The sequence below is a fragment of the Nicotiana tomentosiformis genome, chromosome 4, assembly GCF_000390325.3.
Source record: "Nicotiana tomentosiformis chromosome 4, ASM39032v3, whole genome shotgun sequence".
NCBI lineage: Eukaryota > Viridiplantae > Streptophyta > Magnoliopsida > Solanales > Solanaceae > Nicotiana > Nicotiana tomentosiformis.
In genome coordinates, this window is record NC_090815.1 from 15,200,272 (window position 1) to 15,344,450 (window position 144,179).

Below are 144,179 nucleotides of genomic sequence, written 5' to 3' on the forward strand. Positions count from 1 at the left end.
GGAGCTGTATATATACAACAATTGTTATTACAGATTTTGCTTCATTTCATGTGGCACCTATTCTCTTTAATTAATCTATTTATTCTTACCATTTTGCTCTTAATGATGTAATTTTTATATACAAAAATGTCACTGTATTTTAATTAGACTATATATTTTGAATTTTTTTCTTTCTTAAACTATGTATTCACTGTTTAAACACATGAATTGGAGGTAAAGATTACAACAGATCATACGTGATTCGAATACGTGAGAAATCATGGCATATTAAGGAGATAGTACATGCATTAGAGTAAGAAAATAAGAAGAGTTCAGACGCATGGAACAAGGGAGGATCCAATACAATAGTATCGAGTTCAATTGAACTCATAACTTTCAACGCAGAGTATGAATTTATATGTAAAACTAAATTAAAATTACAACAAATAATACATATGAACTCGTAACTTTAAAAATATAATAGTTATTAAGGAGATAGTACATGCATTAGAATAAGAAATAAGAAGAGCTCGGACGCATGAAACAAGGGGGGATCCAATACAATAGTATCAGGTTCAATTGAACTCGTAACTTTTAACGCGGAGCATTAATTTATATGTAAAATTAGATTAAAATGATAACAAATAATATATATGAACTCATAACTTTAAAAATATAATAGTTTAATACTAAAAATATTAAAAATTAAATATTAGTTTAAATTCTAAATGTGTGTCCGCATAAAATATTAGAAATGAGTAAAAGTTTTGAGTAAAAAGAAACTAGTTAAGATTCTGAGCCATGAACGAGCAAAGTTAATTAATTATCCTAAGAATATCCTTTTCACTGTATTGATGGTGGGCGCAACACACGAGTGAGTCTCGTTTGTCGTTACTCTACCAGTATACTCCAGCTGCCGTTGAATCCTGCTTTTTCTTTATTACAGTATTATTATATTACTTTTGTTTTAACAGCCGACCTTTTTCTTTCTCTTTTTTCACCTTTAACAGCCGACTATTGACACGAGAGAATTTTTCACCTTTAACAGCCGACTATTGACGCGAGAGAATAGACTGATTCAGAATTTAAGGTTTATGTTCAATCTGTAAGGCAATAAATTTTAAATTTATTATATTTTAAAGTTATGCATCTATATTTATAATTTATTATAAATTTTATTAAATTTTTATATATAAATTATATTTTACGTTATAAGTATCTGGTTAAAATGAATATGATACTGCAAAGCTTCATCAGTCCTTGTGGGTAGGATCAGTGTTTTAAAAGGCGTTTTTGGGGTGATTCGTAGGGTGAGAAATACCAAAAATGCCATGAGGGGATGATGTGGGCGAAAGTCTCAAGAGGCGTACGACCAACAATTCGGGGCGTTTGAAGCGCGTTTTTTAGTGAGGCATAAGCCCCAAAGACTTTTTCAAATTAAAATAAAATTTGTTGAATAAGTATTTCATATAATACCCAAATTCTCAAAAGTCAGCTTGGTAATTACTCAAAAGCTTTAAAAAGGAACTAAAATATATTAAATTTAAAAGTTAAGACCTTTTTATTGATTGAAGCCCTAATTTATGGTCTTTTCCAATTTTTTATCTTGTCCGTTAGTCTGCTGATATCTCTTAAAAGCAACGAATATTCAATTTTTTTTACAAATACAAAGAGAACTACATTCTCCTTCATAGAAGCAAGTTCAAAGTTCAAATTACAGGTTAGTTATTCTTTTTGTTCCTCCATGTAGAAAATTTTATTCTCTTCGACTCAAGTTACTCGTGCTTCTAAGTAACGTATAATAGATTGTTATGACTAGTTTTTTGTGGGGATGAAGTATATATATATTTCACATATTTATAGTTTTATTCATTTTTTATGAAATTTTACCAGTTTATAAATTTTTACTGTAATTATATTATTTTATAAAATATTAAAAATTAAATACATATGGGGCGTACGCCCGGAGCTTACGCCTTGTTGAGGCATATGTAAAACGTTTCGCCTTACACCCACACCTTTTAAAACACTGGGTAAGATCCCTTCATCTGTAAAAAAAGAATTCAAGTTCAAGCATATAATTTTTTTGATAAAATACTCCTTTTAACCGGATCCAAAGCACATCTGAACACGATAAATACTTATTCATACTAGATGCTTACAATAAATCGTATTAACTTACAATAGTTAAGTAATTTAATAAAATAATAATGCATACTAATTAACGATAATTAAGTGGTAGAATTTTTTGTGCAAACACATGATATGTATTTATTGATTTAGTATAAATATATAACTACCATGATTTGTGTAAACACATGATCGAGGATGTCACACACCGTATTGGAGTGGGGTGGATGAAGTGGAGGTTAGCATGCGGAGTCTTGTGTGATAAGAGAGTGTCATTGATACTCAAAGGTAAGTTTTACAAAGCGGTGGTTAGATCGACCATGATATATGGGGTTGAGTGTTGGCCTGTTAAGAGCTCACATATCCAGAAGATGAAAGTAGCAGAAATGAGGATGTTGAGATGGATGTGCGGACACACTAGGATGGATAAGATTATGAATGAAGATATTCGGGAGAAGGTGGGTGCTGCTCCCATTGATGACAAGATGCGGGAAGCGAGACTTAGATGTTTCGGACACGTACAAAGGAGAAGCCCAGATACTCCGGTAAGGAGGTTTGAGCGGATGGCTTTGGAGGGCACGAGAAGAGGTAGAGAACGGCCAGTATTGGGGAGAGGTGATAAGGCATGACATGGCGAGGCTACAGATTTCTGAGGACATGGCTTTTGATAGGAAGTTTGTGGAGGTCGAGTATTAGGGTTGTAGGTTAGGAGGTAGTTGAGTCTCTCTTAATTCGTACATTTGTGAGGCTAGTCTGATAGGGTTTTGTCGATGTCAGCTAGTGGCTATGTTGTGTCTTACTACTCTTTTGTTTACCATAGTACCGGGTCTATGTATTGTCTATCGCGTTTGCTTTGCATCTACTTCCTCATTTTCATGATGTTATTATTCCTATGGTTTCGATTGGTGATACTAATATTGTCTCTTTTCGTTTTCTTGAGCTGGAGGTCTTTCAAAAATAGCATCTCTACTCTCTCGGGATAGGAGTAAAATCTGCGTACATATTAACTTTGTCATACCCCACTAGTGAGATTTTACTGGATCGTTGTTGTTGTTATATATATTACCATAAATACTTGAAAGGGAGAGAATCCGTCCATAGAGGGTGACGAGAGCAGTGACAAAAACATAGTGTCACGTGGGGGACAATGTTCCACGTTACATCTTATTATTGGACAGCGCTCTTTCTTCTTGGTCTATGGCTGCGGTCAGCCTATAACCCAAAACCCCACACCCCCACTAGACGACTCTTGCTCACCAAGCAACTTTCTGAAAAGTACTTCTTATCCCCACTCCCTACGACTTTAATAATTGTGTAGAGTAACACTGAAAGGTTAGTATTTGATTTTTCGTCACAAAAATAACCGAGATATTTAATTAATGTTTGGATATAGATTTGATTAAAATTTAAAGAAGAAAAGAAATTTGCGATGCAAAACATCATTTAAAAGTTAAAATTATATTTGTACATGTATTTCACTTAGTTTTTTTTAAAATTTTATGAGTAAAAAACTTCAAAAATTTGAAAAACTAGTATAGACCACTTTTTGAAACTATTCATCTTCATAAACGGCCCAAAATTGGTCACTTTTTATAACCAAATAATGTTTTTATTTTTTTTTAAAATAAAAATATATGGCTAAACGGGAGCTTAATTTGAAATATAAAAAGTCAAAGTATTTACATATTCCAAAAGTTTTTCTCGTTTAACCAATAACAACAAACCCAGTATATTTCTACGAAAGTCAAAGTATTAACATATTCTAACAATTTCTTTAAAGAATCATTCGATGTTCGAAGCTCATTTAACCACCATCACCACCACCACCAACAAAACTAGCGTATTCCACAAATGGAATATGAGGAAGGTAGTGTAAACACAAACTTTACCCCTACCTTCAAAAGGTAGAGAGACTGTTTCCGATAAACTCTCTCGTTTAATCACAATAATTAATTTGAAATATAAAATGTCTAAGTATTTTTATCGTTAAATACTAAGTAGTTATTTTTTTAACCATACGATATTTAAAACTCACTGACGTATGCATGATTTATTTCTTTACAAACCGTAGACGAAAGTATTCTCATAGTAAATATGTTATTAGTATAAGAATTACTGCAGAATAAAATATAACTTATACATAGACTTGTTTCTTTAATTCTAACGAACATTAAAATTAACTTATGAAACGGCTTAGATATTTTAAAATATATTTTTACTTATAAAATAAGAAACAAATAAAAAATATCTGTCGACATGAATATGTCCCACTCTACAGCACGTTTCAGTTTTATTATTACACATACGACCAGTTTCAATCCACCACGTGCAATTTGGTCCCCTCTTTTTTACCTATATATACACTCACACCCACAAAACCCACAAAATACTCTACGGTCAAAGCAACTAAAACAAACAAGCCATATACAGCAGTTCTCAAAAAGCAGAGAAGCAGAAATTTAAGAGAAAAAAGGAAAGGGAAATCGGAGTTAAAAGGAAATTAGAAGAGTGAGATTTGAAGGAAATGATCAAAGGCGTACTCAGAAATCAGCAGCAATTGGAATTACCAGCGGGATTTAGATTCCATCCAACGGATGACGAATTAGTTCAACACTATCTCTGCCGTAAATGCGCAGGACAGCCTATCTCTGTTTCAATTATAGCTGAAATTGATCTTTACAAGTTTGATCCTTGGCAATTACCTGGTAATTTTGTCCTCTCGTTTCTCTCCTTCTTTCAAATTTTAGGTATAAAAAAATAGAACAGATTAATGAGCTTTTTAGGAAGTGGGTCAAATTTAAGGTGAAAGTTGAGAGTGATTTTGTGGTTAGAAAAATTAGTTTGATGTTTTTTACTGCAATTATTATATTGTAAGTTGAGTGACCTTCTGTATAATTTATTATGTTTTTTTGGTAACCGATTATCTCTCTTGAAGAATTTCTAGTGGTTGTGATTTGTGAATAAAATAGTTTTCTTTCAAAATTTGTTCTGCAATTTTAAATATTTTAAAGGAAAATTCAGTTTTTACTGAATTATATTATGGTAGATTCAATTTCATGGTAGATTCACTATTTTTTTTTTTCGAACTGGTATGCATAAATTTTATTAACTATTCATAATTATACACATATTATTTATAGATTATACATATATTATATATCATTCGGCTATTATTTAGGTTAATTATTCTTTCCTAAACAAATTGTATTTGATAAATGCAGAGAAGGCTTTGCACGGCGAAAAGGAATGGTACTTTTTCTCACCAAGAGATAGAAAATATCCGAACGGTTCACGGCCGAACAGAGCGGCCGGAACCGGTTACTGGAAGGCAACCGGAGCTGATAAGCCAGTGGGAAAGCCCAAGACTTTAGGGATAAAAAAGGCGTTAGTGTTCTATGCAGGAAAAGCACCTAGAGGAATCAAAACCAATTGGATAATGCACGAATATCGACTCGCTAATGTGGACCGGTCTGCTGGCAAGAGCAATAACTTGAGGGTAAGCACTTTAGGACTAGAATTTAAATTTTATAGTTTCGAATCTAAAATTTTATTATTATAATCAAAATTTTCTTATTTGTACTCATTTAGCGAACTTTTTGCAGCTTGATGATTGGGTATTGTGTCGAATATACAACAAGAAGGGCACACTAGAGAAGTATTACAATGTGGATAACAAGGAGCATTTGGGCTTCGAAGAAGTTGAGGAAGAAGAGGAAAAACCAAAAATTTTACCATTTTCACAAAGTAATGAGTTGATAGCACGACTAGCACCAACGCCGATGCCATCGCGGCCACAATCGATGCCGGGGAGTGACTACTTTCACTTCGAAACGTCTGAGTCGATGACTCGAATGCATACAACAAACTCGAGCTCTGGGTCAGAATATGTTTTGTCGTCGTGTGACAAGGAGGTCCAAAGTGCTCCCAAATGGGACGATCTCGACAAGGCCCTTGATTTCCAGCTAAATTATTTGGACAACTTCCAATATGACCCTTTCGAGGCCCAAATGCAGCTGCAAAATTGCAACACTGATCAGTTCAATTCTTTCCAAGACATGTTCGTATACATGCAGAAACCTTATTATTCCGGTGCGAATCAGAATTAGTCAAAGCTCCGAATTTCAAATTTCTCCCTTACTAATTGTAATCATTGGATTTAACTGAATGTGATCCAAGGCCCTCCTCTTAGTTCTTTCAACTTTATTCTTTGGGGTAGGTCAACTTTTTATTTTGGGGGTTGGGGGTGGGGGAGGGATGGGGGTGGTGAAATATAGAAAATGCAAGTCAAATTTGGTGGGCTATAGCTCAAGTGAGCCTTGACAAGCATAGCCAGAGGACTATATAGAGGGCTTATCACTTATGGTAGGTACATGTAAAATAAATGAAAATTTGTTAATATCAAGTTATCATTCTTCAAATCCCAGAGATTACGATTTTTGCACAAGTTTATCTCAGATTACTAAGGGCAGTATGATAAAAAAAAACTAATTATATAGGAATATAACACATGTATTGTTATAAAGTGAACAATCAACACTTGAAATTTTATGTATGAGTTGCAATACCAAACATATGAATTTTTTTATGCGTGTATTCACATACAAAAAATTATGTGCTATTCTAATCCTCGTACTTCATATACTTTCAATTAACATAAATTAAACAAACTTTTAAAAGTTGTATGATGGATATGATCTCTTTATAATTAATCAGAAGTTTCGAATTCAAGATGAGAATAAAAAATATTAATAGACGGATCCAAATTAATTGAGACGAGAGAGTAGTATTGGAACTGAACGAAAATAAAAAAAAATAAAAAAAACATAAATTGGAATAGAGAGTTCTCATGTTGAACGGCCAAACAAATACGTAAGTTTCCACTTTCGACCCATTCTACACATATATTTATTTTTTAAATTAAACTCTTTTTGTTTCGATTATGTGGAGTGTTTGAATTTTGAATGTCAAAAAGTTATTTTTTTACCCTAGTTTTTTCAGACAACTTTTAAATATTTTTAAATTATTAACTATTACAAAGTTTTTGTAAATTCTATTTCGATTTTTTTTTAAAATTCTATATTCAAATATATGATGGAAGTTAAAAAGTTTGCCTTTAAAAGCAAAATAAAAAAAAAAATCATATAAATCGGGATCGATTTAGTAATAAAATAATGCACTTAGGCAATTGGTTCCTATTTTCGTGAGGATACGTTGTAATCTATCTCTGAGTCTATATTCTCCCGGAATATCTCGTAACATAGTTTTGTTCTTTTTCTTTGATCATAAGCAGTAAAACTGATTTTCGATTGGAAGAAATAATCACTTAGATCAGAATTGAGATATGGACTCTGCTGATTGGCGCACTCAACTTCTACCCGATTCTCGTCAAAGGATTGTCAACAACATGTAATTTCCCTTTTCCTTGTTTTTCTTTTTATCAATGATTTTGGATTCCGACTTATAGTGTTCCTTTGTGTTTATCTGTTTCTGAAAATGATCGTTTAGGCAGAAGTTTTGACAAGTCAACTCGGGGACTTGTTTTTGTTCTGCTTTCCAGTTTATGAAAACTCACTTGTCCAGGTGAATTGGAAGTGTATGCCATAGAATTTTCCAGTATTGGTAATCACTCAATGCCACTGCTTCTTTTCTTTAATCGAGGGTCTAACTGAAACAGCTTCTCCACCCTCCCAGGGTAGGGGTGAGGTCCGCCTCCTCACACCCCACTTATGGGAATCTATTGGGTTTGTTATTGTTGTTTGTAATCACTCAAGGAATTGGTTCAAGTGAAAAAACTAGTTTTTTTTATGACGGTGGTGTCCGGGCCAGGTTGGACTATTCCGTTGGATCCTAGCGGCACAAGTACTAGGGCTTAGGGAGATGAGAATAAATGACCTAGCATTTTTTACCTTCTGCAGGTATTTGAGCCTGAAACCTCATAGTTCTCCTTCCATTTCATTGATCACTGAGCCGCACCCTTGGGTTTAACTCTATAGTGGCTTATATTTTATTTTAGACAAGTCAAAAATTCTCTTTCAAAAAAGATATGTCAAAAATGACAGGTTGCAGCGCGAGTTATTAATTGGATGATAACTGAATAGAGGCGGATTCATGATTTGAACTTATGGGTTTGGAATTCTAGGACAGATTGCTACTTCAAGCGCTAAAAACTGGGTTTAAAATTTAATATTTGTTCAAATTTCTTGATTCTTAGCACATATATAGTTTGAGTCAAACCTACTGAGTTTAATTGAATCCATATATTACACTCTACTGAGTTAAACTGATATTGTTAAGGGAAAACAGGTTTTTGGCTTTCGAAGCAGGGTGTAATCTCAATTATATCTTATCTTTAAAAGGCATTTATATAGATTATGCTCTTTTGAACCCGTTAAGCTGAATTCTTGCTGATATGGCTGTGTAGAACCGAGACCTTAAAGAGGCATCTTTCTGTCACTAGGGAAGGAGGAGTTCAGGAGCTCAAGAAAATTGCAGCGGGGTTTGAGGAAAAGATCTATACTGCTGCTACAAGTCAAGTATGCAATCTAAACTTGCTTCTATTTGTTTGAATAATGCAATTGTTTTCGACCTGGTTGATGTTATTCTTGCTTGTATTAATGTGCATTTACATTTCAAGTAATTTTGACATGTTGTATGCATTTTTGAATTTTATCTCTAATTTATCATTTGTTGCAGCAAGATTATCTACGAAAAATATCTCTAAAGATGCTTACTATGGAGACAAAATCTCAAAATCCTATGACCAATTCGAGCAATGCTGCAAGTAGTGGTCAGAATGCCCATGACCCAGGTGAGGAATGAAAGTTCCTGTGCTGTATTTCACATTAACAAATCATTTGTCCAACAGGATTACTTAGTTATGATGTTGGAAAAGCCTGCTCTCTATGGCTACAAAGTGTAGAGGACAGTGTTCAGTCTCCCCTTTCTCGTCAATGTTCCTTTCTCACCACTGAAAATTCTCAGTTGCCGTCCGATTTCTGTACCTACCTTGACATTACAAGCCCCACCCTCTTCATCCCATCATTTACATCACCTTTGAAACATCATCTAAAGTTTTATTTTTTTCTGATCCTTTTTTTCTCTGAGGGGAAGAAAAACTTTTAGCTGCATAAAGAAGTGTCAGATTTAGCTGTCTAACGAAGAGGCTTTTGAAAGGAAATGCATATTTTGGGAGTGAAGGTACCGCCCCAGCTGGAGCTGCAGTCGGAGTTCTGGATGCCGCTGATTGGCGGATTCAACTTCTACCTGATTCTCGTCAAAGCATTGTCAACAAGATGTAATTTTCTTTTTCTTTTCTTGCAACTTGTACTTTTTTTTTTTCTTTTGTCAAGGATGTTGGATTTCGACTTTAGGTTTCCTTTGTGTTTATCAGCTTCTGAGAATAACCATTTAGGCAGAAGTTTGACAAGTCTCATGGATACCTGTTTTTCGTCTTTCCTTTAATGAAAACACACTTCTCTAAGTGAATTGAGTAATCCTATTATTGGGTGGATTAATTGGAAATTGATGCCCTAGATATTTCCAATTCTGGTAATCACTCAAGGAACTAGTCCGAGTGGAAAACCTACTTTAACTCTCTGTGGCTTACATATGTCGAAATGACAAGTAGCAGCGCAAGTTAATTGGATAATAATACTAACTAATATTGTCACGAGAAAACAGATCTTAGGCTTAATAAGGCTTTCACTGCAGGGCGTACTGTCAAAACATTTTCATCGTTAAAAATCGTCTTATCTAGATGTGCTCTTATCAACCCGTTAAGCTGAAGTTTTGCTGATATGACTGTATAGAACCGAGACCTTAAAGAGACATCTTTCTGTCACTAGACAAGAAGGAGTTCAGGAGCTTATGAAAATTGCTGTGGGGTTTGAGGAAAAGATCTATACTGCTGCTACAAGTCAGGTATGCAGCCTAAACTTGCTTCTATTTGTTTGAATAATGCAATTGTTTTCCACCTGGTTGACGTTATTCCTGCTTGTATTAATGTGCATTTACGTTTCAAGTCATTTGACATGTTGTATGCATTTTTGAATTTAACTTTAATTTATCTAATGTTGCAGCCAGATTATCAACGGAAAATATCTCTAAAGATGCTGACTATGGAGACAAAATCTCAAAATCCTATGACCAATTCGGCCAATGCTGCAAGTAGTGGTCAGAATGCCCATGACCCAGGTGAGCAATGAAAGTTCATGTGCTGTATTTCACATTAACAAATCATTTGTTTGACAGGACGCTTTGTATAAACCTAATGACTTAGTTATGATGTTGGAAAAGCTTGCTCTCTATGGCTACAAAGTGTACAGGAAAGTGTTCACTCTCCCCTCTCTCGCAATGTTCCTTTCTCCCCGCTGAAAATTCTCAGTTGCCCTCCGAATTCCATACCTACCTTGACATTACAAGCCCCACCCTCTGCCTCTCATCATTGACATCACCTTTGAACATCATCTAAGTTTTTTTTCTTCTGATTGTTTTATGTTCTGAGGGGAAGAAAAACGTTTATCTGCTTAAAGAAGTGTCAGATTTAGTTGTCTAACGAAGAAGCTTTTGAAATGAGATGCATATTTTGGGGAGTGAAGGTACCGCCCCAGCTGGAACTGCAGCCGGAGCTATGGACGCCGTGGATTGGCGGACTCAACTTCTACCTGATTCTCGTCAAAGGATTGTCAACAAGATGTAATTTTCTTTTTATTTTCTTGCAGCTTGTTCTTTTTTTTTTTTATGTCAAGGATTTTGGATTTCGACTTTAGGTTTCCTTTGTGTTTATCAGCTTCTGAGAATAACCATTTAGGCAGAAGTTTGACAAGTCTAATGGATACCTGTTTTTCGGCTTTCCTTTAATGAAAACACACTTCTCTAAGCGAATTGAGTAATCCTATTATTGGGTGGGTTAATTGGAAGTTGATGCCCTAGATATTTCCAATTCTGGTAATCACTCAAGGAACTAGTCCGAGTGGAAAACCTACTTTAACTCTCTGTGGCTTACATTTTGTTCTAGATATGTCGAAATGACAGGTAGCAATGCGAGTTAATTGGATAATAATACTGATTAATATTGTCACAAGAAAACAGGTCTTAGGCTTTTCACTGCAGGGCGTAATGTCAAAACATTTTCATTGTTAAAAAATATTTTATCTAGATTCTGCTCTTATCAACCCGTTAAGCTGATTTTTTGTTGATATGACTGTATAGAACCGAGACCTTAAAACGGCATCTTCCTGTCACTGGAGAAGAAGGAGTTCAGGAGCTCAAGAAAATTGCAGTGAGGTTTGAGGAAAAGATCTATACTGCTGCTATAAGTCAGGTATGCAGTGTAAACCTGCTTCTATTTGTTTGAATAATGCAATTGTTTTCCTCCTGGTTGACACTATTCCTGTTTGTATTAATGTGCATTTACGTTTCAAGTCATTTTAACTTGTATGCCACTTGTGGGATTATACTGGGTTGTTGTTGTTGTTGTTGTATGCATTTCTGAAGTTAGCTCAAATTTATCTTATATTGCAGCCAGATTATCTACGAAAAATATCTCTAAAGATGCTGACTATGGAGACAAAATCTCAACATCCTATGACCAATTCGACCAATGCTGCAAGTAGTGGTCAGAATGCCCTTGGCCCAGGTGAATAATCAAAGTTCATGTTCTATATATTTCACATTAGCAAGACGCCTTCTATAACCTAGTTACTTAGATCTGCTGTTGAAAAAGCTTGCTCTCTGCATCTACATAGTGTACAGGAAATTTAGATGCTTGAACCAATGTACTAGTCGTTTGCCATTGGAAATCCTAATTTGGAGAAGAGACAATGATATATTAATGCAAATGAGATATATGTCCAAATAAGCAGCCAAGTCAGCAGAAAATATAATATTTTAAGCCTTTTTCATCCCAGTTGGAGTTCCGTTAATGAGGAGGGTATTTTGCATTTCTTGGCTAACGGCGAGGGCAAGATTGGTCCTAAATTGAAACAGAGGGTAAAATTGCACAATATTGAATAGTTCAGGGGCAAATTTAACCATTTCCCGTTCTATTTATGTTTGAGCAAATAACATGCCCCTTATCTATAATATTTTAGGTGACTACTGTTAGTAAGTACTGATTTGTGCTCTAGGTCATAGTCCTAGCCCCTTAAAGTGTTGCTTATCTACTTTCTGACCATCCTTTTTTCTTTGTATTAGAAAATCCCAGACGAAAAAAGAACAAAAGAAAAGCAGATCATTTAAGACTCTATACAGTGTAGTCTGTTTGTCTAATAATAAAAACTTAGCTAGCTTTTGGCCATAGATTCCCAAATTTGTTTTGAAAAATCTGATTTGGATGAAGTTTGGTTTGAAGATGAAAATATGTTTGGACATCAGTTTTCAAAACATATTTCACTTTTGTTTTTGAAAAAACATGACTTATACCCACAAGTTCTAAAAACTATCACAAATACCCTACAATACCTTCATCAATAACATTCACTATATTATCGCAAGCCATAGTCCTGAACATAAATAATTTTGGTACAAAATTATCATTTTTATGATGAACTACATAATACACTATCACATGACCGAGAAGACGAAGCAACATTGTTACAAAATAATAAATGGTGGGCTCTTTTATAAAATACAAAAGTTTGGGGCAATTTTTAAATAATGTAATAGTAATATTTTGGGAGCTGGTTTTGGGATTTGGGTTTTGGGAATTTTCCAAAATATGGATAAAATTTATGAACAAACATGTATTTGCCAAAAAAAATCCAAATAAATTTTGGCAAAATCTATGGTCAAACGGGTCCTTAGTCAAAGTTCTCATTTGGGAATCAGTTTTCACAATGCAATGGTTTATGATTCTCGTACCTGTTAGTACTAGAATTGGATGCCCCTGCTAACAGTTTGATGTAGAATGTAATATTATTCATTTACACAGTATGCTAACTTTACCAGACAAAATACTAGTATTTGAGTATCTACCAAATAGTGAATGTCCGAGTATGTTTATATAGAATAGTTTTCCATCATATCAATGACCCTTGTGATATGTCTATAGAAGTGTAAAGTGCTCCAAAAACTTTCTAAGCGAAGCAAGTATTTGATAAACTAGTTTTCACGAATACCTTAATATGGTTAACCAACTCATAAAAGGTAAACAAACTTCAAAAAGATAAAGGGAAGCTTTAGAAACTCCCTTATAAAAGGAGAACAATGGAAACAAGAACCAAAGTATGAAAGGCAAAAAATATTAATCAGTTCTAATGTGTCTGAGGACAACAAAGCAAGTAAGATAAGTCAAACAATCCATAACTGTTGAAGATCACCATCTGTCCTAAATCTTGTCCTGCAAGTTGACACATATGCAGTAATCAAACATTCGGCAATCTTAAGTATGAAAACTAAGCTTCAAATTATGGAAACACATCCAATCACTTTCCAAATATCATTTCTTCAGGAAAGAATGAGTAGAGTACAAAGCAACTCCTATTGCGTACCTAAATCTTTTGTTCCCTCACTGGGACTTCAATTAACTTGTATCTTGATGCTATGATCAGCCGTATGAAATTCAAATTTTAAAAAGGATTAGAATAGATAGGATCTTTTCAGAGATAAGTTAGGGATAATCCATCAATAGCTCCGATTACTAATTCATACAGAAAAGGATAAGAATCAATAGTTATCCTATGAATTCGAGTTTTTATTCCAAGAACGCAAGGGCATGTTGCTTGAATAAGTAACTGCAGCGTTCTCTTTTGCTTCCTCAATAGATGTAAGCTTTGAAATGGACCAAATTCAGGATTTTAATCCTAAATGGGTTTATCTCGTGAATGTCCTTGATTTCGAGCTAAATTATACAATGGACGGTTTCCAAGATGACCCTTTTGGACCCCAAATGCAGCAGCAAAACTGCAACATTGACCCGTTCAATCCTTTCCTACCAAAATTGTGTAAATTATTGGATCTAATTAATTATGATCCTTGACTTCTTATTCGTTCTTTGGTGTATGTCAACTTTTTAGGTCATGGGGGTAGAGGCGAGAAGTAAAGTGGAGGATGGTTAGAAAATAGAAAAGTCAAGTCAAATATGGTGGGCTATAGCTCAAATTAGCCTCGACAAGCATAGCGAGAGTACTATATAGAAGGCTTGTGATAGAAAATTTGTTAATCTCAAGTTATCATTCTCGAAATCACATTGATTACAACTATTTGGCACAATTTAAAAGGAAAATAATCAAAATTAGCGGATATGTTTTAGACACTAGTCTTTGAGTATGCACGGTGTGGGATACATGTACAAAAAATCTAAAAAATCACATAAATATTAAAGAAAATAAAATAAAAAGTAAAAAAAAGTGTAAGTTTCTGTAAATGATTAACATTTATCCTATTTAGTTAAATGGATAACAATCTCTTGGGTCTCTCTAGTACAAGTATTTGCTTGTCATGAAGTTATATTTGTTGCTTAACTGCTATAGAGAATTGTATACTTCTGTTTGAATAAAGCAATTAGAAGAAAGTTGCGCCCATAAATTTCTATGTGATTTTTCGACAAGTGTGGGCTTATTGGTTTTGGCTTACTGCATTTTTGGAAGGAACTGTAATTATATTACATAGTTTAAATAAGTACAGGATTTTGTATAAGGCAAAATCTCAAATTGATTTTAAAATCCAAAATATTAGGGTTTCCTAGTACAAATAAAGAAAGATCTAATAAGCAAGATTTTAGTTGATTTCAAATTTCTAAATATTAGGAGAATAATTCTTCATAAAAATATTAGGAAAATATATTGAAATATATTTTTAAAAGGTAACAGAGTTGATCAACATTTCGTGTTGGTGCTTCGTGCTTTTTCTTTCTAATAGTTAAAATATAGATTTTTTGATTGTTTATAATAGATTAGATATAGATTCCTGCCAGGAAAGGGAAATTACTCAAGGAAGCATGAAGAGAAAGAGAGAAAACTCGGGAGATAATGTTGAAGAGCATAATGATCAAATTCTACCAACATTTACATGTGAAATATGCACTGAAGTTGTTCCAATAACCATGAAATTCAACAATTTCCATAGTTGCAATCATTCTTTTTGCTCAAAATGCATAGAGAGGCACGTCGAAGTGAAAATCCAACTAAGGATTGCTGATATACAGTGCCCGTATGTAGATTGTGGGAAACTTTTGGACCCTCTAGTATGTAGAACGATGATTCCCTTATCGATTTTCGAGGAGTGGTGTGACCTTCTCTGCAGGCAGGCTCATTTAGGATTCGAGAAATGTTACTGTCCTTATCAAGATTGTGGAGAAGTCATTGTTAAAGAGTGTGAAGATGTTGTTGGAAAATCGGAGTGTCCTAACTGCAGAAGATTGATTTGCTTTCAGTGTGGGCTTCCATGGAATGTCTGTGAAGAAAATGGATGTTCAAAGGTGAATGATACTTTGTTCAAAGAACTTGTGGAGCAAAAGCAATGGACTAAATGTCCTAGCTGTAATATGTATGTCGAACGAATTGCAGGCTGCAATCATATGCAATGCAGGTTCTCTCTCTCTCTCTCTCTCTCTCTCTCTCTCTCTCTCTCTCTCTCTCTCTCTCTCTCTCTCTCTCTCTCTCTCTTTTGTTACATATGGGTTTAACTTATACATTGATATAAAGAATTTTTGCACTATCGATAAATTTTAACCTGTTGTAGCAGGATATCTGCCTTATTTTTTGAATTATTAATCTCACTTATTATGGACAGCCACTTGTAGTATCTTTTAGATAACTTGATAGTAGAAAAAAACTCTTATACATCAGTTAAAAAGTAAATTCATTCACATAATTGTTTATCCTATGGCTGGCATGACGGTGAAATTACTCTATTATACACACATGTTTCTACCTACATATGACCACGATCAGTGTTCCTTTTCGAAACAACTAATAAGGGAGGAGACACTTTTCACATCCCTTCTCACTTAATTATCTAACATCTCAGCCACCTAATAATATGTCCATAATAAAATGTATGCTCTGTAATGAGTCTTCTTCCACTGTTTCGTGGAAATTCAACGATCACTCATAGTTATCACTTTGAAGTTGATAGTAGCTGGAATGATAATTTTGATGGGAGTGCCGGGGTGGCCAGGCAAACACAACCTCTTATCGATGAAAAGTTGAGGTTGGCAGTTTAAGTTGTTGCTTCCCCAACAACTCCCATCCCCCCACCCCCACCCCCCATGTGACCCACCCGAATCCAAATCTTTTTTTCCACTTATATGCATTGACAATCTAAAGAATGTAATTTAACGTCTTGTAATAGGTTGTATGTCTTATTTTTCAAGTTATTAATTCTAGTTATTATGAACAACTACATGCAATTATCTTTTTAGGCGATATGATAGTGGGAACAATTTTCTTACTGTCAATGTACAAAAGTTAAACCAAGGAAAAAAGTCCCATATGCTGTATGTTTTCAATTTCTTCCTTTAGTTTTACTCCTACATAGAAATCTGAATTACATAGATTGTTGAAACTACATATTTACTGGATGAAACAACTTGAATCCTCATTAAGCTTTTAAGGTTTCAGATGTGCAGATGAGTAACTCAGTAAATTTCTATTTGCAGATGCAATTTCTGTTTCTGCTACAAATGCGGGAAAAGCCCTACTGCTCAGAGGCGCTGGTGCAGGTGCAAATAAGATTGAAGATCCTCATTTTGCACTTGTTAGGTTCACCTTTTTTCATGATAAAAGGTTGTATATATAATAAAATAACTATAAATGGTTTGATTTATATACACTGACGTTGTTAAAAATAATTGCGATGTTGCCTGCTATTTATCTGCTTTATATGTTAAATGTTAAGGATCCACAAATCATAGATATATACATATAATTATCATGTAAATGACTTGGTATAGATGGTGCAATTATTTTCACTGTTCTTGAGCGGAGAGTCTTTCGGAAACAGTCTTCTACCTCCATAAGGTAGGGGTAAGGTCGTACACATTACCCTTCTCAGACCTCACAACTGAATTTGTTGTTGTTGACTTGGTAGTTTGATTATCTTTTTTGTTATGTCAGTGTATATATCAGTTAAACTCAAAATGGATTGGCAGTAACCTATACACATGAAGTGACATACATAAAAAATTTAACCTTGTTTGAAAATGCTTGTAGGAGTCGTTTGATTTAAGGGATGTGATGAAATGATCATGGTATATATTTTGGTATTGCCATGGTTTGTATTTTGAATCATGTATAGCTAATCTTGGTATAATTTAGAGCCCGTTTGGACATACAATTTTTTTCCTTTTTTCCAATTTTTTTTTTGAAACCAATGTTTGGTTATCCCATTCTTACCAAATTTTCCAATTTCAGTTGAAAATCCATTTTCAAATTTGAAAAACTGGTTCTGACCAGTTTTTCAATTGAAAATGGGAATTTGCTAGTTTTTAGTGTTACAATTTTACCCTGTATTTTTAAAATTTATAAAATAACCCCAGCAGTTGTTCATATTTATGTTGTTTTTGGCTTAAATTCCTTCTCTGTGTATTAGTAGAATTAGAAAATGTGATATTGATTTTGCATCTTCTGTGTATTGCAGTAAAGCAGAATATGATAACAGTTAAACAATAGTATTTTGATTATTTATTTCAAGTAGGATAATCAAATTGGGGTGGTTTTGATATTATTTATAAGTTGTGGGTATAAATCATGTTTTATGGTTTTGAAAAAAAAGACATCCAAATATGTTGCAAAAATTATAACCAAACGCAACTTCATCTTCAATTGAAATTTTAGTGAAATTCCAAATTCCAAAAAAAAAAATTGGAATGCATGTCCAAACGCCTACTTAATATACCAATTGGTGTTTTATTTTATACCTTATAACATGGAATAGTAATACATGGATTAAACACCAAAAGATAAAATTACCTGTAATCGCTCCCTGAAATCCATTATCAACACCCTTAATTTTATGAAGTTTAAAAACTATTTTAAACTTTACCCTATTACCCCATCTTTCGTATAAGAAACCAAACGTATAATTAATTAATTGTTGCATTACAATCCCACATTATAAAGTCCATGTATTACAAACGACCCCTTAGTAAAAATTATAGATTTCCTTTTGTCTTTTCAGATTTGCTTCGTTAGATTGCAGAACTTTACTGTTTGCTTTTGTCCAAACCTTCATTTTGTTAAGGAAAATATCATTCACTTTAATTAAATTAGAAGTAAAATAAACAAGTTGACTAAACCAGAACCAAATTCCGTCTAAGAGACTGAAAATCACATATATGATATTTGGAGATGAATTTTCTTTTATATATCGGGGAATAATAAAAAATGAGAAATTAAGTAGCTTTTAGTTTGTAATGCCAAATGTGAAGCTATTGATTGCACTGGAAATATGTAAAAGCAAAAGTATGTTCAATTTTGTGGGAAAGTTTTTAGATTATTTTATATCCTTTTACTTTAATTTTGGTACTTCCAATTGGAAGCTTTTAAATTTAATCAATTCTCAAGGCTGTTATTCTTGTCAGAAAAAAAAGATGGTACTCTTTGCTTGTGAGGGTCAGCCAAATTTAAGTTTGATGAAATTCAACTTTCGAGCAAAAGTTAAAATGTGTTGTTACATTTGACATGTGTTTTTGAATTCGTAAAATTTATTACTATTTTAAATAAGGTAATAATTGTCTTAGATTAATTACCTTTTAACTCTTGACGCATACAAGAAGAAAAATATATTTAAGGCCACAACAAATATCTACTTATCGTTAGCAAAACAACAAATACAAGAGGTCATATATACCGCTTGATTATTTTGTGGCTAGGCTTACGATATGTTTAAGTTACGACTAAATGTAAATTACATGCCACAAAAGTGGCTATAGTTTAAATAGGAGTAAATGAAAAGTGTTAGAAGAGACGTCAGACATTACATATTTTTAGCATAAACCAAAAAAACTTACGACCTACAACGTATCCCTTTTCTCAACTAATTCCTCGAAAAGCGCGCGAAAACAGTTGGAAAAAATTCTTCTCTTTGTTTTTCTTCCTTATTTTCTTTATATTTATATAGCAAAATTCGTTTTTGTCTTTCCCTTTTATAGTTTCTCTATTTCTCTATTCATATAAACAAATAATGTGATTTTGAGAATTGGTTCCTCTTTTTTTGATTTTCAATAGGGAAAGAGGTATTAATTAGATCAAAATTGAGATGGATGGGAATAACTGGAAGGCTCAGGCCCGGGCTCGGGCTCGGGCTCGAGGTGGTGGTGGTGGTGGTGAAGGTACCGCCCTATCAGCTCCCGCCGGCGGATTGAGATGTAATTTCCTTTATCGCTTGCAACTTGTACTTGTTTTTCTTTTGTCAATGATTTAATACTACTATATACTTTTGTTTATTTGTCTTGTAAATGTAAAAGACGTAGCCAAAGTTCTCATTTAGTAATTCCGAATCAGTTTTGGCAGAATTGTAGGTTTAATTGAAATTACAAAGCAAAATGGAATTTGTACTGGAAATCTAGTTCCACCTTCCATTTGAGAAAGAAGATACCCGTAGCATTCATTAAAATTTTAAAAAAAAATTCAATACAATAATATTGACGGCACAGAATCTAAGGAAGTGGCAAGTTGTTTGTGTTAGTTGGTGTTTCATGTACAAGGAAAGGGGGTGGGGGTGGGGTGAAGATGTCAATCATTTCCTTTAAAATTGTCTCGTCGCCTCGAGGTTATAGTGGGAAATTCTGATACGAGTTTTGGGCCTTGGAAGAGTATTAGTTAGTGGGCTCTCTTTTATGTGTAGTTACAGTTAGCCCAGAAATATAGTTATCATATTTACATATTAAGTCCGTTATTTCTTTTTATTTCTAGTCGGTATGAGAAGTTTGTTATGCCAGCTCAGCCACCTTCTCGTTATATACTTTGTAGCACAGCTCTAGGAGCATCATTGGGAGAGTTAATACAATTTCTGCTTTTGTTAGCTTCTTTTCTTCTCTGCACTTTGATTCTTTCTATCAGTGGTATCAGAGCACTTTCCTGCTCAGGGGTATTCTGCCATGGGAGGCGAGATGTTGGAGGTTCTGAATCGTCTTGACCGCATAGCTTTGCGACAAGACCAACTCGAATCAGTGCATGAGAGTATATTCCGTGAGTTGAAAAAAACTATTGGTAACAATCATATCATGGGTAAAGACAAGCAGCAAGCATCGCCGATGGGAGGGTCGAAGGAGCTCTATTCTCCGACCACCGGACCTGGGGGTTTGTTAGGTACTCACAATGCTTCTTCCCTACAACAATCCTCCAATATTAGTAATTCAATTCAACCTCCAGAAACTCTAGTTCAACAAACCTCAAAGCCAAATCTAGATCCCATTAATCTGTCGCCTTTAACCTTCCCATTTCCCAATTCCCAGACTTCATCTAATGCCATCTTAATTCACTCTCCCCAATTTGCCCAATCGTTCATTCCAGAGACCAACCCCTACCCAGATCCCTAGTTCTCAGCCAGTCTACAATCCAATCTCAGCTCCCATGCATAGTCCTTATTTTACCCACAAGCTACCACCATATACCTCACCCTTCCTGAACCCCTATTCTTCATACCCACAAAATCCGACCTATCAGTATAACCCAGTTCAATATAACCCATATTCATTGTATCAACCTAACCCCTCTCATCATTATTACCACTCAACTCCATATAACACTCTTCCACCTCTACCAAATAACCAGACCCTTACCAGATTGTCACGAATAGAGTTTTCGAAGTTTGATGGGAAGGGATTCCAAGGATGGTGGTATAAGGTGGAGCAATATTTTTCGTTAGATGAGGTCCCACCTCATCTAAAAGTCACTGTGGCATCTATACACTTTGATGATCTTGCGCTTCAGTGGCATCAAGCATATATGAGGAGTAAAGCACATCTTCCATTTCCTACTTGGGAGGAGTATCTCTTTGCTATGGCTGATCGATTTGGGGCAGAATATGATGATCCAATGACAGAACTGGTGAAACTGAAGCAAATAGGGGGTGTCAAGGAATTTCAAGAGGTGTTTGATAGAGCTATGACTAGGTTGAACTTGGATCCTAACCATGCTATAAGTATATTTTTGAATGGGTTGAAGCCAGAATTAGGGTATGCAGTCAGAATTCATAACCCCTTCTCTTTACCCCAGGCTTACCATTTGACGAGGTTGCAGGAATCCATATTTCTTAAGCAATCAAGAGCTATGAAGCATTCAGCTGTTTACACCAGTTCTACTGCTACAGCCAATCCCACTTATGTTCAAACTAAACCCATCACCTACCCAGAAATACATCTACCTAAGCCAGTAGATACCAAGGTAAGGAGGAGAAGATTGTCCCCTGCAGAGTTGAGTGAGAAAAGAGCTAAGGGTTTATGTTATGCCTGTGATGAGAAATTTGAACCAGGACATGTGTGTAAAGCCAAGGCACACTTGTTCTTGTTGGAACTAGAAGAGGAGAGTACATAAGGAATTATTATAGAGGATGTCTTGGAACCGGATGAATCAGCTGAGGCATGTGAAATATCCCTTCAAGCACTTAATGGCTCTAAGAAGTACAAAATCTTGAGGGTTACTGGTTATTGCCATAAAAGATAACTTAACATCCTAATTGATAGTGGGTATACACATAATTTCCTTGATTATGACTTGGTGGAGAGCATGGGGTGGCAGATTGATCAATGCCCACCCACGGAAGTTAGCTTAGCTGATGGCAATTCAATACAGGTTCACAAGGTCTGCAAGGGACTTGAATGGCTATTGCAAGGCAATGTGTTTAAAGCAGACTTCCTCTTATTACCATTAGGAAGTTGTGACATGGTATTGGGCATCCAATGGCTTAGTGACTTGGGAGATATTATGTTTAACTTCAAAAAATTAACTATGAAGTTTGAGTATCAAGGGAGATTGGTGGCATTACAGGGAATGGCACCACAGTTGAAGATGGTTGACTCGGAGTCCTTACAAAATATCAAAGGGGGAGATGTTCGGTTGTTTATGATTAAAGCAGTTCCAATGGAGAATGATAGTTCAAATGTGAAAGGGGAAACTTCTCAAACCCAAGAAACTGCAGAAATCCAAGCAGTTTTGTTGGAGCATGCAGAACTCTTTGGAGAGCCCCAGGAACTTCCTCCTTCCAGGGCATTGTTTGACCATAAGATACCATTGCAGGAGGGAGCCAAGGCTGTGAATAGCAGACCTTACAGGTATTCTCCATGCAAAAAGATGTTATAGAAAAAGTGGTAGCTGAACTACTGGATCAGGGGTTAATTCAACATAGTTGTAGCCCTTTTGCTTCCCTAGTGGTTTTGGTAGGGAAAAAGGATGGGAGTTGGAGGATGTGTGTGGATTATAGGGCATTAAACCAAATCACAATTAAGGATAAGTTTCCAATACCTATTATTGAGGAGCTGCTAAGTGAATTAGGCGATTCTCAAATTTATTCTAAGATTGATTTAAGGTCAGGGTACCATCAAATTAGGATGGCCCATAATGATATTCACAAAACAGCTTTTAGAACACATTCTGGTCATTTTGAGTATCTAGTCATGCCCTTTGGACTGACTAATGCCCCTTCTAGCTTTCAGAGTTTGATGAACCACATTTTCAGGGAGCAACTTAGAAAGTTCATCTTGGTTTTCTTTGGCGATATATTAGTTTACAGTAGAAGTGTGGAGGAAGATGTGCAACACCTCAGGGTAACTTTCACAATACTTAGGCAACATCAACTATATGCTAGGAATTCTAAGTGTGTATTTGCTGCGACAAATGTGGAATATTTGGGTCACTATATCTCGGCTGAAGGGGTTTCTACAGATCCCAAGAAAGTCAAGGTTGTGGCAGAGTGGCCACTACCCAGCAATATCAAACAATTAAGGGGATTCCTGGGGTTGGCTGGGTACTATAGGAGGTTTATCAGGGGTTATGGGGTGATAAGCAAAGCATTGACTGACCTCTTAAAGAAGGATAGTTTCAAATGGACTGAAAAGTCTACTCAAGCATTTGAAAGGTTGAAGAAGGCTCTTACCACAGCACGTGTGCTGGCTATGCTTGATTTTTCTATCACTTTTGTGGTGGAAACTGATGCTTGTGATGTGGGGATTGGTGCTGTCTTGATGCAAAATGGGAGGCCAATTGCCTACTTAAGTAAAGGGTTATCAGTTAGGCATCAGTCATTATCAGTATACGATAAAGAGCTACTGGCTTTGGTACTAGCAGTGACCAAGTGGAGTCAATATCTGATATGCAGACACTTCCTTGTTAGAACAGACCAAAAGGCTTTGAAATTTTTGTTGGAACAAAAATTACACACGGCGTCTCAGTTGAAATGGGTGACAAAGTTGATGCAGTTTGACTTCGAGATTGAATATAAAAAGGGGAAGGAAAACAAAGTTGCTGATGCCTTATCTAGACTACCTGTTGCTGAATTATCCGCTATAACTCTTTCCACAGTAAGGACTGAATTGTTGCATGATATTATGAAGAGTTGGGAAAATGATCCTGACACTCAGGGACTAATCAAACAGTTGCAGCAGCCTGGATCAGAGGTTAAAGGGTACACTTACATACACAAACAGCTCAGAAGACATGGTAAACTGGTAGTTGGACCAAATGTGGCTCTGAGAAAAGAAATACTCCAATTGTGGCATGATTCACCTCATGGAGGACACTTGGGGATAGATAGTACTTATAGAAGGATGTCTGCACTCCTCTACTGGAAGGGTATGAGAGAAGATGTAGCAGCTCATGTGAAGGTATGTGATGTATGTCAAAGGAACAAGTATGAGACCATTGCTTACCCAGGTCTGCTTCAGCCATTGCAGGTTCCTTCAATTGCATGGGCAAGTATTAGCATGGATTTGATCGAAGGGTTACCTAAGTCTCGGGGCAAGTCAGTGATATGGGTGGTGGTAGACAGACTTACAAAATATGCACACTTCATGGCCATCTCTCATCCATATACAGCTAATGATATAGCTAAGTTGTTTATGGAACATATCTTCAAATTACATGGGATGCCAGAGGAAATTATAAGTGACAGGGATCCAATTTTTACTAGCAAGGTTTGGAGAGAGGTGTTTGCAATACAAGGAGTAACCTTGAACACCTCTACAGCTTACCATCCACAATCCGATGGCCAAACAGAGGTGTTCAACAGGTGTTTGGAGACTTATTTAAGGTGTTACAGCTCCGACTCGCCAACAGATTGGGTACAATACTTGGTTTTTGCAGAATGGTGGTATAGCACCAACTTTCATTCTTCCATTCACACCACTCCTTATGAGGCATTGTATGGGCAGCCTCCCCCCTTGCATCTCCCTTACATAGCTGGAGACTCTGAAGTGGAAGAAGTGGATAGGAGCTTGGTCACTCGAGAATTCAAGTTCCAGTTGCTCAAGTATCATCTAACTAGAGCTCAACAAAGGATGACAGATCAGGCCAATAAACATAGAACATATAGACAGTTCAAGGTAGGGGATTGGGTCTATTTGAAGATTCAACCATACCGGCAGGTTACCATGTCTCAACATCATTTCAACAAACTGTCTGCCAAGTATTATGGTCCGTATATGGTGGAGCAGAAGGTGGGGTCAGTTGCCTACAAGTTAACTCTTCCAGCTGAGCTTATGCTGCATCCAACATTCCATGTGTCGTTGCTCAAACCTTGTCATGAAATTCCAGCTCACATTTCTCATCCTCCAGTGCTTAACCTTGCTAGTCCCTATTGCCCTCACCCTCATAAAGTGTTGGAAAGGAGATTGATACAGAAGGGAAATAAGGCTGTGGCTCAATGGTTGATTCATTGGGATCAAATGTCAGAAGACCAGGCAACGTGGGAAGATGCTAACACGATCAAGATCAGGTTCCCAGACTTCCTTCCTTGAGGACAAGGAAGTTGTCGACAGGGGATTACTGATACGAGTTTTGGGCCTTGGAAGAGTATTAGTTAGTGGGCTCTCTTTTATGTGTAGTTACAGTTAGCCCAGAAATATAGTTATCATATTTACATATTAAGTCCGTTATTTCTTTTTATTTCTAGTCGGTATGAGAAGTTTGTTATGCCAGCTCAGCCACCTTCACGTGGACTGAGCTGTGAGAATGATTTCCTTGTTATATACTCTGTAGCACAACTCTAGGAGCATCATTGGGAGAGTTAATACAATTTCTGCTTTTGTTAGCTTCTTTTCTTCTCTGCACTTTGATTCTTTCTATCAAATTCTTAATTGGTTTTGGCATATCATGGGTGATGTCAAGCACAGTAAAGGAGTTAATGTTCAGTTGGAATGATGGGAAAAGGAGGTAAAGGCGCAGAGCATGGAATGTTACTTTACAAGCACTTATGTGGGTTATTTGGAGAGAAATAAATATGAGAGCTTTTGAAGGGATAGATATGAATATTGTTACGTTGAGGAGTAGCCTCTCCTTATTTTCTTTCGGTGCACCCATGAAATTCTTGTTGTATAGAAGATTGGGTGTCTTTCATGGAAAATCATGTCTTTTTGTAGGTTTTCTACTTTTTTGGTATACTTCTTGTATACGGGGGCATTTTGGCTCAAAACATTATTGAAATTTATTTAATTTATCATAAAAAGATCACTCATTCTAACCAATCAAAGAAAAAAAAATTCACTCTCTTTCTAGGATTATAAGAAAATAATGAAGCTCCCAAGTCCTTGGTCTAGTGGTAAGAGCGAACTTGTGATGTGTAGATTAGGCGCACGTTGCAGACTCGAACCCGATGTAGACAAAATCTTGGTATTTAAGTGGAGAACGACCTATTATCCATCAAGTTTCGAACTGTGCGCCATTGGCTTTGGGGATTTCTCGGTAATAAAGAAAGGGAGTAAGAAAAAAGTGAAAGTTTAAAAGTTAATTGTAATTACAGTTTTATCCAACACAAAATGCACTTTCAAAAGGTAATCAAAATTTGTGTTGGAGATTCGTACTTTTATAATTGTATAGATTAAAGATATAACTGTTAGTATGTTTTCTATGTCGGAAACTTAACTTTCTTAGACAAGTACATTTGGATGGAAATTAAAATGAATTAATATACCTGAAACATCAAACATTGTCCCAAAGTTTGCCTGAAATTTTAATGCAGTAAGGACTCACGTTCTTTAATATTTGTGCTATCCTCAATTTTTGTTTTTTTTTATCTGTAGATCCTACAGCTCAGACGAGAAATGCAAATGGAGCTGGTTGGTAGGAGGAGGTTTACCAAAAGGTATTGTTTGCAATGGTATTTTTATTTGCACAAGATTTTGAAAACTGAGGAAAGTACAGGTGACTTGCTGGCAATTGATGTTTTGGCAATTGAAAAGTGATGTGAAATTTTGATAAACTGGCTGGTTATAACAATATGAGAAATAGCTGAATGTTCTGAAATTTTTCCTGTGATTGATGGAGTAATGGAGGAGGTTTACCAAAATAAGTGTTCAGCTAAATTCATGGTCATATCCCTTTCGGCAAGGTACTTTATGTATTGGTGTTCGTAGAGGAAATAGAAAATCGAGCATGTTAACTGGTAGCTTGTTAGAGACTGATATATTCTCAATTGAGAAGTACTAGTACAACAACTACACCTCAACCCCAAGCAAGTTGGGGTCGGCTATATACCCCGTCGCGGTCCAATATTAAAAAGAAAATTTAGTTTCACAAGCACTAGAAGTTCTTTATATTTTCTACTGGCATAATTGAGAAGTGAAGTATTTTTTGATACGATTGATTGGTTACAAAACACTAGTAGTTGAATGCTGTGATCTATTATCTTAATTCATGAGGTAATATGTCTGTAAGTTCGTGTCAAAGTTTTCATGGCATGTTCCCAATTTTGCTTTAGTTCCCGACAACTAAGATTTCTTTATTGCTATTTTGAAGGGTAAACCTATTCATGCAAGAAGTATATACCTGAATATATGGTTATAAGAAGATGTTATCTGAGAAAAGACATCTGTTCATCTATTTTAATTGGTATACTTCTTCAATATTTTTTCTATAATCTAGAAATTTGATGCTTCTGGCTTCGAAACTTGGTCGATAATAGGTCGCGCCCCTCTATCCTTCTCTAAAATCCCCGTCTTGGTTCACCAGCCATGAATAAGTTGGTATTTTGAGTTCTCCAAGAATAAACATATATATCATCAACATGTTCTATATACTCTATACCATCATTTTTTACTTGTCAAGCCTACTATATCCTTATTTCCATTGTTTACCCTCGTTTTGCTTCATTTATTATAAAGGTGTAAACTGGAATATTTGGGAAAAATTAAAAAAAATGATGCTTGCTATTTAGACCATATTATATCTCCCAAACTAGCTATGGAAAAAAAAAAATATATTCTAATCTACCCTATGTTTTTCCTGGCTGGGCTGGTCTCTGATCACATTATGGAACTTGTCCCCTTGATGCGAGCCGAAATGTGTACCACGAAGCTAAAGGAAGTACAGCTCAGTTACTTATTTTACCATTCACATGCTGAATCCTGCAAAATGTATTGGTTAATCAGTTGTATTCTTCCTCTTCTACTTCAATTTTAATCTTTTCATCTGAAGGTTCTTTACTAAGATTCTCTAGTTTGTTCTCTACTGCATAGTACAGTTGATCTAATTATTACTTATCCACACGGGATTGTAGTCCTGATACTTATATCGTCGACTTAATGAAAATTGTAATGCAGATCAAGTCTATGAAGGAGATGTATTTACCAAAACTCAATGATCTATACCATAAAGTTGCTTCTGAAATGCAGCAGGTGTGTCATCAGCGTTTTATTACCATTATTATCATTTCTGGAGGAAATTCTACCAGCTGTGTGGTGCATCATTCTGGATTTTCTAAATTTTGATATAATTGTAGATGTGCATAGTTCTATTCACTCCCAACTTCAATCCCAACTTGTCGAGGCTATACAAATCATTTATATCCACTCGGTTATATTTAGGCGCATTTCATTCGAATAGTATAGACAAATTACAGGTTCTCAAAATTTCAATATATCCTCACCAAGCATACAAGTCTAACTGAAATAAAGGAACTCTTGGCAAACAGCTAACCCAATGTAACTGTGACAACAACAATCAAGCCTTATTCCTGACTAGTTGGTATCGCTTATATGAATATTTTATATATTTTGTTCCCTTTTTTAGCCAAGTTTTCATTGATGCCAAGAGAAATTTGGTCTAGTTACCCTTAATGGATTTTAAGTCGAAATCATCTCTTTTACTACCTTCAATCATCATACAGTGTTTTATGGGGATAATACTCGCAATGCCTTTCTTTCTTATATTGAAACCATTGCCCTCTAAGTGCTTCACTGTAGTTTCAGATTTTGACCGACTCACTCGCAAATTTCGTCAATTAACACACTGTCATTTGCAAGTAGCATGCACCATGGTACTGCATCTTAAATTCTATTGGTTTGCTCATCCATAATTAGGTAAAGGAGTACTGATGTCAAATTCCTTGGATAAACCTACCGTTATTGGAAATTCCTCTGTATGTCTTTCCATTTTTCTCATGCCTATGATTGTTCATTGTACATATTTTTTATGGCACTTATATATTTGGTGTACAAACTTCTAAAGATGCCCTTAGTTAATCTTAGAACATTATCTAACTGAGAATTGCTGCAGAAAGATCAAAACTCTAAATTCTCATTTTTGCATCCTTGTTCCTTCCCTGTCATCTTGAGAAAAAGTATTTCCATTGTTGGAATACAGTGTAGTGCGCTTAGTTTGTCTTCATTTTTTACACAGGGGCAGATGCAAATGGGTGGATGACACCGCTTCGCCGGAAAAAAATACTGAATGTTCGTACTAATATTCTGCAAAAACGATACAATATATAGTAATGACACCACTTCCTAGCAAAGAGTATTTCATGATCCACTGGCCAAGCTCATATTTGGGTTTGTAAAGTTCGTAGGCTCGAGGCTGGACCTAGACATTCTATTTTTTGAACATCTTTGAGCGAGCATTTTTGTTAAAAATTTGAGGCTACGGAAAATTGAACCTATACATACCTCCCTTTGCAATAATATTCAACTAAACCATTGGGTCATGACTTTCAACTTGTAGGAAAATGATATTAAATAATATTTATTTATTTTATTTATATAAATACGACACCGCTTACAAAAAGTTCTGCGTACGCCCGTGTTCTTACATCTTTGTCATTTGACAGCTTTGAAGTATTGTGTATGATTGTGAAGTAGAGGTGGTGGTGGGCAGCGTGAAAGGAGTTATTTGCACATATCTAGGTAGTTACTGTGGTATAGATGTGATTTTGATGTTAGTCTCTTTTCCTTTAAGGGAAGAGATCAAGGCCTCCCTAGTTCTGTGGACACTGGACAAGGGTTTGATATATCTGAGTTTCAAAAAGCACTTATATCAACATTTTATTAAAACATAGAGTGTTGGCTAGTTAACTCTGTTATTTGTCTCTTTATGCCATTTCTTAAGTTTTCCTCCCTTTTTCTTGGCCGTCGTTTTGGGGGGGGGGAGGGAGTACTAAAAGCGTGACTATTAAAAGTTAGCGAAGGGCAAGAAACTGATTCTTTCTGTTTTTCTGCATGATTCTCTTCCTCAGTGTCCCCAACATGAGAAAATTGAAAAGTTCAAGGTGTTCAAGGTAAAGCTGGAATACTTTGTGCTATTATTGCAGCTTAACAAGCACGATCCAACTTTCGAAACTGCTTTCGGTTGAGAAGCACATAAATTTCTTTCTTATATCCAATAATCCTCCCCAGCCTGATTCGTCTCCGCTGCAAGGGCAACTTCCTCAGCCTCCTGTGCATACAAGTCAGGTATGCAGTCAATTGTTTCTATTTGTTTGAATAATTCAATTGTTTTCCACCTTCTCGTTGTTATTCCTGCTTGTGTTAACATGCATCTACATTTTTTGGGTTGTGATTATTCTCCCAATATATATCTCTTAAGTTACGGATGACAAAGGTGGAGTTAAGATTTAAACTTTATGAGTTCTAAATATTAGGGTAGTAACCTCAAGCGTTAGTAACTAGGTTCTAAATTCATTTTTTGTACATATCTTATGGTTTTTCTTAACATAAATATAGGATTTGAACCCAAACCCGTACGACGTACCTTACCATCTAGCTCCGTCCCTGACGAATGATCTCTCGTGTTTTATATAAATCCCTTCTGCTTTTTTCTAAAATCTCATGTGTTATGATCTTTTGCAATTTATAAATCTCTCGAGTTACTAATGATCTCTCGTGTTTTATATAAATGATCTCTTTGGTTTTGTTCTAATATTTTCTATGTTTAATGCTAATGATCTCTTGCAATTTATGCTCTTAAGTTACTAATTATCTCTTGCACGTCAGACACCTATGATGGGTTCTGATTGGCAAGATACTGCTTCTCATTTTGATGGGTTAGATGACAGTTTTGGTGGATTGGGTTCGACACAGAATAGTTTTGGTATTGCTACTTCTGGTTTTGATAGGCTGGGTTCTAGTTTTGATGGATTGAGTTCTGGTGCTAAACTTGATGAGCGTTTAACACATGTTGAGGAACGACTAGAGAAAATTGAGGCTCATTCGAAAAAGGCAGAGGCATTGTTGACTGATATTAACAAAAAACTGAATTATTATCCAGTGAAAATACGGTATGTTAAAGTTTCTAGGGACATTAGATGTTCAGCTAAGTACATGAGCTGTCATTTTCGACCAAAGAGGAAACATAGAGTAGCTGAGATGATAAGGCAGTCGTGTTAGTTTTTCGGTTGGTTCGTATACTGATTGTGCCGACGATGACCAAAGGAAGTTAGATGAAGAGCAAAAAAGTTGATACTAATAACTTATGATTTCTTTTCCTTTGTCTAAGATTTCCTACGAATAAAGTAAATTATCTCTTGCAATTTACAAAAGAGTTGATAATAACTTATGATTTTTTTTCCTTTGTCTAATTTTTTATTCTCATACAATTTATAAATCTTTTCAGTTATTAACCATTTTCTTGAATAAATTTATCTCTTTTGCTTTGTTCTAAGATCTTCAATGTCCAAAGTAAATGATCCTTAGCAATTTATTACTAGTTTTTTGGGTTACTAATAATCTCGTGCTTTACATAAATATTCTCTTTTGTTTTTTTCTAAGATAATCTCGCTCTTTATATAAATATTCTCTTTTCTTTTGTTCTAAGATCTCTTGTGTTTAAAGTTAATTATCTTTTGTAACTTATAAATCATCTTAGGTTACTTATATTTAATAAATTTAGAAGTGTAAATAAAATTCTTCTTTAATATTTAAAAAAAGGACACTTTATCAGACCTTCCCGGAGGTTTTTGCGTGTAACAGATCTCTCTGTGATTTTAAATATTAGCCAGGCTTCCCTTCTTTAATATTTGAGGTAAACAAAACTATATTTTAACCTAACATGGATAAATGTGCCCCGTATATGATAATTTTATGTTCAAGAATTATCTCATATATCTATTTTATCATCTTATGACAAAAATTAGCATCGTGATGTTCGAAAATTAATCATGCACAATAAAAACGAAGAGACATTTAAAATATTGATGTTAACTAATCCAGCAGTACTGTTGTAGTTAAATATAAACACCATTTAAAAATATACCGATGAGGTTTTAAGTAGAAAGAAACAAAAATGTTTTGATACATCATATATACATTACTTTTTGTTGTTTTTCTTTCGAGTATGATTTATGGTCTTAATTCTTAAACTTCATAAAGCTGCATATAACATGTGAAAGATTATGTTTAGCATGTTTTGATTATAGTCCTCCTTAATCAAACATAAGATTGAGCAAAAAAAAAAAAAGATGACTTCAAATTCCAATTTCGGGAATTCTTAAATTTAATTCCATGATTATGTGTTATACGGCAAAACAAACATAAAAATACTAATTGCGAGTGGTTGGAAAAAAAGAAAAAAAAGGTAATGAGGCCAACAAAGACAAAAAGTTCTAGCAACAATAAAATGAAAATAACTTTTATGTTAGGATGTGTAAATTACTAGTATAAATTTGCCTATTAATCTATTAGGAATAGATATAAGTACTATATAACTCTTTGTGCTTTGCACCAAAATGAACCCATTAAATGTTTCAGTCAATCAAATTTATTTCAAAGATTTCAACTATTCTGTCTTGTCGTTGCGAACTACTGCAACTAAAGCAACTAAAGAAGTAAAAACAATTGTCTTGAAGACATTCAAAAGATTTCTCTTCTTCTTAGAGGGCAGTTGTCTGATTGTTTGGTGACACAAAAGATTGTTTGGTTAGCAAGCACTACCTACTTTAAATTTAATGTTTGTATATATTTATTACTTAAATTATATTATTTTTATAGTGTAAAATTTATAGGCCAACTTTCTCGAAACTTTAGAATTGTGTGGAGTGATTCTGATGTGTTTGTTATCATTAAATCGTAACCCATTTCCATAAAAATAGGCTCTTAATCATTTAACATAATATCATTTTCAGAGTATCAACAAGAATTTGTATTTTCTTCCATTATTGCATCAAAATAAATGTAGAACTCATCTTCTAAAAAGTTACGGATAATATCACAATCACCGTACTTTGACTTCGGGTTCATGGTAATATAATACATGCAAAATTCATGATGTGCAAACTTGTAGATGTCGGCAACAACTCTTTGTACTTGCATGTCCATACGATATGATGTAGAAGTCATCACTATCAAAAATGCACTCATATATAGCTTCTTGGAAAAATATATAGTTTAACGAGTTATTATTTTCCGAGTTAACAATAACGAATGCAATTGGGACTCTTTGCTACTGTCGGCAACATTCATGAGTCGCTATTTACTTGAGACTACGAAACGGTATTTCGAGAGATTCTCTTGCACATTTACGTTTGGAACTACGAGACGGTATCTCGGGAGATCCCCTGTTGTTATCTCTGTGTATTGAGCTGTTACCTTCTATGAAATCTTTCTTGTTAAATTTCAGTCTTAATTTTACTGCGATATTTCATTTTTGCCTTGCTTTATTATCATATTCCAGTAGGACCCGGACCTGACCTCATCACTACTCTACCGAGGTTAGGCTTGGCACTTACTGGGTACCGATTGTGGTGTACTCATGCTACTCTTCTGCACATGTTTTTCGTGTGTAGATCCGGGTGCTCCTTATCAGCCGCATTATCAGTGAGTTGGGATAGTTTTGGAAACTTCAAGGTATATCTGCCGCGTCCGCAGACCTCGGAGTCCCCTTCTACTCTTTCCCAGGTCCATTATTTTCTGTATTTTGTTTTGATAGACTCTGATGTATAGAGACACTAGATTTTCGCTCTGTAGTTTGTGATTCACGATGTTCCGGGTTTTGGGATTGCTGTGTATTGTTGAACAGTTAGTTGTTAAAAATTATGTTTTTCATTTCATTATTCCGCAGATGTTAGGCTTACCTAGTCGTAGAGACTAGGTGTCATCACGACATTATACGGAGGGAAAATTTGGGTCGTGATAAGTTGGTATCAAATCTCTAGGTTCGTAGGTATCATGAGTTACAAGCCGGTTTATTAGAGTCTCGCGGATCGGTACAGAGACATCTGTACTTATCTTCAGGAGGCTATGGAACTGTTAGGAAAACTTCACTACTTTGATTCCTTGTCGTGCGAAAATTGTTGACTTAAAAAAAATTCTAAACTTTTGTATTCTATTCTCTCACAGATGGTGAGGACACATACAAGTGGATCTGATGACCAGGCACCCGCGCCCCCTGCTAGAGCCGCGAGAAGCCGGGACCGGGGTAGAGGCCGAGGACGTCCACGTGGTGCAGCCAGAGCACCCGCACGAGCTGCTACAGAGGAGCCCCCAGTAGCTCCAGCTGGAGGGCAGACACCTGAGGCACATGTTCCTGCACCAGCCCTCCAGAAGACTCTAGCCCAGTTTCTGAGCATGTTCAGCAACTTAGCTCAGGCTGGTTTGATTCCACTTGCTCCTACCACATCTCAGGCTGGGGGAGGAGCACAGACTCCCATCGTCGGTACTCCAGAGCAGCGGGTTCAGGTCGACCAGGTTCCAGAGATTGTACCAATGCAGCTGGTAGCTCCAGCTCAGCCCGAGGTTAGGGGAGCAACTTCTGAGGTGGACCAGCTCAGACTTGAGAGGTACAAGAAGTACCACCCACCTACCTTCAGCGGATTGGTTACAAATGATGCCCAGGGTTTTCTAGAGGAGTGTCATCGTATTCTCCATACTATGGGCGTAGCGGAGACGAGCAGGGTTTCTTTTACTACATTCCAGCTTAGAGGAGCAGCCTATCAATGGTGGCATGCTTATGAGTTGAGTAGTCCGGCTGAGGCAGCTTCACTTACATAGACTCAGTTCTCGGACATATTTTTGAGAGAGTATGTCCCTCAGAGCCTCAGGGACTCATGGCGCGCGGAGTTTGAGCAGCTGCGCCAAGGTGCTATGACTGTGTCAAATTATGTAGTTCGCTTCAGTGATTTGGCCTGACATGCACCACCCTTGGTTGCCACAGTTCGAGAGAGGGTTCGAGGGTTTATTGAGGGACTCCACCCCAGCATCCGGATTAGTATGGCCAGAGAGTTGGAGATGGATATTTCTTATTAGCAAGTGGTGAGTATTGCCAAGAGATTGGAGGGCGTGCTTGCCCGGGATAGAGAGGAGAGGGAGTCCAAGAGGTCTTGAGAGACTGGTTATTATTCTGGAGCTCGTGTCCCAGCAACTCTCCATGGTAGGGGTTATGTGAGCGGCCCCGTTCATTCATCTCTTCCAGCCGCCAGTGGTGTTCCAGCCCCTTCTAGGCCCCAGAAACCTTATTATGCACCGCCAGTATCTAGTGTGCCTCCTGTACGGGGTGTTCCTAGCGTCCAATCCAGCAGACCTGGCCCGATCCAGTCACAGCAGCCACGCCCTCCCAGGGCTTGTTTTGAGTGTGGCGACACTCGCCATATGGTGAGGGATTTCCCCAGATTTATGAGGGATGCACCTCCACAGATTTCTCAGTCACAGCGTGCTTCACCGGGTCCTCAGGCTATGATTACAGCACCAGCTGCCACCCCACCTGCTCAGCCAGCCCGAGGTGGAGGTCGGGGAGGTAGAGGTCGCCCTAGAGGGGGAGGCCAGGCCAGATATTATGCCCTTCCTGCTCGTACAGAGGTAGTCGCTTCTGATTCTGTCATTACAGGTATTGTCCCGGTCTGTCATAGAGATGTGTCGGTATTATTTGACCCAGGCTCTACATATTCTTATGTGTCCTCTTATTTTGCCCCGTATTTGGGCGTATCTCGGGATTCTTTGAGTTCCCCTGTTTATGTGTCTACTCCTGTGGGAGATTCTCTTGTTGTGGACCGCGTGTATCATCGTGTTTGATTGCTCTTAGTGGTTTTGAGACCAGAGCCGATTTATTATTGCTCAGCATGGTGGACTTTAATATTATTTTGGGCATGGACTGGTTATCGCCCCATTATGCTATTCTTGATTGTCACGCTAAGACCGTGACGCTGGCTATGCCAGGATTTCCGTGATTAGAGTGGATAGGTACCTTAGAGTATACTCCCAGCAGAATTATTTCATTTCTTAAAGCTCAACGAATGGTTGATAAGGGGTGTGACGCGTATCTATCTTATGTGAGAGACGTTAGTATTGATACCCCTACAATTGAGTCAGTTCCAGTAGTGAGGGACTTTCCAGATGTGTTCCCAGTTGAACTTCCGGGCATGCCGCTCGACAGAGATATTGATTTTGGCATTGATTTATTACCGGGCACTCAGCCTATCTCTATTCCTCCATATCGTATGGCTCCTCCTAAGTTAAAGGAGCAGTTACAGGAATTGCTTGATAACGGCTTTACTCGGCCCAGTGTGTCACCTTGGGGTGTTCCTGTCTTATTTGTGAAGAAGAAGGATGGTTCTATGTGGATGTGTATTGATTACCGCCAGTTGAACAAAGTCACAGTGAAGAACAGGTATCCATTGCCTCGTATTGATGACTTATTTGATCAGTTACAGGGCGCCAAAGTGTTTTCCAAGATTGACTTACGTTCAAGATATCATCAGTTGAATATTCGGGAGCCAGATATCCCGAAGACTGCTTTCAGGACTAGATGTGGTCACTATGAGTTTCTTGTTATGTCGTTTGGGCTGACCAATGCCCCAGCAGCTTTTATGCACTTGATGCACAGTGTGTTCCAGCCTTATCTTGACTCATTTGTCATTGTGTTTATTGACGACACTCTGGTGTACTCCCGGACTCGGGAAGATCATGAGTAGCACCTGAGGACTGTGCTTCAAACCTTGAGAGAAAAGAAGTTATATGCAAAATTATCAAAGTGTGAGTTTTGGCTAGACTCAGTGGCATTTTTGGGTCATATAGTATCGAGTGATAGGATCCAGGTGGATCCGAAGAAGATTGAAGCAGTGCAGAGTTGGCCCAGACCATCCTCAGCTACGGAGATTCGGAGTTTTCTTGGTTTGGCGGGATATTACCGTTGAGGGATTTTCTTCTATTGCAGCACCTATGACCATGGTGACCCGAAAGGGTGCCCCGTTCAAGTGGACAAAGGAGTGTGAGGAGAGCTTTTAGAAGCTCAAGACAGTTTTGACTACAGCCCCAGTATTGGTATTGCTTTCAGGTTCGAGGTCTTATACAATTTATTATGATGCGTCACGAGTTAGCCTCGGCGCGGTGTTGATGCAGCTGGAGGTGCATAAAAAAACTATCATGTACACGACCTTGAGCTATCAGTTATTGTTCATGCCTTGAAGATTTGGAGGCACTATTTGTACGGTGTCCCTTGTGAGATCTATACCGATCACCGGAGTTTGCAGCATCTGTTCTAGAAAAAAGATCTTAATTTGTGTCAGAGGAGGTGGTTAGAGATGCTTTAGAATTATGACATCACCATTTTGTACCATCCTCGGAAGGACAATGTGGTGGCCGATGCTTTGAGTCGTCGGGCAGAGAGTTTGGGGAGTTTAACATATCTACCAGCAACAGAGAGGCCCATGGCATTGGATGTTCATGCCTTAGCCAACCAGTTTGTGAGATTGGATATTTCTGAGCCGAGTCGAGTATTGGCTTGTGTGGTCTCTCGGTCTTCTCTTTATGATCGTATCAGGGAGCGTCAGTATGATGACCCCCATCTGTTTGTCCTTAAGGACACGGTCTAGCACAGTGATGCTAAGGAGATCACTATTGGAGGTGATGGTGCATTGAGGATGCATGGCAGGCTATGTGTGCCCAATGTAGATAGTTTGCGTGAGTTGATTCTTCAGGAGGCTCACAGCTCGCAGTACTCCATTCATCCGGGTGCCGCGAAGATGTATCAGGACCTGAGACAGCATTATTGGTGGAGGAGGATGAAGAAGGACATAGTAGAGTATGTGGCTAGATGTCTAAATTGCCAGCAGGTGAAGTATGAGCATCAGCGACCGGGTGGGTTGCTTCAGAAGATAGAGATTCTGGAGTGGAAATCGGAGCGGATCACTATTGACTTCGTTGTTGGACTCCCATGAACTCAGCGGAAGTTTGATGCAGTTTGGGTGATTGTGGACAGGCTGACCAAGTCAACTCATTTCATTCCTGTGATGACTACCTATTCTTCCGAGCAGCTAGCTCGAATCTACATCCGTGAGATCGTCAGGCTTCATGGCGTACCGGTATCTATTATCTCTGACTGGGGTACGCAGTTTACATCATGGTTCTGGAGAGCTGTACAGCATGAGTTGGGTACTCGGGTTGAGTTGAGCACAACATTTCACCCTCAGACGGATAGACAGTTCGAGCGCACTATTTAGATACTGGAGGATATGCTCTGCGCTTGTGTGTTAGATTTTGGGGGTGCTTGGGACCAGTTCTTGCCACTTGCAGAGTTTGCTTACAACAACAGTTATCAGTCCAGCATTCAGATGGCACCGTATAAGGCTTTGTATGGTAGGCGGTGTCAGTCCCCAGTGGGTTGGTTTGAGCTGGGCGAGGCTAGATTATTGGGTATGGACTTTATTCAGGATGCCTTGGAAAAGGTTAAGGTGATTCAGGATAGACTCCGCACAGCCCAGTCCAGACAGAAGAGTTAAGCGGACCGAAAGGTTCGCGATGTTGCATTCATGGTTGGAGAGCAGGTCTTGCTCCGAGTTTCGCTTATGAAAGGCGTTATGAGATTCGGAAAGAAGGGCAAGTTGAGCCTAAGTTTCATTGGTACTTTTGAGGTGTTGCGGCGTGTTGGGAAGGTTGCTTATGAGCTTGCCTTACCTCCCAGTCTAGCAGGAGTTCATTCAGTATTTCATGTTTCGATGCTCCGGAAATATCACGGTGATCCGGCTCACGTATTGGATTTCAGCTCAGTCCAGTTGGACAAGGATCTATCTTATGTTGAGGAGCCAGTGGCTATTTTAGACAGGCAGGTCAGGAAGCTAAGGTCAAAGAATATTGCTTCTGTTAAGGTTCAGTGGAGGGGACAGTCGGCCGAGGAGGCGAGTTGGGAGACCGAGAAGGATATGCGCATCCGTTATCCTCATCTTTTCATCACTTCAGATATGTCTCTATGCTCGTACGAGGACGAACGATTGTTTTAAGAGGGGGAGGATGTGTTACATCCCGTACTTTAATATTAGGATAAGTCGTAGTATTCCATATGTTCTTGAAGGGATTAAGACTATTCATGAGATTATAGAGAATTTGTGACTATGTTATTATAAGACCCCGTAAGTTTAACAACATGGATACCGTTATATACATTGGATATGGTATTTTGAGTGGAGTATTTTTGAAAAAAAAAAGTTTGAAAAAAATATGATTTTATATAGTTATTGAAATTACTACTTTCGAATATGCTTTAAATTATACACATAATATGAGAAAGTTTATGAAATTTTCTTTATTGTAAATATAGAAATTATTTTCTCACAAGAAAAGAAGGTTATCTTTCTACCATTTTAAGAATTAAACGTACGAAATTTTTTACTATTTATAAGAGACTAGGAAAATTATAATTTAAAAAAATATATGTATTTTTACATGGATGTTTTAATAAAATAATAGTGTATGTATTTATTTTATATGGTACCACATGACCATGATAGTAAGTTATATAAAGTGTATTAAAAGTAAGTAGTATTCTAAGTAGTTTGAGATAATTCTTAATTATATGGATAATTGGTTAATTAATGATTCTTGTGGAAGATTAGTTATTTAATTATAAAATTTTAGATAAGTCTTGAGCCCCCCCCTTACACCCAACGTGGCAGTCATATAATAGTCATTAGATGAATCTTAAATGAAAATTTGCAAGATGGCACTTTGAGAGGTTTTGATACCTAAGTCATCACTTTAATAAGAATTCTAACATATTTTACGTCAATATCAAAAATGCTCTTGGAGTTCTTCAACACATGAAAAGATAAAAGTTTAGCAAAGTGTAGATTAAGTTAAATTTCACCGTTAGAACTCAGGTCATACGCAGAAGTTGTTATAGAAATGCCAGACCACACTTGATCATTGTCATTTCTATCCCTCTTTTCAACTTCTTCCTCTTATTTTCTTCCTTTTTGGGTAGGAAATGGCTAGAGTAATATTTCAAAACTTCTAATTAGAACGTGTAGGTATTAGAACTGGCATTTTCCAGTGAATAGTGAGAAAGTATGATAAATATAAAGGCATCTGCCTCAAAAGCCCTACTCCCAGATAACACTTACTAAAATGGCTTATTCTTCTTCATAAAATGGTAGGCAACTTAGTAACGTGACATTTCTGCTTCAACAAGAATTCGAGCAAGAATATCATACGGATTTTTTCCTACTCCAGGTATGTTAAGGCTATCCCTTCTTTATTTTGCCATGATCCATGTAACGATACGTAAACGTAATATTATTCCATAAGTGGTTCTACTCTTAGCAGTTAAGGATGTCTATGTTATTCATTCCTATAAAGTGATGTCTAAGTATGTCCCTAAGTCCCTAACGAGGTATATGATAGAGATGTTAATGTTTATAATATAGTGATACATGTACATGCATCTTCATGCATTTACCACCAGGCTACGACTGGTCGGGTAGTTACCATCGGTTGGGCAGTTATGTATCATTATTTACCACCGGTTGGGCAGTCACGCATATTCATTTACCACCGAGCTACGGCCAGTTAGGCAGTTACACATTTACCACTGAGTTATGGCCGATTGGGCAGTTACACATATACCACCGAGCTACGGCCGGCCGGGCAGTCATACATTTACCACCGCGCTACAGCCGGTCGGGCAGTTACCACTTATCAGTTGGGCAGTCATGCATCATACGATATGGATAATAGTCTCAGAGAGAAGTTTTATATATATAAGTATAATAAGTATGCATATACGGTGGCACTTCAGAGATTCAGGTTAATTCTTATATGTCTTTAATTAATGTTGATTTATTGTTATATTTCAGTTCTACCTTACATTCTCAGTACATTAATTGTACTGACGTCCTTTTGTTGGGGACGCTGCATTCATGCCTGCATGTATAGATAATCAGTTTAACGAGCCCTCATAGTAGACGAGATTGGCATTTAGCGAAGGATCGGTAAGACTCCACCTCATTCGGAGTGCATCCGAGTCTATGAGTCATCGTGTCAGAATTTTTCTACAGACTTATGGGTAGGATGGTACCCTGTCCCATTTGATGTCAAATAATCTTAGAGGCTTTGTAGACATAGGTTCATTTTGTACAGTATGTCAGAGGCCTTGACGGCCCATATGTATTCATGTTTTAAGAAAAATGGTTCAGTGATACAGTGTTGCCCACTTATAGTTATACATTATGAGTTGTGGCCATATTGGCCCATGATAGTTACAGAAGAAAAACAAATGAGTTACACAGTGGTTCGCTCGGGCCAGTACGGCACTAGGTGCCAGCCACGCCTCTCCAAGTTCGGGGCGTGACAAGGTGTCGTTTTGAGAGTAATAGCCCTGATCCCCTATTTATTGTTTTCCCCGTACCTTTTTCTGCTTAGGTGCCTTGCCGGGAGGTTTTGTTTTTGGTTTCGGAGTGTTTTGGGACACTTAGTCCCTAAATTGAGGTTTAAGCCTTAGGATTTGGACCGTAGTCGAAACTGTATGAAGACGACTCTGGAATGAAATTTTGTCGGTTCCGTTAGCTCCGTTAGGTGATTTTGGATTTAGGGGCGTGTCCGAATTTTGTTTTGGAGGTCCGTAGCTCATTTAGGCCTGAAATGGCTAAAGTCTAATTTTTAGAGTTTCGGGCCGACAGTGGAATTTTTGATATCGGAGTCAGATTCCGATTTCGGAAGTTAGAGTAGGTCCGTAATGTTGAATATGACTTGTGTGCAAAATTTTGGGTCAATCGGACGTGGTTTGGTTGGTTTCAGCATTGGTTGTCGAATTTGAAAGTTTCAAGTTCTTTAAGTTTGAATCGGAGGATGATTTGTTATTTTAGCGTTTTGATGTGGTTTGAGGATTTGACTAAGTTAGTATGGTGTTTTAGGACTTGTTAGTATGTTTGGTTGAGGTCCCGGGGACCTCGGGTGTGTTTCGGATGCTTAACGGATGAATTTTGGACTTAGGAAAGTTGCTGGGTTTTTTTGCTGGTTCTGGTGCTTCACACCTGCGGAGGGGAGCCCACAGGTGCGGGCTCACACGTGCGGAAGACCAGGCGCAAATGCGGAATTTGGAGGCTTGACCAGGGGTCACAGGTGCAAGGAATTTTCGCATCTGCGATGCCCGCAGATGCGCCCAAGGACTCGCACTCGCGGAGGAAGACCGCAGAAGCGGACAGTGTTCCGCAGGAATGCACGTGTAGGTGCTACCCCCTGCCGCAGATGCGGACCCTACCCTCTTAAGTTATTTCCGCACCTGCGAGGGATTTTTCGCAGGTGAGACCTATGGCCCGCAGGTGCGAAGATCGCTGGGCAGAAAAGGGGCAGAATCGAGGGTTGAGGTTCATATTCACAAATTCGATTTTTGGACTCGGGAAAAGGCGATTTCTTGAGGGATTTCAGAGAAAACTTTGGGGTAACGATTCCTAACTTGTTTTTGGTTGTATTTCATTAATATATAGTCGTTTTCTCCATTTAATTTTGGATTTGGATTGAAAAGTTGGAAAAATGGAGAAAAAAGTTCCCCAATCGAATTTCTGAGTTTTGAATGGGTTTTAGACATCGTATTTAGATGATTTTTGTACGAGTGATCTCGTGAGCGAATGGATGTTCTTAATTGGTAACTTTTACCCGATTCCGAGACGTGGTCCTGAGTCGACTTTTTAGGACGGATTTCGGAATTTTTATTAAAATCTTGATTTTATTAATTAAATTAGTCTATTATAGTTGTATTTATGATATGTAATTGTTTTGGCTATATTTGGGCCATTCGGAGTCGGATATTCATGGAAAAGGCATTTTGACCTATTGATTGAGCTTGGTTTGAGGTAAGTGGCTTGCCTAACTTTGTGGGGGGGGGGGATCTCCTTAAGATTTAGAACTATTGTGATAAGTGAGCACCGTGTATGTGAGGTGACGAGTACGTACACGGGCTAGTTGTGGAAAAACCTGATTTTCTTACTGAGCAGCAACTTGTTTTCCTTTTATTTTATGTTACACCATTTTGATGAGTATTAATCTATTTTCATTCTTAATTGAGTTATTCCAATATGTGTAGCTATCTTGTTTAGTCTAATACAACATGTCTACGTGTCTTAAATGCTTATGTGAACTCTGTGCAGCATGCTTAGTGAATTTCATGCTTCTTCATTGACTGGTACTTAGTCTAAATCGTAAGATTTCATGATGTAGTTGTATCTCTATTTTTGCGCTGCATATTTACTTTGGGACTACGGAACGGTATTTCGGGAGATCCCCATGTACTGCATATTTACTTTGGGACTACAAAACGGTATTTCGGGAGATCCCCCTGTACTGCATATTTACTTTGGGACTACGGAACGGTATTCCGGGAGATCCCCCATGTCTTGCATATTTACTTGGGACTACGGAATGGTATTCCGGGAGATCCCCCCTATCTTGCATATTTACTTGGGACTACAGAACGGTATTTCGGGAGATCCCCCCCTCCCCCCCCGCACATTTATGTTTGGGACTACGAGACGGTATCTCGGGAGATCCCCTGTTGTTATCTTTGTGTATTGAGCTGTTACCTTCTATGAAGTCTTTCTTGTTAAATTTCAGTCTTAATCTTACTGCGATATTTCATTTTTGCCTTGCTTTATTATCATATTCCAGTAGGACCCAGACCTGACCTCGTCACTACTCTACCGAGGTTAGGCTTGGAACTTACTGGGTACCGATTGTGGTGTACTCATGCTACTCTTCTGCACATGTTTTTCGTGTGCAGATCCAGGTGCTCCTTATCAGCCGCACTATCAGTGAGTCGGGACAGCTTTGGAGACTTCAAGGTATATTTGTCGCGTCCGCAGACCTCGGAGTCCCCTTCTACTCTTCCCCATGTCCATTATCTTCTGTATTTTCTTTTGATAGACTCTGATGTATAGAGACACTAGATTTTACTTTTGTAGTTTATGATTTACGATATTTCGGATTTTGGGATTGCTGTGTATTGTTGAACAGTTAGTTGTTAAAAACTATGTTTTTCATTTCATTATTCTGTAGATGTTAGGCTTACCTAGTCGTAGAGACTAGGTGCCGTCATGACGTCATACGGAGGGGAAATTCGGGTCGTGACATATTACTACTCATGTGAATGGATTTTTAGGTGTGTATACTTACCCTTTCACGTTAGGTCCTCTCGACCCCGTTATCATTGATTTTTTCCGTCAATACCAAATAACCCTAGGCCAAATCTATCCTTCTTCTTGGCGGATCATTATTTTGATTCGTTTCTTTGTGAACAAAATCGAGGGGATGCCCTTCACCCTCAACCACCTTATTCGATTGTACAGCCCTCGCCTCTTTCGAGGCGGGTTAATAAAACTTCAGTGTCGGGCCACCAAGGTTCTGTTCTCGAGTATAGACAAGGACAAGGATCGAGGTTGGATGGGAAGGTTCGTTCGAGTGAAGACTTCGGACCTAATACCGCCCGAGAAGATGCCATTTCCCGAGAAGTGGAACATGAAGCGTAAGTGTAACTCTGTTGTTATCTCCCATTATTTTGCCCCTTCATTTCTTTCTCATCGATATCCCCTTTTGTGATGCAACGGTTCCTTGGATGCCTGGTGCAGTTCCTGACCTCAAGAACTGGGTACGGGACCTTGCTTCGACCTATACATATGCCGAGTGCTCATGGCATGATTTGTCAAAGGGCTGATGGGAGGCCAAAAATCATGGTAAGCCTCTTTCTCGTATCTTTGATAGTTCGAACGAAGTGCCTGGGCAAAGTTGCGGTTTTGAGGGGCCCATCCGGCGAGGAAGAGGCTTCGGCCTTTGTTCCAAAACCGGTAAAGGATAATAAGAGAAAAAGGGCCTCTACTTTCGAAGATCCAAAATCGAAGACGAGGACGGCTTGTAAGCCGAGGAAGAATACCATCACTTTGACCGAAGAATTAGTTTGGCATCTAAGGGATGAAGACGAGGAAGAAGAATATGATGGGTCCGTACTGGTGGCCCGAGTGAAGAAAATCATTGATGCCTCAAAGGCAGCTGGATCGATGGTGATTTGTGTGTCTCCGCCTCGAACTGAGGTGGTATCGGAGAAGGATTCGGGCAAAGTCCCCGAGTTAATGGAGGTCGAGGATGCCTCCCACCGAAGTCAACAACCGGTGGGTATATCCGAAAGGGCCGATCCTGAAGCTCTCCGAACCGAGGAGAATGCTCCAAGCGACTCGCTTGGGGCAATAGTAATCGGAGACTCGCCTACTTTCCCCGCCTTTTCCGAAAGGGCGATTCGAGAGTCCCAAGGTTTGGGAGCCTTTGAGGTAGATGGTCCTCACGAGGTTGAGGACCCTTTTCGTGATCTATTTACCGGTATCGAGGATGTTGCCGGCCCTAGTGATGCATTGGGTCTTTTCCACGAAGTGAAGCAGGCTCTGAATCAGGTAAGCCTTAACTCACTTCGTTAGTACCACCTTCAAATTTGTTTTTCTTTTCTAACTTCGTTTCTTATTTCTTGGCAGGCCGTAGCAGTTCATCGAGAAGCGTGTTCTCGATCTTGAGCCGAGCTGCGCCGGTACGAAGCATACCTCTGACGGGTCACAGAAGAGAGGAACGCCCTTAGACTCCTCTTCGGGTAAAGGGGAGAAGAAATCAAGGACCTCTGAGCTGAGTTGGCCAAGGCTTATCAAGACCAGAGCGACCTGACCGAGCAGGTAATGATAATCTTAAAAACCTATGGGCTCGCTTCCGGAATGGTGTCTAATATTTCGATCTCACAGCTGCAGCAGAAGCTTCGTGAGGAAGTCTATATGATAAGGGCGGAGACCTTGGGATGGAAAGATGGTATGGACCATCTCGCCGCAGAAAAAGAAACTACTCGAGCCCAATTAACATAGGCCGAAAACCAACTTCAAGACATGAAGGAGAAGAGCTCAGTCCAAGCAAGAAAAATAGAGGAGCTCAAGGCTCGGTTGGCCTCCGAACTTGCCAAAGTCGAATATGACGCTGAAAAAGCAAAGGCCAATGCGGATGCATTCGTGGCCGTCTATCGGGCCGACACTGAAGCCACTCAGGTACAAGAAAGAGAGGCAGTCGAGACCGCTAAAACTCGAGCATATTGGGCTGCTGAACTTGCCAAATGCCAATCTCGGAAGGAGACCCTCGAGGAGATCCATGCTCGAGGTTTCGATCTCACCGAAGAGATAAAAAAAGGGCTAAAAAGCTCGAAGCCGATGCTGAAGCTTTGGCTTCCAATGATGACGACGACGATGATGATGGGAGCAAGAGTGGGTCTAAGAGCGGGGAGGATCTTGATGGAGGAGAGACCGCCTCCGGAGATAACCAGGGGACTTAGAGTTTTTTCTATTTTTTGTATAGAGTCTTGTTCGGACGTTGTAAGCACTCTTGAATATATATAAAGATCTTTTCCTTTCCCGACTTATTTCTGTTTTATTTTCTGCCTTGTGAAGATCTTGTTTTATTCATGACATATGAAAGTTTTCATAAGTTTGAGGCTTTAGGCAATTCGATCGAATTTGGACCTTTATAGCCTTTATAACCGAGTGGGTGTTTGCTCAAACTTGAAGCGGTATAGCCCGTAGGCTTTACGGTCGAGTTAGTGCCTCGCTCTAACTCAAAGTGATAGTTAGTCCATAGGCTTTTATTGGTCGAATGAGTGTTTTTCTCAAACTCGGAATAATTGTAAGCCATTAGGCTTAGTAGTTGAGTGAGTGATTGCTTGAACTAGAGATAATTGTTAGCCCTTAGGTTTAGTAGTCGAGTAAGTGATTGCTCGAACTCGAAGTAAGAGTAGCCCTTAGGCTTAATAGTCGAGTGAGTGATTGCTCGAACTCGAAGTATGAGTAGCCCTTAGGCTTCTATTGGTCGAGTGAGTGCTTTGGTCGAACTCGAAGTAAGGTAGCTCGTAGGCTTAGTAGTCGAGTGAGTGATTGCTCGAACTCGAAGTAAGAGTAGTCCTTAGGCTTAATAGTCGAGTGAGTGATTGCTCAAACTCGAAGTATGAGTAGCCCTTAGGATTCTATTGGTCGAGTGAGTGCTTTGCTCGAATTCGAAGTAAGGTAGCCCTTAGGCTTAGTAATCGAGTGAGTGATTGCTCGAACTCAAAGTAAGAGTAGCCCTTAGGCTTAATAGTCGAGTGAGTGATTGCTCGAACTCGAAGTATGAGTAGCCCTTAGGCTTCTATTGGTCGAGTGAGTGCTTTGCTCAAACTCGAAGTAAGGTAGCCCGTAGGCTTAGTAATCGAGTGAGTGATTGCTCGAACTCGAAATAATAGTTAGCTCGTAGGCTTAGTAGTCAAGTGAGTGATTGCTCGTACTCGAAGTAAGGTAGCCCGTAGGCTTAGTAGTCGAGTGAGTGATTGCTCTAACTCAAAATAATAGTTAGCCAGTAGGCTTATCGAATGAGTGATTGCTCAAACTCGAAGTAAGGTAGCTCGTAGGCTTAGTAATCGAGTGAGTTATTGCTCGAACTCGAAATAATAGTTGGACCGTAGGCTTAGAAATCGAGTGAGTGATTGCTCGAACTCGAAATAATAGTTAGCCCGTAGGCTTAGTAGTCAAGTAAGTGATTGCTCGAACTCGAAGTAAGGTAGCCCGTAGGCTTAGTAATCGAGTGAGTGATTGCTCGAACTCAAAATAATAGTTAGCCCGTAGGCTTAGTAGTCGAGTGAGTGATTGCTCGAAAAATAGTAGTTAGCCCGTAGGCTTAGTGTGGGGCTTGACCTCGTTGATTTTTTGGTTGGCATTCTTGATTTATGGGGTAGTGGTCGGTCCTTAAGCCTGTTTGCGTAATAGATCATGAAATAACGGATGGGTTCTGAGATGTGAGATATCGGCAAAGAAGAAATTTCTCTTTTATGTCGTTATACATGTGTTCATGTTTTGTACCAGGGATTGAGCAAACTACACCAGCATGGTTCATTTTGACCATTTGGCTTTTACAATTTTTCCTATCGAAACCATGTTGTTATGAAGTAACTTCCTTGCATCGAACTTGACATATGAACTTGATATATTTGAGGGTAACGCCCCCCAGTATTCGAGGTTGATTGTAAAGAGGCCTCAGATACTGTTGAATTGTTCTAAGTTAGCACGATCAATGGTTGCCTCATTAAACACCTTGCCGAAAAACCCATCTGGGATAAAATCGGTCTAAGGGAAAAAGAGTGCAACGCGTGCTTTCAGGCCTAAGGCTTTGTGTTGAATAACCCATTCCTGTTCTTGGTCGAACTTTTGCAAGGGTTAGTTTTAAAATATAAATGAACATGGGAGGGTCATACCTTAGCAGTAGTATTGTTTTAGGTGCGACACATTCCAATTGCTTGGTAGTTGTTTGTCGTTTATAACACCGAGCTTGTAGGATCCTTTATCGACGATTTCGAGTACCCGATACGGTCCTTCCTAGTTTGGACCCAGTTTTCCTTCATTTGGATTTCAGGTGTTGAGGGTAACTTTCCTTAGCACTAAGTCCCCAGTTTTAAAATGGCGAAGATTGGTTCTTTGATTATAGTATCTTTCGATCCGCTATTTTTGGGCGGCCAATCGAACGAGAGCGGTTTCTCGCCTTTCATCCAATAATTTGAGGCTAGTATTCATAGCCTCGTGATTTGACTCTTCCGTTGTATGTTGAAACCTCAGAACCATATACTAAGGAGAACGGGGTTGCCCCCGTACTGGACTTTGATATTGTTCGATATGCCCAAAGGATTTCGGGTAAATTTTTTATCCATTTCCCCTTAGCATCGTTCAAACTTTTCTTTATGTTTTGAATGATAGTCTTGTTCGTCGATTCTGCCTGTCCGTTCCCACTAGGGTGGTACGACGTTGTTAATATCCTTTTTATTTTATGGTCCTCGAGGAATTTTGTCACCTTGCTGTCGATAAATTATTTTCCATTGTCACGCACTATTTCGGCGGGTATCCCAAATCGACATACGATGTGATCCCAGATGAAGAAGTCTATAACCTCTTTCTCTCTCACTTTCTCGAACGCCTGTTCTTCAACCCATTTAGAGAAATAGTGAGTCATAAATAAAATGAACTTAGCTTTACCTGGGGCCGACGGTAGAGGGCTGACGATGTCCATCCCTCATTTCATGAATAGCCATGGGGATAGGACTGAATGAAGTTATTCTCCGGGCCGATGGATCATCGGTGCAAACCTTTGGCATTTATCACATTTTCAAACAAATTCTTTAGTGTCTTTTTCCAAGCTATCCCAGTAGTATCCTGCTCTAATGATTTTGTGAACCAGTGATTCGGCGCTAGAGTGGTTCCCGCAAGTGCCTTCATGAACCTCTCATAAAACGTAATCGGTATCTCCTGGTCCTACGCATACTGCCAACGGTCCATCGAATGTCCTTCTGTATAACGTTCCATCTTCAACTAATGTGAATCGAGCAGCTTTGTTTTGTAGGGTCGTCGACTCTTTAGGGTCCGATGGGAGCTTTCCGTTCTTCAAGTATTCAATATATTTATTCCTCCAATCCTAGGTTAAGCTTATAGAGTTTATCTCGGCATGACCTTCCTCGATCACGGATTTCGAGAGTTGAATGATAGTCCCCGAGTTGATCTCGTCTTCCTCGACCGACGACCCCAAATTTGCAAGTGCGTCGGCCTCATTGTTTTGTTCTCGAGGTACATGCTATAAATTCCATTCTTTGAAATGGTGCAAAGTTACCTGCAGTTTGTCCAAATACCTTTGCATTCTATCCTCTCGAACTTCGAAGGTTTTTTTTACTTGGTTTACCACCAGTAAAGAGTCACACTTGGCTTCAATGACTTCTGCTCCCAAGCTTTTGGCTAGTTCGAGACCTATAATCATGGCCTCGTACTCGGCCTCATTGTTAGTCAACCTAGAAGTTTTGATAGATTGCCTAATAGTGCTACTTGTGGGCGGCTTTAAAATGATGCCTAGCCTGGACCCCTTCACATTCGAAGCACCGTTTGTGAAGAGGGTCCATACCCCCGATGATGTACCCGATTTTCACAAGAGTTCCTTTTCCACTTCAGGTACGAGGGTTGGCGTGAAATCGGCTACGAAGTCCGCTAAAATTTGAGACTTAATGGTCATCCGGGGTTGATATTCGATACCGTACCCACTGAGTTCGACGACCCATTTGGCCAATCGGCCCGATAGTTCGGGCTTGTGCAAAATATTCCGAAGTGGGTAAGTGGTCAATACGCATATGGGGTGATATTGAAAGTATGGTCTTAACTTTCTAGAGGCGCTTATCAATGCAAGTGCCAATTTCTCTAAGTACGGATACCTAGTTTCTGCTTCCCCTAAGGTTCAACTTATATAATAAACGGGAAATTGCGTACCTTGATCTTCTCGAACTAGGACACCACTTACCGTTATTTCCGATACTGCCAAGTACAAGTAAAGTTTCTCATCTGTCTTCAGAGTGTAAAGCAGTGGTGGGCTCAATAGGTATCGCTTCAATTCTTCTAATGTCTGTTGGCATTCCAGGATCCGGGCAAAATCGTTCTTCCTTTTGAGTAGAGAGAAAAATCGGTGGCTTTGATCCGACGACCTCGAAATGAATCGGCCTAAGGCAGCTATCCATCCGGTTAGCTTTTGTACAACTTTTACACTGTCCACGATGGTGATGTCTTTGATGGCCTTGATTTTATCGGGGTTGATCTCGATCCCCCTTATTCGATACCATGAAGCCAAGGAACTTGCCCGAATCGACCCCGAAAGCACATTTCTCGGGGTTGAGCTTCATGTTGTATTTCCTTAAAATCTCGAACGTTTCCTGCAAATAAACCAAATGGTCCTCTGCGTGCAGGGACTTAACTAGCATGTCGTCAATATAAACTTCAATTGATTTTCCTATTTGTTCTTCGAACATTTTATTTACTAGGAGTTGGTAAGTAGCTCCTGCAATTTTTTAGCCTGGAGGGCATTACATTATAACAATAGGTTCCATACTTGGTGACAAATGAAGTCTTTTCTAGGTCCTACGGGTTCATTTGGATTTGATTGTACCCAAAATAGGCATCGAGAATCTCATGGCCGGCTATGGCATCGATCATGCGATCGATGTTAGGCAGTGGAAAAAAATCTTTGGGGCACGCCTTGTTTAAATCCTTATAATCTACACACATTCTAAGTTTGTTCCTTTTTTTAGGAACTACGACTACATTGGCTAACTATTCGGGATATTTCACCTCCCGAATGGACCTTATTTTGAGAAGTTTAGTTACCTCATCCTTTATGAATGCGTGCTTTATCTCGGACGGGGGTCTCCTCTTTTGCTTCACCGGTTTGAACTCGGGGTCCAGGCTTAGCCGATGCGTCGTTATCTCCGGTGGGATCCCTTTCATGCCTAAGTGGGACCAAGCAAAATAATCTATATTATCAATAAGAAATTGGATAAGCCTTATTCCTGAGTTCGGGATTTAATCCCATTCCCAGGTATACCTTTCGCTCGGGCAGGTACTCAATCAATATAACCTATTCCAGCTCTTCGACCATTGATTTGGTAGCATCGGAACCTTCAGGAACAATAAAAGTTCGAGGGGTCAGAAAATCCTCCTATTCTTCTTCTATCTCCTGCTTCCCCGATTCGGTCGAGGCCGATAGCTGTGATTGCTATTTGACTTCCTCTTTACCTTTGATGCTCGACCTTTCCGAGGTTGATAGTGTCGATATCAGTGTTACCTCATCGACTGCAAACATTTCCTTTGCAGCATGCTGCTCCCCGTACACTATTTTTACACCGTCCGACGTCGGGAATTTCATCACTTGGTGGAGGGTCGAAGGGATTGCCCTCATACTGTGGATCCAAGGCCTTCCGAGTAGGGCATTGTACTTCATGTCACCCTCGATTACGTGGATCTTGGTATCTTGAATTGTTCCAGCCACGTTCACTGGTAGAATAATCTCCCATTTAGTTGTTTCACTGGCCATATTGAAGCCGTTTAAAACCACAGATGCGGGCACGATTTGATTCTATAGGCCGAGCTGTTCCACGACCCTTGATCGGATGATATTCGCCGAACTACCTAGATCCACTAAAACACGCTTAACTTGAAATTTATTTAATAAGATAGAAATTACCATAGCGTCGTTGTGGGGCTGAGAAATGCCTTCTGCTTCTTCGTTGTTGAATGACAAAATGCCTTCGGGCACATAATCTCGGGTTCGTTTTCCCCTAGTGGTTGATACCTTAGTGTATTTGAACATGGGTCCCTGTGGAATGTCGACCCCACCGACGATCATATGAATAACATGTTGGGGTTCCTCCTGTTCATTTTTTCTGTTGACATCCCTTTCTCTGAAATGATTCTTGGCTCGATCGCTGAGGAACTCTCGAAGGTGGCCCTCGTTGAATAGATGGGCTACCTCCTCCCTTAATTGTCTACAATCCTCGGTCTTATGACCATGCGTGCCATGATACTTGCACATCAAATTTGGGTTTCTTTGGGAAGGATCGGTCTATATGGGTCTGGGCCACCTAGTATCTTTGATCCTTCCGATTGCCGATACAATGCCCAATGTAACGATGCTAAAGTTATATTCCTATGACCGAGGTGCCTCTGTGGGATCGGCATACTTGTTAAAACCACTTTTCTCATAAGTCCCTGAGAACTCTGTCCTCGATAACTTCTTCGATTGTTCCGAGCAGAATTGCGTCCTGAACCATTATTCCTTCGATCTACGGTATATGGTTGATATCGGGGTCTGTTCGACCTTTGCTCCTTGTCGATGTCCCTCTGGTTCTTAACTACCAACCTGTTTGGATGTACTGAACCGGAGGGGGCTCTTAGTTGGTCGTCCTCGACCCTGATCTTCGATTGATATCGATTATGCATATCTGCCCAGGTCACGGCCGGATACTCGATCAGACTTTATTTCAACTAACGTGATGCTATCGAACTCCACTCGTTCAACCCTTGGGTGAAAGCTTGAACAGACCAATCATCTGTGACCGTGGCAATTCCATGTATTATATTCGAAATCGGGACACGAACTCCCTTAGCATTTCATTATCCCTTTGTCTTACCTTGAAAAGGTCTGATTTCCTCGTTGCGACCTTTATGGCCCATGCGTGTGCCTTTACGAAATAATCTGCTAACATGGCGAATGAGTCGATGGAATTTGGTGGTAGGTTGTGATACCAAATCATTGCTCCCTTCGAAAGAGTCTCTCCGAATTTTTTCAACAACACGGATTTGATTTTATCATTTCTAAATCATTACCCTTTATGGCACACGTGTAAGAGGTGACGTGTTCGTTGGGGTCGGTCATCCCATTATATTTAATAATCTCAGGCATGCGGAATTTTTTGGGGATCGATTTTGGAGCTGCACTCGGAGGAAAAGGCTTTTGCACGAATTATTTGGAATCCAAACCTTTCAACATTGGTGGTGCTCCCGGGATCTGATCGAGCCTTGAGGTATATGTTTCCATTTTTTTATCGTTTACTTCGATCCGTTTTGTGAGTTCCTCGAGTATCTTAGCAATTTCGGGATTAGTCCCTGATTCTTGCTCATTTGACCTTACTATAGCTGGCTTCATTATATGGGTGATTTCTCGGGGTGGACTGGGCTTCGGTCTGCTCGGTACTTGGGTTTGACTCTGCAAATGAGCTATCGCTACTTGTTGAGCTTGCAACATTTCGAAAATCATACGGAAGCTAATTCCGTTTTCCTTAACGTTATGTGTGTCTCAAGCTGCAGATCGAGTACCACCATGAATGTTATTTTCAGCTTCAGAATGTTGGTTTGCGTCAATAGCCACATGCGAATTAACTTCTAATGGTACTTCGACTCGGGCCCCAACAGTATCGACAAGCAGCCTTTCGGCCCTGGGCGTTAAGTTGTTGTTCTCACCTTGAAGGCCAACTTCGTTGTCGATAGGTAAGACCATTAATTGAAAATTCGTTGTTGCTAATCCGAAATCAAAGACACTTTCAACAGCAAGCGTAAAATGGTGTGTTTTGCAGATTCGTATCAAATAACCATTGTTATCCTTAGTCCCATGGTGGGCGCCAAACTGTTTACCCGAAAAATGGATAGAGTTGAATTTGTACGTAGTTCTAAGGGTACGTGGTATATCTTGATACAAATCGTATAAGCAAAAATATATAGTATTGACTGTCAAGAATGAAAATACTAATGAAGTTGAAGGGAGGGTAATTTATGAATAAGCTAGATGAAAATAATGTATAAAGCTTGATAGTAGGCTATATTTATGTAACTTAGACACTACTTACACTCTAATTTAGCCGCACTTTATTGATATTTGAATGCTAAAAGATAACAAAATGCTCTAATTAAGAATTTGATGCTTTGCAGGAGCTACTCCGAGCTATGAGGGAGCTAACGAGTGTTTTGGAGTCAACATAGAGTGTAAAAGGCAAATCGAAGGTTAACCCGGTCGAAAAGGAGCGAGAAAAGCAAGCGAGATAACCCCTCCAGGTGCGCGGCCGCGAATTGGTTCGTGAACTCAAGGCAGTGAGGCAGTGGAAATCCGCGGCCGGATCCACGGTCGAATCCACGGCCGCGAACGGGCGGACGAAAGCCAAACACGCAAGGTTAATTATGTAATTTCCTAGGCGACTAACCTAAACCTATATGAAGCCTAAACTCGCCCAGAAGTCAGATATAACTGGTTTTAGAAGATTTTAGAGGGAAGAACAAGGGAGAGAAGACGGATAATTTCCTTAGAGTTTTCATCTTCTTCTTTATACTTCTATTTGTTAATTATGAATTATTTCGGTGATTTGTTTTCCATTAGTATGAGTAGCTAAATCTATTATCTAGGGTTGATGGAACCAATTGTTGGATGAAGTCTTGACTCTATTTTGTTATAATTGAGTCGTGTTTATTCTATGATTGTTCAACTACGTATTGTATTGTGGTTAATTGAAAGGGCCCTTGATTAATCGTGTCTAGTTACCTTGTGTTGCTTGAGAGAGAACACTTGGTTAGATTGTTGTTGAACAATACCACTTTTGGGTAAGTTAAGAGACTAATTACTTAAATTTATAAGTGGGGTTAGAAATAACGAAGCTTTGGTGGGATAATTTAGAGTTGTATAAATTGTTAACTAGAGTAGTTCGAGAGAATGCTTCTAGTGAATTATCGTAATTGATTGAGAGATAATTACGGTAGCCTGGAACTCATAATCCTCATAGAGTATTACGGCGAGATTATAGCTAAAGAGTTAAGAATTAATCCGACAATTGGGAAAATCAATAGCCCTAGATCCTTTTACCCTTGAATTTAATTTTAGTCTTGATTATTGCTAATTTTATTGTTATTTGTCCTTAGCTAAATAAATTCCACTGATTATTCATAAAACTCTTGCATCCTGAAGTTGTCTGAGCTTATCATTAGCATTATTTAAAGTTGTAGTAAATAGGTTAGTTCCCTGTGGGATTCGACTCCGGACTTGAACCGGGTTATATTTGCAGCGACCGCTTAGTCCTTTTTACAATGCATAGTTGGGCGTGATTAAATTTTGGCGCCGTTGCCGGGGACTTAACGGTGTTATTTATTACAACTTAGAAGAATTGCTAGGATTCTTAACTTAGATCAATTTCTTACGATGTTCAAATTTTTCCATTGAAATTCTCACGTTTGAGTTATCCTGTGACTCAGCTGTATTCCTAGAAGCTCTTCGAAGACTAGTGAACTTTTTGAAGGACTCTCAGACCCCGAGAAAGCATTCAGGGCATTAAATCGAGCCAACAAGAAGAACAAACAGTTACAACAAAAAAAAAACTCGAAATTGAAATCGACAACGTGGACGATGTCAATGAAAATAATAGGAATAATCGGGTTGACCTAAACAATGGAGTGGTGGCATATCTTGTGCCAGAAGATGCTCTTTATGATTGGGCACAGCCAACTGCTAATAACCTAGCCACCGCCATTGTTGCACCTCAGATACAAGCGTAGACATTCCAAATCACCAACAACATGTTGCATCTATTGCAAAATAAGGGACTGCTCTCCGGGACATACATTGAAGACCCACAACAACATCTGAAGAATTTCCTATCAATATGTGCAACCCAAATACAATCGAATGTGACCCCTAAATCCATCAAGCTATTATTGTTTCCATACTCTGTGACTGGAGAGGCTCAAACTTGGCTGAATTCGCTCCCAATAAACTCTATTGCCACTTGTGAAGAATTACTGAAACAGTTCTTAAACAAGTTTTATCCTCCCAACAAGACTGCAAGGCAGATTGATGAGATATTACAGTTCAGGCAAAACCAACTGAGACCTTGCAAAAAACCTGGGAGAGGTTCAAGGGTATGCTAGTGAAGTGTCCACACCATGGCATTCCAGATCAGATGTTGGGACAGAGATTCTACATGGGTTTAGCAGACAGTTTGAAGGCCAATGTAGATGCTTCAGCCGGGGATACATTTTTAGCAAGACATTCATAGAGTGCAAGATTCTTCTTGACAAGATGGCTCAAAATTTAAGCTGGATGGCTATAGGTACGACACTTACACCAATAATGCATTATGTTGCTCTTGACCCAAACAGTTTCCATGCAGAGAATATAGCCACTCTCATGACTCATATGAGCATACTGACAAAGAAAATTGATGAGATGGGTACAAAGCAAGTGCACATTGTTGATACAACAAATGGAGGATTGTGCACTCCTTGCGTAAACCAGTCATATGTGTGCTCGTGGAGTGGAGAGAATGACAACCAGGGCTTGAGAGAAGACATGAATTATGTCAATAATTTTGGAGGTCAAAGGCAAGGTGGGCAACAATGGGAATCAGTACCAAACTAGCAGTACAGACCCAACCTACCGCAACACAACCCCAATTCTGGAGGCGCACGACCACAAGGTCAAGTTGTACCGTATCAAAGGCAGCATGGCTATAATCAGCAGCACCAGCAACAGTTGGCCTACCAACCACCTCATCAACAACATGACAACAACATGGTATAAATCAGGGGTATGCTGCAATAACTCACTGGAACAAATGGTAAGATGCCAGAAAAGTTAGCAGCACATGATTCAGCAATCAAAGGCATTGAAACTCAACTGGGACAGCTGTCTATGGCCTTGAACAATCACCCCCAAGGAACATTGCCTACAGATACAAATATTAACCCAAAGGAACAGAACCCAAATTAGCTAATGGCAGTGAGTCTCAGAAATGGAAGAGATTTAGACAGAGAGCAAGAAGTTGCTCAATTTATGAGAGAGACTACGCCAACTACGCCGGTTACATTAGAGGAAGATGAGTCAGCAGAGCTCATCGAGGTTATAATTGAACAAGCACAGGTTGACAAGGGTAAGGAGAAGGACGATGAACAAGTCTCAGAACAGGTGGCACCTATTGTGCCAGAAGTTTCCAACAAAGAAAAGACATCAAGTAGTGGACAGATGTTGACTCCTGCACCATTCCCTCATAGATTAGCAAAATAAAAGAAAGATGATCAATAAAGGAAATTCATGGAAATGCTTCGACAGATTTAATTGAATATTCCACTGATGGATACTTTGAGGGGAATGTCAAGGTATGCAAAAATGATGAAGGACCTGATGTCGCGGAAATTCGACTTCTAGGACATGTCCACTCTAACTCTGACACAGACCTGCAGCGCGGTAGTGACAAGATCTATGGCCCAAAAGGTGTCTGATCCAGGTAGCTTCACTATTCCATACATTATTGGGAGTTATGTTTTTGCTAAAGCATTGTGTGACTTGGGAGCCAGCATAAACTTGATGCCCTTGGCAATCTATACAAAACTGGGCATTGGCAGAGCTAGACCGACCTCAATGTTGCTGCAACTGGCTGATCGCATAGTCAAAAGACCGGCAGGAATTCTTGATGATGTGCTTGTGCAAGTGGGGAAATTTGTATTTCCTGCAGACTTTGTTATTCTTGACTGTCAGGTGGATGAAGAGATACCCATCATTCTGGGAAGGCCATTCTTAGCCACTGGGAGAACATTAATTGATTATGAGACTGGAGAGTTACAAATGAGGTTGAACAATGAAGAAATAATATTCAACGTTCAACAATCCATGAGGAGACCCAGTGAATTTGCAAAATGCTCACTAGTAGAGGTCGTGGATGTGATACTGCAAGAAGAGGGTGAGACCCTTAATGTCAAGGATCCACTAGAAGCCTGCTTGATGAATTTGGAAGAGATGGACAGTGAATGGTTGGCAGAGTGGGTCATGGCTCTCGAAGGTCAAGGATTCTGGAAAAGGTAACCTCAGTTCGAGCCCCTACGCTTAGAAGAGAGAGCAACACCACCTGCAAAACCATCAATAGAGGAGCCACCACAGCTGGACTTGAAACCGCTTCTAGCCCACCTCAGGTACGCTTTCTTGGGGCCTAATTCTACTTTGCCTGTTATTATATCATCCGGTTTGCTAGCTGTGTAGGTAGAGCAATTATTGCAGGTATTGCAAGAATGTAAGACTGCCATTGGTTGGACCATGGCAGACAAAGGGTATCATCCCAGCCTTTTGCATGCACAAGATTCTTCTAGAAGAGGGGCACACACCTTCCAGGGAACATCAACGATGGCTGAACCCGAATATGAAGGAAGTAGTAAAGAAGGAAGTGATCAAGTGGCTGGATGCGGGTATCATCTCCCCCATGTTTGACAGCAACTGGGTCAGTTCTGTCTAATGTGTGCCGAAAAGGGGAGGAATGACGGTCATACAAAATGAGAATAACGAGTTGATCTCGACTCGTACAGTCACGGGGGTGATGGATTTGCATGGACTATCAGAAACTGAACACAGCCACTCGAAAGGACCATTTCTCATTGCCTTTCATTGACCAAATGTTAGACATGTTAGCTGGGCGGTCCCACTTCTGTTTCTTTGATGGATACTCGGGGTATAACCAGATCTCAATAACCCCGGAATACAGAGAGAAAACATCCTTCACTTGTCTATATGGCATCTTTGTTTTTCGGAGAATGCCCTTTGGACTTTGCAATGCACCGACTACATTCCAGCGGTGCATGTTAGCCATTTTTACTGACATGGTGGAGGATATTATGGAGGTGTTTATGGATGATTTCTCTGTGGTGGGGGATTCATTCGAAGATTGTCTTCACAATTTAAGAAGAGTGCTCAAAAGATGTGTGGAGACAAATTTGGTGCTGAATTGGGAAAAGTGCCGTTTTATGGTACAAGAAGGAATAGTTTTGGGGTATCGAGTGTCCAGTAAGGGAATTGAGGTCGAGCATGCTAAGGTTGATGTGATTGAGAAATTGCCACTACCCACTTCAGTCAAGGAAGTGAGAAGTTTCCTTGGGCATGCCAGGTTCTACAAGCGATTCATAAAAGATTTTTCCAAGATTGCTAACCCTTTATGTAAACTTCTTGAAAAGGATTAGCCCTTTGTGTTTTCTAATGATTGCAGGTTGGCATTTTAGGAGTTGAAGAAGAGACTGATAACTGCACCCATCATTATTGCACCCAACTGGGAGCAACCATTCGAGCTCATGTGCAACGCCAGTGATTATACTATAGGAGCAGTTTTGGGGTAGCGAAAAGATAAGATGATGCACCCAATTTACTATGCAAGCATGATGCTCAGCGGTGCACAACTCAATTACACTGTAACGGAAAAGAAATGCTAGTTGTAGTGTTTGCCTTCGACAAATTCAGGTCGTACTTAATTGGTTCAAAAGTTATTATTTATACTGACCATGCAGCAATTAGGTACTTGATAGCAAATAAGGAGTCAAAGCCACACTTGATTCGCAGGGTTCTTTTGCTACAAGAATTCGATATGGAAATCCGTGACAGAAAGGGGACGGACAATCAAGTGGCAAACCACCTCTCAAGATGGGAAGGAGCTGAAAAGAGAATGGAGGTTAAAGACATAACATAGACATTTCCAGATGAACAGTTACTTGTTGTGACAATGGAGGAGACTCCATGGTATGCTGATATTGCTAACTATTTAGCAAGCGGTATTGTACCTTATGAACTCTCCTCAATTCAAAAGAAAAAGTTCTTCCGCGATTGTCGAGCCTATTATTGGGACGAACCTCTATTATTTAAAATATGTGTAGATAACATGATCCGGAGGTGTATCCCCTAGAAAGATCAACCTTCTGTTTTGTAGGCTTGCCATGTTTCACCATATGGTGGACACTTTGGATAAATCTGGACATCAACAAAAGTGTTGGAATCGGGATTGTATTGGACTACCCTGTTCAAGAATGCCCATGCTCGGGTCAAAAGTTGCAATGAATGCCAAAGGACAGATAACATATATCGCCATCACGAGATGTCGATGATCACAATTCAAGAGGTGGAGGTTTTTGACATGTGGGGGATCGACTTTATGGGGCCGTTCGTCAGCTCATATGGTAACAAATATATATTGGTAGCGGTTGACTATGTCTCCAAGTGGGTCGAAGCGGTAGCTCTCCCAACCAATGATGCAAAAGGGGTAACAAGTTTCCTAAAGAAAAATATCTTCACATGTTTTGGAACCCCGAGAGCCATAATCAGTGATGGTGGAACCCATTTTTGCAATAGAGCGTTCGCACGTCTGTTGGAAAAGTATGGAGTTCGCCACAAAGTAGCCACATCGTACCACCCACAAACGAGCGGGCAAGTTGAAGTGTCCAATAGAAGTACACAAACCCCTCCATTCCCCCATATTTTCCTTTCAACACAAGACTCTTCTCCTTCCTTCTCTTCTCCACTCAACCACTCTCCCACCTCCGTTCTTCTCAAGATATCCAAGTAAGTACATGATTTTATTCCTCTTTCTTAGTATTTTTCTTTTTTCTTTTCTGTATAGGGTAGTAAAATCATAGGTACTTTTGTCTGGGATTTGGATCGTGGTTTATGTGTGGTATATGGAGGCTATTTGAATTGGTTGATTTGGGGGAATCCATTATTGGGTTTGTGAGGAATGGTAGTCTAATTGGGTCTTTGGGTGACTTGGGGGAAAATATGCACACGACATGTTTGTTGATTTGCCATAATGAGTGGTGAATATAAATTGTGACCAATTGTGCAAGTGAAGTCTGAGTAACCGCCATTGGGACACATATTCTGCTCTCCACTGATAGTAGTATTTATTGTGTAGGTAACATGCAACCTTCAAGGAAGAGACGCGTTACCGGGGTCTTATCAAGTGGTCATGGAGGCTCATCTCGGGGATGGGCACGGGCCAATGCAGCTCAGTTTGATCATACCAGGTTTGTCTCCAGAGCTTCCCCAAGACCATTTCAGTTTGAAGGCCACTAAAAAACCTGTACCGAAAAGGGGTATTGACATGGCGTCCCTCCAGGATGAGTGCCCTAATATGTATCAGGTTGATCTGGCGTAGATTGGACAGCTTTTTTGAAGAGCCGGAGGAGGGTAACTTGATGCTTGTTCGGGAGTTCTATGCCAACTGCCCCGAACATGAGGATAAAATATGCACTGTGCGACACATGAGGGTGGATTCCTTGATAGAAGCCATCAGGAGAGTGTATCGATTACCTGAATTCAATGGGGATGAGGATTTCTATGATACTTACAGGAGAAAACCCATCACATGGAACAAGTTTTTCAGAACTATCTGTGCACCAGACAAAGAGGTAGTGTAGGTTGTGCTGGGATCGAAGTTACACTCTTCCTCACTCACTTTTGAAGGAAAGTGCTGGTTGTACATCATCAACAGTCGCTTGCTGCCATCCCACAACACCACAGAGGTAAATGGTCCGAGAGCTGCCTTGATATAGTGCTTCATGAATGGCCACGACTTTGATGTGGCCAAGGTTATTCAGTCTGAGATGTTCGTCCGTTCACCACAGAAGAGGTATGGGTTCTTTTTCCCCTCTCTGATTACTAGATTATGTCGGGCAGCAAGGGTGCCTAAGAACCCAAATGCGGATGGCATGGTAAAGAAAGAAGCAAAGTTCCGGGCAGACAAAGTGACCATCGGGAAAGACCCGGTGTGGCACCAGGGGCAACTCATAATGATGATTCTAATGCATCGGAAGAAGGCGATGAAGGGCAGGAGGAGGTTGAACCTGCTTCACCCCCACAGGAACAAGCCGCAGTGGCTGAAGGACCATCCCGGGGCAGACGGAGCACGCGAATGACAACCCTAGAACAAGACATGGCAGGACTGCGCACTTCCATCACAGAATTGGGGACCAGAGTTGATGTTTTGGCCACCCAAAATGCGAAGTCAGAAAAGAAAATCATGGGCTGGCTGCGTGTGCTGGGGAGAGCATGTCATCTCGACCCTGGCACTATCTCCGATCAAGACTGATCCACCAGGGAAGTTCCTTTACCTCACATTACTTTACTTTGTATGATATGGGGACATGCCATCTTTTTAAGTATGGGGTGGGGGATACTTTGTTGTATGTTGTATGTAGATAATTTTGTAGTTTATTTGTATAAATCAATTTCGACTTGGCCCGCCGATGGACATCACGACGGGTTTCTTGAGGGACTAACGTCGAAAGAAAAAAAAAGATTTTCTTTTGTAGTAGTGTATCAATTCCCCCTTAGTTTTTCTTCAAACCACGGTTCTTTTCCAAGGGTTTTATTTGAACCGGGTGTAGTTAGCTTTTTATTTTTAGTTAGGAACTTATGGGCTATGGGCAGAATTAGAATAGGATCCCGTAATTTCGTAATGCCTTGAATATAGCGGTTACTTTAGTGTGACGCGTAGGCTCATTTGTTGACTCTTGTAAGAAGACCTTAAAATGTATGTTCTTAATTTGGCTTAAGTACCCTGATCTGAGTGTTTGATGATCTAATCTGGAATGAGTCATATGTCATGTGTGTGCGAGGCTTGTTATATTCTGTGCACGATATTTAATGCCTAGAACTTACCCCGTGTGTCTGCAAAGCGAAATGGTAGTCTTGTTTAGTCTGGAAAATGATATAGGCATTTCTTTGTTAAACCATATATATACATACTCCACCCACCTATTTGCTATGTACCATAGTTAACCCCGTTGAGCCTGTAATCCTGTTTCCTTGGCAACTACATTACAAGCCCTATCCCTTGTTTGAATTGACCATCTTTTTTAACCATTTATCTCTCGTAAGCACTTGAAATACTATGAATTTACAAAGGATAAAGTGTAGGGTAGTTGGTGGAGCTTTTGAGTGAAACTAGGGAAATAAGGAGAAAGGTATATCTTGTTGGAAAAGCCACTTGTGGAAAAAAAAAAAACATTATTAATAGTGTATTATGTTGATTGGTAATAATTCTTTGGTGGTTTTTGAAGGTGATTGTGTTTAAAGAAGAAGTGTGGGGTGGTATATGTGGTGTTAAAGATGAAAATATTGGTTTAACTTAGGTGTGGATTTGATTGTAAAATAAATGTATTAAAGTGCTTAGGGAGGTGTAGTCACTATTATATCCAAATATATCCTACCCAACATGCATCCTACATTACATCCAAATAAAGTCCTAATTGATCCTAGATTGAGTGAGCTCAATTAGTAGAGTCATACACTACGGACAAGCCTATGGTGCGTTTTCTGTGGCACAAGAATATCATTTCTGAGGGTGAGTAAATTCTGTTCCTTTTAAAGTTCCTCAGTGTGTGTAAATTTTACTGATTATGAAACGAGTCTCTTTTGTTATGAGCATGCACTTGATTCATGAAGGAGAGGTAAGTCTGGACCTATGAATTAGAGTAAGTAAGCCGGTTAGGAACATTGCGTGGCTAAAGGGATTCAACTCTTGAGGTGTAGATGTTGCGCTAATGTCCTCAATTTATGTGAAATATTCTTGGTGTGACGAGTAGGGAAGTCGCTCAGTGAAGTTAGGCCTTTTAGAGTGCGGTTTGATTGCTCGGGGACGAGCAATAGTTTAGGTGTGGGTTGTCTCAAAATGATAATTTCTCAATATGGAGCATATGCACAGTATCTGAGTTATGGTGTTTTTAATGCCCCCATAGTTGTTGCTTTATAGAGATAATAGCCATCCCTCTTATAGTGGGGGATCCTACTTTAGATATAATTAAAAATACATAGTGGGGAACCATGCTAAATCAACTTTTCCTCTTTTGCTGCTGAGATTCTCTCCCTTAGTGCGGCTGTAACGGTTTTTGTCTATAGGCTCGATATTGACTCGAGCTTGATACTGAATCGAGCTCAATATTGATTCGAGCTCGATTTTGACTCGGGGCCTGGTATTGATTCGGGCTCAGCATTGTTCTGTCTTTGGCTCTCAAGCTCGATAACGTTGCTTCGTATCATGGTTCGATTTGGATTCGACCTCGATAATGACTTCGAGCTCCGTATTGATCGGTCCCTGAAACTCGAAGCTCGGTGACCCAACTTCGGATCTTATCCTGAAATTATGAAGACGGTGCTCTTCGGTCCATTATGTTCCCATCTCGACCAATCGTACGAAGACCGAAATCGATTTCGACCGTATACAATAATATATTTAGTTTTAAAAAAATAATTTAAAGCTTAGGCAATCTTGACAAATTTCACACTGAACTTGCTGCATCTGCTTTTTCTTCTTCAAATCTTTGGGTCTGAAGCTAGAGCTTAGTCAAAGCCTAACTTCAAATCTCTAGTATGAATTTAAACTTCAATTAAAATTTAGGTCTAGAGTCGTGCTTTGGAAAAGCTTACGTTTCGATCCATAATTCTGAATTTGAAAACTTCAAGACCTAAAATTTTCAACTTCAGACTCGCATGTCTGAATTGCGAGTCTGAATTGGTTCTAAAGCAACTAAATATTTTTTTAAAAATGTAAATTTTGGGTATATTTTAAACAGGGGTCATAAAATCGGCTATTAGTGCACGTCCTCGAAATTTTCTGCGGACTAACGGGCCAAATACTGTAAAATGGCCCAAATTCTAAATTTTGACTCAACGGCGGCTGCTCGCATGAGAGACAGACACGTGTGTAGTCAGATAATATATTTTTCTCCATTTAAAAAGCCGAAACAATACGCCAGTTTCGACCCAGTCTACGCATAAATATTTAAAATTAATAACAGTGCTATTTTGACAATTGTTTTTTTCTTTTTTTACATGAGGAAATGTATACGCTTGTAATCTGATTCTGTATTCTGTATTTTTCTTTTGGAAAAATAGTTCTCATTTTTCTTTGATCGGAAGCAAGGAATTTGATTCGATCAGAAAATTGAGATATGGATGGGAATAATTGGAGGGCTGCTCAGGCTCAAGCTCAAGCTCAGGGGGGTGTTGAAGGTGCTGCCGCTGCCGGACCTCCCGCCGGAGCTATGGATTCCGGTGATTGGCGCACTCAACTTTTACCCGATTCTCGTCAAAGGATCGTCAACAAGATGTAAGTAATTTTCCTTTTTTCTAATTTTGCAGCTTGCACGTGTTTTTTATATATCAATGATTTTGAATTTTGAATTTAGGGTTCCTTTACGTGAAAACTCACTTCTGCAGGCTAATTGGGTATTCTTATTATTGGTAGTAGCAGAGCCAGAAATTCTAACAAGGGGATTCAAAAAACTACAAAAATGCTACTCCTGTACTAGAGCTTCCCATATGTTAAGGGGATTCAACAGTTTATATGTATATACAAAATAGTTGTTTTTTACCCTACTTGCACAGTGTAATTTCAGGACGACCCCTTCCTTACCTTTAGCTCCGCGCTGCTTACTAGGTGGGCTACTAGGAGTTTATGCCATAGAATAGATATTACTCTATGATTTACATTTTGTTCTAAATATGGTGAAACGACAGGTTGCAGCACAAGTTATTGATTGGATTATAACTGACATTGTTAAACAGGTTTTAGGCTTTCACAGCCAGAGTAGTCAAAAGTATATTGGAGCTTCAAGCAAAGCGCAATTTAAGCTTGGGCTTTAGTGAAGAAAAACGCCAATGAAGAAAAAATGAAAAGTAGAAACGTTGTGCAAGAAACTGTAACTATAAAGTATAAACACAAATAATAATTATTGGAAAAGAATGGAAACACTGTAATTAAGCTATATATATGCGCTATAGTGCCCTTAAAGACAGGTACCTTGAAACCTACACTAAAGCGCCAATTAAGCGCGCGAAGCACACAACCTGGGCTTCACCAAGCTTCAGGGCCTAAGCGTGCTTCAAGCAAGCCTTTAACTTCACTGTCACAGCAGGATGTAATGTCAAATATTTTTATTTTTAAAAAACTTTTACCAGGATTGTGCTATTTTAGATTTTAAGCTGATTTTTTATTGATATGGCTGTATAGAATGGAGACCTTAAAGAGGCATCTTCCTGTCTCTGGGCAAGAAGGAGTTCAGGAGCTTAAGAAAATTGCAGTGAGGTTTGAGGAAAAGATCTATACTGCTGCTACAAGTCAGGTATGCAGTATAACCTTATTTATAGTTGTTTGAACAAATGCAACTTTCCACGTTGTTGACGTTATTCTTGCTTGTGTTCATGGATTTATCTTTTCCAGTCATCTAGACACATTGTGTTCATTTTTTAACTCAAATTTATTTAATATTGCAGCAAGATTATCTGCGGAAAATATCTTTAAAGATGCTTACTATGGAGACCAAATCTCAAAATCCTATTAATAATTCTATGCAGCCCAATGCTGCAAGTAGTGGTCAGAATGCCCTTGGGCCAGGTAAGTGATGAAACATCATGTGCTGTATTTTACATATGCAAATCTTTTGTCTGAGAGGATGCTTTATATACCTAATTTACTTTGTTCCGCTGTTGAAATTTTTTGCTTTGTGTAGCTACGAAGCGTACTGGAACTAATCTTTGAGTTATCTGTAATATTTTAGGTGACTACTCTTCGTAAGTATTCTTTGTGCTCTAGGTCAGAGTCCTAGCCCCTTAAACTGCTGTTTATTTACTTTCTGACTGTTCGTCCTTTCTTAGCTATCCCAAAAGAAAAAAAAAAGGAACAAAAGAAAAGCGGATCATTTACAGTACTACATACTGTTGTTTATTTGTGTAATAATAAGAACTTAATCAGAGTTCTCATTTAGTATTTTGGGATCAGTTTTTGCAAAGCAATGGCTCCTTTTTCTCGTATCTTAAACTGTAAAATACTTGCTAGCTTTTCTTGCTATGTTTTGTTAGTTATTTGAAAGCATCTTGACTGTTTTATTTTCATTTCTGTAGGATCCCACAACATGCAGTCCCAAGTTAACAGCCAAGCACAGCAACTTCCTGTACCTATGGTGGCCAATCAAACTCAAACACGGCAACCACTGTTGCAGCAGAACATTCAGAACAACATGGCATCAACTGGGCTGCAAAATTCTGCAAGTTTGACTCCTGCACTTCCTCCTGTGAGCAATTTGACGCAGGCTACCATGCCAAATGTCATGGGCCAGAATGCAAATTTGCAGACCATGCAAAACATGCAAAATGTTGGTCAAAACTCCGTAGGAAATGCCATTGGGCAAGGCATGCCTTCCAATATGGTTGCTAATTCTCAGAGGCAGATGCAGGGGAGACAACAAGTTGTTTCTCAACAGCAACAGCAGCAGTCCCAGACAACACAGCAATATCTTTACCAGCAGCAGATGCATCATCAAATGATGAAGCAGAAATTTCAGCCAGGAAGCACGCAACAGTCCATGATGCAATCTCACATGCAGCAGCAGCAGCAACAGCCGCAGGACCAGCAGCAACAACAACAACAACAGCAACAGCAACAGCAACAAAACCTTCTACAGCCTACTCAGATACAATCTTCTCAGCAAACTATGATGCAACCTTCTTCAATGCAATCAACTTCTTTGTCCAACCTTCAGCAGAACCAACAGTCTACTGTTCAACAGTCAACTCAGTCTGTACTTCACCAACGATCACAATCAGTTATGAGACAGCAGCAGGCTCCCATGCTTCATCAACAGCAATCGCCAATGCTACAGCAACCAATTCTACCAGCCCAACAGCACCAGCAACAACAGCAACAGCAACAACAGCTGATTGCACAGCAGGCAAATGCTGCAAATCTCCAGCAGAACCAACTAATAGGCCAACAAAACACAATGCCTGATGTGCAGCAGAGGATAGTGGGCCAACAGAACAACTATAGCAATCTGCAGCAGCAGCAGTTACTTAATCAGCAAAACAATCTTCAAAATATGCATCAGCAGCAGTTGGGCTCTCAAAGTAATATTGCTGGGGTCCAGCAGCAACAGTTGACTGGAAGTCAACAACCTGGTAACTCTGGCGTGCCATCTAATCAGCACCCTATCCATATGTTGCAACAATCAAAAGTTCCTCTACAGCAACAAATGCTGCAGGGTGGTACAACCTTGTTACCAAGTCAAGGTCAACAATCTCAGTCGCAGCCAGCGCAACAGCAAATGATGTCTCAGTGTCAATCACAACCAGGACAATTACAACCACCTTTGGGTTTGCAGCAACAGACAAATCAATTGCAAAGGGAAATGCAACAGAGGCTTCAAACATCAGGCCCCTTGCTTCAACAGCAGAATGTAATGGAACAGCAGAAGCAGCTATATCAACCACAAAGAGCCGCACCAGAAGCCTCATCAAGTAAGTATTTTTCTTAATAAAAGCTTTAGCAGTTTGGCATTCTTAGAAATTTTCCACCTCTCTTACTTTCTCTGTGAAGAATAATAGGACGTCTAACTATTTGAACCACTGGTTTACATTTTTCTTGGAAGTACACCAATTATTTTGGAATGATTAGTCTTGAGAGGTAGAGATGTAACCAAGTGTGATGTTGCTGTTTTGTTCAGCTTTGACCATACTATCATGGAAACTCAGAAAGAATGAGATCCGAAATATGCATTTGGTTTTTAAGTAAAATATGGAAATCTTAGTTTATTATGGAAAATTAGTATTTTACCAAATGCCCAGTCAATAGGACCCTATACATTTAGATGGCAATTAGTATGTATGAATATAGTTTCTTAATCAGAAAAAAAAAAAACAAATGTATGAATACTACCTGAAATATCTAACACTGTTTTTATCCCAAAATTTCCCTGAAATTTTAATGATGTAAGGAGTCAAGTCCTTCAAAATTTGGTTATCCTCAACCTTTGGTTTATTTGTAGCATCTTTAGATTCTACAGCTCAGACGGGAAATGCAAATGCAGCTGATTGGCAGGAGGAGGTTTACCAGAAGGTATTGTTTGCAATGGTATTTTTATTTGCACAAGATGTTGAAAACCGAGGATATTACTGATGACTTGCTGGAACATTTTGGCTATTGATGTGGATTTTTATAAACTAGCTGGTTATAACAATATAAGGAAAAGCTGAATCTTGTGAAATATTTCCTGTGACTGATGGAGTAATAAAGAAGATTTACCAAAATAAATGTTCAGCTAAATTTATGGTCGTGCCCCACCTTGCAAGGTACTTTTATGGTATTCCAATTCGTAGAGGAAATAGAAAACTGAACATGTTACCGATAACTTGTTAGAAATTGATATATTCTCAATTGAGAAGTGGTGTACAAAAACTATACCTCAATTCCAAGCAAGTTGGGGCTGGCTATATAAATCATCAAGTTGGAGCCGGTAATATAAATCATCACTGTCCATGTCGCTTTATGTAAGCCAGTCTCAAATCCATTATAATAAAAAAAAATACTAGACGTTCTTTACATTTTCTACTAGCATAATTGAGAAGTGAAGTAGAATTTGATAAATCAATTGAATACATGCCTATAAGAAAATGTTTTTCTCTGCGGAAAGACATCCATTCATCTGTATTAGTTGGTATACTTTTTTTATTTTTGGGGATAACAGAAATTCGTTGTTTTGAGTTGAGAAACTTGGTGGATAATGGGTCCGTCTCCCTAGCCTTTTCTACTTGAAGTACTCGACTTGGTTCACCAGCTAGGAATAAGTTGGTATACGTTGAGTTCTCCAAGAATAAACATATAACATTAACATGTTCTATATACTCTACACCATCATTTTTTTACTTGTCAAGCCGACTACATTGCTTCTTTTTTTTTTAAAAATATTTTATATTCCCCTCCCCTTTGACCCCCTTTGTTGGAGCTATCGCTCCTTTGGTGACTCGAACCCACAATCCTTGGGTTGTAGGTGGGAGGTGCCGACTATCAGAGCAACCCCTCTTGTCGACTACATTGTTGTTATTTCCACTGTTTACCCTCGTTTTGCTTCATTGATGATAAAGGTGTAAAATGGAAAAATTAAAAAATATGATGCCTGCTACTAAACCAAATTATATCTCCCAAACTATCTGGAAAAAAAATAAAAAAGCGACCCTATGTTTTCCTCCTGGCCGGGCTGGTCTATGATCACATCTTGGAAGTTGACCCTTGATATGAGCAGAAATGTGTACCAAGAAGCTAAAGGAAGCCAAGCTTAGTTGCTTATTTTACCATTCACACGCTGAATCGTGCAAAATGGTCTTTAATCAGTTGTAGTCGTCCTCTTCTACTTCACTTTTAGCCTTTTTATCCAGAAGATTCTTTACTGGATAGAATAGTTGATCTAATTACCTACCCACGTGGGAATGCAATCTGGTATTTGCGTAATTGACTTGATGAAAATTTTAATGCAGATCAAGTCTATGAGGGAGATGTATTTACCAGAGCTCAATGATCTATACCAGAAAATTGCTGCTAAAGTGCAGCAGGTATGTCATCAGCATTGTATTCCATTATTGTCATTTCTGAAGTATTTCTACTTGCTGTATGGTGCAGCATGCTTGATTTACTATGTTTTGATATAATATGAGGTATTTATAGATCTCAATAAACTACTATTCAATCCCAACTTGTTGAGGTTGTCGGCTATACTAATCGTTTATACCCATTCTGTTATATTCAAGCTCATTTCATTCCAATCACAGAGAAAATTATAGCTTCTCTAATTTCACACATATCCCACCAAATATACGAGTCTAACCAGAATGCAACATCTGATTTTAACCTTTATCTTTGCTACTTGAACCCTCCGTTAGATGTGATCATTTCTATTTTTTTAATTAAAAAAATCTTGTCAAATCTTGTGTGGCCATACATCTATTTTAACATGTGCATTTCTACGATATTTGTCTTATGGGTATGTTTGGCCTTAGAAGTCCGATATTCGTATAGCAATGCTAGTGTCAGAACCGTTTTATTGTATAATGCCCCCTTAACGCTCATCCGTTTCTATTATTATAGTTTAATTTTGGTATTATGTTTAATCTATCATGTCAATTTCTTGGAAAATAAGCACATATATTTGAATTGGCATTCACGGATTACCATGTTGCTTAATCTCATTTCCTATCATTCTTATGGGACAATACTTGCAATGCATATATTTTCTCTTATTTCTACTTATCCTAAAACCATTGACCTTTAAGTGCTTTGTCATAGTTTGAAAAAAAAAAATCGATTTCCTCACAAGTTTCGTCAAATTCACAACATTTATTGCGTATAGCATGCACCGTGGTACTGCATTTTGTATTCTATTGTTAGTTCGTCCATAACTAGGTAAACAGTACTGGTATCAGATTCATTTTATAACCAACAGTTGTTGGAAACTCTATATCTCTTTCCAAATTTTTACCCCTATTATTACTGCTTCGTACATTTGTTTTATGGAATTTGTATATTTGATACAAACTCCTTGCAATGCCCATAGGTAATCCTAGAAAATTATCTAACTGAGAATTGTTGCAGAAAGCTCAAAACTCTAAATTCTCATTTTTGCATCTTTAGTTCCTTTCCTGTCATCTTGAGAAACAGTACTTTCATAGTGGGAATATATTGTAGGTGCGGTTAATTCCTTTTCATTTCTTACATCTGCATCATTTGTCTGTGACAGCGTTGTATATGATTGTGAAGTATAGGGGGTGGTGGACACCATAAAAGGATTATGTGCACATATCTAGTCAGACACTATGACAAGGTTTCTAGGGACGTTCTTTGGAGATGCCTGGAGGTGAAAGGTGTGTCGGTAGCTTACATTAGAGCGATAAAGGATATGTATGATGGAGCTAAGACTCGGGTTAGGACTATGGGGGGTGACTCAGAGCTTTTTCCGGTGGTTATGGGATTACACCAAGGATCTGCGCTCAGCCCGTTCTTATTTGCTTTGGCGATGGACGCCCTAACACACCATATTCAAGGGGAGGTGCCATGGTGTATATTGTTCGCTGATGATATAGTTTTGATCGATGAGATGCGCGGTGGCGTTAATGAGAGACCGGAGGTATGGAGGCAGACCTTGGAGTCCAAAGGCTTCAAGTTGAGTAGGACTAAGACGGAATACCTGGAGTGTAAGTTCAGTGGCGTGACGGGGGAAGCGGACGTGGAAGTGAGGCTCGACTCTCAAGTCATCGCCAAGAGAGAGTTTCAAGTACCTAGGGTCAATTATCCAGGGAAATGGGGAGATCGACGAGGATGTCACACACCGTATTGGGGTGGGGTGGATAAAATGGAGGTTAGCATTTGGAGCCCTGTGTGACAAGAATGTGCCAACGAAACTTAAAGGTAAGTTCTATAGAGCGGTGGTTAGACCGGCTATGTTGTATGGGGCTGAGTGTTGGCCAGTTAAGAATGCACATGTCTAGAAGATGAAAGTAGCCGAGATGATGATGTTGAGGTGGATGTGCGGGCACATGAGGCTGGATAGGATTAGGAATGAAGATATTCGGGAGAGGGTGGGCGTTGCTCCCATGGACGAGAAGATGCGGGAAGCGAGACTTAGATGGTTCGGGCACGTGAGGAGGAGAAGCCCAGATGCCCTGGTTAGAAGGTATGAGCGGTTGGCTTTGGCAGGTACGAGAAGAGGTAGAGGGCGGCCTAAGAAGTATTGGGGCGAGGTGATCAGGCAGCACATGGCGCGGCTTTAGATTTTCGAGGGCATGGCTCTTGATAGGAAAGTTTGGAGGTCGAGCATTAGGGTTGTATGTTAGAGGGTAGTCGATAGAGTTTTGTTTGATAGAGTTCTTTGTACCGGTTAGTCTGATAGAGTTTTGTTTAGGACTGCTAGCGGATTATGTTGTGTGCACACTATTTTTCTCCTTTTGCATAGTATTGGGTTATTACCCTTCCACTTATTTGTTGTCTCGTTCGATTGCTGAGTATTATTTTTTTGGTTTCTTTTGTTATCACAGATTTATTCTTTTGTTCCACTTTTAAGGTCTGCGTACACTCTACCCTCCCCAGACCCTATTAGTGGGATTCTACTGTGTTGTTGTTGTTGTATCTAGTCAGACACTGTGATGCAGATGCAATTTTGGTGTTAGTCTCTTTTCCTTTTGGGGAAGGGATAAAGGCCTCCCGAATTCTTCGGGCATGGGCTTGATATATCTGAGTTTAAAAGCACTTAAGTCAACACTTTTTGGAAGCACTACTATTAAAAGTTAGCAAAGGGCAAGAAGCATGGCTGTGGCTAACTGATTTTTTTTCTGATTTTAAGCATGATTCTCTTCCTCAGCGCCCTCAGACTGAGCAAATTGAAAAGCTCAAGGTGTTCAAGATGACGCTGGAACGCGTAGTGTTATTCTTGCGGCTTAACAAGCATGATATTCAACCTTCTCACAAGGAGAAACGGCTTCAGATTGAGAAGCACATTAGTTTCTTTCTTAATTCCAATAGGCCGCGCAAACCTACTCCTCCATTGCAAGGGCAACTTCCTCAGCCTTCCATGCAGCTTCAGCAACCACAATCTCTTGATGGCCAAGGCAATCCACCTATGCAACCCGTACAGGGTTCCATGGCAGCAATGCAGCAGAATAATATCACCAACTTGCAGCATAATTCCTTGTCTGGCGTATCAACAATTTCCAACTCTCAGCCACACATGATAAATACAGTACAGTCTGGTTCCACTGTGGATTTGGGACAGGGTAATTCGTTGAACTCACTGCAGCAGGTGGCTACTGGCTCTTTACAACAGAATCCTGTTAACAGTCCTCAACAGGTAAACATAAGCTCATTAAATTCACAAAGTGGAACAAACCCTGTGCAGGCAAACCTTGGTTCCCTACAGCCAAACTCAAACATCCTACAGCAGTCACTTCCTAAACAGCACGAGCAGCAAATGTTGCAGAACCAGCAATTAAGACAGCAGTACCACCAGCGGCAGATGCAGCAGCAACTTTATCATAGACAGCAGTTAATGCAACAGCAGCAAGCAAAGCAACAGCAGACTGCACAATTGCCAGCCCACCAGATGTCACAGCTTCACCAGATGAATGATGCTAATGACCTAAAGATGAGGCAGCAAATGGGAATGAAAGCGGGAGTTTTACAGCAACAGCAGTCAGTTGGCCAGCGTGTCGGATCTCATCATCCACAATTGAAGTCAGGGATCTCTTCACCTCAAATACATCAGGCACTATCTCCTCAGGTTACCCAACATCCTTCTCCGCAAATTGACCAACAGAATATGTTGGCATCTCTTACCAAAGCTGGGACTCCTCTTCAATCCACAAGCTCACCATTTGTTGTCCCATCTCCTTCAACTCCCTTGGCTCCATCTCCAATGCCAGGGGATTCTGAAAAAGTTAGTGCTGGCCTTGCATTACATACAACGGCTGGAAATATAATGCATCAGCAAGCTACGGTTGCTTCTGCACCTGCCCAATCCCTTGCAATTGGTACTCCTGGGATATCAGCCTCACCTTTGCTTGCTGAGTTTACTAGTCTGGATGGTACACATGCCAATGTCTCAGCCGCTGTTTCTGGCAAGTCAAGTGTTGAACAACCATTGGAGCGCTTGATGAAAGTGGTTCGTATAATACCATTCTACTTAATTTATATTTTCAGCAATCTCAATAAATCTTTGTACCTTTCCTGTTTTTGACATATTTATTATATTCAGGTTAAAAACATGTCCCCCAAAGCATTGAATTCGTCAGTTAGTGACATCAGTTCAGTTGTCAGTATGATTGACAGAATAGCAGGATCTGCACCAGGAAATGGATCAAGAGCAGCTGTTGGCGAAGATTTGGTTGCCATGACCAAATGTCGTCTCCAAGCGAGAAATTACTTTACACAGGATGGACCTACAGGAACAAAGAAAATGAAGCGATACACAACTTCCAATGTTGTTTCATCAAGCGGCAGTGTAAATGATAGTTTCTGGCAGTTGAATTGTTCTGAAGCATCTGAATTAGAGTCAACAGCAACATCCAGTGTCAAACGACCTAGACTTGAGGTAATATTCTGCTGCTTACTTACAGGAAAGAAGTACAAAAGTTCAGATCCGAACATTAGAGCCCCGTGGTAGATTATTTTGGATCTTAATAGAAAGGGGTCCATTCGGGTGCACTGTAAGAGTTAAAATAAATCTGGTCATTGGCCATGGCCAAAGAGAGACTAGAATGAACAATTGCAATACAGTGGAATAGTTCCTAAAGTCTCAGCTTGCACGCAAAGTGAAAGTCAATTCGAAGTGCCTTTTAATTATCATTCCATGTGCCTACTCTTTCCTTTAATTGGTTATACTGCTGCTACTGGAACTTTGACCCAAACTACCACTTCTAAGTCTGTTCTGGAAACTGTGATAGCCAGGGTAGAATACTGTATGTGGAAATCAAACATGCTTTATGTAGACGGGACATGAGCTTTACTCCTTTAGTGCGTTTGCAGCTGGTGAGTATATCCAAATGATCTGAACCAACTATAGGATGGCTGTATAGATCTAAATGAACGCAGTTCATTGAATGCTGTCTGAAACCTGAGGCTTTCAGCTGGCTTGCACAGTGTGACTAATGTTGGAGTGTCTTTGGACCAGACTGTCGAGTGCCTGCTGCTTTAACTTATGATATCACAACATCTAATCCAATCTCTAGCACAAACTTTTCAACCCTACTGTGCCACAGGATAAAAATTTGTATGCAAATAAAAATATGCCTTCTATCTATATGATTGCAACATTATCCCATCTGTAGCAACTAGTGAGTGAATATATTCTTGTGTTGAACTAAGTCTGATTTGGAAGTTGTCTTCAGATGTCTAGTCACTGCCTATTTACGAACTATTTGACTTGAATCCCCAAATGCACTAGGCTCTCTGGCGTTTGGATAGACGCAATGCTTTAGATCCTCTCATTTCTGTATTGGGTTTCTTTATGCCTGGATTTGTCTTACTTTTTGTGTTACTGTAAATAATGTGAATGGCTTAACCCCGCCTAATCATTTGATAGAGTTACTTGATTCTCAGATGAGTAAATTTGTTTTACAAAAAAACAAAAATACAAATTGAGAACATTCCAAGCATTGGCAGGATACGGGACAATAGGTATTATAAGTTATAAGACTGGAGAATATTAAAGCAGCTTTGATTCCATGCTATGGAATGTTGTTTTTATTCCTTAAAGTATGTGATCTCTTTGCATATACAGGAAAATGAGTTAGTTTTTATTATTTCGCTCACCTCTTGTTTGCTTTTCATCAATCGTTATTGATGGTAGGACATCCAATATCTGATGTAAGATACATTTTTTTTAGAATGGTAACAGTTGTATTAAATATCCAGCATAAAGGTCATACGATACATTTTTTATCACAAAAATGTAATTTTTTCAGATGCTGATTTTCCTGACTTTGCATTCATATTGATGTGTTGATCTTTGACAAGAAAACTGCTTTACTGTCAATTTTTGGGTTCTCCAGTTGTACCTACAGTGTACTAACAATAATTAGTAATCTATTGCAGGTTAATCATGCACTGGTTGAAGAGATACAGAATATCAATCGGCAGCTTATCGACACTGTTGTAGAAATTAGTGACGAAGGTGTTGATCCAAGTGCAGTTGCTGCTGCAACAGAGGGTGGTGAAGGCACTACTGTAAAGTGTTCCTTCACTGCCGTTGCATTGAGTCCAAACTTAAAGTCACAGTATGCTTCTGCACAGATGGTGAGATTTTCATATACTGTGCTTCAGTCATCAACTCTATAACATTTTTTGTTTCTATAGTTGATTGATCTTTTAATTCTGTGTAGTCTCCAATTCAGCCGTTGAGATTGCTCGTTCCAGCTAATTATCCAAATTGCTCTCCAGTTTTGTTGGACAAGTTTCCGGTTGAAGTCAGGTGAGGAAAAGTTTGGCAGTCTTCTTGATTTAGTACCAAAAAGAGATGAGCCAAGACAGAGAAAGGGAAGGAGATAATTGAAAAGGGGAATTATAACATATGAAGTCAATAAAGCATCGATAGATCTGACTTTATGACATGTTCATTATACCTTGTTGATTTGTGAAAGGTCCTAAGATGATGAACAAAAGGTCCTTGTGATTAATCATTTAGTTGAATTCTCTAATGGTCAATCAGTTGCTAGTAGTAACAGGGTTCCATTAAGCTATGTCCTGTTCAGTAAATTTTTCTCCCTAGAAACAAAAGAACAGGGTTTAATAGAAAAGTAAAAGAAGAGAGGGATGACAGAGTAATTGCTAGAGAAAAAAAAATTGATGTTGGGGGCCATGCTGATACTCGAATGGGATATCATAGTTTTGAAAAATATATTGACCACAAGATACGAGATTTTAGAGCACCCTACATTGGGAAACCATAAAAGATATTGCACATCTGCCTTTTGATCTGCGTTAAGATTATCAAATAAGTTTTGAAGATCACCCTTTATCTATTCTTATATTCTCCACTTTAACTCGTAAAGTGAATGCTTTTAAAACTGGGTTTTACCTATTTTTGCTGCAGTAAGGAGTATGAAGATCTATCCATGAAGGCCAAATCAAGATTTAGTGTCTCTTTGCGAAGTCTTTCACAGCCAATGACTTTAAAAGACATAGCAAGGACTTGGGATGTTTGTGCTCGCGCTGTAATTTCTGAATATGCACAACAAAGTGGTGGTGGGACCTTCAGCTCAAAGTATGGGTCTTGGGAGAATTGTTTGAGTGCAGCATGATCAAACATCAATCTCTGAGATTGTCTTCATCCACCTTTGGCTTTGCTCTCCTGCTGTCTTGATCCACCCTTTGTCTTTGCTCCTTCTGCGGGTCCCATTTACTTGAACTGAATGCCTAAAATCCTCTGTATATGCTGGTTGTTACTGAATAAATTTTTGCTCTCCATTGAGTTGTTTATAATCAAGTGTACGAAGTTTGCCTGTTGAGTTGTTTGTTGTTAACTTAAAACTGGCAATTCTGTGCAGTATATTTCTGAACTTTGTGAATGAAAAGGTTTTAAATTATCAAAGTGTCTGATGGCTCGTTTGGGGGCGGGGCGGGTCTTGACCCAATTGGAAGGACATGGGGTCCATAACTCATCTACTAGTTGTAGGCCTAAGGTCTTTGTTCATTTATTTCATAAATTTGTTTGCTCCTCTAGCTCAGGAAATGGCATTGTATGTCTCTTTTTTAAGCCACTCTTTATATTTTGTCCCTCTTTTAAAAACTTTGCAAATATAGACTCAATGGTCTTGGTCCGTGGACTTGACTGGGTCAGTGTAATGGCTTTCTAGTAGGGGTGTACAAATAAAGCCTGATAAATTGCACCAACCCGATAATTCGAGTCAAATCGAGAAAACAAATCCGACTATGGTTTGGTGTTGGAAAAAAAGTCCCGACCATATTTGGTTTGGTTTGGTTTTAACTAAAAAAAGTCAAACCGAATCAAACCAACCCGACATTATATGTATAGAAGTTTTAAATATATTTAATACATAAAAATGTTTATGGTAGTATAGTTTATAAATATTTTTTAAGTTTTTTCGTAGTTTTATCTTTTAACGTATTATTTCAAGCTTGTGCTTATAATTTTTGGATGCTTTAATATTTATAGTCCATAAATGTTAGTAACTCAAATAAATCCTAAACCAAAATCAAATCAATATTAATGCTAATAAAAGACATTCAATTCAATTGTACTATGAATAAAAATGGTGTTAGATATCTATTTTTTAGTTTTTCCATGGTTTAGATAAAATGTATTAACTTATTTTTCTTTTAGTGGTTAGTCATGTAAATAATAATACTTATTAGTCATAATTTTAAATTATGTTTGTTTTCATTATTGCTTATTAATAATATTTATTTTATACGATTTTATTATCTTTATTATTGAATATTTTATTACAATGCCATGACTCATCTCATATTTATGTTATTTTATTGAAAAATACCTTATATAGTTCTGTCTTTACTAAGATTAAAGAAATATTTGGAGCACAAATTTTACGTTTTGTGCTATGAAGACTATGAAAAAAAAAACAAAAAAACCCAAAAATCCGAAAAATCCGAGATTAAAAAACTCGACTTTTATTGATTTGATTTGGTATTTAGATTTAATAACCCGATACAATTGGTTTGGTGTGGTAATTAAAAAATCTGAACTAACCTGACCCATGTACACCCCTGCTTTCTAGCACAGGGCTGATTGATAGCAGCAGATTCGGACCGAAATTGTTATACAAACTCCATTCCCAATTATTTGCAACATCCAATCCAAAAAGATGCGAACAATTTTACATAATTCAATTTTCGAATTCGAAACTTCGAAGTTTTTTAATGGTCGTGAATAGAGTTTAAGCTCATGTTTTCACCCTTTACACAGCTAAGCAAACTCTAATTCATCAAACTTTTATTTTTTTCACACTTTGTACGTTAATTACATCGAAGATCATATGTCATAGTGAACATTCCTTTCCGAAATAATCATGATTTATGGCAACTTCATTTAGATAATGAGTAGAACTTTTCATCAATAAATCATTAATTAATGAGTAAATAAGTCAAACAGACTAAGGTTATTCACACGATAGAGAGAATATGTGACGAAATTGAATTCCAGTCAATTCAACACCTACAGGAGAGAAAAAGAGAAGGGAAAATAGGAGAGAAATAGAGAAGAACGAAGTATAAAATAAATAAGATTAGAGTCTAAACATCAAAATATTAAAAGTGCATAACATCAAAAAAATAACGATAAACAATACTACAATATATTCAGATATTATATACATTAATACTGCATAATACAATACAATATCAAACAAAACAATATGAAACAACACAAAACCGCCATCCCTTTACGCTCATTTTCGATTCTCCTATTGATTTTCAGACAAAAACAATATGCTCGTACAATATCTCACCAAAGGCTCTACAGTAGAAGTCACCTCGGACGAAGATGAGTTCAAGGGAGTGTGGTTCGAAGCCACTGTTCTCGGCTTCTTTGGGCTTCCCAATTCAGAAAAGGAAGAGATTTTGGTCGAGTACAAAAGTATTCTTGCCGATGAAAATAGTTCAGCGCCGTTGAGAGAGTATGTGGATATGTCTTTAGTTCGTCCAGTTCCTCCTAAGGAAAAAATTGAGAGGTTTGAGTTAAACGACCCCGTAGATGCATCTCATAAGGATGGATGGTGGACTGCTGCCATTACAGGTGTTCTGGAAGATTCTAGATACAAGGTTACCTTTCAAAACCCGCCTGAGGAACTTGAATTTGGGATTTCTGACTTGAGATTTCACAGAGATTGGGTCAAAGGGAACTGGGTCCGACCCGGCCGGAAGCAGGTAATTATCATTTCGGATCCGTGGTTTATTCATTTTGTAAGTGTGCATGTATTTCACTAGGGCTCAGCAGTTTATGTGTATGAAGGAAAATATCTTTTGTATGTATTTCCGAGATAATGTTCAGACTGCTACTATTATTCTTTAATTTCTTTCCCGGTGGTCATAATGGTGGTAGTGGTTTTACGGTTATACCTCCAAAGGCGTGCGTATCCAGGATTTCAAGAGATGGGTGCACTACTATTGTGAAGAGGTGTATCTAGAATTTATATTTGACTGGTTTAACTTTAGTCTCTTACCATGACCCACTACACTTTTAAAATTATTGGTTCAAAATTATATTCTTTTTGAAATTTTAGTAATTTTCACATATATATCTATACTCCGTGCCGAAAACAATCGTTCAGAGTGGGATTTGAACATCCAATTTCACTTGTAGAGGTGCACTATAGTCTTTGAGCATGGGTTCACGCGCATATATTTAAGTAATTTTGAAGAAATATAACATTGTTATACATGGTTTAGGGAGATGAGTATGGGTTCACGTTAACCCATATCCCTCAACTTGGATACGCCTCTGCATACCTATTTGTAACAGTCATCCTCTATAACAGCACTTCGTTATAACGGCCAAGTTCTCTATGTTATGTTATGATATATGTTATCTATAACGGCATTTCACTATAGCAGCAACCTTTTCGGAACAAACGATGTTGTTATAAAGAGGTTTGGTTGTATTATATAATCCTTCCGCTGCTGTAAGTTGTAATACTAGATTGCAATGCACCAGTTTTATTCTAAAGCTCATTATGTGTTAGCATTTGCTTTATAATTTGTTATGTCTTTTCCTTTTAGCTTCTTCCTAATTAAGTTGGTGCTTTTGACTTTCTTGATTGCATATCTTGTTGTAAAATATGACTCCAGCAAAGAATTGCTAACTCGATAATGCTCTCGGTTGATCTGATTCTGTGCATTGTCTAAGCAAAATGCACGATACTGAACTAAGCCAAAGATTAAGCAGTGAGGTTTATGTTGATGTTGTGATTCCAGATCTTTAATGTACTTTATTAGTGTGGTAAAAAATACACGTCTAGTGCTCTTTGACAGGCCCTCCAGTAATATATACTTCAGTGCATAAAGCGCATCTCACTTTTAAGCACGAAAGTGTTAAATCCGATTCTGTTTGGTGGATTTGCCTACAAAGAAAAATTTAGCGAGGCTGGGCAGGTTGAAATTTTGCGGGTTAAGACAGAACCTGCACCCGCTTGCCATCCCTACTTGGCAGGCCCTGGTGCTGCCGAAAGAGGGAACTAAAACTCCAAAGATGTAACTTAAAGGCTAAAGCATCTAAACTTAGTGCAAATCCTAACAAAGAGTCCCTCTGATTATCCCAACCCAAACTCATGAATATGCTGAAATGAAGATTTAGTACCTGTAGCTGGAGATGACCAACCTGCTAATCTTTCTTGCATGAAAAGAGCTGAAAATTACTGCCAATTTTTCTTGCGTATGGAGCCGGGGGATGGGGGTGAGATCAATTAAAATGCATGGTGAAAATGGAAGTGATCTGTTGCTCCTTTAGTCACCTCTCTGCTTCGAGTGTCTTGAAATTAATAAAGAAAGAAATGGGAGGTGTGGCATGCTAGAATGACAAAGTAAAAGCTAGTTGTGTGCGGTATCATCTCTTGTAATATTATGTTAAATGAATGTTCGCTTTTTGTGAATGTTTGTCTTAGAATTTACTGCAGCTTTGAAGCTTAATTAATTGTGTAGGTTCTCTATTTTTTTGGTATACTATGGGATAGGAGACCAAAAAGTCAGGTGATGGAGAGAGCGGTCAGAGGAAAAAAGGGGGAAGCCCATCGAAGAAACCAATTTCAACCCCAACAGGTATATCATAAATTCCTTCCGCCTAGAATTTGAGGGTGAAATGTTATTTTCAGATTTCTCCTCAAGGTGTCCTGCGCTGTTCTCCCCGAGAAGTGGTTTAATGGATCGAGTAAGCTACTAACCTTTCATTAGCCACTTCCTGTTCTGGCTGTTGTTTGATGATATCTTCTCCTCCAGGAGTTTCACCTGCACGTAGTCTGCAGCAATGTGGTGAGATGAGGGAGAAACAAGACATGCCTATGCAAACTCCTGTCAACGGGACCCCAACCAACCAAACTGAAACCCAGAGCTTGCCTTTTGTAAAAACTTCACTACTTTGGGGGAAAATTGAATCCATGGATATTTTCCAGAGGATTCCTCAGGCGCCACATTTTAGTCCATTGGAAAAAGAGAGAGAGAGTTCCCGTGAAAGACTAGCTATAGGTTGTATGGTAACTTTTTCAAGAATGGCAGAGAAGACTTCTTGGTTGCACATTGACGATCCCAGAAGCACCTTTGATGAAATTTTGGAGACTCTCAGTGACGCGGAAAAGCATGGATTTGATGTGCAGCCTGTACGAGATCGTTTAACTGAGTTGTTGTTGATGAAAGATAAGAAGGAAAAGCTTGAAGCACAGGTTGCAGATATTGGTAATCAGATTATGATGCATAATACAGACAGAGAAAATACTGATGGAAAGATTGAAGAGATCAACAAACAAATAGCAGAAATACAGGATAAAATTTCCTTGGCTATTTCAAGGAAGGAGGTTAAGGACCGTGAGATCGATTGTTTGAGGTCTCAATTGGAGGATACTCAAGTGGACATGATGAATGCACATAATGCATTTTTCAGTATTGCTAGTAAACCTCTGTAGCTGCTGCCAAGATGTCACCGTTGTTGGTTTACCTTGAAACATTTTGGGATCATGCCAGATAGTTATGTATGTCTGCAGATAACTTACTCGGTCTGAAGACATGTTTTTGAGCTCCAGACAACACTAATTGAGCCTTAAGGTTCAAAATGACTTTGAAAACTGATTTTAACCATGGGTTTACTTGCCCGGAGGAAATAGTCATGTGATGAATCTTGCGAGAAATTCAAAAATAGTCAGATTTACAGGTGGTAATTGAAAAATAGACACAATTTCAAAAGTAATCGAAATTTAGTCACTTTTCATGTAAAGATAAATCTGAATGAAAATACTGTTCAAAATTCGAAAAATATTCTAACATAATATACTGGAGTTCCAGTATAATATACCGGTCCAACATAATATGCTGGAAGTTCATACACAAGTGCTCCAATCTCCAGTATATTATGTTGGAACTTTCTGCGTGTGGGAGTTTGCTGGAAGTTCATACACATGTGCACCAATTTCCAGTATATTATGCTGGATCCGTGTTGTAGCAAAATGATAGTTATTTTTCAATGACTTTGCAAACGCTGACTATTTTTGAATTATCAGCCCGAAAACTTATTAGCCCGCTATTTTTACATGAATCTAACTATCATATTTTGATCGTGCATTTGTTAATTTAGTACTCGTCTTAGTTTTTCAAAATTATTATCTTCCATGTTCGTATATATTGTTGAAATTAATCTAAATAGATGTTTGTTGGAAGTTAAGAAGTGAAATATATTCTTCCTTAACTGCAAACAATAACTTAGCTCTTAAGTTCCTGTTCTCCCCATTCGCTTTAATAAATAAAATTATCTTTCCCCAATAGGCAATTAGTTCTACTAGCTGGTTTTGACTGCGCAATCCTTTGGCAATGCTAAAAACGCTTGGTTGAGTAACATCAATGGAGATTTACAAAGCAGAAAATACACCTACATAATATCTGGTTGCTTTCATCTACATACGCCTATTTTGGTTAAGTTCAGCGTCCCAGAAATTTCGAGTCAGTACCCTCACAGATGATGGTTTCTGACCAGAAAAATACGTAGAATGATTTTGCTCACTCCCAAAAGTGAGATCTTAAAAAGAAAAGCTAAGGTCATTCAACCTTAGAACATGGCGAATATTGCAGAAAAAGAAGATTGTTATCAGTCTATAACATTAAAAGTCAAAACTGCATTTACAGATCATCAAAGTACTTAAAAGAGTAGTACAGAAAACAAAAGTGTTAGTATCGCTTAATTCAAGATTTGCAGGATACTTCAGGTTACTAGTGCTTTCAAACAAATAACACTGTAATCCTTGAGTGGTCTAGCACATATATCAGCAAGAGCAGAAGGCGGAAGATACTCGTATCTGCACCATCGTTCTTCTGCAAATTGACAAAAAACAATTAGGACTTGAATTAGATTATCAATGCGTACATGTTCTTCAAGACAGCATCGTAGAAGGAAGTATATTAAGCTCTGTTCAGCAAAAGAAAATGTAATATTCTTCATTCAGTGCTGATAGTAATTTACAGTTCAGTTGTAGTTCCCCCCAAAATTTTGTGCTTCAACCTTGTCTTACATTAATTCACGCTTTTGAGAGGTAGGAACCCCTCTCATTGTTTTTCCTTTCTGTGAGAGGATTTTTTATTTTTTTTGTTGATAACCAGACACCACGGTTATCAACAACAACAACATACCTAGTCTTATCCCACACACGGTTATCAAAAAAATAAAAAATAAAACCCTCTCACAAAAAGGAAAAAGAATGAGAAGCCAGATTTTTTAGCATGAGAACTTACTGTGCTAGAAATCATTCTTATTTTACTAAACATTCACAACAGGAGGGAGGAGAATGAAGAAGCACTTACTCAAAAATTCACATTTGGGAGTTCCCATAGTCTAAGCCGTGTGTAAAAGACCCTTCATAGACGAACTGCCAATTTCCATGAAAAATAGGAGTCAAAATAATAAAACCTACATTACTTACCAGAACACGGTGAACAGAGATTTGGTGCCTTCTTACCTGTGTACTGGAATTGAGCTGACCTCCAACTATATCCTCTCTAGCAGGCCCGTCTCCACCCCTAGCAGATCCCTTGGTGTCTCCCTGACATTAGAAACAATCCCCGGGGCATAGCTAGTAACATATCAGAGTTAAAGACAATAAGCAACTCTATATCATTGATGCGGGGAAGCAATGCATACCTCCATCTGCAATACCATGATTAACCCACAGCCCAGCAAAAAGAATAATTCGATCACCAGAAAAAGAGACATCGATCAGTTGATAATTGGAAAATGATATGGGGATTAAATTACAGGTTCTACTACAGTAACAAAGTTCATATAGACCACGGATGCACAGCAGATCTTCCAGATGAGGGGAAAAGAACTATTCCATCTCTCTTTAATTGTCAATTGTAAACACGTGTGCAAGAACATCAAGAACTCTTCATACACTCAAGCTTATTCATTGTTGCAAAAAGAGAAGGAACTGCAGTTACCTCTCTGTACCTAATCAAATAGGCCTTTAGTGGCTCAATGTACTCCTCAAATCCTAAGGTGGTCAGTGCCCATACTAAATCATCTCCATTAATTGTCTTTCTCTTCTCTTTCTGACACTTGTCACTTGCCCTGTAAAAGAACAGAAAAAGCGTCCAAAATCACATGCAGACCAGGCACTACAAGCTCCATGTGTCAATTAATAAAAACCGATGTCTTAGTTCAAAGAAAGTTGCTATCTCAGAACCATTATATTTCAACATTATTTCGATTTAGAGTCATGTATTAACATATGCACAAGTCCTCAGTCAAAGGTTCAGCGAATATAGTTGGATTGGAATTCACATCTTGAGCGTTGAAAAGAGCAAAATCTATCTGTGCCCATAGAAAGAGTAGAGTATCACACAATTCTCTGATCCAAAGAAAGAAATCGGTAAAATAACACACGCAATGAATAAAACTGGCAAACTTTTTTGGGGCACCGTTTACTATGTTCCACATCAATAAGAACTAGGGAAAATGTTCAAATTTCTCCCTCAACTACTTGATATTGTCTAACTTTGCCCTCCGTCGAAAGTTAGCAATAAAAGACACCCTCGCCATTACCCTTTCATATCACGTTTGCCCTTCTATGCTAACTGGCCTGAACCTGGATCGTACAATCTCAGCCGGTGCTATTCTTTAAGCCACGTGGAATTTACAATAGGTTGTACACTTTACCAAAAGTAGTCTAACAATACACAATAACCATTTGTACTGTACTGTACAAGTACCAGAAAATCCATGCTAGTTGTGTATGGTAACAACATAAGCTCCATTCACATCAGAGTATCACACATAATGGCTAATCAAGCATCTGCCACAGCTTCGTTCCAAAAGAAATTGCAGTATTCTTTTCAACACAAGGGTGGAATCTTTTTCCTAGAAGGGATTTTAATGATTGGGAAGTGGAAAAACTATGTATTTTGCTTCAGAGGTTAAACAACATAACCTTGGATCACAACAAAACAGACTCCATAGGTTGGAAAAGCGATCAACAGGGTCTCTTTTCAGTCAAAAGTTGTTACCACATGCTTGGATTCTAGCAGCGACGGGGTATTATGTCCTTGGGAAAAGGTTTGGAGAAGCAAGGCTCCTTTGAAGGTTGCTTGTTTCTCTTGGATTGTTGCTCGGGAGGCTTGTCTTACACAATCGAACCTCCAAAAGAGGGGGTTTCAACTGTGCAGTAGATGTCCACTGTGTGAAGAGCATCTGGAAGAAGTTGGCCATCTCTTCTTGCATTGTACGGTCACTAGGCAGCTGTGGAATATGTTTCTGGTAATTTTGGGCATGAGCTGGACCATGCCAAAATCAATTGTTGAGCTCTTGCAAGGTTGGAGCAGAGAGGGGATTAGTAAGAAATCTCTAAGAACTTGGAATACCATACCTCAAGCTATTTGGTGGACTGTCTGGCTTGAAAGAAACAATAGAATTTTTGAAGACACATCGAGCAATATTCACAGCCTTAAACAGAGATGTATTTTTTTGTTAGCTTTTTGGTGCAATCTGGTAACTGAACATGATGTAGATGGAATGCTAGATACAATAGAGGGTTTGCACAACTTGTAATTATGCCTGATGCACTGGCTTAGTGCATAAATTTATAATATCTTTAATTACTTATAAAAAAAAAGAACCTTTCTACATTCAAAATGATGTATACATATATGGTTCAAATGTAAATCTTGACTCTAAGACGTTTCATGTAACGAATCAAATATCATACCTTATTCTTGAAACATCCGCATTGATAACGATATTAATCTTCTTTTTTTTGGTTTGTAATGTACTCTCTATATACCACCTAAGTTGTAAAACAATATTAAACGTTTCTGTTAAATATCATAAGATTCTCATAGTCATAATTTTGTTACACATATCATCTCATACACATAGCCGATAGCATTCTTATATTATACGATTAATCAAAATCATATTCAAAGCAATTTAATCCTATCATATAAATATTCACATTGCAAAATAGTCATATAGTCATAGCCAACATGCTATGTGCAATGTTAAGATGCAAGTACTTGTCCCATTCATGCAATGTTCAATTAAAGTCATAAAATCCATAGAGAAACCAATATATGTTTCAGAAAATATTGTAATAAAAGCAACTTAAAAATTCATTTTAGGGTGAGATCATCAATCACCTGTTGCACTAAATTCACTTGGGCTCGTTTCCCACGAATCAATTCCAGAAAATCTCCAACAATCTAAGGAGAGAATATATGAAGTAGGGTATTCACCCGTTGGAATTCGTGGGATTAGCTGGTACCAAGATGGTACATAGAAAAAGTACAGGACCAGACTACAACTCTTACTTAATTCATACTACATATTTTCTCCTAACAAGTGCAAAAAATCCAAATATTGGTCCATCTCATCTAAAGAACTGCTATAAAACCAGAAATACAAATTTTTAATACATTTGTTTTTTACTCTAGCAATCTACAGTCTCTTCGCTTCAAAGCATGCTTTATTTCGCTCCAGCCATAATGTCCACATTATGCAGTTGGGAATAGTTTCCCATATTAGCTTTAAGCTCCTTTTTACTCTCGGGGATTGCCACACTTCCAGCAAGCTACTAATCTTTTGAGGTAGCACCAACCAAAGAAATGCCCATTATGTTCGAGATTTGCAATGCAAGAAGAGATGCTCAACTGTTTCCTCCTCTGAGTTGCAAAAATAACATCTACTGCACAGAGAAAACCCTCTCCTCTGTAACTTATGCTGAGTTTGGCGGGCATCACTAGCTACTAGCCAACCAAAAAAAGCTGCTTTAATAGGTGCTATTCTCAGTTTGCTGGTGATGCCGGAACATCGGGGTGTGTGCCAATACTGGCGAGGTTAGGAACCCCACTATGACATGATAGCCGGAGAAGAGGCCATCTTAGTTGGCTATTCACAAGGACAACTCACTTCTTAAGAGGAAACACGCTCTTAAAAGAAGCAAACCAAAACACAAAGTTTTATATAAAAGGTTTATAACTCAATACAAAATGATCTTTACTTGAGGCTCATGGGCTTTTACATAGGCTCACGTCTTAAGTAGTTTTACTTTAAAATCAATGTAGGACAAATCCACCAAAAGACTAGAATGACAACTAATCTATTAAGATAAATTGACAACTAATCAATCAGAGATAAGGATGACAAGTTGTTGAATCATCATATGACAAGTTGTTGAATCATAATATGACGAGTTGTTGCATCATCATATGATAAGTTGTTCCACCAACAAGTGATAACTTGTCATATCAGCAAGTGATCAGCTTTTGCGTCATTCTTTTGCGACTGGAAGTGGTTCGCATTCTCTTTTATATCACGAAGTTTCACGTGGAAGTTTGAGATACTATGGTTCAAACTGCTCGCTATGAAAAGCAAGCCAGCAAACACAAGAAACAAGTTATTTTCAAAGAAGGAAATCTAGTATGGATTCACTTAAGGAAAGAATGTTTTCCTAAGTCTCGTAAGAAGTTATGTCTTGAAGCAAATGACACTTTTCATATCTTGGAGACTATCAACAATAATGCCTATAAGATTGAACTACTTGCAGACTATGATGTATCTACTACTTTTAATGTTGTTGATTTGTCTCCTTACTATGGCAGACATAAAAGAAACTCAAATTTGAAGCTGGACATATTCCAACACCAGAAGAATGACACATGAGCCTATCACTTGCTGATATTGCAGCTTATCATGTGATGATACAACAATTTGTCCTATGATGATGATTCAACAATTGTCATCCTTATTTTTGATGGATTATTTAGCATCCTTATCTTGATAGATTAGTTGTCATTCTTATCTTTTAGTGAGTTTGTCCCACATTGATTCTTGAAAGAAATTACTTAAGATGTACGCCTATATAAAGGCCTTAGGAGCCTTAAGTAAAGATCATCTAATATTGAGTTAGAAACATTTTATATAAAGCTTTATACTTTATTTTGCTTCCTTTAAGAATGTGTGTTTCCTCTTGAGAAGTAAGTGAGTTATCCTTGTAAATAGCCAACCAAGGTGGCCTCTTTTTCAGATATACAATTGACATGGTCTATTGGATTTTTTTAACTGCATATAGGGAGGAGGAAGTGAAAAAAGTGAAAGACACGCTACTTTAGATTTGAACCATCAATTTGCAAAGTGGAAGATGAAGATGCTCACCTAGCGAGTTGGTCCTCAACCTCGACATATTGTTATTTGACCTTTAAATCTTGGACAAGTGAAGGATAGGTGCAACCCCTGCTGCCCAAAGGGAAGGAGTTGAACTAGAAATATAATGCCTCTATTCTGTTTGGAGGCCAACTTTTATGTTTTCTTTCTTATTCCACAACTAAGAGCATGTTGTTACTGTACCTTCAATGCTCCCTTTTTACCTTTTCACACAGATAAATCAATAAGAAAAATAAGTGGGTGTCGTCATAACTTTGATGTTTACTTTTTACCATCATCTATACATGGTTGTGACTAATGACAAATATTCTTTTCCAAGTGGGAATAACTTTTTTGAGACTTGGCAATTGGGAATACCATAACAAAGATGTGGGTACCAGTCTTCTAGGACATTAGTTAACAAAAACGAGCACAATCAATTTGGAAGGGGGAAAGTAGCAATTGCCACCAACTTTCAATTGTTTATAGCAAAACAAAAGGAAAAATATTTGTGCAGCCGGAAGCTGAATACCTAAAATCCTAGTTCGAGAAACATAAAGAAAGAAAATTAAGGGGATCTGCTGTAATATCTTTAGTTTTATGTTTCTCTGTACCAAAAAAATGAAAACAAGCTTTTTTCTGATTTGAATCTAAAAGTTGAAAATATAATATAAAATAATTGACAATGGTTTCTAGTATAAAAGACCACTTAAACTTTACTTAAATATAGAAGAAGAAAAAAAGATCACTTAGAATTTTATCGATCCTAGCCAAGGATTGTTCCACACAATACCCAAGTATAGACTGACCCACCGAGTTTTATTTTTTAATACATGCCGACCTGCCAGCATTTTTTCCCTCCACTGCTTCCTTCCTTTTCCTTTTCTTTTATTTTCCCCTTCCTCCCTGGTGTCTCCGTTACACACAAACTCAGGACAGAAGGACAGGAGCCCTTGTTGTTCTCGTGTCCCCTCTTTTGTCTCTGTTTCTCTCAACAGCATCATCAAATGGCAGCTGTTTCTCACCCATTAGTATAAATCATCAATTCCTCTTCCCTTTTTTTTCTGCTCTCAGATCAAATGACACAGTTTCCTATCTCCAGGTCTTCATGTGCCCCCTTGGCTCTTATAGAAAGGATATAGTGGTGTAGGCAAATAGGGAAAAGCAGTGACAGGGAGTAGGCCAAGCACATAGGGGATTGGCCACAGGAAGCTGACTGTTTCACAATTTGGCGATTAGCTAAAGCTTTTTACTTGCTTCTTCAGAAAGTTGATAGCTAAACTTTGTTGAAGTACTGTTGCATGTGTCTTTGCATCTTTTTTAACCATACATAGAAACACCATCTCTAGTCTTTCAGAAGAGGAGGTTGCTTGGCAAATGTTCTTGAAATGCTCAAAATAGTTAGCAAACGGCTCTTGCTATTGTTTACAAAATTTTGGAACTCATAAATGGAGAAGCACGCCTACATTTCGAACAAGTTAATACTTTCAACAAATTTAACAAATTACTTAACTCATATCCATAAGCACAAAAAACATATTCAGAGAATATGATAGCAAAAAATACTTGAATCCCACCATATTTTAAGCCTAAAAGAGATCCCAAGAAACTTTCTAAGGAGAAGTAAAGTGTTCTAGAATATATAACTCCAAGAATTCCACTTCAAATTTAAACATTTGTAAAAGTAAAATGAACAACACATCAAACTTCACATAAATTCTTATGTTAATGAAGGTGCCTACGGACAGAGAGAAATCGCTAATGTTTTAATAGAATTTCAACTCCAAATCACTCCCTGAAGGCTATATGTTTACTCTGTCATTTTGGTTGGACCAGTATGTCCCATGTAAATAATATTGTTGATTTCTAGACTTTGTTAGTTCCCTAACCTTAACTTAGACACAGATTTGTGTTCTTTCCCCCCACATTTTTTGGTTTTTCCGTACTAGCATAACAACATGTAATGGAGCTAACGTATTTACTTCTGTACTTATTGCACCTCCATGATGCCAGCAATGAAACACCTCACTTCATCAAATAATCCTTATGTTTATGAAGCTCTCTAAACTCTTGACTCGTATTGACAGCGGTTTCCTGTCACTAACTATTTTGTTCTTTTCTCTTCGTTGAACCACTTGGATTCAAAGGCAGATGGAGTGTATTATCTATGGGTTCAACTGAGCCCAAGAACACACACACACACACATATATATATATACACACACAAACACACATAAAATTTTCAATAAATATTAATTCAGAATCCGTCCGTGATTTTAAAAGTACCGCGCGTTCATTGCTTAGAACCTTAAGATTGAATCTATTTTAAATACTAGATCCGCCTCTGCTAACTTATAGTAAATTCCCAGCCAGATTTTTCCTACTATGAGATTTGATCAGATAAAAAGCAAGCTTACTCGCTGGTGATGAAACTGATGAACTCAGAGACACATTCCTGAACAGTGTCTTTAGCTTCCTTGGCAATCTTAGCATTAGTAGGCAATGCTTTTTTCATTATGCGACCAATGTTTGCTATAGGAAGGTACCTGTGCAGAATATAATTAAGTAAATAAAATGTATTTTTTCTAACAGCTTAAACTTTTAGATGATACATCATCTAAAAGTTTTTACTGTAACGGCTTAAACTTTTAGATGAGATGATCGTATACTTCAATATTACCTATCATGTTCCCTCACATTCGATTGAGGGCTCCGCTCACCCCCACTCTCATGGCTTCCACCACCTCCTGGACTCGCCGGTGCTTCCGCCATCTTCAAACACACTACTATCAAAACCCTAAACCTAAAAATGCATAAAATAACAATGCTTAATAAGTAAATATTTAAGGAATTAAATAATAATAACAATGCATAATTATATGACCTAACCTTAGCTACTTGACAGATGACCCTACAGCTGAATCAGAAATTCTCTGTGTTTTTCTATAAAAAAAATTCGTTTGCTTTGCTTCCTCAGAGAGGATAAATGAGAGGAAGGGGAAAAGGAGGTTTATTTTGTATTTGGCGCGCTTTGTGATAACTTCTATAGCTTGGTGTTTGACTGCGTTACACACTGAGATCGGACGGCAGAGAGAAGTGGGGAAGAAACAGAACCTAACGTTCTAAATAGGGCGATGTACATTTGGTCCCTTCACTTAGCCCTTAGCCCGGTTATTTTTTGTTAAAGATTGATACACAAATAGGTCACATTTACTTTTTACTCCTTTTTAGCTTATTTCGATTATATACCGTTATACACATATTATATATAAATTATAAATATACTATATCCGTCGCTATTTTTAGTTTAAGAGATTGAGTTGACTGTTATTTGGGTTAATTCTTATTGCAATTTCACTAGTATCCGTACTCACGCGTTGCGCGAAAAATATTAAATATAATTTATCATATAAAAATATTAGTTTAAAAACACGGCTGATACAAAGGAGCCTGAAAGAATTCTGGTTTTGTAATATTTATCAGAGGCGAAATTAGAATTTGAAGTTTATGGGTTCTGAATTCGTCACCGAACACATAACTCGTCTTAGCTATTGGGTTCGCAGTTAAATATTTATATATATTTTATAATTTTTCTAATGCAACCAATGAGGAGGAAGGACATATACTGTCATCACTATATATACCCTCTCCTGATAAATATAAAATACAGAGAGTTACACTGGCTCGGGTTTCGAATAAAATATAAAATAAGTTTCTAAAGCTTCATAGACACTTCCTCTAACCATTATCGTTAGAAAACAACATGCGAAACAAATAGGTGAAGGTATAGAAATTGATTTCGCATTATGGACTACATCAACCTGGCAAATAACTCCTCGCGAGGACTTGACAACTATAAAATATATCTCCTACAAAGACTGAATGATTAAATTCTTCATGAATCTTAAATTCGGCAACACATTTCTTAAATATCCGATAGTTCAAATAACTAACATGTTGCATAAAAACAGTACTAACAAAAAGAACAAAGTAAGTATTGATTAGAGTGAAGTAACAAAACGAGTGAAGTAATTAAATGAATACAATATCTACATGCGACAGATAATTTCTTTTTACTTATATGCTTACTACAAATTCAAATATTTATAATTTTTAGAACCAAATGGCTAAGTAACAATCAATAAAATTGAAAAAGAGGAAGTTTAATGTATGAGAAAATGAGACAATATAAGCTTTTGAGAATTTATCGTCCAATATTGAATATATAGGAGTCATCTTAGCGTCTAAGAAAATTGACATACAGATTTTACAGATACAATAAGTTATGATTTAGTTTGAAGTAAAAAATATGAGAAAGTTGAATATGTTACCCTTGCATCCTTTAAAATTAACTCGAGAAAAAAAAATGGTATTTCAGGTTTGAAACGATCCGCAATTTTTTAAATTCGGACAACTTTAACTTTCAAATTCTAAGAATATTATTCAGAGCAGAGTAAAGAGAGAATGAAAAAAATAATTTTGAAGAACAAACGGCATAAATAATAAATGTATAGGAGAAAGTAAGAGAAGTGGAGAACGTGGAGGTAGATTAGGATTGTTATGGCAATCCAACGTTTGGGAATTATGTAGTCGTGGGGTTTAATTTTGGGGTGTTTTACTTTTTTTCTTTTTTCATATACTTGTGTAAAACGTAATTTATCTATATCTATACTATATTAAAAGTACGAAAGCCTTTAGCGAAATATCGTCTGATTTTTTTACTTTTTTAAAATAGAGTTCACATTGGATAAAATAGTCATTTGATTATTTACCTAATATATTTAGGATCTTATAATCACCTAAAAGTTTGTATATTGAATCCTTCCTTATTTAAAACGGAAAAGGGCCAAAAATGCCCCAAAGGTATTGAAAATGACTCAATTTTGCCCTCCTTCCACCTATTGGGTCATAAATGTCTTTAACGTTAGTTTTTGGGCTCAAACTTACCCCTGTATCTAACAGAAGGCCCCTAACGTTTGTTTTTGGGCTCAAACTTACCCATATATCTAACAGAACTAACCTGGTCAATTTTTTGACTTTAATTTCGCCATGTGGTATTTTCTTAATCCGCCACGTGTATTATTTGTATTAAATAAACCTATATGTATCTTTTAAAATATCTAACGACCCTGACCCGCTCCTATATATTCGGACGATCAGCTAAAAATAATTACATTCGCTAGATAAATATATAAAAAATATACATTGATTATATATAAAAATATGTATATTATACATTAATATTTTAATATATATTTTACATGATATTATTTTTAGGAGAAATTATACGGTATAGTTTTTCCTTCAAATTTTGTAAATCTTAACAAGTTTAACAAGTATAAATTTTAATTTGCAAACATAAAAATGATAATGTTCTATTTATATGATTCTAAAGGAGAAACAAAGAAACAGATGGAAAGAAAATTATTTAAAATCTTTAATTATAAAACATACCTATATCTTTTAAAATATCCAACGACCCTGACCCGCTCCTATATATTTGAACCGGTTAAAATTCAAGATTGTTTTTTATTAAGATTGTTTTTTAATATTCTTGACCGGTTCAACAGTAATTTTTATTGATCGGGTTTGACCGGTCCGGTTAACCGGTAAAAAATATATACACGGACAACCCCCTAGCCCCTCAAACCCAGCCCTACCCGGCCACCTTCCACCGGTCTGGGCCGGTCCGGTTTACTACTAGTCTGGGCCGATCCAGAACCGGGTTAATCCGGACTGTTAAACAAGTTTAGGTTCACTACATCGGTTCTGCAAAATTTGAGTACTGAAAGTTTCTTTACCAAGTTGACTCAGTGAAATCAGTGTTAGTTATTAGGTCTCCCTTTGGGTTATTTGTTAAATGGACTAAACCTGCTCAAGTTTAGCAAACTTAAAGGACAATAAGTGCTCAGGGCAATAGATAAAGGGCAAAGTTAGACTTAGCCCCAAAGATAAGGGACAATTTTGACTAAAAACTCATATTTGGATGGTCGGCTAAAAATAATTACATTCACTAGTTAAATATATAAACAATATACATTGATTATATATAAAAATATGTATATTATACATTAGTATTTTAATATATATTTTACATGATATTATTTTTAGGAGAAATTATACGGTGTAGTTTTTTCTATTAATTATGATCTATAACTCGAATTTATTAAGCAAATATGACAATGGAACAACAGCTTTTGCTAATATTTTAGCTTTATCATTATATATTAAAATACTATTAGTTTCCATTGAAAAGATCATGTGAAATCCATTAATGTGCTAAGCAGTTGCGAAGTTAAAGTCAAAAAATTGACCAGGTTAGTTATGTTAGATATATGGGTAAGTTTGAGCCCAAAAACAAACGTTAGGGGCATTTGCGGACCAAAAGGTTAACAGAGGGTATTTCTTAGCCATTTTCAATACGTTAGGGGTATTGTTGGCACTTCTGTTAGATATAAGGGTAAGCTTGAGCCCAAAAACTAACGTTAAAGGCATTTATGGCCCAATAGGTGGAAGTAGGACAAAATTGAGCTATTTTTAATACCTTAGGGGCATTTTGGCCCCTTTTCATATTTAAAATAATACTATATAAAAAGTCCAAATATTTAATACTTTTAAAGCAATTAAAATTATAGCTAATACAAATCCTTTCCAAACATGAACTGCGTAATATGTCGACATAAAAATGTAAAGTTTAAATGAAAACTTTACGTCATTAATATGGTGGAAAAACTAGAACATCTTTTATGAGCTATGTTTAAAATTCAAGTTTATGTTACATTCAATTAGATAATATGTATGATTGTTTTTATTTGGTCGAGTATTTAAATGATTGGTTCATAGGTAAAATACTAGCACTTCGGTCCAAACTAGAATATATTGAACTTTCTGATAAGTCTATTCATTCATATACTAACATTTATTTTTGTGATGACCCAAAATATCATCTTTAATTTTAATAATTAATTCTATATTTTAAGACCTTAAAAAGTACTATTTATCATTCCTCGACTTGCGTGCACAATCCGTAAAATTTTTTGGAAAGTTTTTAGGTGAAAAATGGATTAAAATGTGAATTAGAACTTTAAAACTCAACTGAGTTGATTTTGGTCAACATTTTGAGCAAACGGACTCGGATCAGTATTTTGACAGTTCCGGTAGGTCAGTATCGTGATTTGGGACTTGGGCGTATGCCCAGAATCAAAATCCGAGGTCCCTAGCCCCAAATATGGAATTTTGATGGAAATTTAAAAGTTTAAGTTCAATTAGTGACCGGATATCGAATTATGTACAAATGACCCCGGAATAGCATTTTTATGATTTCAACAGCTCTGAATGGTGATTTTGGACTTAGGAGCGTGATCAAAATTTTATTTGGATGTCCGTAGTGAAATTAGGCTTGAAATGGCTAAAATAGGAATTTAAGTTTGGAAGTTTGACCGGGGAGTTGACTTTTTGATATTGGGGTCGGAATCCAGTTTTGAAAATTTTTACAGCTATGTTATGTCATTTAATGACGTGTGTGCAAAATTTGAGGTCAATCGGACTTGATTTGATAGGTTTCGACATCGAATGTAGAAGTTGGAAATTCTTGAGTTTCATTAAGCTTGAATAGGGGTGTGATTTGTGATTTTAACATTGTTTGATTTGATTTGAGGTTTCAAATAAGCTCGTATGATGTTTTAGGACTTATTGGTGTATTGGGTTGAGGTCCCGAAGGCCTTAGGTGAGTTTCAGATAGTTAACGGATCAAAAGTGGGACTTAGCTGCTCCAAAAGCTGCTGTAATTTTTCTACTAGAAATGCTGTCAAAATCGGGTTGCCTGTCAAAATCGGGCTCCCTCGGACTCCCTGTCAAAAATGGGCTCCCTGACAAAAACGGGCTCCCTGTCAAAATCGGGCTCCCTGACAGATATGTAAGTTATAAAAACACGGGAATTCGTCCCATTTGCCATTTTTGACGAATTAGAGCTTGAGGAAAGGCGATTTTGATTTTTTTTCAAGGAAAAATATTGGGGTAAGTAATTCTAACTCGGATTTGGTCAATATACACGAATATATTATTGTTTTCCACCATTTAATTAGTGTTTTGAGATAGAAATTTGAGAAACTTTTAGAAATCTCACAGAAATAAATTTTTGAGAATTCGGTGTCGATTCTGAGTCGGATTTCGGTAAAACTGGTATGGTTGGACTTGTAATTGAATGGGTTGTTGGATTTTGTGAGTTTCGCCGGATTCCGAGATGTGGGCCCTACTAGCGATTTTTGATCTAATTTCGGATTTTATTGAAAAATATAGTATTTTCTTATGAAATTGATTCCTATAATTTTTGTTGACTGTATCGAATTAATTATGACTAGATACGAGTCGATCAGAGTTAAAAAATTGATGAAAAAGTATAGTACTTGGTTAAATTGGAGCAAGTCGAGGTAAGTGACTTGTCTAACCTTGTGTGGGGGAAAATTTTCCTAGGATTGGTATTGATGTGATTATTGAAATGTGTTGAAAGTCATGTACATGAGGTGACGAGTGTGTACTCGGGCTAAGTGTGAAAGATTATATTTTTAAATTGTGTAGATCACTCTTGCACATTTATTAAATTATTTTATCTTGTATATTTTTCATCATTGATATGAAATATATACCTTAAATTTGTTTGACCTTTTTCTGCTAATTGTTTTACATGTTTAGTTGAAACTTAGTTTCTTTTATTCTGTGCATTATTTGAAGGTTGATTTTCTTTAAATTAAATATTATTAATATGAAGTATTTGACATTTTTAAATTTGATATTTAAGCAACGTATTAAAGATTTTGAAATATTATTTTCCTGAATTATTTATTCCTGAATATTTTTGTAAGATTTTTGTACTCATTATGATGGAGCGTGAGCTCTTTATTGTGAAAAAATATTATTGATGATTTATTTTGGCATGAGCCCTGACCTCTTTATTGTGGAAAAATATTGTTGTTGAATTATTTTGGCAAGTTAAATTATTTGAGCACTTGAGGTGCAAATTATGATATATTGTGATATTGATACGCATGAGGTAGTATAAGGTCTGGGTATTGAAACGAATGCGGTGAGATAAGTGTCTCTTGATACGCGTGGCTAGTAGGGGGAACTACTAGAAGTCATGCGGTGTGATAAGGATGGCTAAAACGCGGGATGCTATTTCAAAAAAAAATATTTTCTTTCAAATAAATTGTGAAGGCTCCCGCAGTGAGATAAGAAAATGAGATATTGTGAATTTTTTTATGATTTGGGACTACGAGGCGGTACCTCGGGAGTTCCCTTGTTGATATTGATTTATGGCCGCAGTTGCCTTTGATTATTTGTTGCGATATTTTTTTTAAGTTGAAAGGAAATTTTATTTTGTTTCCACGAGATATTAATTGCCATTATTTGGTGTAATTAAATGTGGCATACTACTTGATTCATTTCCATTGTCATTTTATCTATTATATTGTTAAATATTTTACCATGCCATTATTTATTTTCGAGTAGGGCCTGACCTGACCTCGTCACTACTCTACCGAGGTTAGTCTTGGCACTTACTGGGTACCACTGTAGTGTACTCATACTATACTTCTGCACATCTTTTTGTGCAGATCCAGGTACATTTTATCATACGAGGTATCAGTAAACTAACTATACGAGGAGACTTTGAGGTATATCTGTCAGCGTCCGCAGACTTTGGAGTCCCCTTCTATCTTACTATGTTGTCTCCATTATTTGTTTTAGACTCTGATGTATAGAGACATGGAGAATAAATTCTTAGAAGCTTATGACTTATTTCTACCGGGTTTTGGGAGTTAAAATTGTTTGAATTGTAGTTTATTTATTTCGGATATTTATTATTATTCCGCATTGATAGGCTTACCTAGTATTAGCGACTAGGTACCATCACGACATCCTGCAGAGGGAATTTGGGGTCATGACAAGTTAGTATGAGAGCACTAGGTTCATAGGTGTTATGAGTCACAAGCAGGTTTAGTAGAGTCTTGCGGATCGGTACGGAGACGTCAGTACTTATCTTCAGGAAGCTATGGAACTGTTAGGAAAATATTCACTTCTTTGATTTCTTTATCGTGCGCCTTTGTTGATTTCAAAGTTCTAAACAATTATCTTTCTATTCTCTTACAGATGGTGAGGACACGCATAACTGGATTCGATGATCAGACACCCGCGCCCCCTATTGGAGCCGCAAGAGGCCTAGGCCGGGGCAGAGGTCGAGCCAGAGGCTGAGGGAGACCACGTGGTGCAGTTAGGGCACCTACACGAGCTGCTGCACCAGAGCCACCAGTAGCTCCAGTTGGAGAGCAGGCACCTGAGACGCCTATTACTACTCCTACACTTCAGGAGACTCTTGCCTAGGTTTTGAGTATGTTTGGCACTTTAGCTCAGGCAGGGTTAATTCCACTTGCTCTTGTCACATCTTAGGCCGGGGGAGGAGCACAGACTCCCGCCGCCCGTACTTCAGAGCCACGGGCCCAAGTTGACCATGCCCTAGAGGTTATACTAGTGCAGACAGTTGTCCCAGTTCGGCGTGAGATTAGGACAACAGTTTTAGAGGGGGAGCATCTCAGGCTCGAAAGGTACAAGAATTACCACCCTCCCACTTTCAGCGGTTTAGCTTCAGAGGATGCTCAGGGTTTTCTTGAGGAATGTCACCGTATCCTTCGTACTATGGGTATTGTGGATTCCAGTGGGGTTTCTTTCACGACATTCCAGTTTAGAGGAGCAGCCTACCAGTGGTGGCAGGCATATGAGTTAGATAGTCCCGCTGAGGCATCTTCACTCACTTGGACTCAATTTTCAGATATGTTCTTAAGGGAGTATGTTCCTCAAAGTCTTAAAGATGCATGGCGTGCAGAGTTTGAGCAGTTGTGCCAGGGTTCTATGATTGTGTCAGTGTATGCGGTCCGATTAAGTGATTTGGCGAGACATGCACCAGCCCTAGTTGCTATTGTTCGAGAGCGGGTTCGCAGATTTATTGAGGGTATCCACCCTAATATCAGATACAGTATGGCCTGAGAGCTAGAGATGGACATCACATACCAACATGTGGTGTCAATTGCTAGGAGATTAGAAGGTAAGCGGGTTCGAAAGAGGGAAGAGAGGGAAGATAAGAGACCCCGAGATTCTGGCATATATAATAATTCTCGTTCCCCAGTTACAGCCCGTCATGGTAGAGGTTATGTGAGTCATCCTATTCACTAAGCACTTCGAGATTCTAGTGGTATTCCGGCTACTCCCAGACCTCAGGTTCCATATTATGCACCGCCAATGTCTACTGTACCTCATGTACGGGGTGCTTTCAGCGGGCAGTCTAGTCGATCAGGCCCGAGCCAGTCCCAGCAGCCACATCCTCCGAGGGCTTGTTTTGAGTGTGGTGACACTCGCCATATCATGAGGGATTGTCCCAGATTTTGGAGGGGTGCACCTCCATATATTTCTCATGCCCCACCTATTCCATAGGGCCCTTAGGCTTCTTAGGCCATGATTACTGCACCAATTGCCACTCCACCTGCACAACCAGCCAGAGGTGGAGGTCGGACAGGTAGAGGTCTCCCTAGAGGGGGAGGCCATGCCAGATATTATGCCCTTCCTGTTAGGACAGAGGCCGTTGCATTCGATTCTATTATCACACGTATTATTCTGATATGTCATAGAGGTGCATCAATCTTATTTGATCTAGGCTCCACATATTCTTATTTTGCCCCATATTTGGGCGTATCACGTGAGTCCTTGAGTTCTTCTATTTATGTATCTACACCTGTGGGTGAATCTATTATTGTGGACCGTGTGTATCGGTCGTATTTAATTGTTATCAGTGGTTTTGAGACTAGAACTGATTTATTACTACTCAATATGGTGGATTTCAATATTATTTTGGGCATGGACTGGTTGTCGTCCTATCATACTATTCTTGATTGCTACGCCAAGACGGTGACGTTGGCTATGCCAGGTCTACCGCGGCTAGAGAGGAGAGGTACTTCGGATCATGTTCCTAGCAGGGTTGTTTCATTTCTTAAAGCTCAACGAATGGTTAAGAAGGGGTATGATGCGTATCTGGCCTATGTGAGAGATGTTAGTATTGATATTCCTATTGTGGAGTCAGTTCCTGTAGTAAGGGATTTTTTTGATGTATTTCCAGCAGATCTTCTGGGTATGCCACTCGACAGGGATATTGATTTTGGCATTGATTTATTACTGGGTACTCAGCCCATTTCTGTTCCACCATATCGTATGGCCCCAGCAGAGTTGAAAGAATTAAAAGAACAGTTACAATAGTTGCTTGATAAGGGTTTCATTCGGCCTAGTGTATCATCTTGGGGTGCTCCTATCTTATTTGTGAAGAAGAACGATGGTTCTATGAGGATGTGTATTGATTACCGCCAGTTGAACAAGGCTACAGTGAAGAACATGTATCCATTGCCACATATTGATGATCTATTTGATCAGCTTCGGGGTGCCAGAGTATTCTCTAAGATCGACTTACGTTCAGGCTATCATCAGTTGAAGATTCGGGAGCTAGATATCCCGAAGACCGCTTTCAGGTCTCGGTATGGTCATTACGAGTTCCTTGTGATGTCTTTTGGGCTAACCAACGCCCCATCAATATTTATGCACTTAATGAATAGTGTATTTTAGCCCTATCTTGATTCTTTCGTCATTGTGTTTATCGACGATATTCTGGTGTATTCCCGAAGTCGGGAAGATCATGAACAACACCTGAGGACCGTGCTTTAGATTTTGAGAGAAACGAAGTTATATGAAAAAAATTTAAAGTGTGAATTCTGGCTTGATTCAGTGGGTTTTTTAGGTCATATAGTTTCGTGCAAGGGAATCAAGCTAGATCCGAAGAAGATTGAAGTAGTACATAGTTGGTTCAGACCGTCCTCAGTTACGGAAATCCGGAGTTTCCTTGGTTTGGCAGGGTATTATCGCCGATTTGTAAAGGGTTTCACTTCTATTTCTGCATCTATGGCCAAATTGACCCAGAAGGGTGCTCCGTTCAGGTAGACCGAGGAATGTGAGGAAAGCTTCCAAAAGCTCAAGACAACTTTGACTACAGCCCCAGTATTGGTATTGCCTACAGGTTCAGGGGATTATACTGTGTATTGTGATGCATCATGTATTGGTCTCGGCATAGTGTTGATGCAAGACGGTAGGGTGATTGCCTACGCGTCTAGACAGTTAAAGGTGCATGATAAGAATTATCCTATACATGACCTTGAGTTAGCAGCTATTGTTCATGCCTTGAAGATTTGGCGGCACTATTTGTACGGAGTCCATTGCGAGGTCTACACCGATCACTGAAGTCTACATCATCTGTTTAAATAGAATGATCTTAATTTGCGACAGCGGAGGTGGTTGGAGTTGCTTAAGGATTATGATATCACCATTCTCTATCATCCTGGGAAGGCCAATGTAGTGGCCGATGCCTTGAGTCGTAAGGCAAAAAGTTTGGGCAGCTTAGCATATTTACCGGTAACAGAGAGACCTTTAGCCTTGAATGTTCAGGCGTTGGCCAACCAGTTTGTCAGATTGGATGTTTTCGAGTCGAGTCAAGTTTTGGCTTGTGTGGTTTCTCAGTCTTCTATTTATGATCGTATCAGGGAGCGTCAGTATGATGACCCCCATTTGCTTGTCCTTAAAGATACAGTTCAACACGGTGATGCCAAGGAAGTCACTATTGGAGATGACAGTGTATTACGGACGCAGGGCAGGCTATGTGTACCCAATGTAGATGGCTTGCGTGAGTTGATTCTCCAGGAGGCTCACAGTTCGCGGTACTCCATTCATCCGGGTACTGCAAAGATGTATCAGGACTTGAGACAACACTATTAGTGGAGGCGGATGAAGAAAGACATAGTGGAGCATGTAGCTCGGTGTCTAAATTGTCAACAGGTGAAATATGAGCATCATCGACCGGGTGGATTGCTTCAGAAGTTAGAGATTCCAGAATGGAAACAGGAGCGGATCACTATAGATTTCGTTGTTAGGCTCCCATGTACTTAGAAGAAGTTCGATGCAGTTTGGGTGATTGTGGATAGATTGACCAAGTTAGCTCATTTCATTCCTGTGATTACTACTTACTCTTCAGAGCAGCTGGCTGAGGTATATATTCGCGAGATTGTCAAACTTCATGGCGTACCGGGATTTATCATCTCTAACCGGGGTACACAGTTTACATCACAGTTCTGGAGGGCAGTACAGTGTGAGTTGGGTACTTGGGTAGAGTTGAGTACAACATTTCACCCTTAGACGGACGGGCAGTCCGAACACACTATTCAGATACTGGAGGATATGCTTCGTGCGTGTGTGATAGATTTTGGGGGTGCTTGGGATCAGTTCTTACCACTTGCGGAGTTTGCTTACAACAACAGTTACCAATCAAGCATTCAGATGGCTCCATATGATGCCTTGTATGGTAGGCGGTACCCGTCTCTGGTGGGTTGGTTCGAATCGGGAGGCTAGACTATTGGGTACAGACTTGGTTCATGATGCCTTGTAAAAGGTTAAGTTGATTCAGGATCGAATTCATATAGCCCAATCTAGATAGAAGAGTTATGCAGATCAGAAGGTTTGTGATGTTGCATTCATGGTTGGTGAGCGGGTATTGCTCCGGTTTTCACCTATGAAGGGTGTGATGAGGTTCGGGAAGAAGGGCAAGTTGAGCCCTAGGGATATTGGACCTTTTGAGATTCTTAAGAGAGTTGGAGAGGTGGCTTACAGATTTGCACTACCACCTAGTCTCTCTACAGTTCATTCGGTATTCCATGTTTCTATGCTTCGAAAATATCATGGCAATCAGTCTCATGTGTTAGACTTCAGTTCGGTTCAGTTGGACAAGGATCTATCTTATTTTGAGGAACCAGTGGCTATTTTAGATAGGCAGGTTCGAAAGTTGAGGTCAAAGAATATTGCTTCCCTGAAGGTTTAGCAGAAGGGTCATCCGATCGAAGAGGCGACTTGGGAGACCGAGCATAATATGCGCAGCTGTTATCCACACCTATTCACCAGCTCAGGTACTTTTTCTAACTCCGTTCGAGGACGAACGTTTGTTTTAGAGGTGAAGAATGTGACGACCCAAAATGTCATCTTTAAATTTAATAATTAATTTTGTATTCTAAGACCTCGAAAAGTACTATTTATCATTCCTCGACTTGCGTGCACATTCCGTAAAAATTTTCGGAAAGTTTTTAGGTGAAAAATGGATTAAAATGTGAATTAGAGCTTTAAAACTTAACTGAGTTGACTTTGGTCAACATTTTGAGCAAACAGACTCGGATTAGTGTTTTGACAGTTCCGGTAGATCTGTATCGTGGGACTTGGGTGTATGCGCGAAATCAAATTCCGAGGTCCCTAGCCCGAGATATGGAATTTTGATAAAAAATTAAAACTTTAAGTTCAAATAGTGACCGGATATCGAATTATGTGCAAACGACCCCGGAATAGAATTTTGATAATTTCAACAGCTCCGTATGGTGATTTTGGACTTAGGAGCGTGATCAAAATTTATTTGGAAGTCCGTAGTGAAATTAGGCTTGAAATGGCTAAAATAGGAATTTAAGTTTGGAAGTTTGACCGAGGAGTTGACTTTTTGATATCGGGGTCAGAATCTAGTTCTGAAATTGTTTACAGCTTCGTTATGTCATTTATGACTTGTGTGAAAAATTTGAGGTCAATCAGACTTGATTTTATAGGTTTCGACATCGAATGTAGAAGTTGGAAATTCTTGAGTTCCATTAAGCTTGAATTGGGATGTGATTTGTGATTTTAGCATTGTTTGATTTGATTTGAGGTTTCAAATAGGTCCGTATAATATTTTAGGACTTGTTGGTGTATTGGGTTGAGGTCCCGAGGGCCACGGGTAAGTTTCTGATGGTTAACGGATCAAAAGTGGGATTTAGCCGCTGTAATTTTTCTGCTGGAAATGCTGCCAAAATCGGACTCCCTGTCAAAATCAGGTTGTCTGTCAAAATCAGGTTGTCTGTCAAAATCAGGTTGCCTGTCAAAATCGGGCTCCCTGTCAAAATCGGACTCCTGTCAAAATCGGACTCCCTATCGAAATCGGGCTCCCTATCAAAATCGGGCTCCCTATCAAAACCGGACTCCCTATAAGTTATAAAAATAGGAGACTTCGTCCCATTTGCCATTTTTGACGAATTGGAGCTTGAGGAGAGGCGATTTTGATATATTTTCAAGGAAAAATATTGGGGTAAGTGATTCTAACTCGGATTTGGTCAACATACACGAATATATCATTGTTTTCACCATTTAATTTTTGAGATAGAAATTTGAGAAACTTTTAGAAATCTCATAGAAACGATGTTTTGAAATTTCGATGTCGACCCGGAGTCGGATTTGAGTGAAACTGGTATGGTTTGACTCGTAATTGAATGGGTTGTCAGATTTTGTGAGTTTCGCCGGATTCCGAGATGTGATTTTTGAGCTAATTTCAGATTTTATTGAAAAATGTAGTATTTTCTTATGAAATTGATTCCTATAAATTTTGTTGACTGTATCGAATTAATTATGACTAGATACGAGTCGACCGGAGTCGGAAATTTGAGGAAAAAGCACAATACTTGATTAAATTAGAGCAAGTCGAGGTAAGTGACTTGTCTAACCTTGTGTGGGGGAAATTTTCCCTAGGATTGGTGTTGCTGTGATTATTGAAATGTGTTGAAAGTCGTGTACATGAGGTGACGAATGTGTACACAGGCTAAATGTGAATGATTATATTTTTAAATTGTGTAGATCACTGTTGCACATTTATTAAACTATTTTATCTTGATATATTCTTCATCATTGATATGAAATACAACAACAACAACAACAACAATAACCCAGTATAATTCCACTAATGGGGTCTGGGGAGGGTAGTGTGTACGCAGACCTTACCCCTACCCTGGGTAGAGAGGCTGTTTCCAAATGACCCTCGTCATCCTTCCCTCCAAGAACTCTCCACCTTGCTCTTGGGGTAACTCGAACTCACAACCTCTTGGTTGGAAGTGGAGGGTGCTTACCATCAGGGCAACCCGCCTTGTCTGATCATACTGGGTTTCTTTTACCATCAGAGCAACCAAGTTTCAACCCACCTTGTCTGATCATTGATATGAAATATATACCTTAAATTTGTTTGACATTTTTCTGCTAATTGTTTTACCTGTTTAGTTGAAACTTGGTTTCTTTTATTCTGTGTATTATTTGAAGGTTGATTTTCTTTAAATTAAATATTATTATATGAAGTATTTGATATTTTTAAATTTGATATTGAAGCAACGTATTAAAGATTTTGAAATATTATTTTTCTGAATATTTTTGTAAGATTTTCGTACTCATTATGATGGAGCTGTGAGCTCTTTATTGTGAAAAAATATTATTGATGATTTATTTTGGCATGAGCCGTGAGCTCTTTATTGTGAAAAAATATTGTTGTTGAATTATTTTGGCAAGTTAAATTATTTGAGCACTTAAGGTGTAAATTATGATATATTGTGATATTGATACGCATGCGGTGGTATAAGGTCTGGGTATTGAAACACATGCGGTGAGATAATGGTGGCTTGATACGCGTGGCTAGTAGGGGGAACTACTAGAAGTCATGCGCCCGCGGTGATATAAGAAAATGAGATATTGTGAATTTATTTATGATTTGGGACTACGAGGCGGTATATCGGGAGTGCCCTTGTTGATATTGATTTATGGCCACAGTTGCCTTTGATTATTTGTTGTGATATTTTTTTTTAAGTTGAAAGGAAATTTTGTGTTGTTTCCACGAGATATTAATTGCCATTATTTGTGTAATTAAATGTGACGTACTACTTGATTCATTCCCAATGTCATTTTTTCTATTATATTGTTAAACATTTTACCATGCTATTATTTATTTTCTAGTAGGGCCTTACCTGACCTCGTCACTACTCTACCGAAGTTAGTCTTGGCACTTACTAGGTACCGCTGTGGTGTACTCATACTACGCTTCTGCATATCTTTTTGTGCAGATCCAAGTACATCTTATCAGACCAGGCATCAGTAAACTAATTGTACGAGTAGACTTCGAGGTATAAGGTCTGATAAGATGCACCTGGATCTGCACACGAAAAACATGTGCAAAAAGTAGCATGAGTACACCATAATCGGTACCCAGTAAGTGCCAAGCCTAACCTCGGTCGAGTAATGATGAGGTCGGGTCAGGGCTCTACTGGTAGAAATATAATAAAACAATATAGAGTGTAATACCGAAATAAAATAAAGGTTGAAATTTACCAACAATGAAATCATAGAAGGTAACAACTCAGTACACAGAAACACAACATGGGATCTCCCGAGATATCGTCTCGTAGTCCCAAACGTAAATGAGTAGGGGGATCTCCCGGAATACCGTTCCGTAGTCCCAAAGTAAATGTGCAGGGGGATCTCCTGAAATACCGTTTCGTAGTCCCAAAGTAAATATGCAAGACAGGGGGATCTCCCGGAATACTGTTCTATAGTCCCAAAGTAAATATGCAGTACAGGAGGATCTCCCAAAATACCGTTCCATAGTCCCAAAGTAAATATGCAGCGCGAATGATAGAAATACAACTACATCACGAAATTCTTACAATTCAGACTAAGTACCAGTGAGGGAAGAAGCAGGAAAATCACTAAGCATGCTGCACATAATTCACATAAACAATTAAGACACGTAGACATGTTGTATTAGACTAAACATGATAGTTACACATATTGGAATAACTCAATTAAGAATGAAAATAGATTAGTACTCATTAAAATGGTATAACTCAAAATAACAGAAAAACATGTTGCTGCTCGGTAAGAAAATCGGGTTTTACCACAACTAGCCCGTGTACGTACTCGTCACCTCACGTACACGGCGCTCACATAACACAATAGTTCCAAATCTTAAGGGGATTTCCCCCACACAAAGTTAGGCAAGCCACTTACCTCGAGTCAAGCCAAATCAATCCGTAAGAATGCCCTTTCCACGAATATCCGGCTCTGAATGGCCCAAATCTAGCCAAAAGCAATTGCATATCATAATTATAACAATAATAGACTCATCTAATTAACGAAATCAACATTTTAACGAAAATTCCAAAATTAACTCAAAATTCACCCGTGGGACCCATGTCTCGGAATCGGGTAAAATTCATAAAATACAAAAGCCCGTTCACTCACGAGTCTAACCATATCAAAATTACTAAAATCCGACACCAAATGGTCCTCCAAATCCACAAATCAAACTTCCAAATCCCTAGCCTCCAATTCCTAATTTCCACCTTAAATACACACTAACTAGGTGGGAAAATATATGGGGAAGCAAGATTATTGATCAAAAATAAGCACAAGGGACTTACCTCAAGAAATCTCTCGAAAATGCTCTGAAAAATCGCCCTAAACCGAGTTGCAAAGTCCAAAAATGACAAAAATCGCGAAGTCCTTCAGTTTTAACCACTGCCCAGGTATTTCCGCACCTGCGGAGCCTGGGCTCGCACCTGCGGGTGCGCTTGTGCGGAAATTGTGCACATATGCGCAATTCACTTGCCCCCTCTTCCTTCGCACCTGCGATGAAAGGGCCGCATATGCGCGTGCGCGCCTGCGGAATTCCCTTCCGCTTCTGCGGGCCTTGCGCACCTGCGAACACCCGTAATGCATATGCGGGCATCACAGATGCGGAAATCACCTCGCACCTGTGACCCATGGCACTCCTCCATTTTCCCTCTTCTGCACCAATTTGCTCGCACCTGCGGGCAGCTTTGCGCAAGTGCGATTACAGCAGAACCAACAAAAGCACAAGATTTTCCTAAGTCCAATTTCATTTTGTTAAGCATCCAAAACACACCCGAGGCCCCCAGGACCTCAACCAAACTTACCAACCAATCCTATAAACCCATACAAACTTATTCGAGCCTTCAAACTACATAGAACAATACCAAAAATCATGAATCAAGCACGGATTCAAGCCCAAGAACTTAGAATTTTCCAAATTCTGCAAACGACGTCGAACCATGTCAAATCTAGTCTGAATTTCCTCAATTTTACACACAGGTCACAAATGACACTACGAACCTACATCCACTTTCGGAAATCCATTCCGAGCTCGATATCAAAATTTCCACTATCGGTCAAAATCGCCGAAAATCTAACTTTCGCCAATTCAAGCCTAAATCTACTACAGGGGCTCTAACTCTCAAAACGACCGGCCATGTCGTTACATTCTCCCCCTCTTAAAATAATTGTTCGTCCTAGAATGAGCATAGAGACATACCTGAAGTGGTGAAAAGATGAGGATAATGGCTGCGCATATCATGCTCGGTCTCCCAAGTCGCCTCCTCGACCGACTGTCCCCTCCAATGAACCTTCACGGAAGAAATATTCTTTGACCTTACCTTTCTGACCTGCCTGTCTAAAATATCCACTAGCTCCTCAACATAGGATAGATCCTTGTCCAATTGAACTGAGCTGAAATCCAACACATGGGACAGATCGTCGTGATACTTTCGGAGCATAGAAACATAGAATACCAGATGAACTCCTGCTAGACTGGGAGGCAAGGCAATCTCATAAGCAACCACCCCAACTCAATCGATACACGCGGTCCACAACAAGAGAATCTCTCACATGAATGGATACATAAATAGGGGAACTCAAAGAATCCCGAGATATGCCCAAATACTTAGCAAAATAAGAGGACACATAAGAATATGTAGAGCCTGGGTCAAATAATACCGACGCATCTCTATGACAGACCGAAACAATACCTGTAATAATAGAATCAAAAGCAACTGCCTCTGTACGAGCAGGAAGTGCGTAATATCTGGTCTGGCCTCCCCCTCTAGGGCGACCTCTACCTCCCCGACCTCCACCTCGAGCTGGTTGAGCAGGTGGGGTGGCAGCTGGTGCTGTAATCATAGCCTAAAGACCCGGTGGAGCACTCTGTGGCTGAAAGGTTTGAGGAGGTGCACCCTTCCTAATCCTGGGGCAATCCCTCACCATGTGGTGAGTGTCGCCACACTCAAAACAAGCTTTGGGAGGGCGTAGCTGCTATAACTGGCTCGGGCCAAGTCTGCTGGACTGGACGCTAGGAACATCCCGTGCAGGAGGCACACTGTATACTGGCGGTGCATAATAAGGCTCCTGGGGTCTAGAAGGAGCTGGAACACCGCTGTTGGCTGGAAGAGCTGAATGAACGGGGCGACTCACAAAACCCCTACCATGGCGAGCTGCTAGGGCACGAGCTCCAGAATAATAACCAGCCTCTCGAGACCTTTTGGCCTCCCTCTCCTCTCTATCCCGGGCAAGCATGCCCTCGAATCTCCTGGAAATACCCACAACATGCTGATAAGAAATATCCATCTCCAATTCCCTGGCCATACTACTCCGGATGCTGGGATGGAGACCCTCAATAAACCGTCGAACCCTCTCTCGAACTGTGGCAACTAAGTCCGGTGCATGTCGGTCCAAATCACTGAAGCGAACTGCATACTCTGACACAATCATAGCATCCTGACGCAGCTGCTCAAACTCTGCGCGCCATGAGTCCCTAAGGCTCTGAGGGACATACTCTCTCAAAAATATGCCCGAGAACTGAGTCCATGTAAGTGAAGCTGCCTCAGCCGGACTACCCAACTCATAAGCACGCCACCACTGATAGGTTGCTCCTTTAAGCTGGAATGTGGTAAAAGAAACCCCGCTCGTCTCTACTACACCCATAGTATGGAGAATACGATGAAATTCCTCTAGAAAATCCTGAGAATCATCTGTAGCCAATCCGTTGAAAGTAGGTGGGTGGTACTATTTCTACCTCTCAAGTCTAGCTGCTCCGCCTCAGAAGCTGCTACCCTAACCTCGGGCTGAGCTGGAGCTACCGACTGCATTGGTACAATCTCTGGAACCTGGTCGACCTGAACCCGCTGCTCTGGAGTACCAACGAGGGGAGTCTGTGCTCCTCCCCCATTCTGAGATGTGGCAGGAGCAAGTGGAATCAATCCAGCCTGAGCTAAGGTACTGAACATCCTCAGAAACTGGGCTAGAGTCTCCTGGAGGGCTGGTGCAACAACAGGTATCTCAGGTGTCTGCCCTCCAGCTTGAGCTACTGGGGGCTCCTCTGTAGCAGCTCGTGAGGGTGCTCTGGCTGCACCACGTGGACGTCCTCGGCTCTACCCCGGCCCCGACCTCTTATGGCTCTAGCAGCGGGAGCGGGTGCATGTTCATCAGATACGCTTGTACGTGTCCTCACCATTTGTGAGAGAATAGAATACAGAAATTTAGAATCTCTGAAGTCAACAATTTTCGCACGACAAGGAATTAAAGTAGTGAAATTTTTCCTAACAGTTCCATAGCCTCCCGAAGATAAGTCAGACGTCTTCGTACCGATCCGTGACACTCTAATAAACCGATTTGTGACTCACGACACCTACGAACCTAGAGCTCCGATACCAACTTGTCACGACCCAATTTCCCCTCCGTGTGACGTCGTGACGATACCTAGTCTCTAAAACTAGGTAAGCCTAATAGTTTTTTCGGAATAATGAAATAAAAATAAAAATTTAACCAACTATTCAAAAATAAACAACAAATCCCAAAATCCGGAACATCGTGAATCACAAACTACAGAAGGAAAAATCTAGTGTCTCTATACATCAAAATCTAAAAAGGAAGAATACAGAAGATAATGGACATGAGAAAGAGTAGAAGGGGACTCCAAGGTCTGCGAACGCGGCAGATATACCTTGAAGTCTCCAAAGCTGTCCTGGCTCACTGATAGTGCGGCTGATAAGGTGCACCTGGATCGGCACACGAAAAATATATGCAGAGAGTAGCATGAGTACACCACAATCGGTACCCAATAAGTGCCAAGCCTAACCTCGGTTGAGTAGTGACGAGGTCAGGTCAAGGCCCTAATGCTAAATATATAATAAGACAATATAGAGTGTAATACCGCAATAAAATAAAGGCTAAAATTTATCAACAATGAAATAATAAAAGGTAACAACTTAGTACACAGAAACACAACAGGGGATCTCCCGAGATACCGTTTCGTAGTCCCAAACATAAATGTGCAGGGGGATCTCCCAAAATACCGTTCCGTAGTCCCAAAGTAAATGTGCAGGGGGATCTCTCGGAATACCGTTCCGTAGTCCCAAAGTAAATATGCAGGGGGATCTCCCGGAATACCGTTCCGTAGTCCCAAAGTAAATGTGCAGGGGGATCTCCCAGAATACCGTTTCGTAGTCCCAAAGTAAATATGCAAGAGAGGGGGATCTCCCGGAATACCGTTTCGTAGTCCCAAAGTAAATATGCAGTACAAGGGGATCTCCCGGAATACCGTTCCGTAGTCCCAAAGTAAATATACAGCGCGAATGATAGAAATACAACTACATCACGAAATTCTTACAATTTAGACTAAGTACCAGTCAGAGAAGAAACATGAAATTCACTAAGCATGTTGCACATAATTCACATAAACAATTAAGACCCATAGACATGTTGTATTAGACTAAACATGATAGCTACACATATTAGAATAACTCAATTAAGAATGAAAATAGATTAGTACTCATTAAAATGGACTCAAAATAATAGGAAAACATGTTGCTGCTTAGTAAGAAAAAATTAGGTTTTTCACAACTAGCCCGTGTACGTACTCGTCACCTCACGTACACGGCGCTCACATATCACAATAGTTCCAAATCTTAAGGGGATTCCCCCCTCCCCCTCCCCCCCCAACAAAGTTAGGCAAGCCACTTACCTCGAGTCAAGCTCAATCAATCCGTAAGAATTCCCTTTCCACAAATATTCGGCTCTGAATGGCACAAATCTAGCCAAAAGCAATTACATATCATAATTACAACAATAATAGACTTACCTAATTAACGAAATCAACATTTTAACGAAAATTCCAAAATTAACTCAAAATTCGCCCGTGGGACCCAAGTCTCGGAATCGGGTAAAAGTAATAAAATACAAAAGCACGTTCACTCATGAGTCTAACCATATCAAAATTACTAAAATCCGACACCAAATGGTCCTCCAAATCCACAAATCAAACTTCCAAATCCCTAGCCTCCAATTCCTAATTTTCACCTTAAATACACACTAACTAGGTGGGAAAATACATGGGGAAGCAAGATTATTGATCAAAAATAAGCACAAGGGACTCACCTCAAGAAATCTCTCGAAACAGCTCTCAAAAATCGCCCTAAACTGAGTTGCAAAGTCCAAAAATGACAAAAATCATGAAGCCCTTCGATTTTAACCACTGCCCAGGTATTTCCGCACTTGCGGAGCCTGGGCTTGCACCTGCGGGTGCGCTTGTGCGGAAATTATGCGCAGATGCGCAATTCACTTGCCCCCTCTGCCTTCGCACCTGTGATGAAATGGCCGCATCTGCGCGTGCGCGCCTGCGGAATTCCTTTCTGCTTCTGCGGACCTTGCGCACCTGCGAAGACCCCTAACGCATCTGCGGGCATCGCAGATGCAGAAATAACCTCACACCTGCGACCCCTGTCACTCCTCCATTTTCCCGCTTCTGCGCCAATTTGCTCGCACCTGTGGGCAGCCTTGCGCAGGTGCGATTACAACGGAACTAGCAAAAGCACCAGATTTTTTTCTAAGTCCAATTTCATTCCGTTAAGCATCTGAAACACACCCGAGGCCCCCGGGACCTCAACAAAACCTACCAACCAATCCTATAACACTATTCTAACTTAGTCGAGCCTTCAAACCACATCGAACAATACCAAAAATCATGAATTAAGCACAGATTCAAGCCTAAGAATTTAGAATCTTCCAAATTCTACAAACGACGCCGAACCACGTCAAATCTAGTCCGAAATACCTCAAATTTTACACACAGGTCACAAATGACACTACGAACCTACAACCACTTTCAAAAATCTATTCCGAGCTCGATATCAAAATTTTCACTATTGGTCGAAATCACCGAAAATCTAACTTTCGCCAATTCAAGCCTAAATCTAGTACAGACCTCTAAAACACATTCCGGACGCACTCCTAAGCTCAAAATCACTCAACGAAGCTAACGGAGTCGACAGAATTCCATTCCAGATCCGTATTCACACAGTTCCAACTACGGTCCAAATTCTAAGACTTAAACTCTCATTTAGGGACTAAGTGTCCCAAAATACTCCGAAATTCAAAACCAATTATCCCGGCAAGTCACAATAGCAAAAATAGATATGGAAAAAGCAGTTAATAGGGGTTCGGGGCTCTAACTCTCAAAACAACCGGCCGGGTCGTTACAGGACACAAGTACAATCAATTAATCAAGTCCTTCAAATATAAATTCTTTCACCTATATATTTTTCAAATAATAATATTCAGGATATAATACTTTTCAGTAAATAAATTTTCAAGTAAAAGTCACCATGTGACACCTCATTTCACAATCATAAGAATTACAGGTCTCAGCCCACTTTCATATTTTTCACGGCACCTCGTGCCCATATTTCTATCACCATCGCATGGACAACTCACGTGCCAAAATATCAATGTATATAAGATCCGTAAGATCAATTTATTTTTACTAAAGTAAGGTTAAAATCTTTAAATCAAGTAAGAAATCAACAAAGGAATGAATTTATTTTAGAAATCATTTGGGTGAAAAAAATAACATTTCAATTAAAATGAAGTATCCGATGACTACTAATTAGGAGGTAAAATTTATTAAATTAAAATATAATAGCAATTTCTTTTATTCGAAACAACTCAATTCTCGAAAGACAGTAAAAACCATAAACATAAAACTGCAGAGTCTTGTACAAAGAGCCAAAGAAAACATAATACAACAAGGAATACAAAACACATAATAAAATTAAATAATACATTACGGAAGAACACAAGAATTTACTTATCACGGAAAACAAAATAACCAAAGGCAAGTGCATTCATAGAAAAATATCAAGAAAAGGGCACTCCCAAGGTACCGCCTCGTAGTCCCAAAAGTAAATATGCAAGACATGGGGGATCTCCCGAGGTACCGCCTCGTTGTCCCAAAAGTAAATATGCAAGGCATGGGGGATCTCCCGGAATACCGTTCCGTAGTACCAAAGTAAATATGCAGGGCAAGAGGATCTCCCGGAATACCGTTCCGTAGTCCCAAAGTAAATATGCAGGGCAGGGGGATCTCCCGAAATACCGTTCTGTAGTCCCAAAGTAAATATGCAGGGCAGGGGGATCTCCCGGAATACCGCTCCGTAGCCCCAAAGTAAATATGATTTCAACAACTACATATCAAGTGCTCACATATCACAAAATGGCTCATCAAGTGCTCAAATTTTACAACATATCACAAATTGCACATCGAGTGCTCAAATATTTCAACTTGCCACATAAATCAACAATACATCATTTTTCCACAATAAGGAGCCCATGACTCGACCATAATGTGCACAAAATCTTAGCAAAAATATCCGGGAATGAACAACTCAACAAAATAATATTTCACATAAATTCAAGGTGGCAATCACACCAAATCATCAAAGAAAAACAATTTCAACAAGCAAGGATCTAGGCATGACAAATAGAGGATTTAATAAGTTACAACAATTTTCCAACTTAATACTTAAGGGTGTCTACGAATTTCAACAGATATAGTTTGCACATATAAACCAAGTACGTACTCATCACCTCACGTACATGGTTTTCAATTACACAATTTCCACGTAAGACTCAATGCCTAAGGGGAAATTCCCCACTCGAAGTTAGGCAAGATACTTACCTTTTTGAAGTTATGCCAATATTCCATAATCGCCTTCTTGCTTGAATTGACCTCCAAACACCTCGAATCTAACCACAAATAATTCGATTCAGTCAATAAAATTTATTGAAATTAATTCCATAAGAAAATATTAATTTTCCAACAAAAATTCGAAATTAGCTCAAAAATCGTCCGTGGAGCTCACATCTCGGAACCCGACAAAAGTTACAAAATACAAAATTCTATTCAACCACGAGTCTAATCATACCAATTTTACCAAAATCCGACCTCAACTCGACCTCCAAATCTTCAAATCCCTAAGTTCAAACCCCCGATTTACACATCAAAAATATGTAATCTAGTCGGATTAGTCGATGATAATTTAATATTATGGAGTAGAAATGATCACAAGTGATTTACCTTAAGTTTCCCTTGAATTCTCTCTCAAAATCGCCCCAAAAACCGTGCTTGAAGGCCCAAAAATGGCAAAACTCGGAACCCCTTTATTTTTAACATTCTGTCCAGGATTTTCGCACCAGGAGTGATTTCTTCGCACCTGCGGTCTTCGCACCCGCGGTGATTTCTTCGCACCTGCGGTCTTTGCACCAGCGATGATTTTTTCGCGTATGCGGTCTTCGCACCCGCGATGATTTCTTTGCGCCTGCGGTCTTCGCACCCGTGATGATTTCTTCGCGCCTGCGGTCTTCGCAGCCGCGATGATTTCTTCGCACCCGCGGTAATATTTTTTGCACCTGCAGCTTCGCATCCGCGGTAATATTTTTCGCACCCGCGGTGTCTGGCCAGCCCATGCATTTTCCACTTCCGTGACTAATTCCTCACATCCGCGAGCTCGCATATGCGGCCCTTTTTCGCGCAGGTGCGATCACACTAGATGCCCAACTGCTTCAGCTCCTCCTCCAAATCCAAATATACTAACACGTTCCATAACATAACACGGACCTACTCGAGGCCTCAAAGCATATCAAACAACATCGAAACGACGAATCACACTTCAAATCAAAATCTATGAACTATGAACTTTGAACTTTCAAATTCTATATCTTGTGCCGAAACATATCAAATCAATCCGGAATGACTTCAAATTTTGCACACAAGTCATAAATGACATAACGAAGCTATTCAAATTTTCAAAATCAAATTTTGACCCCGATATCGAAAAGTCAACCCCCGGTCAATCTTTTTAAAATTTAACTTTCGCCATTTCAAGCTTATTTCCACTACGGATCTCCAAATAATTTTTCGGACATACTACTAAATCCAAAATCACCATACGGAGCTATTGACATCATCAAAATTTTATTCCGGAGTCGTGTTCATACAATTCCAACTACGGTAAAAATCCTAAAACTTAAGCTTCTGTTTTGGGGACCAAGTGTCCCAAATCACTCTAAATCATCCGGTAGCTGAATTCAACCACGCACGCAAGTCAATACTCATAATAAGAAGCTGCTCAGGGTCTTATGCCGCCAAACGAGGCTTAAATTCTTAAAACGACAAGTCGGGTCATTACAATTTGCATTGAGGTTAAGCCAAGTATGGTGTCGAGAAAACATTACTTGGCAATTTTAAGACAATATATGCAATGTTATATAATAACAATCAATTAATCTAATATTTAATGATTCAAATAACAAAATATCTGTATATGTAGGGTATTCAAAATTCAAAATCTGTGGCTAGAGATATTGATAAACTCAAAATAAAGTCATACTGAAATAAAGTTTCATCGGCCAAAGAATCATTTAAATTTTTAGATAGCCGATTAAAGTGAATTTTAAATTAAGGATAATATCTTCACTTGCATCATCATAAAGATAATCATTATTGAAAAATATATAATGTTTTAGAAATTGAAATTTCAAAATAGAAATATTTTTTTAAAACATAATAGCATACCAAATAAGAATGCAATTCGTAGTAAAAGAGTCACGTCGTAACCAAAGAATCCTTCATATTGTGCCGACCTTTGTGCTTTGCCATAGCTCATATATGAGTTATTATTTCGCTTTGTGACTTTTTTTAGGTTCCAATGACACCAATAAGAATGGTGCAAAAATAAAATGATCACTATGAGATTTGAGAAAATGTTAGCCTTTTTTTATGTAGTGTTTCCTAATTAATATCTAACGATTATCTACAATTATCTAGAAGATTTAAATTTTAAGGTTATTTACATATAATTCAAAACTCAGATATTTAACATGTTTAATGTCCAATATCAAAATAGAGTCACACTAGGAAAAAAATCACTGGCTAAATTTTTTTTTAAATTTTAGATAGCCGATTACAATGAGTTTTGAATTAAGGATAATATTTTCACTTACATTATTATAAAAATAATTATTATCGAAAATAAAGTTTTAGAAACTGAAATTTTGAAATAGAAATATTTTAAAAAAAATATCAACACACCAAATAAGAGTTCAAGCAGTAGTAAAAGAGTCAAGTCTTATCCAAAGAGTCCTTCATAGTCTCGGCCTTTGATTGTTTTGCCATAAATATGAGTTATTATTTTGTAACCTCACTATTTTTTGGATCCAATGACACCGGCGAGAATGGTACCAAAAAGGAAAAATAAAATTATAACTAGAAGATTTGAGAAATGTCTAATCATTTTCATGTAGTGTTTCTTAATTAATATCCAATGATTATCTATATTTATCGAGAATATTTAAATTTTAAGATTATTTACATATAATCTAAATAACTCAAATATTTAACATGGATAGTGTCAGTGCATCCGCGCGGGTGCTAATACTAGTTGTAAGCTATTGTATTTATAGCTAAACTCTAGATAACTAAAATTATTCATTGAAACAATTAAGGAGAAGTGAAAGTCGGGTACTCTTTTAACTAATTTTAGCGTATATTCCTTTTTCTTACCTAATTTAACCTATTTTGTTTATAATTTAAAATTTCTTTTCATCGATTAACAAGCTATTAAGAAACATTCCTATTGTTATATTCATTTCATCTTCTTTTCCCTTGATTTGGTGAGACTAGAGTCGTAGAGAGTGCTTCTTTTGGTTAACAACTAGTTTTGAGACTTGACAATATTTCTTTTGTAGGAGAATAGATCTGTCCAAATCTAGAATGAAACTCCGTTCTTCTTCTTTTTTTCAAGATGGAAGTGGTTTTTATATTGTTATGATGGAATTGGTGGTGATTATGATGATTTTATCGTGGCGTTTTGAAGGTAAAAATGGATATATGTGTGGTGTATCTAACTATATGTCTCGCGAATGTTATTAATGTCCTGCGTATTATTGTACATACAATGACATACTGATAAACGGCCAAAAATACATATTTTTCGGTGTAATTTAATCTCATAACTTGTGTGGTTACGGTAGGTTACATGAATTTTTGTAGTGAATTATGCTCATTGCGTGCATTCTTATGTGTAGGATCAAGTTGGACGAAAAATGAGCAAAACAAGTTGATTCGGGACCAAAAGACAAAAGAACTTTGCTCGTTCACTCTCGCATGTACACGAGAGAGTGAAGAAGTTAGCTGAGGAAAAGCTTGAAAAAAACAACAGCGGATTATGGCAAAAAGGCATGGAAGTGCACGAAAGACCTAGAAGGAAAAGAAAAAGAGAAGAACTTCGCTCGTTCACTCTCGCGTGCGCACGAGAGAGTGAACGAGCTATCCTAAAAAGGATATTTCGAAGTGGGCTTGTATTATTTCGCCCCATGCTAACCCTATCCCATATAAATAGTCTTTAAACTCATTTTTGAGGGGGAAGGAACGGGAGGAGGCAAGAACACAAAGAAAAGAGCAAGGTGGAGAATTCTTCTACGAGTTTTTCACTTTCTTCTTCATATTTTCATTATTGGTTATGACTTTTTATATTGTAATCTTACATAATATTATGAGTAGCTAAACCCGACATCTAGGGTTTGATGGAACCTATTGGAGGATGATTTTTTACTACGTCTAATATGGATTTGCCTTTGATTTTTCTCTACTTGTTCAACTATATTTTCATTGTTGTTGATTGAAGAGCTCGCAACTAACTATGCCTATTTAGTGTGTATATTGCTCGAGAGAGAGTACACACTTAGGTAGTTATTGAACAACACCACTCCTAACATATTTGAGAGATCAATACAGAGGGTTTAAAGGCGAGATTAGAGATAACGAAACCTTGGTGCGATTGTAATGAGCGGTGAATTAGTGCTAGCTAGCGTAGTTCGAGAGAATATGTTTAGTAAATTGTGGTCGTTACTCGAAAGAGAGCTACCACACCCAAAGTACTCACGATCGGTAGAGAATACTTAGGCGAATTTATAGAAAATGTGGTGGGGAAGATTCCGACAATAGGGGAAATCATAACCCTAGACTTTTCCCAATCTTGTCTACAATATTTGCTCCGTTAGTTATAAATTACTGCATCTTAATTACTTTGCTCTTAGTTAGTAAACATTCAAATCGTTATTTAATATTTTTGAAGGTTGAATACTCGAATTCGTGCGAAACTAGTGGTTATAATTAGTAGGTTAATTCCCTGTGGGATTCGACCCTGGACTTGTAAAACGGATTATATTTGCAACGACCGATAGACCTCTTAGGAGGCATAGTTGGGCATGATCAAATTTTAGCGTCGTTGCTGGGAAATTAACGTTGTTATTAATTACGGCTAGATGAATTGCGAGAATTCTTAGTTTAGTTAGCTTTCTCGACTTGAAATTCATTATATTGAGACTCTAGCGTTTGTAGTCTTGTGTTTTACATGTGCATGCCTAAAAACTCCTCAAGAATTGGTGAATTGTACGAAGCATTACCGGACCCTGAGAAAGCTTTCGAGGCACTAAATCGAGAAAATAAGAAAGACAAACGACAACAGAACTCAACAGAACGAATCGAACTAGACATGGGGGATGTCAATGATAATCAAAACAACAGGAACATTGCGAATGAACCAAATAATCAGGGTGTAGCACGTCTTGTGCCAGAAGCAGTCTTGTATGATTGGGCACAACCCACTCCGAAAAATCTGGCTACCGCAATTGCAGTCCCTCAGATACAAGCAGAATCATTTCAAATCACAAACAACATGCTACATTTGCGATAGAACAAAGGGTTGTTCTCAGGGTCTTACATTGAATATCCACAGCAGCATCTGAAAAACTTTTTGTCCATTTGTGTCACTCAAAGGCAACCGAATGTAATACCGGAAGTAATCGGACTATTATTGTTTCCATTCTCGGTGACTGGAAAAGCTCAGACTTGGATTAATTCGCTTCCCATAAACTCCATTACCACTTGGGAGGAATTAGTCAAGCAGTTTTTGAATAAGTTCTACCCAACCAATAAGACTGTCAAGCAAGTTGATGAGATATTGATCTTCAGGCAGAAACCAACTGAAATATTGCAAGAAACGTGGGAGAGGTTCAAAGGTATGCCGGTTAAGTATCCACATCATGGAATTCCAGATCAGATATTTGGGCAAAGGTTCTACATGGAATTGGCTGATAGCTTGAAGGCCAATGTTGATGCTTCAGCGGGTGGAGCATTTTTGAGCAAATCATTTAGGGAATGCAAGGCATTACTTGATAAAATGGCTCAAAACTTAGGATGGATGACAAGAGACTCTAGAATCACTCATGTAGTTCACTCAGTAGTTTTAGACCCAAACAACTCCATGGCTGAGAATATGACGATGATGATGACGCAATTGACTATCCTCACCAAAAAGATTGATGAGTCAGGCTTGAAGCAGGTGCACATATTTGACACGAAAAATGGAGGATTATGCACATCATGCATTAATCAGCCATATGTGTGCACATGGAGTGGTGAGAGTGACAATCAAAACTATTAAGAGAATATGAATTATGTGGGCAACTACGGAAGCCAGAGACAAGCCGGTTAGACTTGGGGACAGCAAAATCAACAATATAGGCCAGCACAACAGTAGTACAACAATAATAATAATCCTGGAACTGTACGACCATAGGGTCAGGCTGTGCCTTATCAAAGGCAACAAGGGTACAATCAGCAGAATCCGCAACTAGCTTATCAACAACCTCAACAGCAACGGATAGTGCGACAAGATGATGGGTTGTTTGAAATAAAAGGAATGTTGCAACAACTCATTGGGTCCAGCGAGAAAATGGAAGAAAAGGTCAACCAGATGCAAGAAAAGGTAGTATCACATGACTCAGCTATCAAGGGCATTGAAATTCAACTAGGGCAAATATCCATGGCCCTTAACAATCGTCCTCAAGGGACATTACTAGCGGACACACATGTTAACCCGAAAGAGCAAGGCATGAAGCAGCTGATGGATGTGAGTCTCAGAAATAGTAGAGATCTTGATCTAGAGCAAGAAATTGCTCGCAAAAGCCGACCAACTAAGATACTTGTGCCAGTACCAATTGAGGTAGATGAGTCAACTGAGCTAACAAAAGTAAGAATCCTACCAGCCCAGGAGGAAATAAACAAGGAAACAGAGGTTGAAAAGGAGGTTGAGGGTGTGATGACCCAAAAGGTCATCTAATGTTTTAGAATTCGAATCTACGCTCTTAAGCCTTAAAAATCACATTTTTATCCTCCTCGATTTGCGTGTGCAGTCCGGGTAGGTTTTCAGAAAGTTTTTATGTTGAAAACTAATGAAAATAAGAATTTTTACCTTAAAAGTTGATTTTAGTTGATTTCGGTCAACATTTTTGGTAAACGGGCCCGGATCCATGCTTTACCGGTCCCGGTAGGTTAGTATCGGCTCCATATTTTGGTTTCAAAGCCCAGTACAGGTTCATTATGATATTTAAGACATGTCTGTGAAATTTGGTGAGAAACGGAGTTGATTTGACGCGATTCGGACGTCCAGTTGAGAAAATAAAAATTTTAAAGTGTTCTTGAGAATTTTATTTGATTTGGTGCTAAATTTAGAGTTCTAAGTGTTATTTTGGCGATTTTATCATGCGATCAGGTCCGTATGGTATTTTTAGACTTGTGTACATGTTTGGTTTGGAGCCCCGAGGGCTCGAGTGAGTTTCAGATAGTCCACAGGATGTTTTGGACTTTGGAAATTTGGTTTTTCTGCAGAGTCTGTGTTCTGGCATGTTCTTCTTCGCGTTCACGAAGGTACTCTCGCGAACGCGAAGAGTAAACCAGGCAGCTAAAATTTTCTTCTTCGCGAACACGAAGGCCTGGTCGCAAACGCAAAGTGATGGGGGGCTTACCCTTCGCGAACACAAAGCATGTGGGGACCTAGGGGTGGTTGGTCGTTGCTTCATCGCGAACGCGAGCCATGTCTCGCGAACGCGAAGGCCAGTGGGAGTGATCATCGCGAACGCGAGCTGGGTCTCTCGAACGCGAAGGCTTGGTAGCCAGTACCCTTCGCGAACGCGACAGTGCTCTCGCGAACGCGATGAACACTGTCGCCCAGCACTTAACAAAATCCAAAAATGGGATTTTAGCCAAAAACTCATTTTTCTCAAAAACCAAACGGTGAGAGGCGGTTTTTCAAGAGTCTTTTCTTCCCCAAATTGTTGGTAAGTGATTCTAAACCATTTTCTTTCAATTACCCACTATATTTCTTGAATTTCCAACCTAAAATCTAGAGTTTTCATGGAAGAATTAGGGGTTAGGGTAGAAACTAGGGATTTCGGAAATTTGGGAATTAGACCTCAATTTGAGGTCGGATTCCAAAACTAATTACATATTCGGGCTCGGGGGTGAATGTAAAAGGATTTTGGTCCGAACCTCAGGTTTTGACCAAGCGGGTCCGGGGTCGATTTTTTGACTTTTTGGAGGAAAATTTGAGAAATTAATTTATGCATTATAATTAAATCCTTTAGAAATATTTGACATTATTGAGTCATTTTTGAATAGATACGAGTGGTTTGGAAGTGAATTCCAAAGGAAAAGCTGTGATTGAGAATTAAGTGGCCTTCGGAGCGAGGTAAGTGTTGTGTCTAACTTTGGCTTGAGGGAATAGGTATTGTGTGAGTATTTGCTACGTGTTTTGTTGTTGAATACGATGTATAGTTGAGGTGACGAGCATCTATACGCTGTGGTCGAGTCATAGCATGCGAGTGAACTTCCATTTCTTGCAAATTGTAGTCTTAAATCTTGTTATCCATGCTTATTGTTGTTGTTGAAATGTTGGGAGACTTGTATCCGGTTCCACCAAGGTCGATAAGATTGTGAATATTGATTCGAGGTCGAGATGTTAAATTGTGAAGGTAATCATTGATGAAATATTGATTTCTTGTGAAACTTCTCTCTATTCGTTGTTATTGATTCTGTGAATTGTGAGGAAGAGTGTAAAGCACGAAGGGTGATGTCGTGCATAAATTAAATTATATTATGAGGAAGAGTGTAAAGAACTAAGGGTGATGTCGTGCATAATTTAATTATATTGTGAGGAAGAGTGTAAAGCACGAAGGGTGATGCCATGTATAATTTAATTATATTGTGAGGAAGAGTGTAAAGCACGAAGGGTGATGCCGTGCATAAATTATTTATATTGTGAGGAAGAGAATAAAAGCATGAAGGGTGATGTCGTGCCATTCTATTTATTTATTTGGTGAGATTGAGAGTAAAAGCACGAAGGGTGATGCCGTGCAGTTTTCCTTTGCTATTTTGATTGCTCAATTCGTTTACGGATTTTCTGTTTAATTATGTCTTTTTATTATTCTCACTCTTTGTATTGTATTCCCCCACTGTATGTCCCATTCCCATTATTTCTGCATTATTGCTTTACTTGCTGTTGTTGCCACTAGCATGATTATACTGTTCAGGTTATACGTGGAAGTCTTGTCCTAGCCTCATCACTATTTGCCGAGGTTAGTCTCGACACTTACCAGTACATGGGGTCGGTTGTACTGATGCTGCACTCTGCACTTTTTGTGCAGGTTTTGATACCGGCTCAGGTTGATCGAGATTTGCTACTGGTCCGCTGTCGAGAGACTCAAGGTAGATCTGTCGGCGTTCACAGAACTTGAAGTCCCCATCTATCTTTTATGTCCTACTGTTTTCTTTCATTCAGATAGTTGTATTTCTTTCAGACTATTACTTGTAGTAAATTCTAGAATGCTCATGAATTGTGACTCCAGATCTGGGTGGTAGTAATTAATATAGTTTTATGATATTCCGCATTTATTATATTTTATCTTAGTTAATTATTGTTATTTACTGAATGGAAATAAGGAATTGGTTTAACGATTTTCTAACGTTGGCTTGCCTAGCAAGTGAAATGTTAGGCGCCATCACGGTCCCGTTGGTGGGAAATTTCGGATCGTGACAGTTGGTATCAGAGCACTAGGTTGCTTAGGTCTCACGATTCACGAGCAAGCTTAGTAGAGTCTGGAGGATCGGTACGGAGACGTCTGTGCTTATCTTCCAGAGGCTATGAAGTTTAGGAACAAGTTTCACTTCTTTTCTTCTCTGTCGTGCGATTTTGCTTTCTCAATGCTGATTAAACTCTTCTACTCTTATTCTATCACAGATGGAGTGAACACGTACCTCTTCCTCAGCTGAGCAGCAGCCAGAGCCTCTAGTGACAGCTCCTACGCGGGGCAGAGATAGAGGCCGAGGCAGGGGCATGGGTCAGCCTAGGGCCCGAGCAGTATCCCCATCAGTAGAGCCTCAGATAGAGCTTGACGAGGAGGTTCCAGCCCAGACTGTTCCTGCCGGACCAGCTCAGGTTCCGGAGGGGTTCGTTGCTACCTAGTACTTCAGGACGCTTTGGTCCGTTTGGTGGGACTTATGGAGAGTGTGACCCAGACTGGCGCATTTCCCATGGCACCAGCAGTATCTTAGGCTGGAAGAGGAGACCAGACTCCCACCACTCCGGCTCTGGAGCAGATATCTCCCCAGTATCAAGCTCCGATAGCTCAGCCAGTCAGATTAGTTCAGCCGCTTATTGCGACACAGGTCGAAGATGGGCCAACTACGTCTTCTGAGGCTTTATGGAGATTGGACAGGTTTATCAAGCTCTTTCCAGTTCACTTCAGCGGTGCTCCTTCATAGGATCCCCAAGAGTATCTTGACAGCTGTCACGAGGTTTTACGGAACATGGATATAGTGGAGACCAATGGGGTCAATTTTGCTGCATTTCAAATGACTGGTTCCGCTAAGAAATGGTGGAGAGATTACTTGTTGACCAGACCAGCTGGGCCGCCTGCTCTTACTTGGGACCAGTTCTCTCAGCTTTTCAAAGAGAAATTTCTGCCTATCATATTGAGAGAGGAGCATCGTCATCAGTTTGAGCGTCTCCAGTAGGGCAGTATGACTGTTACTCAGTATGAAACCCGTTTTGTGGATTTGGCCCGTCATGCTATTCTTCTGCTTCCCACCGAGAGAGAAAGGGTGAGGAGGTTTATTGATGGACTTTCTCATCCTATTAGATTGCAGATGGCTAAGGAGACTAGGAGTGAAATTTCTTTTCAGGCGGCTGCTAATGTCGCCAGACGAGTCGAACTGGTTCTTACTCAGGGAGGTCAGGGGTCTGACAATAGACCTCACCATTCCGGTGAGTTCAGCGGTGCCTCATGTAGAGGCAGAAGTACTTTTGGTAGAGTCCATCCTCCCAGGCCATTTCATTCAGTGCTCCAGGCATCCCACGGTTCCTCAGGTGGTCGTGGGCCTCAGATGCATTATTCCGACCAGCTAGATTATAGTACACCACCAGATCCTATTAGTGCACCTCTACTCCAGAGTTGTGAGGGTGGTTATTCAGGTCGACAGGGTCAGTTTCAGCTACACTACCTGCTCAGCCAGCCAGAGGCAGGGGTCAAGCAGCCAGAGGTAGAGGCCAGACTGTTAGAGGTGGAGGTCAGGCCGTTAGAGGTGGAGACCAGCCAGTTAGAGGCCGTCCCAGGGACGTAGTTCAAGGTGGTGGGGGCCAACCCTGGTGTTATGCTTTCCCAGCCATGCCTGAGGCTGAGTCATCTGGCGTTATTATCACAGGTACTGTTTCAGTTTTGCAGTAGAGATGCTTCAGTTCTATTTGATCCGAGATCTACTTACTCTTATGTGTCATCCTATTTTGCTTCCTATTTGGTTGTGCCCCGTGATTCTTTGAGTGCTCTTGTGTATGTGTCAACACCAATAGGAGATGCTATTGTTGTAGATCGTGTTTATCATTTGTGTGTGGTCACCAATGGGAGTCTTGAGACTCGTGTAGATCTCCTACTTCTCGATATGGTTGATTTTGATGTCATACTGGGTATGGATTGGCTTTCACCTTATCATGCTATATTAGATTGTCAAGCCAAGAAAATGACCATAGCCTTGCAGGGGTTGCCTCGATTAGAGTGTAGAGGAAATCTTGGCCATTCTGCCAACAGGGTTATCTCTTATGTGAAGGCTCGGCATATGGTCGAGAAGGGGTGTCTAGCTTATTTGGCTTATGTCCGCGATTCTAGTGTGGGGGTTCCTTCCATAGATTCGGTGCCGGTTGTTCGTGAGTTTCCAGAGGTGTTTCTTGCAGACCTGCCGAGGATGCCACCCGACAGGGATATTGATTTCTGCATTGATTTGGCTCCGGGTACTCAGCCTATTTCCATTCCTCCATATCGCATGGCCCCGCCAGAGTTGAAAGAATTGAAGGAGAAGTTGCAAGATTTGCTTGATAAGGGCTTCATTAGACCTAGTGTCTCGCCCTGGGGTGCACCTGTGTTGTTTGTGAAGAAAAAAGATGGATCAATGAGGATGTGTATAGATTATCGGCAGTTGAATAAAGCCACCATCAAGAACAAATATCCATTGTCGAGGATTGATGATTTATTTGATCAGCTTTAGGGTGCCAAGGTGTTTTCAAAGATTGATTTGAGATTTGGCTACCATCAGTTGAGGATTAGGGAATCCGATGTTCCTAAGACAGCTTTTCAGACTCGGTATGGACATTATGAGTTTCTAGTGATGTCATTTGGGCTGACAAATGCCCCAACAACATTCATGGATTTGATGAACCGGGTGTTCAAACCCTACCTGGATTCCTTTGTGGTTGTGTTTATTGATGATATCTTGATCTACTCCCACAATCGAGAGGAGCATGAGCAGCACCTTCGAATCGTTCTTCAGACTCTGAAAGACAGCCAGTTATAAGCTATGTTCTCAAAATGCGAGTTTTGGTTGAGTTCAGTTGCTTTCTTAGGTCACGTTGTATCAACAGAGGGTATTCTGGTGGATCCTAAGAAGATTGAGGTAGTTCAGGACTGGCCTAGACCCACATCAGCTACAGAGATCCGTAGTTTCCTGGGTTTGGCGGGCTATTATCGTCGATTTGTGGAGGGGTTTTCATCCATAGCAGCCCCGTTGACCAGATTGACCCAGAAAGGGTGCCCCGTTCAGGTGGTCAGACGAGTGTGAAGCGAGCTTTCAAAAGCTCAAGACTGCTTTGACTACGGCACTGGTATTAGTGTTACCCACAGGTTTAGGATCTTATACAGTATATTGTGATGTATCTCGTATTGGTCTGGGTGCGGTATTGATGCAGGGTGGCAAGGTTATTACATATGTTTCACGGCAGCTGAAGGTTCACGAGAATAATTACCATGTTCATGATCTAGAGCTGGGAGCCATTGTTCACGCGCTGAAGATTTAGAGGCACTATCTTTACGGCTTGCCATGTGAGGTATTCACTGATCATCGAAGCTTGCAGTATTTGTTCAAGTAGAAGGAACTCAATTTGAGGCAGATGAGGTGGCTGGAGCTATTGAAAGACTATGATATCACCATATTGTATCATCCCGGGAAGGCCAACGTGGTGGCCGACGCTTTGAGTAGGAAGTCAGTCAGTATAGGTAGCCTTGCATATATTCCAGTTGGGGAGAGACCACTTGCATTGGATGTTCATGACTTGGCCAATCAGTTCATGAGGTTAGATGTTTCTGAGCCCAGCCGTGTTCTAGCTGGTACAGTTACTCGGTCTTCTTTGTTTGAGCGCATCAGAGATCGGCAGGATGACGATTCTCATTTACTTGTCCTTAGAGACACAGTGCGGCACGAGGGTGCCAAGCAGGTTAATATTGGAGATGACAGAATTTTGAGGATGCAGGGTCATATTTGTGTGCCTAATATGGATGGACTTCGTAAGTTGATCCTTGAGGAGTCCTACAGTTCCTGGTGTTCTATTCATCCAGGCACCGCCAAGATGTATCAGGACTTGAGGCAGCATTATTGGTGGAGGCGAATGAAGAAGGACAGCGTTGCCTATGTAGCTCGGTGCCTAAATTGCCAGCAAGTAAAGTGTGAGCATCAGAGACTTGGTGGTTTACTTCAGATGTTAGATATTCTTGAGTGGAAGTGGGAGCGTATCACTATAGACTTTGTTGTTGGACTCCCACTGACTCAGAGGAAGTTCGATGCAGTTTGGGTCATTGTAGATAGGCTGACTAAGTCAACGCATTTCATTCCTATGGCAGTTACCTATTCCTCGGAGCGATTAGCAGAGATTTATATTTGTGAGATCGTCCGTCTTCACGGTGTGCCCGTGACTATCATTTCAGATTGAGATACGCAGTTTACCTCGCACTTTTGGAGGGCAGTTCAGCGTGCGTTGGGTACGCGGGTTGAGTTGAGCACAGCATTTCATCCTCATACGGACGGGCAGTCTGAACGTACTATTCAGATCTTGGAGGATATGCTCTGCGCCTGTGTTATTGACTTTGGAAGTTCTTGGGATCAGTTTTTGCCGTTAGCAGAGTTTGCCTATAATAACAGCTACCAGTCGAGCATTCAGATGGCTCCCTATGAGTTATATATGGTAGATGATGTAGGTCGCCAATTGGGTGGTTTGAGCCGGGGGAGGCTTGGTTATTGGGTACAAATTTAGTACAGAATGCCTTGGATAAGGTCAAGATTATTCAAGATCAACTTTGCACAGCTCAGTCCAGGCAGAAGAGTTATGCCGACCGTAGAGTTTGTGATGTTGCACTCATGGTCAGAGAGAGAGTGTTACTTCGGGTATCACCCATGAAGGGTGTAATGAGGTTCGGAAAGAATGGCAAGTTGAGCCCTAAGTATATCGGACCTTTTGAGATTCTGGAGAGAGTGGGAGATGTGGCTTACAGGCTTGCGTTGTCACCCAGTTTAGCAGTTGTTCATCTAGTATTCCATATGTCCATGCTTCGAAAGTATCACAGTGATCCGTCCCATGTATTAGATTTTAGCTCTGTCAAATTGGACAAGGATTTGACTTACGAGGAGGAGCCGGTGGCAATTCTAGCCCGGCAAGTCCGCCAGTTGAGATCAAAGAGTTGCCCTTCAGTTCGAGTGCAGTGGAGCGGTCAGCCTATTAAGACAGATACTTGGGAGTCCGAGTCCGATATGCGGAGTAGATATCCCCACCTTTTCACCAGCCCAGGTATTTTTCTATGTCCGTTCGAGGACGAACGGTTGTTTTAGAGGTGGAGAATATGATGACCCAAAAGGTCATCTTATGTTTTAGAACTCGAATCTGCGCTCTTAAGCCTTAAAAATCTTATTTTTACCCTCCTCGATTTGCGTGCGCAGTCCAGGCAGGTTTCCAGAAAGCTTTTATGTTGAAAACTAATGAAAATAAGAATTTTTACCTTAAAAGTTAATTTTAGTTGACTTCGGTCAGCATTTTTGGTAAACAGGCTTGGATCCGTGCTTTGACGGTCCCGGTAGGTCCGTATCGAATTATGGGACCTGGGCGTATGCCCAAAATCGAATTTGGAGGTCCGTAGCTTGAGTTATGAATTTTTGATGAAAATTAAAAGTTTGGAAATTATTTATTAGAATTGATTGATATTTGGCATTGTTAGTATCAGGTCCGTATTTTGATTCCAGAGCCCGGTACAGGTTCATTATGATATTTAAGACATGTCTGTGAAATTTGGTGAGAAACGGAGTTGATTTGACGTGATTCGGACGTCCAGTTGAGAAAATAAAAATTTTAAACTGTTCTTGATAATTTCATTTGATTTGGTGCTACATTTAGAGTTCTAAGTGTTATTTTGGCGATTTGATCGCGCGAATAGGTCCGTATGATGTTTTTAGACTTGTGTGCATGTTTGGTTTGGAGCCCCGAGGGATCGGGTGAGTTTCGAATAGGCCACAAGATGTTTTGGACTTTGGAAATCTAATTTTTCTGCAGAGTTTGTGTTTTGGCATGTCCTTCTTCACGTTTGTGAAGGTACTCTCGCGAACGCGAAGAGTAAACCGAGCAGCTGAAAGTTTCTTCTTTGCGAACATGAAGGCCTGGTCACGAACGCGAAGTGATGGGGGGCTTACCCTTCGCGAACGCGACTGTCTCAACGCGAACGCGAAGCATGTGGGGACTTGGGGGTGGTTGGTCGTTGCTTCATCGCGAACGCGCCATGTCTCACGAACGCGAAGGCCAGGGGGAGTGATCATCGCGAACGCGAGTTGGGTCTCGCGAACGCGAAGGCTTGGCAGCCAGTACCCTTCGCGAACGCGACAGTGCTCTCGCGAACGCGATGAACACTGTCGCTCAGCACTTAACAGAATCCAAAAACAGGATTTTAGCCAAAAACTCATTTTTCTCAAAAACCAAATGATGAGAGGCGATTTTTCAAGAGTCGTTTCTTTCCCAAATTGTTGGTAAGTGATTCTAAACCATTTCTTTCAAATACCCATTACATTTCTTGAAATTTCAACCTAAAATCTAGAGTTTTCATGGTAGAATTAGGGGTTAGGGTAGAAATTAAGAATTTCGGGAATTTGGGGATTTAGACCTCAATTTGAGGTCGGATTCCAAAACGAATTACATATTCGGGCTCGGGGGTGAATGAATAAAAGGATTTTGGTCCGAACCTCGGGTTTTGACCAAGCGGGCCCGGGGTCGATTTTTTGACTTTTTGGAGGAAAGTTTGGGAAATTAATTTATGCAATATAATTAATTTCTTTAGCAACATTTGATATTATTGAGTCATTTTTGAATAGATATGAGTGGTTTGGAGGTGAATTCCAAAGGAAAAGTTGTGATTGAGAATTAAGTGGCTTTCAAAGCGAGGTAAGTGTTGTGTCTAACTTTGGCTTGAGGGAATAGGTATTGTGTGAGTATTTGCTACGTGTTTTGTTGTTGAATACGACGTATAGTTGAGGTGACGAGCATCTATACGCTTTGGTCGAGTCATAGCATGCGAGTGAAATTCCATTTCTTGCAAATTGTCGTCTTAAATCTTGTTATCCATGCTTATTGTTATTGTTGAAATGTTGGGAGATTTGTATCCGGTTCCACCAAGGTCGATAAGATTGTGAATATTGATTCGAGGTCGAGATGTTAAATTGTGAAGGTAATCATTGATGAAATATTGATTTCTTATGAAACTTCTCTCTATCCGTTGTTATTGATTCTGTGAATTGTGAGGAAGAGTGTAAAGCACGAAGGGTGATGCCGTACATAAATTAATTTATATTGTGAGGAAGAGTGTAAAGCATGAAGGGTGATGCCGTGCATAATTTAATTATATTGTGAGGAAAAGAGTAAAGCACGAAGGGTGATGTCGTGCATGAATTAATTATATTGTGAGGAAGAGAGTAAAAGCACGAAGGGTGATGCTGTGCCGTTCTATTTATTTATTTGGTGAGATTTAGAGTAAAAGCACGAAGGGTGATGCCGTGCAGTTTTCCTTTACTGTTTTGATTGCTCAATTCGTTTACGGATTTCCTGTTTAATTATGTCTTTTCATTATTCTCACTCTTTATGTTGTATTCCCCTACTGTATGTCCCATTCCCATTATTTCTGCGTTATTGCTTTACTTACTATTGTTGCCACTAGCATGATTATACTGTTCAGGTTATATGTGGAAGTCTTGTCCTAGCCTCATCACTACTTCGCCGAGGTTAGGCTCGACATTTACTAGTACATGGGGTCGATTGTACTGATGCTGCACTCTGCACGTTTTGTGCAGATTTTGATACCGGCTCAGGTTGATCGAGATTTGCTACTAGTCCGCTGTCGGGAGACTCAAGGTAGATCTGTCGGCGTTCACAGACCTTGAAGTCCCCGTCTATCTTTTATGTCCTACTATTTTCATTCATTCAGACAGTTGTATTTCTTTCAGACTATTACTTGTAGTAAATTCTAGAATGCTCGTGAATTGTGACTCCAGTTCCGGGTGGTAGTAATTAATACAGTTTTATGATATTTTGCATTTATTATATTTTATCTTAGTTAATTATTGTTATTTACTGAATAGAAATAAGGAATTGGTTTAACGATTTTCTAACGTTGGCTTGCCTAGCAAGTGAAATGTTAGGCATCGTCACGGTCCCGTCGGTGGAAAATTTCGGATCGTGACAGAGGGAGTGCAAAAGAAGGCAGTAGAAAAAGTGCATGAGCAGGATCGAAATCAAGTCACAGGAAAGAAGCGACCGCCAACATCCTTCCCGCAGAGGTTGGCCAAATATCAGAAGGATGAGCAGTATAAGAAATTCATGAAAATGCTTAAGCAGATTCAAGTGAACATTCCACTGATTGATGCCTTGAGAGAGATGCTTGGTTATGCAAAAATGATGAAGGACTCGATGTCTCGCAAGTTTGACTTTCAAGACTTGGAAACTGTTACACTAACTCAGACATGTAGTGCTTTCGTGACGAAACCCATAGCTGAGAAGCTAGCCGACCCAGGAAGTTTCACAATCCCATGCACAATCGGCAGCTATGCTTTTGCTAAAGCATTATGTGATTTGAGGGCAATCATAAACTTGATGCCCTTAGCTATCTATAAAAGGTTAGGAATTGGAAGAGCGAGACCCACATCCATGTTACTACAGCTAGCCGACCGAACGGTGAAGAGGCCATCAGGTATACTTGATGATGTACTTGTGCAGGTTGGAAAGTTTGTGTTTTTGGTAGATTTTTTCATTCTGGACTGCCGGGTTGACGAGGAGATTTCCATAATTTTGGGAAGGCCATTCTTGGCCACTGGGAGAGCTCTAATTGATTGTGAAACTGGGGAGCTAAAGATGAGACTGAACGATGAAGAAATAGCATTCAATATGCAGAAGTCTATGCGGCGACCAAGTGAGTTTGCTAACTGCTCTTTAATAGAAGTCGCGGATGTGATTTTGGAGGAGGAATATGAGGCACTAAATGCAAAAGACCCCCTAGTGGCCTGCCTGATGAACCTAGAAGAGGTAGATGGTGAGAATTTGGCGGAGTGGGTTTTGGCCCTTGAAGGCTAAGGGTACTGGAAAAGAGAGTTTGAATTCGAGCCTTTACACTTAGAAGAAAGAAAGACCCCTCCAGTTAAGCCATCAATCGAAGAGCCACCACATTTGGAGCTAAAACCACTGTCGTCCCACCTCAGGTATGCTTTCTTGGGACCTAGTTCAACATTGTATGTTATAATCTCATCTGGTTTGTTAGATGTGCAGGTAGAACAACTTTTGCAGGTTCTAAAGGAGTGCAAGACTGCAATTGGGTAGACCATTGCAGACATAAAGGGTATCAGCCCAACATTTTATATGCATAATATTCTACTGGAAGATGGGCACAAACCTTCCAGAGATCATCAAAGAAGGCTGAATCCCAACATAAAAGAAGTGGTGAAGAAAGAAGTGATCAAGTGGTTAGATGCGGGAATCATCTTCCTCATCTCTGACAGTAACTGGGTTAGCCTAGTTCAGTGTATGCCAAAGAAGGGTGGAATGAATGTAGTGCAAAATGATAACAATGAGTTGATCTCAACAAGAACAGTCACATGATGGCGAATCTGTATGGATTACAGAAGATTGAACAAGGCCACCCGAAAAGACCATTTTTCGCTGCCCTTCATTGATCAGGTGCTAGACAGATCGGCGGGGAGGTCATATTTTTGCTTCCTGGATGGATACTCAGGGTACAACCAGATCTCTATTGCTCCGTAGGATAGAGAGAAAATGTCGTTCACCTGCCCGTATGACATCTATGCATTTCAGAGAATGTCGTTTGGACTATGCAATGCACCCGCCACATTCCAAAGGTGCATGATGGCCATCTTCACAAATATAGTAGAGGGCATAATAGAGGTTTTCATGGATGATTTCTCAGTGGTGGGGAACTCATTCGATGAGTGCCTTATGTACTTGAAAAGAGTATTGAAGAGGTGAATGGAGACTAATCTGGTACTGAACTGGGAGAAGTGACATTTCATGGTACATGAAGGTATAGTGTTGGGACACCTAGTGTCAAGTAAGGGCATTGAAGTGGACCGTGCTAAGGTTGATATAATTGAGAAGTTACCTCCACCCACTTCTGTTAAGGCCATAAGAAGTTTCCTTGGTCACGCCGGTTTCTACAGGCGGTTTATAAAAGATTTTTCCAAAATTGCTAACCCTCTTGTAAATTGCTTGAAAAATATGATGACTGCAAGGTAGCGTTTGAGGAGTTGAAGAAGAGACTAGTGACAACACCAATCCTAGTGGCACCCGATTGGGGATAACCTTTTTGAGCTAATGTGTGATACAAGCGACTATGCTGTGGGAGAAGTTCTTGGGCAGAGAAAAGATAAAGTCATGCATCCAATCTACTATGCAAGTAGAACCTTGAGTGGTGCCCAACTGAATTACATAGTGACAAAGAAAGAGATGCTAGCAGTGGTGTTCGCATTTGATAAATTCAGGTCATACCTGATAGGCTCGAAGGTAATTGTTTATACTGACCATGCTGCTCTCAGGTACCTAATTGAGAATAAGGAGTCAAAGCCGCACTTGATTCGATGAGTGCTACTGCTGCAAAAGTTCGACTTGAAAATCCGTGACCGGAAGGGAAAGGAAAACCAAGTTGTTGATGATTTGTCCAGGCTTGAAGGAGCTGAAAAGAGGGTTGAGGTGGAAGAGATCATGGATACTTCCCAGATGAACAACTTTTATCCACGAGCCTTGAGGTAACGCCATGGTATGCAGATATTGCAAATTACCTGGCGAACGGTATTGTTCCCTATGACTTGTCTTCTGTGCAAAAGAAAAAGTTCTTTCGTGATTATAGCATGTATTTCTAGGATGAACCATATTTGTTTAGGATTTGTATTGATAACATGATCCGGAGATGCATTCCCGAGATAGACCAACCTTCTGTTTTGTAGGCTTGTCATGTTTCCCCATATGGAGGCCATTTTGGAGGAGTAAGGATAGCTGGTAAAGTGCTGGAGTCGGGCTTTTATTAGCCGATGTTGTTTAAAGATGCACACTTCTGGGTGAAAAGCTATGATGAGTGCCAACGGACGGGGAATATTTCCCGTCGACATGAGATGCCCATGAACCCAATTCAAGAGGTGGAAGTCTTTGATGTATGGTAAATCGATTTATGGGACCATTTGTCAGCTCATATAGCAACAAGTACATACTGGTAGTTGTGGACTATGTCTCAAAATGGGTAGAAGTCGTGGCACTCCCAACAAATGATGCAAAGGGAGTTATTGGTTTTCTAAGAAAGAATATCTCCATCTGATTTGGTACTCCAAGAGCAATCATCAGTGATGGAGGCACCCACTTCTGCAACCGGGTCTTTACAAAGTTGTTGGAGAAATATGGCGTTCGCCATAAGGTCGCCACTCCGTATCGCCCACAAATAAGTGGGCAAGTGGAGGTGTTAAACAGAGAAATCAAGAGTGTTTTGACCAAAACTGTAAATTCTACTCAAACTGATTGGGCAAAAAAATTGGATGATATAGGCCTACCGCACTGCATTCAAATCTCTGATTGGTATGTCATCGTACAAATTGGTATTTAGAAAGGCATGTCACTTACCGGTGGAGCTAGAGCATTGAGCTTTTTGGGCATTAAGGCAATTAAACCTTGACATGGAGGCTGCTGGTACAAGTTGATTCACAGAGCTTCATGAACTTGATGAGTTCTGTTACCATGCTTTTGAGAGCACCAGGTTGTACAAGGAAAGGATGAAGATCATGCACGATAAGCATATTCAAGAGAGAATTTTCAAACCCTAAGATGTCGTGTTGTTGTATAATTCAAGATTGAAATTATTTTCGGATAAGCTGAAATCTAGATAGTCGGGACCATTTAGAGTTGTGTCAAGTGGAGCTGTGGAAATTGAATCCGAGGATCGAACGAACATGTTTAGAGTCAATGGGCAAAGGTTGAAACATTACCTTGGCATGGATGAGGAAAAGGTTGTATCAGTTACTCATTTGCAGGAGCCTCAAATGTTGCGTGAACCTTAAGTTCGATAGCTTGCATTGTGCTGTGAGGTTAAATCAGGCGCCTGTTGGGAGGCAACCCAATTTTATTGCTTTTCGCTATTTTCTTTAATTGTTTTTTTATTTTTGTATTATTTAATATATGTGTGAGTAGGTTCAGGATCAATAGAACACATACGAGCAAGGTTCGAGGTGACGAACTTGAGATAGAGTATGGAGGAAGAACAAGTGAAATTCGTCCAGGCCTGTGCTCGTTCAATACCTCGCTTCGCGCAAAATTGCACGAGCCAGAACTCTGGACAAGCTTTCCAGAAACAACGAAGTATGGCCAAAACGTGCGAGTTATTTTCTGTGTTCATAATAGCTTGTTCACCCTCTCGTGCACACGCGAGATTACATAAGCGCATGTACTATGGCTGTCTCCAAAACACCCACTCGTAGTCATGGAGCAGAAGGTGCTGGCAAGCCTCCCCCGAAAAAGACTTCGACTGACAAGAACGTATCAGAGACAACAACTACAGAGAAGAGGACAAAGAGAAAGAATGATCCTATGACACCTGGGAGTTCTGAGGTAGCTAATGGGGAAACTGCTATGATTATTGAGTTGCCCGTGCAGAAACTCCCACAAGCGTCTAGGCAAAGAGAAGGCCTACTCCAAATCTGAGAAAGAGCTTTTAAGTCGCCTCCGGCTAAGAAGCGAAAAGCAATTGAGGTGAAAGGGAAAGGTAAAGCAAAGAGGATTGTGGAGTCTGAGTCCGAATCTGACAACTCTAAGGATGAGATAACAGTTCCATTACCTGAAGGCAAAGGTGAACCTAGTGCTTCAGTTGACAATGCAGGGTGGCAAGATAAGCACGTGAGTGAGGATGCTTGGAAAATGTGGGGTGACATTAAATGGAAACAGGTGAATCCCAAGATGTATGAAAGACCATTGAACATGACGGTCACCGGTAAGGCTTGTCCGAACTTAGTGGCACAGATTGAGCAGAGAGGGTGGACACACTTTGCACAAAGACCAAAAGGAAAGGCCAACTTGACACTCATGAGAGAACTATATTCCAACTGGGATCCTAACAAAGGTGATGACATTGTTTGGGTTAGAGGTCATGAGGTGGACATCTCCATAGCGGCAATCAACAGGTTCTACAATGTTCTTGAACGATCCATGGCAGAATATTGGAGGAGAGAACGCCGGCCTAATCGGACACGTATGCTAGAAGTTCTATAGGATCCATCGTTTGGTGCCAGGTGGAGTAAGAACCAAGGCCTAGCGAAGAAGTACTTGAACAAAGAAGCCAATGCATTGTTAAATCGGGTCTGCAATAGACTGATGTCTGTAACACACAAGACTATTGTCATATGGGAGCGTGTTTTTCTCATATTTTTCTTTGATGACAGGTATTGATGTGAATATTGGGGAAGTGATACGGAGCCAGATGTACAGGACCTGGGATAACATGCAGTGGGGACTTTATTTCGTCCACATACTAACTGCACTTTTGCAGGAGTTTGAGCTAAAAATGAGGCGAGCTAAGAAGGGCAATGTGAAGTTGGCTACATCCATTGATGTGAAGCTGCAGACAATGGACAAATAATTACATAACATTTGTAGTGTGCAAGATCTATCTGGGGACAAAACTAAGAAGAAAATCTCTGATGAGCGCTTGAGTGCTATGAAGAACGAGATCCATTTGTTGAGGGAAGAATTGAAGGCACGTGATCGTGCCTTGCTAGATGCTCACGAGACAAAAGAGCAGCGGATGAGAGAGTAGTTTGCTAAGAAACTTGAGGAATTTCATAGACCGAGGCCACCACACATTGGGATACATCTGGATATGAGTGCCATAATAGCTGAGGACCCATATAGAGCTAGTGAGCGGGCTATGGGCATTGTTAGTACTGGACCTATCCGGGCTAGAGAGGGTGAGCTGATAGAGGCAGTCGACACGTCTGGTGTCACTTTGGAGGACCCATCAGCATTGAGGACCAATGGTCACGGTCGGTCCTCACCGCATCCAGAGTGATTTTTAGAGAGCTTCTGACACCCACTCTACTTTTGAGCTTTATTTTATTTTTTTATGATCTTTTGCAGCTGAGGACAATGCATATCCTTTAAGTGTGGGGTGGGGATGTCAGAATTGTAATTGTATAATTATAGTTTTTTTATTGGCATAATTTCGAGTTTTCTTTAAACCACGGTTCTTTCCCGAGGATGCCAATTTTCTTTGAACCGGGTAGTAGTTTTTTTTTAGGTAGAATTTTCAAAATTTTTGGACTTTTCCCGACGATGGACTTTTTTGATAGTTTTCTTGAGGGATTAAAGTCTAAAGAAAAATGCAAAAAGATTTTCCTTTTTCTGTCTTCTGTAGAATTGATAATGGAATGGAAAAACTTGATTATCAATACTTTTTGACATGTTTTATGCGGGGACTTAGAGTTGTAATATTTGAATTGATTATCTTCTTCGTGTTCTATGTGCCCACATGCCTTGAGAATATATGTGACTTTATTTTGACGCTTAAGTTCATTTGTTGACTCCTATGATTACTTTCCATGTGTTGAATTAATAGGATAGATGTGCTTAGTTGTTTAACTAGAGTGCCAGGTCTGAGCCGTCTGGAGTGAATCATGTGCATTGTATGATGTGAGGCTTGATTACATTATGTGCTATCGAGTGTTAGTCTAGAACTTGCCCCATGTATTAGTCGAAGCGAAATAAGCAAGATTTGTGAGTCTTGGACAGGATGTAGACATTTCTTTGATTGTCCATTGAGCTTGTATGCCACCATTAAAAAAATTGATCTTTAGATAGCCCATTTGAGCCTATAAACCTTTTCTTTGGCACCCACATTACAAGCTGGTTCCCTTATTGTTCTTAATTAGATATTTTGAACCTTTACCTCCTAAAGCACTTAAGTCGCCAGAAGAGTAAGGTGAGAGTTGAGGTAGCTTTTGAGTGAAACCACAGAAAGGACAAAAGGTGCACGTATGTTTTGAAAGATCATTAGCCGGGCAACCCAAAGTATGGAGAGTGTTGAAAAAAAATCAAAGAAAATACAAAAAGAAAAATAAAAAAATAGAAAACACACCTCATATTCCTCTTTTCGAGCTAGTGAATTCATAGTTGTGCTTCAAGAAGAAAGGCCAAATTGTATAAGAATTTGTGGCATTGCTTGAATTGGTCATGAAGAGTGTATATTTGAAAGTTAAGTGTAGTGTATTAAAGTGCTTTGGAGGGCTAGTCACTATATCCAAATATATCCTACCCATTCCTTAGCCTACATTACAACTCGGAAAGACCTAATTGATCCTAGACTTCGCAAGCTCAAATTAGTAGAGACATACACTACGGGCAAACCCATAGTATGACTTCAGGATGCACATGAAATTATTTGTGAGAGTGAGTGAATTCTTTCGATGTGTAAGTCCTTAAATTATACTTGAATTTATTTTACATATTTGAGTATGTGGACTAATTTCTCTCTTTAATTGCGGTGAGAGCACATGATTTATAAAGGATTGGTAAAGTTCAAGCATTTTGAGTTAGCACAATAAGTGAGTCATAGTAGGGAATGTATTGGAGTCCTCTCTTGAAGTTAGGATGTTAGAAGAAGTCGCACAAATATTTCAAATAGTCTTGGCATGGGTCTACTTTTGAAGAAAGATGTCAATAGTTCTTATATTGAGTTCTAAGTTGTTACATCCCATACTTTTGAACGTTGGATTTGTCGTAAGATAATTGACATAAGTTAAAGGATAAGATTACTTTTGGGGTTATAAGTATTTATGCTATTTATAACAAGTGATAAATAAAGCCGTGAAGGTCAGAGGGTAAGTGAATCGAATAAAATGAGTTTCGTGAAGTTTGTCATTTTGGGATGAAAAATGGTCCAAGCAATAATACCTCATATTTATGGACTAGTGCAATACAATATACCATGTGACCATGATAGTAAGGTATATAAAGTATGTTAAAAGTAATTAGTATTTAAGTAAAATGAGATTTACAAATTAATTATGTGTATATTAGTTAAGTGGGAAATTATAGTGGAATACTAATTTAATTTAATTATTGAGTATATAGTTAGTGTAGTGGATAACATTCCACATGTTACATGGTGGCAACAACATTAATGACTAATCTACACCCATAAGTGGTGGTGACACTATTAAACTCAATGTCTCAAGAGATAAGCTAAGGAGGACATGTGTAAATGGAAAAAGATTACAATTATACCTCTTGTTTCACTTGATTTGAGAATTAAATTGAAGAATAGATAGGTTCAACATAGTGTAGCAGTAAAGAACGTTAATTTGAGATGATTTTCAGCAACATGAGCTCAACATTTCTTGAAAGCAAAGTGTAATCTTTCTCAAAGACAATATATGAATTTTGTGCACCACCTCGATCTCGTTGTTCTATTTTGGCGCGTTGGTTAATCCAGGCTTTCTTTGATGTGAAGTAAGGTGGAATAAGAGTATTTCTTGGCAAATAAAGTAAGAATTTTTCTCTCCTTGGTATATTTAAATTCGTCTAGGTCATGGCTAAATTGTGGAATGAGAATTATAGAATTAATAGCGAAAAATAGCATTTTAACGTTGTTGTTATTGTGTCGGCTATTCGGTAATGTTCGAAGTTGTGTTGTGGCTGGAAATCATTGGAGTAACTTGGATATATAGTCGTAGTTGTCATTGATATGTGTTTTTAAGAAAAGAAATATTGGAGAAGTATGTTGATAATCGTAGCCGAGCTTGCCGCTCGTTGTATCATAGTTTGAGTTATAAAACTTGTTGTGGGAGTTGCTAATTGTGTTGTTATATTACCTTGACTATGGTAGGCTTGAGGGAATGATAAGACAGGGAAAATCATGTCCATTTCATTGTAGGATAGGTTATCTTCCGTTATGAGATTAAGAGAATTGTTCGTATGGTTGACAATAGTATTATTCTTGTTATTGCATAGATCGTGAAGTGGATACGAGTTGAGTTCTTGAGCCAGTGGGTTAAGACGAGATATGTTAAGGTTATCCATTCTTTCCTTTTGGTATGATTGATGTTTGGCATATTTCGATATGTGTTGATGTTACTTTACCCATGTTTTAACCGCTTCTTGATGTTATTTGATCTTTAAAATGTCCAACATGGTTTAATTATTGATTTTATGACTAATTGAGTTGTGTGTGGTGAATTAGGGTGTTTGGAGTGCAAAAATATGAATAAAAGGTGCTCTAGGTAGAGGAAGAGAGATTGGATGCGTCGCATCCAATCTAGAAAAAGATCAGATTTCGTGCACCCTTAGCAGTGAAGTCGGCCCATAGCGTCCACCGTAGCATCCGAAGCTGAGAAGTGGAGGACGAGGTGGATGCGAAGCATCCACCGTAGCATCCGAAGCTGAGAAGTGGAGGACGAGGTGGATGCGACGCATCCACCCTAGCATCAATCCCTGAAGCTGATTTGGATTAGAAATAGGAGAACTTTGGCCCACGACTTTGGTACGCAATATATAAGCCAAAAATGCCTCTTTTAGGTCATCTAACATAGTGGAAAGAGGGAAAAAGCCACGACAAAGCTGTGGAGGCCGGAATTCATCAAGTTTCATCTTTCTCCCACCAAACTTAGTAATTTTTATGTTTCTTTATATGATTTGTTGTTTGGCTACCATGTCTATGTGGAGCTAAACTTCACGTTCTAGGGTTGTGGTTCTTTCATGACTATTGTTATTCGGATATTGATTTTGACTTCTTGATTTATCATATTAGTTTATTTATTCAATCTTGCGCTTAATTATTTAATTGCTTGATCACCAATTGAATACTATCTACGAATCTAGAATTGAACTCGAAAGTGGGAATTCTATATTGCATATAGGATTGAGTAGGGCAAGTTCTTGAACTCGGGCATCGGGGAACGGATTCGTAGTTAGGATAGACATATACCTAATTGCCTTGCTTGGTTGATTTACAGGAATTATAAATGCGTTCTTGTTGATTCTAACTCCATAGACATATAGGCGTTAGGTTAGCTTGAATAGGCGAGTAAGAACTCGACAGATTCTTATGAGCATTAACCCTGTCAACCAATAAGCTAGATAAATTAGTCGGTCAATTCAATTGAAGAATACAATAGGATTGTTAGATAGCCCATAACCCTAGATCGTTTTTATTACATTGATATCATTAAAATCTGCTCTTTCTCTGTTCAAAGTTTATTATTTATATTTTTCTTATTTAATTAGTTTAGAATAAAATATTTTTAGATTTAATTCTTATTTAGATAATTGGGATAGTCTAATTTAGTTAATAGTTAATCATAAGTCCTCGTGGGTTCGACATCCGACTTTTAGTCACTTTATTACTTGACGACCGCGTATACTTGCGTGAGTGTGTTTGGTCGCAACAAGTTTTTGGCGCCGTTGCCGGGGACTTAGAAATTTGCTATTTTTCTAGATTAGACATTTTTTTATCTATTCATTTTTTTTTTATTTTAGTTAGTATTTTTTATTTATTTTAGCATGGCATCTTGGAATAAAAATTATTCGAATGATGGTTATTCTTATTTTGATGATCCTTGTCCATATTGTGGAGGACCCCACTGGTGGAAAAATTGTCAGAATATTTCCAGGAGCGAGTTGTGCGCACAATCTCAATCCTTTGAGTGGAATATTTGTAATATGTGTGGTGGTCAAGATGGCCATTGGGATGGTTGTCCTAATTTTGTTCATCCTTCTCTGAGCCCTTATTATGATCTTTCTAATGATATTTCTGAGTTTGATAGGGGCAATGAAGTGCAGGATATGGAGCCTGATGCATAT

The 144,179-nt window shown here is 39.1% G+C and overlaps 7 protein-coding genes across 19 annotated transcripts; 6 read left to right on the forward strand and 1 right to left on the reverse strand.

Moving 5' to 3' along the window:
- The first annotated feature begins 4,498 nt into the window (after positions 1-4,498).
- Positions 4,499-6,527, forward strand: LOC104109142 (protein ATAF2-like). Its single transcript, XM_009618363.4, has 3 exons — positions 4,499-4,814; positions 5,331-5,605; positions 5,712-6,527. The coding sequence occupies exons 1-3, from the start codon at positions 4,634-4,636 to the stop codon at positions 6,213-6,215; spliced, it is 960 nt and encodes a 319-aa protein (XP_009616658.1). The 5' UTR covers positions 4,499-4,633; the 3' UTR covers positions 6,216-6,527.
- A 750-nt stretch (positions 6,528-7,277) lies between these two features.
- On the forward strand, positions 7,278-77,662 carry LOC104109030 (mediator of RNA polymerase II transcription subunit 15a). 12 transcript variants are annotated; one of them, XM_018775118.3, is made up of 18 exons: positions 7,278-7,515; positions 8,531-8,642; positions 8,803-8,917; positions 9,283-9,403; positions 9,918-10,029; positions 10,188-10,302; positions 10,707-10,803; positions 65,856-65,967; positions 66,119-66,239; positions 66,746-68,137; positions 68,665-68,735; positions 70,151-70,225; positions 73,006-73,461; positions 73,558-74,319; positions 74,413-74,748; positions 76,251-76,451; positions 76,538-76,626; positions 77,248-77,662. In XM_018775118.3, the coding sequence occupies exons 1-18, from the start codon at positions 7,451-7,453 to the stop codon at positions 77,453-77,455; spliced, it is 4,560 nt and encodes a 1,519-aa protein (XP_018630634.1). In that variant the 5' UTR covers positions 7,278-7,450; the 3' UTR covers positions 77,456-77,662. The 12 variants fall into 12 exon arrangements, with proteins under 12 accessions (XP_018630634.1, XP_018630621.1, XP_018630633.1 ...); XM_018775119.3 differs by adding an exon at positions 7,615-7,812 and having other exon boundaries at positions 7,279-7,515; positions 73,006-74,319; XM_018775122.3 differs by adding an exon at positions 7,615-7,728 and having other exon boundaries at positions 7,279-7,515; positions 73,006-74,319.
- LOC138908880 (uncharacterized) lies at positions 29,861-43,712 on the forward strand. Its single transcript, XM_070199579.1, has 4 exons — positions 29,861-29,929; positions 33,256-33,367; positions 33,809-35,291; positions 43,449-43,712. The coding sequence occupies exon 3, from the start codon at positions 33,809-33,811 to the stop codon at positions 34,457-34,459; it is 651 nt and encodes a 216-aa protein (XP_070055680.1). The 5' UTR covers positions 29,861-29,929; positions 33,256-33,367; the 3' UTR covers positions 34,460-35,291; positions 43,449-43,712.
- A 1,866-nt stretch (positions 77,663-79,528) lies between the features above and the next one.
- LOC104109022 (DUF724 domain-containing protein 10-like) lies at positions 79,529-83,342 on the forward strand. Its single transcript, XM_009618202.4, has 3 exons — positions 79,529-80,060; positions 81,863-81,947; positions 82,125-83,342. Exons 1-3 carry the CDS (start codon positions 79,623-79,625, stop codon positions 82,802-82,804), a joined length of 1,203 nt encoding a protein of 400 aa, XP_009616497.1. The 5' UTR covers positions 79,529-79,622; the 3' UTR covers positions 82,805-83,342.
- A 612-nt stretch (positions 83,343-83,954) lies between these two features.
- LOC104109013 (nuclear transcription factor Y subunit B-10-like) lies at positions 83,955-92,675 on the reverse strand. 2 transcript variants are annotated; one of them, XM_009618193.4, is made up of 8 exons: positions 92,407-92,675; positions 92,198-92,320; positions 91,935-92,063; positions 85,323-85,452; positions 85,024-85,029; positions 84,842-84,925; positions 84,687-84,751; positions 83,955-84,200 (listed from the first exon to the last, which is right to left on the reverse strand). In XM_009618193.4, the coding sequence occupies exons 2-7, from the start codon at positions 92,287-92,289 to the stop codon at positions 84,695-84,697; spliced, it is 498 nt and encodes a 165-aa protein (XP_009616488.1). In that variant the 5' UTR covers positions 92,290-92,320; positions 92,407-92,675; the 3' UTR covers positions 83,955-84,200; positions 84,687-84,694. The 2 variants fall into 2 exon arrangements, 1 of the variants encoding a protein (XP_009616488.1); XR_011415277.1 differs by lacking the exons at positions 83,955-84,200; positions 85,024-85,029 and having other exon boundaries at positions 84,842-84,955; positions 92,407-92,673.
- A 28,338-nt stretch (positions 92,676-121,013) lies between these two features.
- Positions 121,014-122,783, forward strand: LOC138909303 (uncharacterized). Its single transcript, XM_070200485.1, has 3 exons — positions 121,014-121,246; positions 121,439-122,003; positions 122,241-122,783. Exons 1-3 carry the CDS (start codon positions 121,014-121,016, stop codon positions 122,781-122,783), a joined length of 1,341 nt encoding a protein of 446 aa, XP_070056586.1.
- A 10,887-nt stretch (positions 122,784-133,670) lies between these two features.
- LOC138909304 (uncharacterized) lies at positions 133,671-134,414 on the forward strand. The gene has a single exon (XM_070200487.1). It carries the CDS (start codon positions 133,671-133,673, stop codon positions 134,412-134,414), a length of 744 nt encoding a protein of 247 aa, XP_070056588.1.
- The last annotated feature ends 9,765 nt before the right edge of the window (positions 134,415-144,179 follow it).

Coding starts and splice junctions, on each gene's coding strand:
- LOC104109142 (XM_009618363.4), top strand. CDS start 4,634: ATGATCAAAGGCGTACTCAGAAATCAGCAGCAATTGGAATTACCAGCG. Junction 4,815..5,330: donor TGATCCTTGGCAATTACCTG/GTAATTTTGTCC, acceptor TGATAAATGCAG/AGAAGGCTTTGCACGGCGAA. Junction 5,606..5,711: donor GCAAGAGCAATAACTTGAGG/GTAAGCACTTTA, acceptor AACTTTTTGCAG/CTTGATGATTGGGTATTGTG.
- LOC104109030 (XM_018775104.3), top strand. CDS start 7,451: ATGGACTCTGCTGATTGGCGCACTCAACTTCTACCCGATTCTCGTCAA. Junction 8,643..8,802: donor ATACTGCTGCTACAAGTCAA/GTATGCAATCTA, acceptor CATTTGTTGCAG/CAAGATTATCTACGAAAAAT. Junction 74,320..74,412: donor TGGAGCGCTTGATGAAAGTG/GTTCGTATAATA, acceptor TATTATATTCAG/GTTAAAAACATGTCCCCCAA.
- LOC138908880 (XM_070199579.1), top strand. CDS start 33,809: ATGGTGAGGACACATACAAGTGGATCTGATGACCAGGCACCCGCGCCC.
- LOC104109022 (XM_009618202.4), top strand. CDS start 79,623: ATGCTCGTACAATATCTCACCAAAGGCTCTACAGTAGAAGTCACCTCG. Junction 80,061..81,862: donor TCCGACCCGGCCGGAAGCAG/GTAATTATCATT, acceptor ACTATGGGATAG/GAGACCAAAAAGTCAGGTGA. Junction 81,948..82,124: donor ACCAATTTCAACCCCAACAG/GTATATCATAAA, acceptor CTTCTCCTCCAG/GAGTTTCACCTGCACGTAGT.
- LOC104109013 (XM_009618193.4), bottom strand. CDS start 92,289: ATGGCGGAAGCACCGGCGAGTCCAGGAGGTGGTGGAAGCCATGAGAGT. Junction 85,453..91,934: donor ATCAGTTTCATCACCAGCGA/GTAAGCTTGCTT, acceptor GTTCTTTTACAG/GGCAAGTGACAAGTGTCAGA. Junction 84,752..84,841: donor AGCTCAATTCCAGTACACAG/GTAAGAAGGCAC, acceptor GGAAATTGGCAG/TTCGTCTATGAAGGGTCTTT.
- LOC138909303 (XM_070200485.1), top strand. CDS start 121,014: ATGTGCATGCCTAAAAACTCCTCAAGAATTGGTGAATTGTACGAAGCA. Junction 121,247..121,438: donor CTTGTGCCAGAAGCAGTCTT/GTATGATTGGGC, acceptor TGTCACTCAAAG/GCAACCGAATGTAATACCGG. Junction 122,004..122,240: donor ATGAGTCAGGCTTGAAGCAG/GTGCACATATTT, acceptor GTACGACCATAG/GGTCAGGCTGTGCCTTATCA.
- LOC138909304 (XM_070200487.1), top strand. CDS start 133,671: ATGCTTAAGCAGATTCAAGTGAACATTCCACTGATTGATGCCTTGAGA.